Source organism: Lissotriton vulgaris, chromosome 5 (assembly GCF_964263255.1).
Source record: "Lissotriton vulgaris chromosome 5, aLisVul1.2, whole genome shotgun sequence".
In the NCBI taxonomy this organism is placed as follows: domain Eukaryota; kingdom Metazoa; phylum Chordata; class Amphibia; order Caudata; family Salamandridae; genus Lissotriton; species Lissotriton vulgaris.
The window spans coordinates 1,798,616,558-1,798,758,139 of record NC_141693.1 but is presented as its reverse complement, the minus strand read 5'-3'; the positions used below and the strand labels follow the sequence as shown (position 1 = coordinate 1,798,758,139).

General features: G+C 45.5%; 1 protein-coding gene across 1 annotated transcript; it reads right to left on the bottom strand.

Annotated features, from left to right (window-relative positions):
- Nucleotides 1-32,295: 32,295 nt before the first annotated feature.
- On the bottom strand, nucleotides 32,296-102,618 carry NT5C3B (5'-nucleotidase, cytosolic IIIB). The gene is made up of 9 exons (XM_086924157.1): nucleotides 102,358-102,618; nucleotides 93,143-93,241; nucleotides 81,234-81,303; nucleotides 81,082-81,128; nucleotides 80,263-80,348; nucleotides 79,158-79,247; nucleotides 68,468-68,630; nucleotides 36,889-37,089; nucleotides 32,296-35,466 (listed from the first exon to the last, which is right to left on the bottom strand). The coding sequence occupies exons 1-9, from the start codon at nucleotides 102,358-102,360 to the stop codon at nucleotides 35,356-35,358; spliced, it is 870 nt and encodes a 289-aa protein (XP_086780283.1). The 5' UTR covers nucleotides 102,361-102,618; the 3' UTR covers nucleotides 32,296-35,355.
- Between the last annotated feature and the right edge of the window lie 38,964 nt (nucleotides 102,619-141,582).

Genomic DNA, 141,582 nt, shown 5'->3' with positions numbered 1-141,582 from the left:
TACTTGACCGCAGGACAAAATGGAAACAAATTTCATAGCAAAAGATAATCTTTAACAAGATGGTTAGATTATTAAAAAGAAACACTTTTGACTTTGAATACAGGGGTAAACATTTAGTTTGCAACAAGAACATGTCTTGTATTGTATTAAATTAAATACGTGAAGTTGTAATGAACCAACACATGAACAAATAACTTTCTTTTAATCTTCCTCTACAGTGCCACATGGACTGTAATGCAGCTTATCTCTTTTAGTATCACTATGTGGAAGCAGATTATTGAAATCCCACTGGTGCAGGGGTCACCCTTAGCCCACAGGTTCTAAACAAGTAAGGAGGATTCGTCACAGGAGTGAAGAACAAACCAAGGGTCATTTATTAGCATTCATGAATGGCTCATCCGACAAGCACCATAGAGATTCTCTAGGAGGAAGCACACTGAAAGGTGGTTACATGGGTTTTTATAGCAAAAGATCACAAACCAAGGACGCCCAGAGGTAAATAGAGTTTTGGAAAGAACACACAAATAAGGTAACAGTAAGAATCAAAATCCTTGGTGTCTTGTGCAATTGTCGCGTCCTAAGGCTGCACAACAAGATATGCTATCGGAGTAGACTTTGCTTGAGGCTTTAACCTTGTGTGTCCTTGTGTGACCCTGTGTGTCGTCCCCCCCCCCCCCCCCCGGGCACCAGCGTGACGATTTTCGCGACGCCAGGTGCATCTCCGATTTTAGGGTGAAAGCACTGGTGTAAATTGTGCTTTTAAAACAATCTTTGCTGCTTTCTTATTTTCCAGCGCTGCGCCCCCCCCCCCCCCAGAGTGTCTGGCCTATTTAAGGGCTGGGTCTCGGGCGAAGGGACGGCGGTGGCCATCTTGGGTAGGGCTTGACTCCCTTGGTGGACTGAGTATATGTAAACAAGCTTTCTCATCCCCTAGAACGACTGCTTATAATGTACCCAAAGCCAATATGATATTACTTAACTGCAGGTCATTGAAAAAACATAAGCTCGAAATACATGATCTATTAGTTGCTGAGAACCCTGATGTGCTCTTCCTTACCGAGACTTGGATGGACGAGGACTCGTCTCCCGAGGCACTTGAGGCAACTCCTCCCAGGTACTGTCTACTTCGTCTAGACAGACACAAACAAAGAGGGGGAGGTTTAGCCCTCATGTACAAATCGGAACTAGAGTGCACCCTAGAGAAGGTCACCTTACATAATAGCGAAAGTGGCTTATTCACTATTAATATAGGGCCTAGAAATGCCATTCATGGGCTGTTGGTGTACAGGCCACCGGGGGTGGCAGGGCAGTTTGGCAACCAGCTTTTAGAGTGCATTACTCAAGCTGCCCTGCGATATAAAAGATTTATTATTCTAGGAGATCTTAATCTCCATTTTGATGACACAGGCTGCAGGGAAGCGCAGGATGTGGCTGATGCTCTTACATCTTTAGGCCTCAACCTTAAATCTACGTCCCCCACCCATCAACATGGTCATCTCCTAGATCCCATTTTTGCGAACTGGGATGGCATTGATGTTTCCACTCCGGTTAGAATAATCTGGTCGGATCATTTTATCATCCCGTTCACAGTAGATAAAATCCTTTTATTAGACATCACTCTTTCTAACCCCCCCCCCCCCCCCCCATGAAACGAAGAAAATGGAAAAACTTTAATCAAGAAGATTTTAGATGTGCTCTCCAAAAAAATCCCCCTTCCCAAAGCAACTCCCTGGAGGAGGCCTGGAATAAATATGAAACATGGGTGACCACCGCACTTGACGAGATCGCGCCATGGACAACCAAACCCCCTGCTAGGCAATCGAAAACTGCCCCGTGGTTCTCTGAACCACTTAAATTAGCCAGATCCAGATGCAAAAATCTAGAACGTAGGTGGAGATCACACTATAACAAAAGAGAACTTGATACTTATAAGAAAATGCTGAGAGCAGAAAAAAGCTGCTACCTTAAAAACAGAATCGACTCTGCTGGGAACCGTACTAAAGAACTCTTCACCATCTACAGAGAGCTCACGGTCCCTACCAGGCTGGACGCCCAAGATACCTTCTCTGAAGAGCTGTGCGATTCTATTGCCGACTTCTTCATAGGTAAAATTGACAAAATCCATGCCACTTTTATGAAAGATGACATCCAGCCATTTAAACACGCAGTAGTTATAAACACCCACACGGAGACCCCCTGCCTCTCTTGTTTTGTCACTCCACAGAAACAAGAACTAGTGAGCATTGCCAACATCATCCAAGCTGGCTCACCCAGCGATGTCTGTCCCCCGGCTCGCTTTAAAGGAGTACTGGAAACTACAATAATTGATCAGATTAGTCTCATTACATCACTCTCCTTTAAAGAGTGTCAGGTTCTGGATGCGTGGAAAACTGCTCAGGTTATCCCCCTAAAAAAAAAAACAATATTCACATTACTCAGTTTCAGAACCTCCGCCCTATCGCCCTCTTCCCTTTCTGTGCTAAAGTCACTGAGAAGGTGGTGAATAAGCAGCTCATGAGCTACTTGGAGGAACATTCGCTCCTGCACCCCAATCAATCGGGCTTTAGAGCAGGTCACTCCACAGAATCAGCCCTACTCTTTTCCACCGAAGGCTTGAGGAGTATCGTGGACGAGGGAGAGACAGCAGCTTTGGTTTTATTAGATCTAAGTGCAGCGCACGGAACCTGGGCGTCATCCTGGACTCCTCACTCTCAATGACCAGACAAGTCAACGCCGTTTCATCATCTTGCTTCAACATTCTTCGCATGCTCAAAAAAACATTTCGCTGGATCCCCACCGAAACTAGAAAAACGGTCACCCACGCACTGGTCACGAGCCGTCTGGACTACGGAAACACCCTATACGCCGGCACCACCGCAAAACTCCAGAAAAAACTCCAATGCATCCAGAACGCCTCAGCCAGGCTCATACTAGACATCCCGCGTAAAGAACACATCTCTGGTCACCTGAAAAACCTCCACTGGCTCCCCGTAAATAAGAGGATTACTTTCCGCCTCCTAACCCACGCACACAAAGCACTCTACGAACTTGGACCCGAATGCCTCAACACACGACTGTCCTTCTACACCCCCTCCCGTCAGCTACGATCCTCCAATCAAGCCCTTGCCACTGTACCTCGCATCAACAAAACCACCATGGGAGGTAGATCCTTCTCCCACCTGGCAGCTAAAACTTGGAACTCTCTTCCCACTCACCTTCGCCTTACTCCAAACCACCTAGCATTCAGAAAGCAACTTAAAACTTGGATATTCGACAAATAATTCCCCACCCTTCCTCAAGCGCCTTGAGACCCTATGGGTATGTAGCGCGCTATATAAATCTCTTGACTTGACTTGACTTGTCTCGGTTGGCAGGCATTGGAGTGAAGGGAATGGCCTTGGCTTGGCTGGAGTCTTTCCTGACCAACAGAAGTTTCCAAATGCATTGCCCCCCTTTAGATCCTCTCGCAGAAGTGTAGGCCACGGGGTTCCACAGGGCTCGAGTTTGAGCCCCACCTTATTTAACATTTACATGGCTCCCCTGGCCTGCATAGTCGAGAGTTTTGGGGTGGGCATTGTCAGCTATGCCGATGACACACAACTGCTACTAAAGCTTACGCCTGAGTGTAGAGAAGATGCCATCAACTTCTCGTGCTGTCTTTCATCGGTATCAGCCTGGATGAACCACAACTGTCTACGCCTCAATGGCGATAAAACCAAGTTGTTGGTAGTTGGGAAATCTGCTTCAGTATGGTCGCATATGTGGTGGCCTACGGAACTGGGCAGCCCCCCTCGTCCTGCGGAGTCAGTACGCAATTTGGGGATAACACTGGACTCAGATCTCTCATATAAAACACACGTGAACAAAGTTACAGCTAGATGCTTCAATATACTGAAAGCTCTCCGTAAGATTCTGGATCTTTTGCCAATTGATTCCAGAAAGACCATTGTGCATGCCTTAATGACCCCCCACCTTGACTTCGGTAATGCTCTGCTCCTAGGGTTGAGCCAAAAAGGATTACACCAACTTCAATGTGCTCAAAATGCTGCAGCTCGTTTAGTACTCAAGCTTCCTCGCAGAGCATCAGGTAAATCAGCTCTATCCAAACTCCACTGGTTACCTATAAGAGAGCGGATTAAATTTAAGTCTCTTTGTTTCGCTCATCGGATAGCTCAGGGCAAAGGTCCGGCCTATCTCAACCTTCTAACAATACATCGCCCCACCAGAGACTTGAGATCAGCCGGAAGGATGATGTTCAAACTTCCTAAAATCACCAGAGCCAGGATGGGCGGACGCTCATTCAGATTTTTAGCGGCTAAATGCTGGAACGATCTCCCGCTCGAGCTTCGGATGGAGCCTTCCGAAAGCATGTTCCGAAGAAAACTCAATACCTTTCTTTTTCCCCAGGTCTAATCCCGGTGCCTTTATAAATCCTTAATTGTTTCACCCCTGTCTAGCCTTTAGCTTTTTTGTGCAGTATACAGCGCAGGGACACACTGTTTTGGGTAACCAGGCGCTTAATAAATGGTTTAATAATAATAATAACCTTGTCTGAAAAACCCAGAGCAGACTCCAGCTGTTCTTTTGCGCTGACTTTGCATGTATACACAGGTTTAAATACCCCAATCTAGATTCTATTACTGATGTTTATACAGATGCGGTGTCAAGGTTATAGCCGGGCTGGAAGTAGAGCAGGGGTGAAAAATGGATGAGGCATAGCTTAATCAAAAAAACAAAATAATCATATTTTACATTTTAACGGTCCTTCCTTTTCAGCCTATGCTGAATCCATTTTAAGAGTACATATAATAATCTCGAATATCGATATTCGTAAGTTCGTAAATTTCAGTTTGCATCATCATTTTTTGATTCATGAACATTAATCGGGGGAGGTCTAATATTATTACAAGTGGCTATACAAGCTGTACATATTGTAGGGGCACATTGACTGCAGCAACAGCAGGTGATTCCTATGGTTGCTATTCCCATTAACAATTTCCAGCCCCAAGTAGAAATGATTCCCCATCACTACTCAGACCCAGTCCATGTTCCTTGGTCTTGCTGTATTTCCACAGCTATTTTATGCAATTTGGAAATGGTGTCATAAACAGAAGGGGCGTGGTCAGGGATATACACGCAAAAGCTACTACCGATAATGTGATAGGCTCCACCACGATCAGCTAGCATTAGGTCTAATACCATTCTATTCTGTAATGTTACAATTCTTGTTATTTGGAGCTCTTCCGTAATATTTCCAAGAGCAATTGCTGTTTGATTAGTTAGTGCTTCTACCACTCGGGTCAGGCGTCTAATCTTTCTACTATTTAGGGCTGCACCAGCAAAGAAAAAGAATCCCAAGTTAAAATCCAAGTATTGCTGTAATGCTGTATCAGTTTGATCTACTTCATCATTATTCATAGTTCTTTTAACCCCTTCCCTGCTCAGGACGAGCTCAGATCGTCATGAGGCACAGTGGAGCTGTGCTTATGACGAGCTGACCTTGTCTTGAACAAGTATAAATCTTACTTTCCAGCACAGAAGGGGAAAACCACTAGCAGCCAAGGTGTTAAATCTATTCAAGGAAATGTCATAAAATAGTTTTTGGTCTCTGTGATAAGATGCAGGTGCTAAGAACACAGGAGGAAGCAACAAGGACACATAACATATTCCGGACCATCCGACTGCTAGATGATAACCTTTGTTTCCACAAATGAAGTAATTGTTATGGGAAGATAGAAACCTACTATTGTTCATTCCAGTGATATTCAATATTGAAGTATAGTCACTTTTTCCCCATAGGAATACTGCTCACACAAAGATCTGCTCGGGCTCTGGTTAGAGTGATAACAGGAGGTCCATTACCTTTGTCTGTTCGAGTGTTAGGAAAAACGGATCTTGTGGAGGAATCCTCCATTTCCCATACAGTTCCTTTGGCCTGCGGGAGGTCTTCATCATCGGGGTAACAAACCTTATTTAGCTGGATATTGAGTCTTCCTCAGCTAGAGTAATGTTACTAATTTCAGAGGCCCACAAAAGTGGGAACCAGGCTTCACAAGAGCCATTATGTAAAAATGGCAGGGGAATGAGAGGCGTTCCTCCCTTCTTCTGATGGGCAGGCAAGAGTCCAAATACCCAGCAGTTGGTAGTATTCGTAGCATTATGAGTATGATGTAACATTTGTATTAAAGTTTTATTGAGGTATGACATTCGATGTTTTTTCCTCATAGTAGGGAAGGGTGAAGTAATAATGTTCCATGGGGGCAAGAGTAATCGTGCCAATATCAATAATATGATCAGAATCACCATACACAAAGTCTTGTCATTGCTTCGCAACTTAGATCCCAATTTCTGCATTTCTCCTTCTTGGTATCAATACAACCACAGGTCGGAGAGAGACCCAGGCACCACTGAACATGTATCACAACCCACTCTGAACCTAGTTCAGCCGATTCTGTGATCCTATTGTGTCGCACCCGAAGTGTTCCACTACTTGAAACTGGTCCTCCGGTATCTCTCTCTGCTCCTTCCATTCCTTGGTCGTAAATTGTACCTTGTTGACGAAGGCGTAGTGTGATCAGGAAACAAAGAGGCAGATTTACAATAACTGGTGCATTCCTGCATATCAGCAGGGATGCACAAGTTATTGTGCGCCGTGGCTCCGCCACCATGGATGCACCGCATTTACAATGCGGCGCACCATGGGGCGAAAACGGCACCGATGCGTGAAACATTTGTGCCGTAAAGGCAGCGTATTGCTGGAGTTGTGACGCAGCTCCAGCAATGCTCTGGGGGGCCCTATGTGTACAATGCTGCGCAATCCTTCCACCTGCTACAAGCAGGCACAGGGTATTGACGCAGCATGCGCTCAAAAGTGATTGAGTAAAATCTTGTAGATTTCACTCAGCCACTTTTAGGAGGCGTTGCTGCGCCGGAACGCCCCCTCCCCCCTGCGCAGGAACACCTACTTCTGGTGCAGGGCTTTACAACGTGACACATCTCCCAGATGTGTCACATTGTAAATAGCCCATACCATGGCGCCTCTTTTGCACCGCTGCTGCGTCACAAAAGTGACGCAACGGCGGCGTATAAGAGGCGCAAGGGGCTTGTAAATCTGCCCCAAAGTGTCTTCATTCAGAGGAGCAACACTTTTCTGAGTTTGTAAGATGTCTTTCAGATTGTTTCTGCCTTCTGGTTGGAGAACAGTTGCTGGGATTCGTTTACAGTGTGCAGCGTAGATCCAATTGCGCCTGTTGGTGACATGGACAGCAGTTCGGGTTGCTAGCAAGACTTGCTCGGCGTTCTTCCAATGAGGTTCTAGATTCTTAGAGCGTTGAAAGTTTTTTATCAAGACAAAGTCACCGGGTTGGAGACCATGAGCCAGACCCTCTGATTAGTCTGGTATAGCTTCATGCACCTGCTGGTAAATCCAAGACAATTTTGCAGTAAAATTATCCAGGTAATCACTCAAAATAGGGTACTGTATTTCCTTGATCACATTTGGCCTTGGGGGTCCCCATACATTCATAGGCGTACCAAAAACTATTTTGTAGGGAGAGAGTTCAATCTTACTATTTGGGATGGAACGAACAGATAACAACGCTAGGGGCAAAGCATCTGGCCAATTAAGGCGCGTTGTTGTCTGTATCTTCACAAGTTTCAACTTCAATGTGGCATTGTACCTCTCTACTAGACCCGGTGCCTGGGGGTAATTAGCAGAATGAAACCTTTGTTTTACCCCTAAACCCTTCATTAGGTAATCTATTATCTGGCAAGTAAAGTGTGGGGCCCTTGTCACTTCATAGGCCTCTACAAACCCCAAAACGGGGAAAGAACTCTTAACAGAATTTTAGTTGTTGTCAAAGCTGTGTTGTCTTTGGTTGGATAAGCTTCTACCCACTTACTAAAGGAACAAACCACTACTAATACATACTTCAAATTATTGCTGCGCTCTAACTGAATATAATCCATTTGAAGTGTTTCAAATGGAACCTGGGGTTGAGAAAATCCACTAGTAGGGGTTGATAGTTGATACTCCCTTCCCGGGATTGTGCTATAGACATCATGTAATGTTTAACCAAATTCTCAGCTGTTTTCCGAATGGGCTCATTATCCCAAACCTGTTCTAGTTGGGAGATTGTGTTTTTGGCACTACCGTGAGCAGGTCCATGAGCCATGGTGACAAAGGGCAGTAAATAAGCATAAGGCAACTTCCATTTCAGCATATCTTTGGACAGCCAACATCCCTCATCATCCAATTCTCCTTCATTTTTCCATTCTGCCTTTTATGTTCCGTAGCTAACTGCTGTATTTCTTTGATCTCTGTATACATATTTTCCCATCCTTCAGCTTCGGATCGTAATACATACATCCTACTCGTGTGTATACTTGCAGTATTTCTTGCAACTTCATCTGCGAAGGCATTTCCTTGTTCCACTTTGTCTGTGATTCTCTTGTGGGCACTACACTTGATAATGGCTACACTCTTTGGCAGTGTCAAGGCATTTAGTAGACTATTTACTAATTCACCATGCTGTATTTTAGAACCATGGGAGGTTAGGAATCCCTGTTCCTTCCAAAGCGTGCCAACATTGTGAGCCACACCAAATGCATACTGGCGGTCTGTGTAAATGTTCACTGATAATCCTTCACTAAGTTCACAGGCCCTTACAAGTGCAATAAGTTCAGCTGCTGTGGTAGATTTTTTGCGGAATACAGGCTGTTACTACCACGGTTTGTAATGTGGTTATGGCATAGGATGCAGAGGTGGCGCCGTCAGGTAATTTCAAGCAGGAACCTTCCACTCATAATTCCCCCTCAAGATCTAACAAAGGTGTATCTTTAAGATCTATTCTTCCCTTAGTTTGTTCTTCTGTCAGAAAAACACTGTTCTGCTAATCATGACTTTTTTCAGCCGGCAAAGGTAACAATGTAGCTGGGTTCAATATCAAATATCTCTTGAGTGTGATATGAGGTGCCAAGAGCGTAAGTTCATATCATGTGAGTCTAGCGCTAGTCAGGTGTTGTGTCTTGGTCTGATTAAGGAGTGCATCTACAGAATGTGGTACCATAACCATAAGCTTGTTACTCAACACTATCCCCTCAGATTGTCATATAGAAATGGCTGTGACGGCAACCGATCTAAGACAGACTGGAAGTCCTCTGGCCACTGGGTCTAATACAGCCGAAAAATAAGCACATGGACAATACTTATTACCGTATGGTTGTGTCAAAACTGACAATGCACATCCTTCTCTCTCTTGCCATATAATATGAAAGACTTAGCATAGTCTGTAGTACCTAACACTGGAGCAGAACAAAGGGTTGCACAAAGCTGCTGATATGCTTGTTGACATTCAGATGTCCGTGGTAGTGGAGAGGGAGTGTCTTTAGTAACAAGGGACAAAAAAGGTTTGATGATAAGTGAAAAGTTGAGGATCCACTGTCTGCAATAGAAAGTAATACCAATAAGTGCCCTGACTTCTTTTTGAGTACTTGGAATGGGACTTTTTAGGATAGTTTGGATCCTGTCTTTAGTCAGAGTATGGCCTTCCTTGGACAAGAGGTGACCCAAATAAGTGACCACAGACTGACAATATTGCAACTTATTCTTAGCAACTTTATGTACCTTAATAGCAAGATGATGCAATAGGGAAAGAGTGCCCTCTTTACAATGCTCAACTGTGTCTGCTGCAAGCAAAATGTCATCAACATATTGCACAAGTGTAACTACTGGTGGCAAAAGAAGTTCATCCAACTGTCATTTAAGTGCCTGACTGTAGTTGCTAGGACTTTCTGTATAACCTTGTGGAGCTCTACAAAATCTAAATGAGCGGCCCCTTAATGAGAATCCGAACCAATATCTACTATCCTCATGTATAGAAATAGAGAAAAAAGCGTTCTTGAGGTCTATAACAGAAAATACAGTGGCTGTAGGTAGGATTAACGTCAACAAGGTCATAATATCAGAGTCGACAGGATATTGAGGAATCACTATTTTGTTTACTTCTCTTAAATCAATCACGAATCTGTAAATTTTGTCCCCTGTTCCATTGCCCTGTTTTAGGGTGGGGAGAATGGGGCTATTGCATACTTTAGAGGAAACTTCCTCAACAACTCCTGTTTGTATCATGTCGTCAATGATTGTACATTCTTCCCACATCTGTATCAGCAGTAGCCCAAACACATGGAGGAACAGAAGCAAGACCCGAACATAAAGAGAAATGATATTGTTTAGGCAATGTCTTTTTCCCAAAACTGACACGTACTCCAGACGGGGAACAATGTATAGTAGCATGGAAATATGTCAGGAGCATGTGGGGGAAGTAAAAAGGGGGCTGAAGCAATAAAATTCTCAACCCGCAAAGGCAATTTTTGGGAAACAGGGCTAGGAGTTGGTGTTCCATCAAATCCTATTGATGTAATTACTTGGCCAGACAAGGGTGTCCCAGAGAAAAGTTTTTGAGATATCGCACTCTGTGTCACCTCTGTATCCACAAAAAATGTCTGATCCTGCCCAAGTGTGGTGGCTGTTATATAGGGTCCTGACTGGTCTACAGGTATCTCAACTGGTCCTCCTTGTCCTACGCTGTCCTAGGCAAAGTAAGTTCCCACAGTGTCCTCTGATTCCCAAGCCCCCATAGAATATTGATTTTTTCATTGATCAAAATAATTTTCTGACCTCTTTTTCTCTGGAGCTTGAGCTTGTAGCTGCTGTCGTGGAACTGTAGTCCCCCGGCTACCATTCACTTGTCCCCTTCATTTCCCACCAGCAGCTAAAACAGAACATTCGGAACGCCAATGTCCTTTCTCCTTACAATAAGCACATTGATCCATCCCTAGTGGATTTTGTCTACACTGTGGCCCTACTGGAGGTGTTTGTCTGAAATTCTGACCATAGGTTTGACCTCGACCATAGGCCTGGACCATCATTACCTTAGTTTTCAATTCTTTTAGTTTTCCTTCTTTCCATTCTTGTTCAGTGGTCACCTAATTCTGATAATACTGAGCCATATCTAACCTAGCTTTCGAGGTTACCGAAGCCCAGGTACTCTCAGATATTTTCACGCGAACTGATACCTCAGAAGTAAGTTTCCCACAAATTGATCTACAAATAAATGTGCACCCGTAGGTGTAGAAGTATCTTGCCCACTAAAATCATGGAACACTTCCTCAAAGCGAGTAAAGAAATCAGGGACAGCCTCTCCCTGTTTTTGTTTACAAGCAGTGAAAAGTGCCCAATCTATTTTCCTTGCCGGAGCCATCATTTTTTTATATAAGTAAGTATGTCACCAGGAAGATCCAGTATGAGCTAATTAGGTTTCTGACCAGGTTTCCTATCCCTGTCGGCTGCAATGATGGCAGTCCAGTCTTCTATAAAGCAGCAGCATGATCCTGTTTCCGAGTAAGTCGCCACATATCCGGTGGCAGGATCATACCAAAAAACAAATCAATATCAGCTAAGGTCATGACACAGGAATCAATGGCGCCCCTGTACATCATCATAAAATATGTCTGGTAAGGAGGCTTTTAAAGTGAGTACATCTGTCCTTTTCCAGGGCTTATATATCCAATTGTACAAAAAATGGGCTTTAGCATCGGGACTATTAGGGTCATCATTATCTGTATTCCCTCTTCCAGAAATGAACAGTGGCGCGGCTTCCCTCATGGTTCTTATTCGAGGAGAGGAAGAAAGTTCATTACGATATCCAATTATTGTTGCTATGGCAGTGTTAACTGTACTTACAGGGAAGGCTCCTATCTGACACTGTCGATTAATAGCTCTAACTTCATCGGGACCATTCTGTCCTGTAGTCCTCTTCCATTGAACTAGAAGTTGATGAGAGATCAGATACAGTATTTTTCAGAGGGCGAGCTTCTATGTCTTGTAAATAAGCTTTATTATTTCTCCTACCTCCATTTCTAAATCACTTAACTATTTTAATACTATCAACCTTATTGCGTCCTGACGCAACTGAGGTATAGTAGAACTAAGAATTTGAGGGATCGAGACAGAGACAGATACATAAAGTACAGGAGGAACGACATTTGGTGGTCCAGGGGGAAGATGTGTTAAAGGTACATATGGGGGTGAGGTAGTTCGATCAATAATCCATCAATATCTGAATCCACATCTTCTTGGTGGATTTGTGCTATTACTGTCGGTCTGGCTATATATTCCTTAGATATTAGCAATCTATGCTCTCGCTCTAAACATTCCTTCTTCTCCTGAACTTCCTTATCCTTCAACTCCTTATACTTCTGATACTCTGTCTTCCTTTCTTGTTTCCTTTGTACCTTCTCCACCTTGAGATGCCGCTCCTTTACTTCTTTCCTCCACATACGCAAACTGTCAAACATAGCTGGCCTAACTTTCTTTAAAAACAATTGTCTCTCTAAATACTCAAGTTTGTTAGGGTCCATTGTCCCCTCTAATGGCCACTGCAACTGGGGATCCCCTATTGTATATTTGTTTCATAATGCATTATACATGATAGGACAAATTCCATATTTGATGTACATCTCAAAATACGGCGTACCTTCTGGTGGCGCCGGCTGGGTGGTCAGTCAAAATATAAATTTTTAAATATCGACCTACATTAATATCGAGTTTTTAATATCGTAGGGACAGAATATCGAAGTCAAGAATATCGTTGACCAGAATATCGACCCCAAGGTAAATAATATCTTTTTTTAAAATATCGAAGTAAGTAATAGCGTAAGCAAAACTATCGTATTTTTTTGTGTTATGTATTTTAGTATGTATTTTATATGTATGTTAAACATTTTTTAATGTATTTTCATACATTTTAAAATAAATGTTTAGAAATTAGTCATTTTGTTAAAGTAAATTTTGCATTTTAGTATCAGAGCGGGTTGTGGGTTTATAGGGGAATAGGTTGGGAAGTATTTTAATTATTATCAATGAATTAATGTTTTTATTTATTGGTATTGATTATTAATTATTTGCAAATGAATTATTATTTGGTAGTTAATTTTGATTAATTCGTTACAAACCAATGGTCATTTATTAGCATTTATGAATGGGGGCTCATACGGCAAGCACCATAGAGATACTCTAGTAGGAAGCACACTGAACGGTGGTTACATGTGTTTTTATAGCAAAAGATCGCAAACAAGGGACGCCTGGAGGTAGAGATTTGGGAAGAATACACAAATGAGGTAACGGTAAGAATCAACAGCCTTGGTGTCTTGTGCAATTGTCATGTCCTAAGGCTGCACAACAAGATATGCTATCTGAGTAGACTTTGCTTGAGGCTTTACCAGTGTCTGAAAAACCCAGAGCGGATGCCAGCTGTTCTTTAGCACAGACTCTGCATGTATACACAGCTTACAATGCCCCAATCTAGATTCTTTTACTCATGTTTATACAGATGCAATGTCAAGGATAGAGCCGGGCTGGAAGTAAGCATGGGCGAATTTTGCGAATCTCGCGTTCGCGAATTTTGCAGATTTGCGAACTAGCAATCCGCAAAATCCCCGAATTCTCGCAAATTTGCGGATTTTTTTTGTGTTCGCGCGGGTTTCTGCCAGTTCGCGAGGGTTTTGTACAATTTCGCAAACGCGAACTTACCTGTCGGGTCGCAAGTTTTGCGAACTTGTTGTTTCTACGTGTCCAGCCTGTTTGGGACACTCTTCTTCATCACTGCCACTCTCTGTCACCACTGCCACTCTCTGACTACTCATGCCACCCTCTGGCCCACCCATGCCACCCTCTGTTTCATCACAGCACCCTCTGGTTGTCCAGTGTACATTATTGTGACAAAGCAAAGCACACCTTCCCTGCCTCAAGTGACCTGAATTAATTTGGGGCTGATTAATGTGTCACAGAATATTTTTTTAGCTGGCACCTGCTTCCTTAGTGCTTCCTGATTAGTGATCTTTTGCACTTGCTAAGTGCTTTCATTGTTGCAAAATTAGTTACAACACCTGCCCTGCCCCAACTGACAATAATGAATTAGGGGCTGATTAATATGTCACTGGATTTGAACTTCCAGCTTGGCTTCTGCTTGTCTGCCTTAGCTGTAATTCAGGACCTTTGTGTAACTATTCTGAGGGTCAGAGCAGGGTCACATAATAGTTGCAAGTAGGCAACTGAACTCTGGAGGGGCCCCTCAGGAAGCACTACAGGAAATGGCTACTAATGAGGAGCTTGAACTTTTGAACCTGGTAAGTAGTTTCAGTTTTGCTAAGATCGTATTTCTGCAACTTAGCGCTTATTCGCGGGGCGCGAAGTTGAACTGGGAAGCCGCGAACTCACGCGAACAGTGCGAGCAAGCCATAAAATCCGCTGCTCGCGGATTTTGCGGGAAATTCGCGAATCTCGCGGATTGCGAATTTACCGAAAATCCGCAAAATCCGCGAGCGTAACGGATTTTCCGCCCATGCTTAGCTGGAAGTAGGGCAGGGGTGAAAAATGGATGAGACATAGCTTAATCATCAAGCATTGGCATAGCCAATAGGTCTCGCCTTTGGGACAGTATAAGTCAGCAGCATATTATCCTGGGTGCTAAAACATCTACTGCTATTTCATGTGCCATTGGTGAACAGCCACACACACCCAAGGATGAGCCTGTGCCATTTAATCCCTCTGTGAGCAATAGTGTATGTTAAGATTTGCACCTTCACCCATTAATCCTCACTATATGGAAGGAAGTTCCGCTGTCTGCAGAACTGTAGCGAGCAGGGATAATGGAGAGCTTAGAGGCTGTGCAGTGGTACTCACTCGATGTAGGAAGCTGGGCAGTGAAACAGGAGTTGAAGCTACACTACTGCAGCTCCATGGATGTATTACTTTGTTTATATTTTCACCTTTGGTGGCCTCAAATCAGTGATCCAAATTCTAATGAAAAGATCTTTTGGAGCATTTGATGCTGGCTGAGCAGGGGGTGGGAAGTGAAGGAGAGTTAGCATGGATGGTGAGAGAAAGCTAAAGGGTGTGTGCTCCCTTTGGCCCGCTGATCTAGAATAGCTTGTCACCGAGAAGCACAACACTATGTCGGGGGGCTTATTGGAGGACTTATTTCTCATCATTAGACTTTGACCTACCTAAAGAGATAGGAAGGAAAGCGGATGGAGAGGAAACAGTGTAAAGCAGGGGTGAAAAAGAACACGCAAAAACGAGACAAAGACACAGGAGTGCAGGTTGGTAGAAGAAAGAAGGATAAGGTGGAAACAAGACTAGGTATCTTTGCATTTCCTTCTCATTTTTCTAGGGGATGGTATCAGCTGCCCGAGGTCAAAGGTGCGTCATACAAACAACACCAAGTAGGCACAATCACAAAAGGCCCTCCTTGTATACCAGGGCATCCCTATAACTGGCTAGACAGACGGAAATAATGTACAAAAGGAGTGCCATAAGAGGAGCGGCTGGCATCAGATCTCTCCATGGGTAAGAAAAGGGCGGGTAAATGAACGCAGGCAGCTACAGGCAGGAAGAAGTAGGGAAACAGGTGCCAGGAGAGTAAGAAGGAACAGAAGGAGAGAGAGAGGGAAAGAGCAGGAGCGCTCACAAATGTGAGGACCGGCAGAGCAGGGATGAGAAAGCAGGAGCAGGAGAGAGCATGAAAGGGGGACTGGAAAGGGACGGATGAATCCGGGGTCAGAGAGAGCAAGCAAAGACCAGAAAGAGCAAGCAAACACGGAGGCTGGGGGTATGCAGAGGCGGGAGTAAGTTGAGGCATGAGAGAACGCAGACTAGGGAATTGTAAGGGGTGACATTCCAATGAAGGAAAGGGACACAAGTGGGAGATGTCAAGCAGAGACATGCATGCAGCCATAGTGGAAGCAAGCAGGCCTTAGGGGACAGAGAAAGCAAGAAGGGACAGAGGAGGGTTAAAAGCACTGCCTAGGCATCTAAGTGGTCAATAAGAACAGGAGCTGGAAACAGATACGGAACACCTGTGGCTGGTTCTGAAGGAAAAAAACATCAGCCATCTTAGAAGAGAATACTGCAAAACAAATCTCAATGGGAAACAATAGTCCACACAATAAACAAACTAGTCTCACAAATTATATATTTTTTAAAATAAAGACTATGGAAATGTCTTTGTAGTCAACTTCTCCAACAGAAAACAGACAAATTCCAACCATAACGAAAAAATGGAAGCTGGCAACGCTGGATGGAAGCGCTCACCTTTCACGGAGACACTGGTGGATCAAGATGCGTTTGAGGAGTCCTATAGATGTTGGATGAAAGGAAGCAGTTTGTGGTCTGTCGTTTTGGGACTGAATCAAAGAGGCACCACAGGGAGTCCCAGTAGCAAGTGTGGACCAGGGGAAGCTGCCTTAGCTCAAAATGCCACTGCTCCCAAACACTACTTAATCACTTTAAACAGCATATGAGACTGGTGACCTCTGCGTAGGTAAGGTGTAGCATCAAGGGGGTGGGGGTGCTTGGCATGCGACACCCACCACATAAATGCATTCTTGGCTTGGTAGTTAGGCCTGGGGGTTGCGAATCTGTTCTGCTATGCCTATGTGGGTTTTCCTTGATCTCGCTAGAGGTTTTAACTTGTTCATTTTTTGGACCAGCAACTTAAATATATATAGTGACCGGTTTAACAAAAAAGTAGTGAATCCATTTCCATAAAAGTACTCTTTGAATGAACGCAAACTAACTATTTTTTGGAATTAATAAACATTGGCAGTTGTAGACTTGGAAAGCTGTGCCAGTGTCTGGTTTTCAGACATACTACTGGCAATCAAACACCCAAAAGATAATCTGACAAATGGCTGCAAATAGTCCAGCCACAGGCAATTACTCGGGTATCATTCCAACCCATTGTTTGTGCTCACTGTGCCACTCTAGACAGAAGCCCACCTAATGCAGATTTATTTATTTTTATTTATTTATGCGATTTTCTATAGCGCGAACTTTACCCGAATGTGTCAGAGCGCTTTACATAAGCACCAGTTGAGAAACATAAGGACTTAGGACTACATGTGTTACAAAAAGAATGCACACGGAAAAAAATTGCAAATGTACAAGATGTAAAGTCACACAAGGAGGAGATACACGTTGATATACTCTAAGATGGTATAAAGGTCTACTGCATATACTAGTGATTACTCTATATACATAGGGAAGGGATAGACATAGATATACTCTAGGAGTCACATAGAAATGGAAGAGAGCACAGCGGTCTACTGCATATACTAGTGATTAGAGTTATCTCTATATACATAGGGAGGGGATACATATGGATATACTCTAAGAGTCACATAGAAATGGAAAAGAGCACAACGGTCTACTGCATATACTAGTGATTAGAGTTATCTCTATATACATAGGGAAGGGATACACATGGATATACTCTAAGAGTCACATAGAAATGGAAGAGAGCACACCGGTCTACTGCATATACTAGTGATTAGAGTTATCTCTATATACAGAGGGAGGGGATACATATGGATATACTCTAAGAGTCACATAGAAATGGAAGAGAGCACAGCGGTCTACTGCATATACTAGTGATTAGAGTTATCTCTATATACATAGGGAGGGGATACATATGGATATACTCTAAGAGTCACATAGAAATGGAAGAGAGCACACCGGTCTACTGCATATACTAGTGTTATCTCTATATACATAGGGAAGGGATATGACTGGATATAACGGTAGATGGTACAAAAGATCTACTGCAAATACTAGTGATAAGAGTTATCCCTATAAACAAAAATAAGCACACATAGTAGACATCCTCTGGCAGAGTTCCCTTAAGTGGGGTTGTAGGGGGGACGAAGTCACAATACCAAGGTAGGGTGGGAGGGAATCAAGGGTAGGGAGAGAAGGCAATGCATAAAAGGGAGTAAACATTTGAGGAACATCAAGGGGGAAACGAGGGAAAAGGGTAATTGACGAAGGAATGGGCAAAAAGACAAGCCGGGGACAAGAGAAAAAGGGCCGAGAGCAGCAGCAAAATGGCTGGCAGGAAAAGTGAGGAGGTCCATGAGAGTCTGTGGTCCACCAAGACAGTGCCTCAAGTTTTTCCCGTACCAGGGTGAGTAGTTAAGGTCATCCGACACTCCGATGCATCTTATAAGAGTGCCCCTGGCCAAAATGAAAGAGCCCTGTTCGGCCTGATGCCTGCTTGTAGACAGAGACCCTGCTCCTCGTGTGAGCAGTTCATCACAAACCTTGGTCATCTCATCTATTTACCCTGTGGTGCACTTCTTTTTTAGTTGGAAAATGTGAGATTCACCCCCCCACCCCCCTCCCCAAATCTCCCTGTCTAAGCCATGCCACTGCTAGGCATTGTAATGTGAATGGAGGGAGGTGTAATGCCCAGCATAAGTCAGCATTCTAGTGCTGAGCCTGTAACTACACTGAACACCCACCCACCAGTGATGTCACTGGTCATGTGACACAGTACCAATAAAAGAGGCCGAGCCCACGTGCTCTGGGCCAGTTGCACCGATTAAGCAGTGTGTCCTGCGTCTCAGTTATTTCCAGTATGAGGGCCTAGGGCCCGCCCTTTACAGGTGGCAGCGCTCACAGCTTGACAGAGACCCAGCCTAGAATATGAGACCCACCTGGGAAGCGAGAAGTTCCCACTCCATGGACCCGAATGCTCCATGGCTGCATGGTGCCTGTGACCTAATGCTTCATATCAGGAGAACGCCCCAAGCGTCTGCACCGAGTTGCACCCCAACAGTCTGCATTGAGTTGCGTGGATTCGCAAAGTTGTGCCCTCTCTGGCTTGGGACGGGTCAGATGAATCCCTCTGGCAGCATTTTAGGAAACTACAGAGCTGACTACTGAAAAGTCTTTCCTTCAAGATAGAGTGCATCAGTGCTGCCTCTGTATTAGGACACGCCCACTCAGACCAGGAAGTCCACAATACAAAAACAGACAGTGCAAGCAACAAAGACGGTATCAAACATTGGCCTAATGAGGGAGGATGAGGTCGCTGCTGGGGAGCGAGAGGACCCGCACCCATAAAATGGAGGGGTATTCACCGCCATAACTGACAAGAGGCAGTTCCTAAAATTGAGGCTAAACACAGAAAAAGTTAAGTCTCATGCGGAACAAGCATTGGCAATGCCAATAGGCCTGACATCTAAATGAAAGGGCCTCCTTAGTCAATGATGGGTTTATGCATTTCGAGAAGCCTTCATACAAGCATTCTGTCACTCATCCTAGCACTTGTGTGTCCAGTCATCCACCCATTGTCTCATTCTTACATTCATCCACTTACCCAACTACAATAAACTCACACACAACTCAACAACTTGTGCAAGATAAATTAACAGAATAAATACTGAGAAAGAAAACACGCTGCTGTCTAAACATAGCAGGGCTGTGCTTGCAATAACAAATTAAATTAAACACAGCAGCAGGTGGCCACCTTGCAATGGTATTTCATGGTTTTGAAGCTCCAGCATGGCCAACACGTTTAGAACCAAGGTGTGGCCCATCTTGAACAGTAAGAAAGGTGAAACTATGGGAAATACCATTCCACGATGGTGGTTTGTTCTTGCGCCTATGACCACGTGGGAAGGGCGCACTGCAGGTGGAATGAACAGCAGATAGGCAGGCAGCCAAGACCCAGCAGCCAATCACCATTGTGTAGGCTGTGAGGCGTGCGTAGTGGGTGTTGGCAAGCAGCAGCGCTTTGATGCAGGACCATCCCACTGCTGAGGCTTTGCACAGAGGGCTTCGGATGCTCCTATGGTAGGCTGCCATGCCATGGCTAGGGTGCACGGCCTGGCTGCAGTCAACCCGTAATGTGCACAACAGAAGGGAGTGCACAGTAGTAGGGGCTGGCTGGCTGTCTGCCTGGGAAATTGGGGGCAGGCGCAGCCATAGGCCAAGCCCGCGGACCGACATCCACAGCCCTAGGCCAACGGCCATGCACAGGAGTGGTTTGCCACTTTCCACTGAGTTGGGCGAACTCCACCTCCCTCCGCCCTGTGCTTGGCTGAAGCCCGGCTAGGGGGGGCGGTTCGCCCCAGGCGGCACAATTGTGGGGCGGCCGCGCAGCACTCAAGGTCCGTTTCGGCGGCATTTATAATTTATTTGGGGACACTCAGTGACAGTAGTGTCAGTGTCCCCAAATAAATTATAAATGCCGCCGCAACCAGTGTTGCCAGATTGGGTTAGTTTTTCCCCGCAGAAATGGGAATAATGTCTCCTATTTGTGCTGTCAAAAAAACCAAATTGTGGGCGGCTACTCTTGGGGCGTTTATTGGCCCGTTGACACGTTGTGCTCATTGTTTGAAGCTGGGGCGGCACCTCAGCAGTGTCTAAATCATCTTTGGCAGCCAGCCCTGATTAGTGGTTGGACACGAAGTGCGCTGCCTGCGCAGTATAACTAAAGCCTCGAGTAGCCAGTGTGTGTAGCTACTGCATTGCGTGCACCGCCTGAGCTTATTTTAAAAGTTTTCTATACCTTCATGTTTGGTTGGATCTCGGGCGTCTGGCTGGGGGCAGGTCGTGTGCAAGTAATACTTTCCCTTTGATTTCCCTTGTGGTTCGTGCAGATTGTTAAGAGATTCAAGTAACAGCAGGTAAGTTTCCCCCTAGTTTATACACTATTTTGTGGAGGTGGCGGCACTTCTAAAAAGATAAAATGCGCGTCACTCTGGGGGTGAGGTTAGGGAAAGAAGGACACAGCCCCGAATAGAAGTGTTTTTAGGTCGAGGACCTAAAGGCTGCGCTTGCGCAGTCTGGGGTCGGAGAATTAATGTCCCTTAGTAGCGCTTTGGAACCCGCCTCCTGCCCTGTCTCTCCTCAATTGGCTGGCTTCCTAAACGGAGGCCAGCCATTGGAGGAGAGATGCGTCAGTCCGATTTAGCCCCGTCTTTTTCGGATTTGGGGGCGTAAGTTTTGCTGTTCTTTAGACAGTTTAGAAAAGGGGGTGGTGATGAACAGAGTGTCTGAATTAAGCAGACCACTCTTACCCAGTCCAAAGATCAGGGCTTGATCCATCGCCATTATTTAGCTCACTGCACCATCCCAGCTCAGAACCCGGCTATATGCAAATCAGTCTGTCCCTGGCCCAGTGCATCATGAGAACAGGGCAGACTAAACTACCAAGCCAATTCTTCACCAGAAAGGAGACAAGCTTCCGGGGACTGGTTTCTGGCATTTCAGCCGTCGTCGGCCCGGCTTGCTTGAATCTTGATGGTGCAGTGAGCAAGGGACTCATGTCTGAGTATACCCTGCCACACCTATAGTGGCCACAAACGATTCAGAAAAGGGGGTGGTGATGAACAGAGTGTCTGAATTAAGCAGACCACTCTTACCCAGTCCAAAGATCAGGGCTTGATCCATCACCGTTATGTAGCTCACTGCACCATCCCAGCTCAGAACCTGGCTATATGCAAATTAGTCTGTCCCTGGCCCAGTGCATCATGGGAACAGGGCAGACCAAACTACCAAGCCAATTCTTCACCAGAAAGGAGACAAGCTTCCGGGGATCGGTTTCTGTGGTTCGTGCAGATTGTTAAGAGATTCAAGTAACAGCAGGTAAGTTTCCCCCCTAGTTTATACACTATTTTGTGGAGGTGGCGGCACTTCTAAAAAGATAAAATGCGCGTCACTCTGGGGGTGAGGTTAGGGAAAGAAGGACACAGCCCCGAATAGAAGTGTTTTTAGGTCGAGGACCTAAAGGCTGCGCCTGCGCAGTCTGGGGTCGGAGAATTACTGTCCCTTAGTAGCGCTTTGGAACCCGCCTCCCTGCCCTGTCTCTCCTCAATTGGCTGGCTTCCTAAACGGAGGCCAGCCATTGGAGGAGAGATGAGTCAGTCCGATTTAGCCCCGTCTTTTTCGGATTTGGGGGCGTAAGTTTTGCTGTCCTTTAGACAGTGATGTTGTCTGTCACTCAAAACAGCAAAACCACGCCCCCGATTCCGAAAAATTCGGAAGCTTGCGGCCGCCATTTTGCTGCTCGAGCAAAATGGCTCGAGCAGCAAAATGGCGTAAGCCTCTGCCCCCGTTTGTGCCTCGTTACTTGTGTGCGTGTTCGGTATGTATTTCTGTCTGCCTGCTCCCCTGGCGAGCCTCACCCGCTCTCTGTATCATTAAGGGAAGCATCCCGGGAGTGTAGTGTGCGGGCCGCAATGAAAAGCGCATGGCATTCTGACTGGTTTCTCTTTGCGCTATCCGGGGTGAGCACCCGCTGGCTCAATTCTTTTAACTTTTCCCGCTCCCTGCCCGCGGCAGCTTCTCCTGCTTCTCTCGCGGGGGAGTGGGGCTAGGACATAGCTTCGTAGGCACTTTGATGCAGGTGGGCTACGCTTTTACTTCATGGCGCCTAGCAGCTCTTCACACGCTGCAGGCGCTCCCTTTCAAACTTCTTCACCCCCGCCACCGCAGCTTCACAGCTTACTTGCTGCGTGGCGGGGGAGGGTAGTGGCACTGTTCCCCTTTCACCCTCCCCAGGGCCTGGCGCTTTCACAGGTGGGGCAAAGTTAGCGATCACAGCGGGTAGGCTCCGCTTGATGTAGTGTAGTTCATGCGGGTGGGCTCCGTTTATTTTTACTTTCACTCTCCCTGCGGCAGTTCCTCTGCTCACACGCTGCGCGGGGCGGGGGACAGGGGACGCTTCAGGCAGGCCACGGGTGGGCTCCGCTGGCCTCGCCTTAATCTGGGCAGCTCTCCTTTAATGTTTATTCACCCCGCCGCCGCACTTCACACACACGGCACGGCGGGGGACGGTGCAGGCAGGCCGCGGGTGGACTCCGCTGGCGCTGCTGTCATAAGGGGGGCCACTCCTGGCATCCGTGACCCCCTGGGGCCATACACAACACCTGGGCTCACCTCCGGCCCACGGGCCTTTTCCCCAGCGTGGGTGGGCTCCACATGGCTCTTGCTTGTTTTATATAGCGCAGACTCGACCCAAAGGTATCAGAGCGCTTTATATTAGCACCAGTTGTTTTACAGACGGACACATTTATTTTGTTAGGCAGGGGGATATTAAGTGATTTGCGCAGGTGACATGGGAGGGACAAAGACCACTCGCACGTCTGGGAGGGGTTTGGTTCGTGGTACCCCTCCCTTCTTGATGCCTATCCACCCTCTTAATTACACTGCTTCTGTGCCACCCCCTGCCCTTTTGTGATTCATTCTTCTTAAAATCCTTGGTGCCTTCCATCCCACCCCAGGAACCATACCAGCCCCTTAGTGACCTCAGTCGTGTCCTCTCATTCCCGCTGCACCCTCGACCCATCCATTCGTTCTCTGGTTCTTGTTCCTATCGTGTCCTCGCGCCCGGGATCCTTCCAACATTACCTGTATGATGTTGAAAATGATGTCTGGTTACCTGGCCAACAATCTGTGCCCTCTCATTTCCGCTGCACCCCCTACCCACCCATTCGTTCTCTGGTTCTTGTTCCTATCGTGTCCTCGCGCCCGGGATCCTTCCAACATTACCTGTATGATGTTGAAAATGATGTCTGGTTACCTGGCCAACAATCTGAGCTGTGCTCTGCGAGTGAGCCCAGCTCTCACGAACGCAGCTCCCAGTGTCTGCTCTAGAACAAAGCAAAAAACACAGTTGATCGACAAAATGCAGAACAATGTCTTACATTCACCCCAGTACAAAGATCTGGGCCTAAATCCATCGTTTTTTAGCACTCCACACCACCCTAGGTCAGACACTGCTATATGCAAATCAGCCTTGACCCTGTGCCTCATGGGAACAGTCCAGCCCGAACTACGAAGCCATGTCTTTCCTAGAACGAAATCAAGCATCCAAGGACCGGTTTCTGGCTATCAGCCTTCTTCAGCCTGAATAGCTTGACTCCAGTGATGTGGAGAGCCTGGGACTCACGTCTGAGCATACCCAGCCCACTCTGGGTGAAAATTGCAAAAAACACAGTTGATGGACAGAATGCAGAACAATGTCTTACATTCACCCCAGTACAAAGATCTGGGCCTAAATCCATCGTTTTTTTGCACACACCACCCTAGGTCAGACACTGGCTATATGCAAATCAGCCTTGACCCTGTGCCTCATGGGAACAGTCCAGCCCGGACTACCAAGCCATGTCCATCAACTGTGTTTTTTGCAATTTTCACCCAGAGTGGGAGTGTTGAGGGACGCCATGCCCACTTATCCCATTGAACCTAAGTAAATTACACCACTCACATTTATCATTAAATAGCATAGTGGAGAGCACATCATGTCCGGCATATATAAAACTTGCTTGGCGCTCCTGCCGCAACATGATGCCAGGATGCGAAGTACCTGGGAAGCTGACCTGGGACATTCCATCCCCGACAAACCTGGAAAACCAGTTGTGCGCAAACAAAGCTTATCTCATGTAATCACAGACCTAAATTGGTCCACTTTAAGATTTTGGGAAGGGCTTATGTCACGCCACAGCAGATGGTCCGCATAGGCAGCGTAAGATTTGTACACTGCCCCAAATGCAATTTACACGTGGCTGCATTTGCACACATTATGTGGACATGTACCACAATAGCTTTATACTGTTAGGACATATTCAAGGAAGTACAATTGATGATTGCGTTGCACTTTGACCACTCCCCACTAGTAGCCTTATTGGGTTATGTAGATGAGATCCCCAAGAACATGCGCAGATTCGTAGCAATGGCAATGTTTTTGGCAAAACGACAAATAGAAACGAAAATACGCTGGGGCAGCAAACAAAAACCCACGGTAAACAATTAGATTAAGAGTATGATATCCTGCGACACCACAGGTGAATTGTTCGCAGAGCTACGGCCCGCTACATCTCGCCCAAAGGACATATGGCAGCCCTTGAGGGAATACCTACGACAACAAGGAGAGAATGCCGCATGAGCTATCAGGGAGGTGTTCTGAACTGGGAAATACTACTGAAGGTTGTGTATGAAACAGGGATAATAACTGTGCAGTTGGTAAAAGTTGTTTAGTGACAGTGCAAAGTTTAGATTGTCATATATGCCAAACTAATATATGGATAACAATGCGGTGCCTTCCATGTAGCTGTGATTTAAACGGTTTAAATAAAATTCAAAAAAGAAAATCAGGCCTTTAGCTTCATCACTGGCTTGTCATCATTGCCAACTCAGATTTACTGTATTTAGCAAAAACTTTCCCATAAGGCAAACATCAGGCACACAAAAAAAATGCATATATGCACGAAATTACAGTTGTCAGATATAAAATTCCTAATACAGATTTACACATTCTAACTGTTTGAGTAGGTCACCAACTAGAAAACCCCAAACCGTTGCATACCACGATAAGTTGCAAGATGACATTTAGCAAAATAGCTGCCCTACAGGCTTTGGCCACAATCCACCATTAAACACCTTTGCCTTTAATGTATGCTTTTCACAATAAGCCAGGCAGGACTACTAGCTTTCTCATAATAAACAAATCAAACCTATGAAATCTAGCATAAAGTTTCCCAAAGAACGAGCAATCATCGGGGATACAAGTATAGCTTTACAAATATGTACAAAACTAGAGAATGCAAACAATATATATCCCCTCTCAAAAAGGACCCAACAAGGATTATCCAATCCAATCCAAAAACTCTTTATTTCGGTCATATAGACCATAAAAGATACAATACAAAACACAGTAAAAGCATACATTTTAAAAACAGAATTCATGCAATTCTTTGAGTTAATTTCCCACCTAATCAGGGCGAAGGAGGTAAAAACAAATCATAGAAGTGTCCACACATTAAAGGTTTTTTTTCTTCCTGATCTGCCAAACTGCCATTAGAAATTTGGCTATTGCAAACACAATATGGCCAAGAGTGCTGGTTTTCATTACTCTATATGCCTGTGAATAATTTCTAAACCCCAGATTTCTGCAGAGAGGCGCTATCCAATACTTTCTAGATTTGTTGTAGGCAGGGCAGACAAACATAATATGAAGTTCGTTTTCCTCATGAGTATTGCAGCATGGACACATTTTGTCACCACCCTTAAGCCATTTATGAGTGAATGTTCTAGTGGGCAGTGTACCTAACCTCCATTGTACAAACAATTTCCTCGCAAGGACGGGAAAAATAAAGTCCATAAAACTTTCAAATACATAGGAATTTTTGGATTCCAGGAACCGATCTGTAAGAGTGCCGCTGTTTTGTGCATTCAGCAAGAGTAATAGTCTATTGTCTTTATACATCCGGACCAGGCTTTTGCGTGAAACCCTTCGGCAGCCCTGTTCGGGGTCCTCCCATAGCTCGGATAAGTTCATGGAGTGCAGTTCTTTTTTTACAAAAGCGAGCCAAGGGATTTTGTTACTTTGGTTCAGGTTCATGACATGGATAAGGTCCTGCCTGTAATGATGAAGTTCATTAGTGGACCATTGCCTATGCCAGAACCTCACCGGCTTTGACCCTAACTCCTCAGCAATAGAGGGGAGGCCCATATCTAATCTCAGTGGCAGGAGTGGTGTGCCTCGAGGGAGAGCCAGGAGGCGTCTAAGGAAGTTATTTTCCACTCTTGCCAGTTCTTGGCCTGCTTTGTGCCCCCATAGTTCACTCCCATATGTAGCGGCTGCCTTAGCTTGGGTTTGGTACATTTCAAGTGCCGGACTGATGGGCTTATAGGTTGAGGTATTTGCCACCTTCAGGATTGCACCCGTTAACTGAGACAATTTGAGCCGTGATCTTGCTATCTGGGGGTCCCATGATAGATTTTCCTGCAGTGTTACTCCCAGATACATAAAGGTGGTTACCCTCTCAAGACTGGCAGTACCCAAGGTGAGATTAGGTCTGGCTTTTTTTGGTGGATTGAATATCATGAATTTGGTCTTTTCTGTGTTTATCTCTAGACCATGTTGTCTACAGAAAAGACCAAATCCATCCAGAATCCTCTGGATCCCCATCGGGGATTTGGAGAGCAGGAGGGTGTCGTCGGCAAACATGATTGCCGGGACCCGCCTGCCTGCCAGACGTGGGGCGTCATTGTCATTAACATTTTCTAGGTGGGATATAACATTGTTGATAAAGAGACAAAGCAGGGTCGGTGCCAGGACGTAACCCTGCCTCACCCCTCTATGAACAGGGAACCTTGATGACAGGCTACCATCCCTCCCACACCTAACCTGCGCATAGTTGTTATCGTGTAGCCTAATTATGATGTTAAGTATCTGAGAAGGTACCCCTAACTTTTTCAAGACCTCCCACAGTTTCTTACGTGGGACTAGGTCAAATGCTGACTTCAGGTCCACGAACACCATGTACAGCCTTCCCCCCTCTATCCTTACCGTCTTCCAGTAAAGCAGGACGAGGCGGAAAATCTGATCCATGGTGGACATATTTTTCCTGAAGCCAGCCTGGAGGGGACTCAGGATATCATTGGCCTCCACCCAGTCTAACAGGTGGTTCAGGATGAGGCGCGCGAATAGCTTTTGGGGGACATCTATTAGGCTGATCGGCCCGTAGTTGGCCGGGAGCAGAGGAGAACCCTTCTTATATATGGGTACAATCTCTGCCCCCAGCCAGGAACAGGGGATCGCCATACCTCCTATGATGGCATTAAAAAGAATAAGGAGGTACGGGCCCCAGATCTCAGGATGGTGTCTGAAGAGATCTCCCGGTAGTCTATCTAAACCAGGGGCCTTTCCCGGCGCTAATCGCTCCATTGCGATCACCACCTCACCAAGGGTGAATTCCGGGGCCGCTTCCGAGGAAGCAGAGACCTCAAGCGCCACACCATCGGACAATAAGGTAATATCTTGATAGAGTGTCCCGAAGTGGGCCTCCCAGACAGGAGGCAATATTAGGCTCCACTGCTGATTTGAGTTCCCCTGTCCCAGTATTCACCAGGGCCCAACATTTCCTAGAGTCTTTGGCGTTAGATAAATCATGCCAGCGGTCCCAATCCTTCTCAACCCTAGCAGTTTTCATTTCCGCTTTGTAATCCCTCCCGAGTTCTGCAACCTTACCCTTATTGGAGCCATCTTTTATGGTAGTGATTAGCTCAGACTTGATCTTCCTGCAGGAAGAGTTATACCAGGTCGGGGTTAGTGTCTTTTTCCTACGTAACGGTACCACTGGATAAAAGACCTCGGCGAGACCACTCACAAGTTCCGCATGAATTTGAGCTAGTTTCTTATTGTAGTCTATGGGTCTCGGTTGATCTATAAGATCATCCACTTCTTTAAACCTGGGGAGTGCTATTTCATATAACTTATTTATGCCATCTTCTGCATTTAGCAACTTTCCCCATTTTACACGACGCCTATTTGTAGTGAGAACCAAGTTCCCGGGGTCGTCGCTAGTAGAAGAAGTTGAAGACCCATCTACAGGTGCGGGGTGTTGCATCTCCAATAGGAGGGCATTGTGGTCGCTATCTATTCTGGGTACCACCCTGAAATCCTGGACAAGGATTATCACAATGAAAATCTTCAACCCTAGGATTTATTCGAGGGGATAATGAACACTGCAACCCTTACCTACTATGGTAATGTGTGAGATTTCATGTAACAAAATACCTGCCTACAGCTTGTTACACAACATGCTAACTAACAATCCAGTACAAATGCTGTTCACAGTAACCAAGCCAAGCGTACTTACTGCCTTTGTCATAATGTTTTATAATAAAGAGATCTCTGTTTTTTTTATCAGTGAACCAATAAGGCCTGTACCCTTTATCGTTAGCTTTTCACCATAACCAACTCAGGCCTACTATATGGAGTATATGCTTTCCAACAAGATACAATAAGGCATGCAGTCACACAATTAGAAATGTAAACAACATAACAGTTGGCAAAGCTAAATAATAGGCCTCCAAAGACTGCCTAACAAGGATAATCACAGTTTAAATATTTATACATATGGTGTCAGAGAGGGGAACCAATACCAAAACGATTGCTTAATACGTTTACCTGTAAAATGTCATGTAGCAGAATATCTCTATGAAGATTTTAATAGAGTAATAATCAACCCTAAATGTCTATTAACTTGAAGATCTCTTTTTCGCAAGAAATAAATCGAGCCAACGGTCCTTATCATAACTTTTTATAGTAAACAGATCTAGCTTATTGTCCTGGTCATTGGCTTGTCACTGTATGCACCAAAGCCCTGCTGTATTGAGCATAAGCTTTCACACATGGCAACCAGAGAAGAACAAACACCACAATTATCTTATTACGTAGGAGAAGTTGTTTAATACCTTCAACCATAGAGACATTTGTGTGGCCTTGAAGGTCATCATAATGACATGATTGGCTACATAAAATGTTTGGGTCAATTATCTGGATAAACAAATTAGCACAGCTGTTTGAAGGGTAAACACTTTCTGTGGATGCGCATAGATTTTGACAAATTAAAAGCTGTACGGAGATCAACCAACATCTGGGCAGCGCCACAGTCCGTTTCTCTAGGACTCCTGAAAGCTCTTTTTAGATTGCATTATGTTTGGCGACAGCTAAGCTGTCAAGCCAGATGTAAAAAGTGCCAAGGCCTCGAAAATGTTCCCAGTACACAGATCATTTGCATTCATAACCCAAGGCAGGGAACTGAAGAAAGTAACACAGAACTGGGAGCCATTTGTCCGCCTACATCCATCCGCCACTCAAGGACACAGTATGGCATTGAATACACACCATGGAATAAAAGAGAGTGGTGTGGCACGACAGCTAAATGATACATTAGCGAAGCCTCCCTTGTTCAGGGTGAACACAAGTCTTCTATGGGCCATAAGGAGAAATTATCGCATCATGTTCAGAGACTCCAATGCGCAGTGGTACATAAACCAGTGGCAGGGGACCTTACTGAGGGGTGTGGTGAAGCCGATGACCTCGAGATTGAGGGATCAGATGTTTGCCTTTGAAATTGCATTCCAGTTAAGTGGAATGAATAGGGACTTGGCCATTCTCTGGCTCTTACCTCTTCCTAACCCTGGAAGAAAGTAGAATGATAGAAAGAAACAAGCATGATGACATGGCCACTAGTACGGGTCATTCTGTAGGCATGCTATAAATTCGCATGTGTGCTAACATAATGACACATTTTTTTATTAAATGTTAATGGGGTTTGGTAGCGGGTCTCAGAGGGCACCAACATGGAGGTGGGGGGGAGCAACATGGAAGAGAAGCGGGGACTAATGAGAGCAACATTGGGGGTACAGAAGCACATGGACGAGTGGGTAGATTGAGAGCATTAAATGTTAGTGGGGGGTAAGTAGTGGGTCTGGAGGGAGGCACCAAGATGGAGGGGTGCAGGGCAGCAACACGGAGGAGAGCCAGGGATGAACGAGCAACATGGGTGGTGGAGGAGGCACAAAAACACTTTGGCGAGAGAGGGTAAAATGAGCACGTGAGAGAGCAATGCAGGGGGACAGAAGCTGGGATGGGGGACGAAAGCACATAGGTTAGAGAGGATAAACGTTTAGAGAAGAACATAAGGAAGATGGCCTGCAAACACATGCACCCTTAGATATGTGCTACAACTATAAGAATAAAAAGTAGCTTCAAAATTGCAAGCAGTAGAAGGACACAAGCAATTGGGACATGCTCCAAAGGAGGACCAAACACAAGAAGAGGAAGTGAAATCAGTAATGCTGACCAAAGAGAAGCAAGCAAAGGAGAATGACGATCAAGCCACAATAAGTTAACAAGATGGCTCAAGAGTGAAAGAGCATGTGCTGGTTTTTCAAATGATAGTATCTTAAATAGTCTCTTATTATGGTGGGGGGTGGGGGTGACAACATGGACAACGAATTAAAGGAAAGAGAGTTAGGGCAACCCAACACAGTTAAAGAATGGAGGGATGGAGAGAGGGCAAGCCAACACGGACAACTAATTAACCCTGGGCGTAGTTTGCGTAGTAGCGCTACGCATAGCTACACTAAGTGCACTTTGCACTACGCGTAGCACTATGCGAACTGCATAGTGCGGTAGGAAATGCTATTCGCAATGATTACACAGTGCCGGATGCTTATCCGCACAGTGCAATCATTGCAAACGGCATCTTGCACAGTGCAAGCGGTCGTTTTCTGCCACTCGAGAAGATTTGTACTCGAGCTCCAGTTTTCTCAACGTGAACTGATAGTTTCTCATTGCCAGTAGTCGCGAGCATACGCGACCACTCGCAATGAGAAACCTGACCTCGCCGCGTTGAGATTCTTTCCGGAAGGTTTATTTTCCACGCTAGCTATCGGCAACTTGATGTTGCTGATCGCGAATGGGGAAAAAGTCTTGCTGTGATATCATTTTGCTCGCTCGTGGTCGCCAACTTGACGTTGAGGACCGCGAGCAAGCAAAAAAATGCCCGCTACACGTTTTTGCACTTTACTACGTGCAATTTGCGTAGCACAAAGTTACGCAAACTACGCAAGCGTAGCGTAGTTTTCCACCCAGGTATACAACTAATGGAGGGAGAGAGGGTGTGTGTAAGCCAACATGGACAACAAATGAAAAAAATTAAAAGAAGGGGTGAGGAACATGGAGGGAAGAGAAGTACACAAGTACGCCATCTGGAAAAAAACGCAGTCATATGCAGTGCTTAAATCAAAATAAAACAGTAGTGCCCAAACAAATGAGCAGCGGAAGGGCACAGGTGAGGGACAAATACATAAAGAATAAAGTAGCCCACTACAGGTGACTAATAGCATCAAGCGAATGAGAGTGAGAATGAAGCAATGGCCACTAAGCAGACGGATAGAAATCAAAAGGTCTTCAAGAGACAATGCATGCGCTATCTAGGGGCGACCTAATGATGCTGCGTATCATTCCTCAAAACAGCTACATTACAGATTCCCTCCAGTGCCTTCATCGCTCATCCTCTGAGGGAGCACCACATTACCAGAAGAAGTGCATGTTTCCCTGAGAAAGAAGTAAAAGTAACAGTTCCAGCACGTCTCCATCTATGAACAGTCACCTCACAGAAAAATGCAGTGCAAGCACCTCACCTCGCAGAAAAGGCACTGCATGAACAGCAGCAGTACAAGCAATCCTTATGCTCGAAGTGGGCACAGTACGAACAGTAGCACTGCAAGCACCTTTGAGAGCAGGCAGATCACAGAAATGCAATACTAGCATCCCTCACACTCATAAGAGCATAGAATAAATGACAGCAGTGAAAGGAGCCCACGGTTTTCATACAGGGATTGTGCTGCTGGTTTGGGAAGCATGACGTCATGTTACCCTGATATTTTGGAGTGACACCTGGTAGACTTCCTAATCCCCAAAAGGAATGTATGACCTTTTCGAGAGAAAATGATAACTGGCAGGGGGATTCTCACTACTTCTAGGTTGTTAGAAGTCAGACATACATGTCAGATAATTTCTTGTATTTGCAGGTGCTATTAAAGAACCCCATCATGAAACATGACATTATCACACACACAAACAGTGGTATTATATAGCATATTAAAATTTATTAAGTGCTGTTTACATGTAAGTGAAGTGACTAAAAATGATCATCATAATACTACACAGCTTAGCAAGGTAAAAAACTATATAACATTGTTCATCACAAACCCGTAACTTTTGGGTAAACCCCTAAATAAGTTATATTTACCTGGCTCACAACTTGAAGTACTAGTATTAAATGTATCATAATATTTTGTCAAAAATATTTACGGAGTCAGGTAATCCCTTTTGCATATCCCTTTGCATCCTAGTATGCCAGTAGGCCTCAAATTGGAGCTGTGATAATGAGCAACCCATCACTGCAACCCGTCAGCCTGTGTGTCCTGCCCTAATTCTAGGGACATATACACTTTTTTCATGAATTAGGTTTAATGGAGCAAGCAGAGGATCCCTCACGGCTGGGACATGGATTTGTAATGCAGGATGGAAAACGGTTCTCCTATTACTTTATTAGGAAACATACGGAAGCAACTACATTTTATCTTTTAATTCTGCTGACAGAATTGCAAAAGGTCAATCTGCAAACACATTTCTTGCTACCATGAAATACTGCAGATAATGAGATAAATTGGCCTTAGCAAGACGAGTAGCAGAATAGTGACAACTGAGAACATACAATTTTTGACAGCAAGAGAAAAGCGAAGAAATCCATGATTATTTATTTATTATTTGCATTTATACGGCGTGACACCTACCCAAGAAGGGTTTCCCGGGGCCATAATTAAACCCTGAATTCAAGGTCTAGCATTTCTGTCATATACTCAAAACCATTCAGTACATAAACTATATGAACACACATCAAAGCCTGTGATACATGTAGCATTAACAAAACATATAGAAAGACTATGCTACACAAGACAAAGCAGTGTAAGCATTCACTATTTGCCCCAAAAACATAGTGGGGTTTGGGCAGCATAGGCGATGTGTACTCCGGCTGCCTATCTCTTTACCACACTTCAGAGTTTGGGAAGGTGCAGAAGGTGTGTGTGCTGGCGCCTGCAGATTCTCAAGGGTTTCTACTGTAGGCAGGCACATAAGCACATTGTTGATCTCTGGTCCTGACCTACCAGATTGGAGGGGAGGGGAAGGAAACTCTTATGACAAATGATGTATATATATGGTATTTCTATAGCATGAACCTAGCACTGTAGAAGGTCATGGACAAAGTAAAATCAATAAGTAATAGGAGAGGCAGCTGGGTTGGGGATGGTAAGTGCATTGTGATGCAGTGTTCTTTCCTACATTGGGGCAGCTTGGGGGTGATCTTGCTGGATAAGGGGTGGTTGTTCCAGATCCTGGGTTTATACTATGAAAAGGATTGCAGTATTGTTTTTTTTCTTTTTTATACTTCTTAGTGTGCAGTCTGTATTCAGTGTGTGTTGGCCAGGACCCATCAGAGATGGCGAGCTTGTCTGCAAGATAATCTGGGGTGAGGGTCCTAATAGCTTTGTAAATGATGCAGCTGGTTCTGAAGATAGTGCAGGCCGGCAAGGGGAGCCAATGGAGTTCCATCTGGATGGGGGGGGGGAGGTAATGACATTTATTTAGGCACTGCAAGCACCATGAAAATGCCCCTAAGGGGTCCTAGGAGTGGAGTATGATCGGTCAAGGGCGAGAGCATTACCACCATCCAGATTTGGTTTGAACAGCATTTCTAAAGTTGCTGTCTGTAAGAAACTATTGCCTTTTCATAAAAGAGAGAGCTGGGACCAGGCCGCCTTTCTTTTTTTGGAACTGTGTTCCTGAAGGGTGAGAATCGTGTCCAGGGTGAATCTAAGTGATTTGGCATTTGGTGAAAGTTGGGGTTGAAGCTGTCAAGGTTCATGTCATTGAGTTAGGTTTCTACTGATCTTGGCAAATCACAGGCATTGTGTCTTGGTTGGGTTGAGTTTCAGGTAGGCACTGAACATGCAAGAGGTGCCTGAGGGAGTGGATGTCTGAAGTTAGGTAGACTTTCAAGCAGAGTTGTGTATCATCGACATATGGTGAGTATTGATTGTGATCTGTGAGTGGAGCACCAAGTGGCTCCATGAAAGGTTGAAGATGACAAGAGACAGTATGGAACCCTCAGGGACTCTGCAGGTGAAGGGGATCTTTTGAGACCTGGAGGTGCCCAGTGAACAAACGGGTGTCGGTTGGAAAAGTAGGAGAACCCGCATACTATAAGAACAACTACTTTGTTGGTTAAAAGGGGGATGTGGCCTAACAGCTAGAACAGTCAACCTCAAAGCTCAGGAACTGGGTTCAAGTCTTGGAAGGGATGCTAAACATCCTGTGATTCTGGGAAAATCACTTAATCTCCCAATGCCTAATAAAAAATAAATGGGTCAGTCTGTAATGCGAATGGTGCTCATGTAAAGCGCACTGACACCTTCGGGTCTAGTTTGCGCCATATAAAACTCCCATTAAAAAAATAGGTTGTTGAGTACAAGGGAGTTAGAGGCAATGCAAAACTCATCACTTGAATACAGCTATTGCCACAGCCAAAAGATGACCTTAAACAGCTTTTGGCACATTGAAATCCCGACCTTTTGGTTTAATAAACCCTGCTAAAGGCATTTATACATGAACATCTAAAAATGAACAAGGCAGGTTATTATTTATAATGTTTTTAAACAACCAATGAATTTTGCTACTGTATAGACAAATTACACTTAAAACGAAAAAGTGTCTGGAAATCTTTCCTGCAGAAACAAATTATTCTTTCGTTCTTAGTTGCAAACATGAAAACCAACAGATATTCTTATCCAAATATATAAAAGTATATTAAAATTGCTGTTCTTCCAGAATGAGCTGGGACTGCAGATGCACAAGAGGACATCCATCTGCTGGACCACCTTTGCCTCTGCGCAAACTGCAGGCTGATGTGATAGTAGCATAGATAATCGTTTCCTGTATATATTATTTTTAAGAAAACTGACTATCAGGATTCCACAGACAGCATTTGAAGCATAAATGATGAAATCCATGCATGCAACCTTCCAAATGATAAAGTCCAGGGATTCAGCATGCATGTCAGACAGCGGGAGTCAGTAAGTGCTCTTTAGTTCTTGTCCCCTATATAGCGCAGAATTCCGTTGACCACATCTAGGGTCTCATCTTTCTCTAGCACAATGTCAAAGGCGTCTAAAAACATCTGCCGCTGCTCTTCAACCTGCAGTAATAAAACAGGACAAAAATACAATATTACATGTAAGTAATGACAAGGGAACCCAACACAATTATCATTGCTTCATTTCAATTGATCCAATTCTTGAACCTTTTCAAGATGATGCAGACTGTTGTCTTCTAACCAGCTGGCCAGAGGGTGCGGTCTCAAATGTTTCAGGGTACTGATGGACATGAGGAAGGGCTTGAGGGGAAGGGCACTAATTTGCACTCAGTCAATAATTTGCTTCCTGACCTGTTCCGGACAGTATACATGGGTGATGTAAGAGGTGGTTCTCTTTTCATATACCTAAGAACTTCGGTAAACCTAGTTGTTTAGTGTGTATGTAAGGATGACCGCTCTTACAAGTAGACCTTCAAAACCCTATGTCCTTGAGACAGTTTGTTCACTCTACTTTTTGTGATCTAGCACTTCTTAAACATGCGATTTAGCATATACGCAAATATGTCACGTCTTCCATCAGGAAACAGAGGTGTCCTGAATAGCAATTGGTTTGATAGATTTTGCAAGACTAATTTGTCTTCTCTTTCACCTTTCTTTCATATTATTTCCAGGTCTTAAATCACTGTGGGCATATACGGTACAGATTTTATGATTAGGTTTTAAACAGCCATGTGACATAATCCTTGGATAAAAATAAAAGTTCAATAGTTGACTTTTTTACTGAGCACATCAGTGTGCCAGGGTCACTGCCTCTATCATCCAGGAGAAAGAACCAGAGTACCTGCAAGTCAGTCGGCCATAAAGGGGGCTTAAACTTGGTTATGGAAGGCAGCGCTTAGCCATTAGCCCACCGCAGTGCTTAACACAAATGTGCAAATTTCCTTGGGTTAAGATCGACTAATTGCACGAACAGATCTTGGCTGTGTGACTTTTACAGGAAATGTTCAATCTGGCGTTTCAATGGACCTGCCGATCTAGTCAGTAATGTTATTCCATTGATCACTCCACCCTCCCCCCTTACATTGCACCTTCAAAAAGAATGTTGGTCAAATCAGTCCATTGATTGTACTAGGGAATTAATTACAACTGAAAGAAGGTCTGATTATTTGCCTTTTGAGGCAAAAGAGTTTTCAAACATAAAAGATGTTTCAAAGATATAAGTGCTATGCTTTTCTCTGTTGTTTTGGAGTGGGGCGCAAGAGAATTGCAAAGCCATCTCTCCTTAATTCTTAGACAACTCCACTGAAAACACACAAAAAATGCACGTTGCTAGGTGGCGTATGCCTCATGCAACCGCAGAACAATTAGAAGAATCAATGGCCAGATTGCCTAAAGTCAATGTAAGGCATCTAAAAGTATGCAGTAGCTACAAATAAGTCAACCAAGAAATTGTGTGCCACTTGCTTGTACCAAGGCTCAAGACTCCAAATCGAGATCCACCACAACTTACATCATACACCCTACCTTGTCATTCAGGTATCCTATTTTCAGGATGATCTCTGCATTGGTCACTCCATCTGCCATGGTCAGGTCTCCCATCGTATCTCCCAGCAGAATAATGTTGGTTCTGTTGGTCAGCTGATTGAAGTGTTCAGTGTCCTTCAAGACAGAGTTGTTCTTGTTGAATGTGTGAATCAACTCCCCTTTAAATCCAATCAGCACACCCTGTACAATGAAAATAAAGCACAGAAACAGACTGTGACCTCAAGTTAATAACTAATGAGAGTTACTTAAGTTGTAGGAGCTTTTCACAGAGGGAGGTTGGTCCGTCGAGATCAGGCTAAAACTCACCAAACTATGATCTATACAAGATCAGCAGGACAAGGTTGTGTCGGTACAGGTCAGTAAAGTGTCTGATACTGGATTGACCTTGGACCAGCCCTTCGGTCCTTAAAGTGTTCCAAGTGTGTGAGGAAGCTACTTCATTACACTAAAGGTATGCCCTCTCCTGTCTACCGATGATGCATTCAACAATTATGGTTGCCCAATAAATAAAAGACTTACGTTGAATACCATACAAAAATAGAACAAACAAGAAAGAAATATGTGATAGAGGACTGCAGCACAACTACCAAGAGCAAAAAGTGCATCACTATCCATCAGTGCTGTGTTTCCAGGTGATAAAGACTTATCAACTAAGTACAAAACAAAACCAGCACTTGGACTAAGATGCGCTACACAAATTGAAACACTCACGTTTCCTGGGAAAGTTCCTTTTTAGCAGCAGTTGTCTGGCTGGTTTGAGACTCAGAAAATGGCTACAAGAGTTGCAAACACAGGAATATTTAATACATTCAGTAGACAAGGGAGCTACAAGGCTAATTGTACAAACCAGCAGGTGAATTAAGATTGTGATGAGTGCTGGTAGCAGTGAACTGGAATCTCAAAACAAACATGGACAACGTGTTCATGCCGGCCCTCAAATGTACAATGTGAGCTCCTCTCCTTTATTATATGGCTGTGTCCAAAATAATGTTTCTCAGGGATGTTTGCCAGGCTGAATCACTGAAGATGCCTCCACCCAGCCAACCCTAAAAGGAACCCCCTACCATGTGCCACACCCTATGTGGCTAGTCCAGTCTTTCATGATGTGTGTTCAAAATGTCAAATCAACACAGACAGACAGAAAGCGGGGTAAGACCGGAAATCCACCATTCAAATTCCTGTGTGGACTTTCAAAAAAGACTAATTCTATGCTCAAAGGAATGTGGTTCTAGAACACTGTTATATTTACACTCTTGCTCTCTGCCTCTTATCTATACTGACTTTGAAAAAACGTTAAGAGTCTGTAGCATTTTCAGTTCATATTTATCTATTTCATTTCCTTTTTAGGTCTCGCCTTTTCCATTCCGCAGGAATGGAAAATGGAGAGAATTCTAGTGCTCAAAATACTCGTCAAACTAAGGCTTTTTTCTGTGCGGTTTTCTTCGAGTTAACGTGAATCACGTGACCAAACAAGCACGCGCATCAGCCTCCCTCCCTCCCTCCCTCCTAATTGCATTTTTTCACGGCCGCCACCACATCAAAGGGCTTCTCCCAGCGTGTGCTCTGCGGCTTTTCCTCCCTAATTATTCATGGCTGGCCGGCCGTACTTTCAGTTTCCCGGCCGCTCTTGTTTCCCTAATTCTCTCTCACGCTATCACGTGCCCTCTCTTGTACTGTTTTCTCTCTCAGCTCCCTCTTTCTCTATATCTTTATGTGTCAACTGTGTCTCTCTCCAGATTATTTGCCAACCCGTTTGTTTCATTTCAGTTTGTCTGTCTTATTCGTCCCTTTGTTTTCTTTATTATTATTATTATTATGTTTCTTATATAGCGCCAGAATCGACCCCCGAAGGGGTATCTCCGCGCTTGCCTTGGGAACCCGTCCTGGCTTTTCCCTGTGAGATAGCCCCTACAGGGCATCCCCAAGGTGAAAGCCAGGCATCCCGCCGCGGAGGGGGGGGGGGGGGCGTTGTGGAGATTAAGCAAGCTTAATGCCCCGAGTTGCAGAGTGTGAACCCATGATCAGGGACCGAAGCGAGAATTATCAAGTCCATGGACATTTGAGCTCAAGACCCTGCCGCGTCGGGAATTGAACCCTGGTCCCGGGTCTGACCTCTGCTTCAGGGTCTGCCTGCTCTAATCAGTGAGCCACACTTTCATCATATGTGCCAGGCTGTCACCCCTCATCGCTCTCTTTTCTGTATTTGCTTGTTATTCATGGCTGGCCGGCCGTACTTTCAGTTTCCCGGCCGCTCTTGTTTCCCTAATTCTCTCTCACGCTATCACATGCCCTCTCTTGTACTGTTTTCTCTCTCAGCTCCCTCTTTCTCTATATCTTTATGTGCCAACTGTGTCTCTCTCCAGATTATTTGCCTACCCGTTTGTTTCATTTCAGTTTGTCGGTCTTATTCGTCCCTTTATTTTCTTTCATCATATGTGCCAGGCTGTCACCCCTCATCGCTCTCTTTTCTGTTTTCTGCATTTGCTTGACTCTTTCACTTCTGAGCTTATTAAAGCATAACCCAAGACAGAATAGAAACCACAGAAGGAGAGGAGCACATGCACGACAAGGGAAGACGCCAGGCTCTTTTTTCACTTTGAGGTACAATGCCCCAAAACTAGGGTAGATAACTAGCTTTTCACTGGGTGAGGGCATCTAACCTCTTATGCAAGTTAAAAAAAATAAAAGTCATAAAAGTAGAAGGTCTTTTCAAGCCTTATTATTTACAGTGAAGTGGGTAACCTATTTGTTCTTTCCCCCCCTTGCCCACACTCAAGACCATATGACATTGTAGCACAATGGGTGGGACAAAGAAGCCATGTTCTCTATAACCAATGAAAGGATTAAGTGCCAAGTGCAGACATTTGGGCATAATTTAAATTTCCTACTAGTGATGTATAGCTCGCCATCCATTTGAGGTTGATCAAATCAGCGTATGTAAGTAGGAGAAGGTTCAATCAAAGCTCAACTCCATGGAAGCAAAGGAAGATTCATAGTGGAAGGAAACCATATTAATTCAGTTTGGCAATGCCATCCAGAATTTAAGCAGCAAGAGGTAATTTGGGTGAGAAATGCCGAGGCGTGGACAGAGATTGAGCCTAACAGCTGAAATTGCAAGTGTTCTGGGGAAAAAGAAGCCTCCCTAGCGTTGCCTATTTGTATTGCCAGTTTGCGTCCAGATCCTGGCAGCGAATATGATTCAAAGGAAAACATGATGAAAGTAGATGGAGGGTAAAAAATGTAATTGTGCAGGTATTAAAATGAGTTGCAGAAATCTCAACTTAGTTTAGTTTAGTTTGTGGCTAGGAGATTAGGTTAAATCAAAGATTATGGCAGGGGGTTTTTACTTCACATCAGAGCTGAAGATGTAAAGAGGGTGACTGCTTTGTCCCCTGCACCACCCAGTATTGGAACATCGATTTTGATGTCATTAAAGCAAATGTAGTCTTCCTTCATTCAGCAATACACATGATATGGGCAGTATTTATTGTTGGTCATCTCTTTATTTTTGTTTTGTTAGCAGAGGTAGATCTGTGTGCCATCAGCATATAATTTTTAATTGTGACTGGTGCCAGTCACCACATCACAATATTACATCTCAACAGTGAGCAGTGTGAACCCGGATACATGCTGCAGGAAACCAGAAAAGCTGGTTGATTTTGCTGGACCATTTCTGAAGTCAGCTGTAGTTTTAAAGGATTAGCTGGATACAATCCAGGGGAATTCCTGATTCCCATCCACAGTTTTTTTGGTCAATACTGCAATAAGATTCACTTTGATCCTGAAGTGGCCATACTGTGTGCTGTCCTGTATCCTGAATCACACTGCTGCTTTTTTTCTTATTTGATTAAAAAGGGAACTCTGGACTGGCACTTTTTAGGGTATGCAACATTAAAAAATGTTTTTACTCTGAAAGGATACACCTCATTTTCCAAATATGTATAAAAAGGCTTTTAGAAAGGACTGTGGTCTTGTTGCTGTTTTGTGCCATTTCGCCATTAGTGATGGTTGTTTACAATTTTGAAAAAGGAAACATGTAGAAGGATCGAACAATCGGATGAACTATTGAGAGCACGGAGTGGTGTAAAGTTGACTCCCTTTTTGGCTGAAGCCACTGTTAAAAAACCCATGAAATTTGGTATGTGATTCACTGTGCTAGACTATGCAAGATAAAAAAAGGAGAAAGTCGTAAGGTCTCATTGGACATCCAATACCGAATGCTAACATTCCAAAGTTATTATTTGATTATAGCTTTTACAATTTTTGACAAAACCTCAAGATTTCTTATAGACTCCAGGATATCACCTTGGCTGAACATGCAAACTATAGCAAACACTGGTCAATGTTTTTCTAACTTGAAGCATGTTAACAAGGGATCCTCCTTAGAACAAGCAAAACGTCCACATCAATGGCCCTCAAATTGAAAAAGCACATTTAAAACGAAAAAAAACATGGGTGTGGATCAAAAAGGGGAAAAATGGGAACTAGCCATTTCTGAAAAAAATATTCAAAACACAATCTAGTTTAATCTATAATTCAGGTGCGCACAGAACTGCAACATCCATATGTGGGACAAAATCTGTCAATAACCGTCAAGTAGCACATGCACAGTATCGTTCGAAGTCATAGGAAATATATACCCACTAACTATTGTGAAGACTCTGCATACACACATCACAAATACAAGTCTGACTAATGTCCACTTATTGTGCATGACAATACATATTCAAGCAATGCCCTAATGTGCTTACAAATATGAACAATCCAAAAATCCACCACGTCATGTGAAATAAGATCTATATAAACAAACACACACACATAGTTCCAACATATTACCAACTGTTCCAAATACACCCATACATACATTTCAACACACGATCCCAACATCAACTATCACAAAACATAAACAAATAGAATCCTGCAATCAGAATCACATTCAGCACATCCAAAACACATTCTAACAAACCATCATTACAAAAGGCATCCTCACCACCCTCCCACACACACACCCGCACACACACACAACCCCCCTCAAACCAGCCCAAGCATCTGTGGAACCTTTACTCACACAGGTGGAATATAACAACTGTTCACATTGTACATACCTTCTTCTACAGTTTTTACATCCTTCAACTTCATGAATGAAAAATTTACATTAACTTAAAACTATTGTTTCTCCTCCTTTCTGATTACCTATCCTATGCAGTCCTTACTCTCCGAGTGCCACATGCCTGTCTGACTTACTCACTAATGTATTTCTGCAAACTGCCTCTCCCTCACCCCATAGATCACAACCTCTCCTTCTCTGAAACCATTTCTCTGCAATCTAATAGTAACTAGCCTGCTCCAGCCTATCTACTCACTAACCATTTGTACGAACTCCCATTAATGTTCACACCAAAATTTCATTAACCTAATCTACCACAAAGAAACCGGAGTAAATGCATGGAATATTTTCCTTAGGAGCATAAGACGAATCCCAATAACTAACAATAACAACCGGATAACCACTACTGAGTTTCCAGAGTAGTGTTACCCGCCATAAAGAGCTTCGCCACATTCTCAGGAATAGTAGGTGCTATATAAATGCAAGGGAAAAGATTCAGCTGTTAGGAGACCCAATAAATACTCCACGTTTTGTAGACCTAACAGTTCTTCTATTCTAAACAATGTTGAAAAACAAATAAAGAGCGGGATATATTTGTGGGATTCATAACATGAGGATCTACATTTCAGAGATAGGTTATAATGTAGTAAGGCTTATAGGTCCATGCAATAACACTGCAAGCATCTATTTCGCAATACTTATTTGTGCCTCTTTTACACATGAGAACTGTCTGCTTTGCAGGTTCTTTGCTGTGCTCTGAGGTTTAGTCTGCACATGATGTTCAAGGTTAAACAATGTCCCTTGTTATTCTGTTCTGATCTGTCCCTCGCACCTAGACATTACAGGCTTCACACAGCTGCACCTCTGGAAATTGTGTACTTTAATATTGCAAACACAAGCTGTTTTCACATACACGGAGAGACACCTTTCCAGAGAGAAGACCCGTGTTTGTCCTGTGTTTGTCCTGCAATGTGAACATTGCATCTAGGCCGTGAGGTATGGGGGTCTGCTTACAAAGCCCAGAGGTCTTCTGTTTCATAATAAACTCTCTTGTCACGGGAACGGTGGTTTGTTTGTTCCGTCCTTTTCCATTGTTTTCTATAACATGACATCCCAGTTTGTATTCTATGGAATTGTAACAATGCTGGTATATTGTGTCTATGCATTCTGCTGCTAGTATTGGCTCGTGTACTGCACCATAGAGCTCGTTAGTTGAAATAAACGTTTTAAACTATACTGCGTCTCTGATTACTCGCATTGTGGACAAGTATGAGTGGCTAAGCGAAAGAGTGTCTGGCTCCCGCGAATCCCAAGATAGAGTTACGCGTTCTGGGTTGTCTAATCATTGGTAGCTTTGCTGTAGATGGAGAACGAATGAGACACTAAAGCTAGTCAGTAAGGGAATTTGGGTACAGATGTGGTAGGTTGGTACACCACCTATTGACCAAGGTGCTTTTTACATGTGCATAGTTCTGTGTATGAGCAGAATCCCCGCAACATGGCACCACCAACGTTTGGTTCTTATCTACAAGACACTTGAGTAGTGCTTGTGCACGATTTCCTCACATCTGCCTTTGGAGGCGGCTGTGACGGGAATACCTTCTATATTGAAGTTTTTATAGGTTCTTTCCACCTTGAAGTTAAATAAAAACAAGCATTTACAATGCAACGGTTTCGCCTTTGCAAAAGTTAGAGCTATTGGCATTGTAAATGACAACATTTTTATTTTTGTTTCTGTGTTGGTTTTGAAAACAGATAAATAAATGCCATTGTCATTTACAATGCCAATAGCTTAATCTCTCGCAAATGCCACACACACACACCCACAGAGAGCCCCCCACAAAGAGCCCTCCCCACACACACAGAGAGCCCCCCACACAAGCAACGAGGGGAGAGGGGGTGAAGAGCGCACGCACACAAGGAACGAGAGGGGAGGGAGGTGAGGAGCTCACGTACACAAGACGGAAAACAAAGACGACAGCCACGAGTTTACCTTAAATGCAAAAACAGGAGCATACATACCAGGCAAAGACGGAAAACAGACACGACAACAACGAGCCACGCAAAGACGGAAAACAAAGACGACAACAAAAAAACAAGACGGAAAGAAGCCACGGAGACGACAATCGCGCAGCCCACTCGCGCAAAAGACACTTCGAAAAAGACCAAAACATGACCGCCGCAATGACGTTGTTAAAGGGGCGGAGCGCGCAAAAAATCACCGGAACGCCCACGAATCTGCTCGGACAATGACTGACGCATCTCTGTTCCAATAGCTAGCCTCCATTTATGGAGCTAGCCAACGGAACAGAGAGGCGGGTTAAAGCCCCATACTGAAACTCAAAAGATTTCGTCTGCGTGAACACTGCTGCGCAGTGGACGACAGGCGTAACCCAAAAAGGTTACTCTCTCTTATTAGCCCGTGCTGTGCTGCCTAAAGGTTGTACATCCTACTTTTGTGATGGGGCATGAGATTGCCGCACACAGTCGTAACCTGCTCAGGGACTACTTAAGGAATTATGAGGTCCCTAATACTGGGGTCGATCTAACTTTTGTAGTTGAAAAGGATCCTACGTATCCGTTTGAAGTCTTTTATTCTTGGGTCACCTTTCCGGCAGTTGAAGCGGATGATAATCTGTTTCATGAGTATGCTGCCACTGCGATGCCGGTCGCGTATCGTCCATATCAGACCCTAGAGGTTCCGCTATTGGCTTGGCAACACAGCATTTGGTTTAATGGTGCACTTTCTCACTCTTTTGCACCTACCCGTTTGGGTCCTTTATCAACTGAAAGAGCCTCATGGCCGGGGTTGGCTGGGTATGCACCGCACCTGCGTGGGTTAACACGCGCTAATCTCGATGAATTGCGGGCGTTGCATATTTCCTTAATTCGTGTTCAAAGAGCTGTTATACAGTTTGTGTCCCATGCTTTTAAGGCAGCTCCACCAGGGGTGTTCGCGCACTCGCGGGGACTAGTGGTGTGACTTTCAGTTCTGGTATGGTTAATTCAGTGATGGGCAAGCGTCCGACAAATAAGGATGAACTACCTTATTGGCTTGCCGAGCAATTTGGACAGCTTGAAGCTATTTTTCCTAATAACGCTCCTGTAGAGAAACACCAAATTTTAACAATTAGTTTGCCTCAAGATTTGCTTCCCGATTTGGCTGATTATAACACCTGTAGAAAGGCGTTTGCAGCTGTACACTCCAAGTGTCTCGGCACACAATCTATGACTGTCCTCCCCTCCGTGATAAAGCGTGTGCACAGTGGGAGTATTCGACGTGGCGGCTGATATGATCCTTGCCAATGTCAAGGGCGATGCTGTAAACTATCAAGTCGCTAACAGCTTGCAAACAGTCCCTGAGATGGACAAACCACGCAAATTACCAAAAATTATTGCAAAGGCTTATAAAACCATTGGCTGCAATAGTTTGGGGAACAACCCGTTTATTCAATCGCAAACACAGGCTAAATCATAGCCTAAAGGCCCATCTGATACAGATGGGCGCTCAGTCTTTTCTAAAAAAAGAACTGGAGAAATAAGAAAAAGGGGCAAGAACAACAGAAACAAGGTTCCCGTTCTAGTTCCCCAACACATGAATCTTCTGAGCGTACTTGATAGATTTCAAGTCCCTGATCAGTGTTCTCGTTCTTCACAGGACACGTCCGGCTCACAAGCTTGTGGTGGGGATCGCCAGGATCAAGGCAAGAGTCAGCAAGTTCCAAGGGGATGTGATCAGACTCGTCAGTTTGACGGCAAGGGAAAGCACGAAGAGCAACCACGTTTCCGACCCCCTTTTCAAAAGAAAAAAGTTGCTGCTTTAACAGAGAGATATTCCTCAGACAGTGTGAACACGACAACTGGATTGGACTTGGGCGGTAACCCGGCTAGACATCGCAGCATTAGTTACAATATTGCGGGAGGCACTGCGTCCTTGTCTGGAGGTGGCAGCAACGGAAATATTCATTACTGTAGAGACAGCCGGTTAGCCCCCCTGGATCGGCTGTAAGAAATAGTTTTTCGTATAGAGGGCGACACTGAGCGTGTTATTACAGGGATATTTTTTGGGGAGAATTTGACAGCTTCCTATGACATTTTGCTAGCGGAGGGGGACTGGCCTCCTCCTTTTGTTCTGGCCGCGGCTCAGACGGGATACTTCCTAGTTTTTCACTGGAGATTTCAAATGGTTTTTACAGCCATAAGCTGTCCCCTGAATGCAGCCAATGGACCGCATTCACAACAGGTGGAATCCAGATGAAATACCGGCGTTTGCCCATGGGCTACCAGAACAGCCCCGGAGTATGCGCTGCACGTGTTGCCTCTTTGTTGGACAGCATAGATCCAGATGCATATTCGTATGTTGATGATATCTATCTCACTGACAACGAATTATGGCCGCATCGGTGTCGAGTTGACCGCATAATTCTGCATTTTGCAGATTACGGTTACAATTTTAATTTTGCCAAGGCTCACAACGCACGTTATGGCGTGCTTTTCTTGGGCTATGAGCTCAACAATGAAGGTCGAGGACTGGCTCCTCATTTCCTAGAGAAATGCGCATGGTTGCAATCTCCAACCACACTGGAAAAAACTTCAGTCTTTGCTGGGATTTTTACACTTCGGGCGTACTTATATTCCCGAATATGCCCAGCGTATCAAGCCACTTTATGCCTTGATACAATCTACTTTTTCAAAAGCCAGCTGGTTACCGGAACATTCTGCTATATTACTTTCTTTGCAATCTGATTTGCTTGAATCTAAATACTTGTTAACGCGTGATAACCTCACTAACCTGGTGATACGAATCGTAACAGGCGCTGTGGGTTTCACTTACTTGACGTACAATGAAGGAGTCAGAGTGCCAATCCACCTCCTTTTTCTTTACTTCCTTTGGAAGACTATGCGTGTATTATTTACACCGATGGTTTGGCTCAACCGGCCACGGCTTCTAAACATGCTTACTCAGCAGCGTGTGCTATAGTTGCAGGTACAATGGAGAACAGAGAATTCAAATCTTCCCTAGTGCACACTCAGGCACTGGGAGACTGTATTGCACAATTAGCTGAGCTGCATGCCTTAGTTCTTGGTCTCAAGTTTGCTGATCCAAAAGTTTTGACTCTTATTGTCTGCGATTCTTATTAAGGTGTTCAGTCTTTCAATTACAACTTATTCCTCTGGTCTCAAAATTATCGAGATTCTAAAGGCAGCACAATTAAGCATAACACGCTTTGGGCTCGAGCGGCAGATCTTAAACAACGTTTGCCACTCACACATGTTATACATACTCTTGGCCATCAGAGTGCCCTTACTCTCCAAAGTGGTAGCTTGGTCGAGCAGTAAGGCAGTACCAGAGGACAGTGTAAAGCATTTGATGTACACACTCAGTCAGCAAAAGGTTTCACACACTCAAGGACTGAACTCCAAGCCAATTGTTTGTATATCCAAAGATATGGTTGTTTTATTTTTAGAACCAACAGTTATAAAAATATACTTTTCAGTGTTCTCATGTAAATACTTTGCAGAGGAGCAATAAGTTTGTACACACAATAATCACAGGTTAGCTAATAAGCAATCCAGTTCTGAACCACACTCTAGCATTGAGCTCAATGGGTTTTCACAGGAAAGTACAGTTGATTACTTTATGGATTACTTTGGTAGTTCCAGGACTAGATCTTGGATTCAGTCCTGGAGCCTAAGCTGAAACCAGATTAGCAAAAACGTTTTAGTTACAGTGATGATTTTTCCTGAATATAAAGCTGTTTTAAAAGTTCACACTTAGCAACCTTTTGAGGTGATTCTCACAATGTTAATCAGTGGGAGGAAATTCAGGTTACAGGTAAAGTACGATCGCATTACTGTTGTAACCCAGCACTAGTCTCCTAGGCCCAGCACTGGGGGCTTAACTCAAAACAGGTAGGTAATTGCGTTTCAGTATTTCGTGTGATTTTTAAAGAATATTTGCAGTTTTCAAAAGTAGATACTTAGACGAAATTTCATAGAAAAGCAAACAATGGGTTCCGATGGAGAAAATACAGGTTACTAGTAAACCCACTAGGGATTACTTTTGTGGTTCAATACTGGGCTGAAAGGTACAGTACTGGCTTCTCTCCTGATCACAGGTGAGTATTTTCGAATTCGGACTTTGGCTGGTTTTATAGGAATATTTTCAGTTTTCAAAACTTCACAAAGAAAATTTTCGAGTCAAAAAATGGGTCAATGTTATCCAATGGCAGGTAGGGGGTCATAGCTCATTCAGAGCAGCACGCCGTGAGGGCAACGGCTGTCACCTTGCATCCAGCTACCTTTCCCAACATCTCCGTGAGGGACACGGAACCTTGCCTGGCCACACTGAACATCGCGCCGCCGCCGGGTAAACTACACTACCCAGCTGCCCCAGGCTGCAGGCGCGGCTGTGACGACATCGACGCTCCCAGAGGCGCCTTAACTGGAGGGAGCGCCGAAAGCTCTCGGGGGTCATAGCTCATTCAGAGCAGCACGCTGTGAGGGCAACGGCTGTCACCTTGCATCCAGCTACCTTTCCCAACACCTCCGTGAGGGACACAGAACCTTGCCTGGCCGCGCTGAACATCGCGCCGCCGCCGGGTTAACTACACTACCCAGCTGCCCCAGGCTACAGGGTGACGACATCGACGCGCCCGGAGGTGCCTTAACTGGAGGGAACGCCTCTCGCCCCGCGAGTCGCGCGAGGGAGCATCCAGGGCAAAGGGCAGGCCATCTGAGGCCGTCCGAGGCCGGGATGGGCCATCCCACTGACATTCGCAATGGGGAAGAGAAAGCAGCTTTGCCAGGGCGAACATGAAGGTAAACATGCTAAGATTCCCAGGAAATCGGAATCTATAATTTCTTACCTGACTTCTGCCGTGGGTGTTCTGACCAAGGAAATAGCAATTGCTGAGAAGGGGCTGGGTCCTGCCAACACTGACCCAGCATTAGAATCTGATCATACCCAGAGTGTACATTGGAACCTACAATTGTGATTGCAAACACCCCCTCCACAGTGAGCCCCTTATTGTTCCCTCAAGTCCACCGCACTCTCACTCCCCTCAAAAGGTTACAACCCCATTGGCCCCCCCTCAAGATTACACGTAGGCGAAGGTCTTGGATAAAAGCTCCTAAGAGGAAAAATCTACCGGGTAAGGCTACTCATCAGGATGCCAGCATAAGGGATCATGTTCATAACATTCTAGAAGACCTGTTCACATCAAGACGTGAACCCGCACTGGTGGCCATTGCAAAAGACATTGTGGACACTCTAAATGTATGTGTAGCGGGGCTTTTGGGCAAATGCGAGAAAATTTATGCTTTTCTCAAACAATAATGAAGCCAAATGGGGAATTTGGTCAACTCTCCAATTCTAAATGTTACTTACTCTAGGGTTAAATCTATAAATAAGGCCTCAGAAGCTTCAAGGGAAAGAAGCCTGGTTAATGGGGTGTTATGGAGGGGCAGAGGCCCACGAGGGTTGGGACACCGAGCATTAACCACGGAGTTAAGCCGGCTCTCAATAGGGATAGTTGCCTGGATTTGCCTCCGGAGGCTGCCCCTCTAGTGGCCGTTTTTACAGGGGTTTCACCAGCAAGGGCTGGTCCAGCCGAGACAACCCACGACCTCATGGTATTGGCCAGGGAATGTTGTTCCCAGTTTAGTAGTGGAGGAACTGACATCACAAGCACCGTCATCATGGCAAGGAGGGTAAGCTGGGTAGGGCGTCACCCAAAATGTATTCCAGGGGACTGCCTAGTGGTAAATTTTAACAATCAGGACAGCGCACACAAGCTGTTCTGGGATGCTTCAGACCCGGCAAATGATGGTATTAGACCTCTCCCTCTCTGCTTTTTTTATCCCCCGGACAGGAGAAAAACTACTTTGATACATCAGGAAGGGCTCCCTCGTACTATTGTGCGCTCATCACACTATCAGGCCAATATTACTGCACAACAAAGGTCTACACGAGAGTTGTCAGGGAGGGCAGAAAGGGGACCCTCCAGCGATTTGGTTGTTGTTCAGCAGGGAGGTCCACCCTCAGTAGAGATAGGTCTCACCAATCGTTTTCCCCCTTGGCCTCAATGGACACGAACGATTGACTACCCTGTAGCCCGACAGAGGAGAGGGTTGAGGTAGGACCCCAGAGGCCCATATGTAAAATCTTGACCTGGAACGTGGCAGGCATCAGATCTAAAGCTACGGATCCCATTTGGCTGGAGTTTATTAAGCAGCATGATATTCTTGCCCTCCAGGAGACCTGGGACATCTCTTCCAGTTTTTCATTGGATGGGTATCTTAGTTTCTCCTTCCCTGCAGTTCCTGGAATAGTGGGAAGACCTAAAGGGGGACTGCTTATCCTTCTTTCGCTGAACTTAGCAGGGGTTTTTAAGAAATTGGAACCTGCCTCACTCAACTTCCTCATTATTAAATGGATTATTTCTGAGCAGCAGAAATTTTTACTCATTAATTTTAATAACTCTAGGGAGGGCTCATCTTTGAATGAACATTTGGCCGCCCTGGAGCATTTTATGTCAGTCTATAAACAAGATCCTTCTTCTGCCCCAGAGGTGGTTCTTCTGGGAGATTTTAATATACATCCTTGCTTGTGGGACTGCTATAATGACGTTCATGGAGGGTCTCCGTGTGAGGGGGTCCCCCATATTGAGCACAGTAATTTATTTATTTATTTGCAGGTTTGTAACGCGGTGGCTCGACTCCCGGAGGAGTATCTCAGCGCCTTTGGCCTCTACAACATAAGTTTAGGGGAAGGGCTGGTTTAGCAGCCATTCCAGTGTTGAAATAAGAAGGTCTTCAGCATTTTTCTAAAAGGGAAGTGTTCTGCACATAGCCTGAGAGATTTTGGGAGACTATTCCAAAGGGAGGGTCCTGCTACAGATAGCGCTTTTGTTCCATGTCTGGACTTTTTTGCTCTAGGTACACAAAGAAGGCCTTGCTCGCTCGACTTAAGAGTCCGGGAGGGTATGTAGGGGAGAAATTTGGTGGACAGGTATGCAGGACCCATCCCGTTGAGGCTTTTATGTATGGTGCAGCATACTTTGAACTTGGCTCTCTGTTTGACCGATAACCAATGTAGTTTTGTCAGCAGAGGTTTGGAAGGTGTACGAGGAGGGGCGTTCAGAACCAAGCGAGCAGCCGTGTTCTGGACCACCTGAAGTCTTGTCGTGACTCCCTCGTTAGCGGACAGGAGCAAGCCATTGCAATAGTCTATTCGACTTAGGACTAGAGCTTGTACCAGCGTCCTTCTAGTTGCATCTGGTAGTAGGGGGAAGATTTTACGCAGCATTCCAATCACATGGAAGCAGGCTCCCACCACCTGGTTGCTATGCTGTTTGATAGTGAGTTCTTGATCTAATCGGACTCCCAGATTCTTGACTATTTGTTTGGGCTTGGGTACTGGTCCTAGATCTTGTGGCCACCAGTCCGGAGTCCAAAGTAGTTTTGCTTCACCAAACAACATGACTTCTGTCTTTCCAACGTTGCATTGCAAGTAGTTGGAAGACATCCAGTGTGCCACTGCTTTCATGCCTTGAGAGAAGGAGTTCCTAACCTCGGGGGTAAAGATTTTAAAGGGAAAGAGGAGTTGCGTGTCATCCGCGTAAGATATCGGGATGCATCTGTACGTTCTCATGATGTTAGCCAGGGGTGCCACGTATATGTTGAAAAGCGTGGGGCTCAGGCATGAGCCTTGTGGCACCCCCTTGGAGATTTCAACTTCCTCTGACTGATACGCACCCATTGTTACTTGCTGGGTGCGGTTTGTTAGGAAACTCCTCAACCATGCCAGAGCTTTGTGCTTCAGGCCGATGTTAGCTAGCCTGGCAATCAGGATGGAATGAGACACGGTGTGAAATGCAGCAGACAGATCCAACAGCACCAGGATAACGGAGTGGCCCCTATACTGGTACATGTGTAGATCGTCTGCGACTGACATCAGGGCGGTCTCGGTGCTGTGTCTAGGCCTGAAGCCCGATTGCGAGTGGTACAACACTCCTGCGGATTCAATGTATTTAGACAAATTTCTGTTAACACATTTTTCAATAACTTTGCCTAGAAAAGGGAGCAGGGATATAGGCCTGAGGTTGGCTAGCTCACTCCAGGGAGTCGCAGTGTTTTTCCTGAGCGGCTTAACCAGTGCCTTTTTCCATCCTTGCGGAACCTGTCCTGTGCTCAGCGAGAGGTTTATCAGCCTCTGGAGAACAGGTCCCAGTTCCATTGCCAGTGTGGGCATAACACGCGCAGGGATAATATCCGTCGGGCAACCACTCTTTATCTGGGAGATGAGTACTAATACTTCCTCAATCGAAATAGGGGGAAATACAGAGAGGGAGTGCATGACTGGAGGTTGTATTTCCGCATTTAAAATTGGGTCATTCCCATTCCTACTGGTTTGATTCGAAAGTATGATTTTGTCATAAATTGCATCAATGTTTTGAGTGAAGAACTGAGAGGTATTATCGCACAATTGCTGTGAAGCCACTTCCGGGCTTTCGCAAGCTGTTGGTTTTGTAAAGGTCTGTAAGATCTGATATAGTGCTTTGGGGTTGTTACCAGCCGCCGATAGCTGTGATGCAATATGTTTTTTTTCGCGCAACGCGAATAGCTTTATGGTATGCTGTCAAGGAGCTCCTATACAGTTGTTTGTCTCTGTCTTGACGGGAAGCCCTCCATCTTTTCTCTAGTTTTCTGGTGGCTTGTTTAAGTGATCTGAGGTGCTCCGAAAACCATACTTCCTGTTTATGTGCAGGTCTGGGTTTAAAGGTTTTTAGTGGAATGATCCCATCTATAGTTTTGAGTACCATCTCTTCGTATTTGTTTAAGGCATTTTCAATGTTCTCACTGGCGCTTGGTGTCGGCGCTACAAATTTATTATTAAAGGCTTGCTGGGTCAGTTTGTGCCAAGGTCTTCTTTTGCTTGGTAGAGCAGTGTGTCCCATATCATGCAAAATAGGAGTTGGGATATAAAATTCAATAATGAAATGGTCTGTCCATTCTACCTGATAGGGGGTATACACTCGACCTGTAGGGAATTGGTTAAAACTAAGTCCAACGTGTGTCCGGCTTGATGAGCAGGCCCGGTATTAACCTGCCTTAGACCCAGTGAGTTGAGGTCTGCCATTAAAGTATGCACCTCAGTGCTGTTGTCTAACTCACTATGGACATTAAAATCACCTAGGAGTAGGAAATCGGAATGGTCATGTATATGGGGTGCCAATGCCTCCATCAATGCTACAGATAGATTGGAGCATTGACCGGGGGGGGGAGGGGGGGCAGTAGATTAGTGCTCCCTTTCTACTCTTTTTAGATGAAATATGGATTTTAAAAATCGTAAGTTCTAATTCGGGGGTGCATATCTCATCCAGCACAGTGACATTAATTTCTTGTTGTGGACAATCGCTATTCCACCTCCAATTTTAATAGGACGGTCCAGCCTAACGATTTTGTAGCCCACTGGGATTCCCAAAGTTATGGCAGGACCTGAGTGAGGTTTAAGCCATGTTTCCGTCAGGAAGCACAGGTCTGGTTCCTCTGAAGAAATCAGATCCCATACTTCTATGGCGTTTTTTGGTAATGATCAGATGTTACATAACAGGTTTTTATTTTTCAGTGGAGTACGGGTAGTCTTTTTGTTTATCGGGGTGGAGTTGTAGGCCAGTGTAACATTTTCGGTTGAGCAGCGTTCAGGGAGGATATCAGAGGTGTATCTAGCCCCTGCGACTGTCTCAAATTGAGTTTTGCAATGGCGGCACGTAAATGGAACCTCTAAACTGCCCTCCACCTTGTTAGGGCACTCCATAGGTAGATGATTTTGGATACTTAGTAATACCTGTGAAGAGTAGGTTAATCGTGAATCTGAGGGTATCGCCATAGCACCCGGCCCCTGGCCCTGTCCTGTCGCGGACGGGCGCAGACGGGCTGGTCTTTGACTTGTCTTCGGCGCTGGCTAAGGTGCCCCACTGCACGCAACCGCTGCGCGCTAGGGCCGACGAGGGCTAAATAGCCCTGTGAAGTGGAGAGCTGGAGCGCTAACCGCTCGCCTTCCTGGGCGTGTCTTGCTCTTGCCTGCCCCACCCTCCGCACAACGGTATAGGCTACCGAGTCGTACCGGGGCGGGCAGGCTTGAGTATTGGGCAAAGACAGCCAGTGATGCCGTGGGAGCCCCTCTGAGCCCTGTCAGGCACGAGTGCATCAACGATGACAGAGAGTGATAACACACACTTAGCGCTATGAGTATTCAAAATTAGTACATCAATTTTAAACACGGTCTATACGGGTTAGTGCTGGGATTTTAAAATTCTAAAATCAATTTTAAAATATGCTCGGTGCGGGGTCAGTGCAGGGACAATTAAAGTTATTACATCAATTTCAATTCCAATCAGTGCGCTAGAACAATCTGCCGCTGGGCTTCCGCTCACCTAAGTAGGTAGGCGCCAAGCGGGGTCGGGAGATGCTGCCACCGTCGTCCCTTACCGCAAGAGTCCGGTGCCTCCTCGCTGCCTAAAAAGCCATGTGAAGTGGAGAGCTGGATCGCTAACCGCTCGCCTTCCTGAGCGTGTCTTGCTCTTGCCTGCCACGCCCTCCGCACAACGGTATAGGCTACCGAGTCGGACCGGGGCGGGCAGGCTTGAGTATTGGGCAAAGACAGCCGGTGATGCCGTGGGAGCCCCTCTGAGCCCTGTCAGGCACGAGTGCATCAGCGATGACAGAGAGTGATAACACACACTTAGAGCTATGAGTATTCAAAATCAGTACATCAATTTTAAACACGGTCTATACGGGTTAGTGCTGGGATTTTAAAATTCTAAAATCCATTTTAAAATAGGCTCGGTGCGGGGTCAGTGCTGGGACAATTAAAATTATTACATCAATTTCAATTCCAATCAGTGCGCTAGAACAACCTGCAGCTGCGCTTCCGCTCAACTAAGTAGCAGGCGCCAAGCGGGGTCGGGAGATGCTGCCACCGTCGTCCCTTACCGCGTAAGGAGGGAGAGGCCCTGGAGGGTCTCCTCTCAAACATGAATTTATTCGAACCAGCTATTGGTAAATGCGAGGCGAGAGTTCCAACGTAGGGAGAGGGGCAAACACCATAATTGATTACATTTTTTTATCCCCTGGTGTTTTGGCTAAAACTATGGTCTATAGCGTAGTGACTTCAACTTTCAGCAACCATAAGCGACCATAGACCAGGGGAGACAGATTAAATGGAACAGGGTTGTCCCAGAAGCTTTCTTTGAGGAACTCGCACTTAAAACCGAGGCTAACCTGGCTGTCTGCTTGGATGACACTGCTGCAGGAGTTGATGTAGTTGATGCTTATGTAGCAGTGTGCAAGCGGATCTCCAAATACCTTGAGGCTGACGACACCGCCCATACAAGGGGGCCTACAAATGGTTCGATAAAAATTGTTCAATTGCTCACGGTGCACTACTTAAGGCACTCAAACATAGACCGAGGAATAGAGCCCTAGTTGCTGATCTCCGCAAGGAGTATAAAATCCGCAATTATAACACGCAAGCGTCAAATTAAGGAGGCCTGGGAAAATCTGCAATCCACGGATGTGAGAAGGGACAGCAGGAAATTCTGGGCTGTTATTAATCAGCCGTTCTTCTCGGACCAGGAGAATCTGGACACGGACTGTGTGATCCCCGATGAGAGTTGGCTTGAACACTTTAAAAGCATTTACGACATAGATCAGAGGGGCCCAGCTTTTGCCGACGTTGACACTGTTCGGCATGCTATGCCTGTCAGGTTTTACTTGGCTGAGGTAGAAAGGGCTATTAAAGAGACAAGTAGAAATAAGGCCCCAGGCCCGGATGGGGTTCCTGCAGACTTGTACATCCTGTATCCACAATTTTGGGCTAAAATTTTGACCAACGTGTTTAACACGGTGTCAACTGCGGGTTTCCCATCCTCTTGGTCCTCTTCTGTCATAGTCCCTATTTTTAAAAAGGGAAATAGAGGGGACCCCGCCTGCTATAGGCCAATCTCATTGTTGGTCTCTGCCGTTAAAATCTTGGGCAGGGTCATCCTACAGAGATTGGGGGACTGGCTTGCAGGTAGTGGGGAATTCTCCAACCTCCAGTACGGTTTAAGAGCACACAGGGGTACCATGGACCAATGTTTAAACTTATACTTCCTTATAAGTAAATATACAGTCGTGAATGAGGGACTTTTATATTTGGGTTTCATGGACCCCTCGTTGGCTTTTGATTTAGTTAACCGTTCAAAACTGTGGCTTATTTTGCCGGAGATGGGTTTGGATGCGTCTTTGGTTAATTTTTAAGTGTTCTTCATCAGGACCTGTCCGCCTCTGTCAGGGTTACGAGGGAAGGCCGGTGTACTGGGCAATTCAGCTCTAGAAGGGGGGTCAGACAAGGCTGTATTTTGGCCCCTCTTCTTTTTACCATTTACATCAATGCCCTTGAAAAATCATTGGACTTGGCTACACTAGATATTCCGCGTATAGGTGGGTCGGGTATCCCGGTCCATCCTGTACACGGATGATGCCGTCCTACTTGCACGCACGGGCATGGGCCTACAGAGGCTGTTGGATCACTTTGGCAGTTTTATGGAAGCCCTGGATTTAAAGGTTAACACTACAAAACCCCATGTAATGGTTGCCGGAGCACGGAATAAAAACTTGAAGGTTAAAACCTGCATGTGCAACGGTACAGAAATGTCGAGGGTGCCGTTTTTCTCCTACTTGGGAGTTCTATTTGATGAGAAGGGGAACTGGGGCCCTCAGATGAAGCTAAAAAGCAATGTAGTAGTAATATCCACTACAGCTCTTTTGAACTTTCTCCAAGAGATTGGGAGCAATGCTAAAGATTTATAATTCAAAGTGTTTGGCAATTGCCTCGTATGGCTCGGATATCTGGGGTTACGTACTGTTAGAATTGGGGGTCTCTGGTTGGCGCAAGTATGCCCTTGTGACAAGCAGGGACCCTCTCCTCTAGTCAGAGCAAGGGAACTACCCTTTAAGAATAACCCCTGCTCACCCTCTAGGTTGCGTGGCGCGAGCAGTCAAGGCTAATCTCCAGGGCGCATTTAGTTAAGTATTTATAATCACACACAGTAAATAACAGTGACCCCTCCACAAATGGACACCAGGCTGTGGTATGTATAAAAATACTGGTACTTTATGTAAAAATAATAGATTTGTAGACTTATCACAAGACCTTAAATAACATTAAATCAGGATGCACACAATACTTTAGTTGGGGTTGGAATGGATACTTTTCTTGGCTGTTCAATGCTTCAATTCAAGTGTTACTTCAAAATACAGTTCCCTTCAGCAAAGCGTCTTTAAATCAATAATCACGTTGTTTAAAAGGTTGCACACAATCCTTCTCAGGGGGACTGCGCTTGTAAATAGCGCCCTGTGTAGATCTGCCTCACGAGGGCTCCCTAACAGGCAGGCAGGAGGCTTAGGAGTAATCTAACACCGACCGCCTGGTCCACTGAAGGATGCAACTAATTCTTTTAAAGCGTTTCTGTGCGTTTTTATTCCAGCAAGGTGTCCCTTCTGCACTCGTGCGCAGTGTACTGACTGTGCAGGACATGCGGGGTTAACTGGCACCGAGCAAAGGGGCCGGCCACGAGGGACTCTGGGGGCCGGTGCGCCCAGTGCAGGATGTGGCGTTACAGTACCTTTAAAAGGGGGCGCTGGCAGGCACGATGATGGACAGCGGCGTACCGTAGCTCTGGTCCGATCTTCTTCCACGAGGCACGGCGGTAGGGGGGCGGCCTGTACGTCGTGTACAGTGCAGCACTTAGGTGCGGCGCGGCCGGGGACAGGAGCGGGACAAGTAGGTACGCTGCAGGCGTACGCCACGGACTTTGGTGAGGCGGCCCGGCCTTCAGCAAGGGGTGCGGCAACGTAGGTACACTTCAGGTGTACGCCACAATCCTAAGTTTAATTTTCACAGGCGGGGAAAGGCTGGTACGTCCAAGGTGTACGGCGCGTACACCGGGATACTTGTGGGGCCCAGTGCGAGTCGTACACGGCTCCTGGCTTCCAGCCGGTACGACGCGCAGAATCTCGGCGGTCTTCCAAGGAGTACGCTTTACGCGTACGACGCGGACTTCAGTCAGCCGAGTCTGGAGCGGGGAAACGCTGCTTCCCAGGATAGCGCGGTGCCGGGGAGAGAGTACACGGCGGTGTACTCGGCGACTCCACAGGCAAGGGAGGCAATCTCTGGAATACTTCTGCCCAGTGGGGATGCAGCCGCAGACTAGGGCGTCATTCAGGAGGGCGAGGCGGGTGTGGGCAGCCGGGTTTCACGGTGTGAGAGCGGCTCGAGTCAGAGCGGGTCACACGGGGCGGCCGGGCACAGGACGGCCTCGCAGCAGTCCAGGTACAGGACGCACGGCTGGGGGCTCCAACAGCAGGGGGAGTGTGCCAGCAGTTTCTTCACGGCTCAGATGCAGGCGGGCACTCGGCTGGCGGCTCCAGCAGCTGGACTGTCGGCGGGGGCTGTGAGGCTCAGGCCGTGGAGGGACACAGCGAGGCAGGTGCGGGGCGGCCCTGGGGTGACACAGTGTGTCGGACGGCAGTGGCACGGACTCGGGGACACGTCCAGGCCCAAATCAGGATTTATGAGGCTCACAGCGACTGCGTTCAGCTCGGTTCGATGAGGGAGAGATGGTCCCGGGGCTCAGTTCAGGGGGCCAGCTCACTTCCAGGCCCTTGGAGATCTGCCTTGAAGCACAAGTCTTTGGTAGAAAGTAAAAATAAAGCAAAGTCTTTCAGTAGAGTTTCCTCCCCTCCTTTGGCAGCAAGGTTCCCACTGTTGGTCAATCCCCCAGGACAGGGACAATCTTCCTCTTTCAGCTTCCTTGGTTCCTTCTCCTCAGGCAGAGGGGGCGTCTTGGTTCACAAGCAGGATCTGATTTACAAGGATCAGGGCTCCTATATTTATATGGCATTTCTTTTGTCTTTTCAGGCCAGGGGGGCCTCTGCATAATCCCTTTCAGTGGTGGAGCACTCTGAGTGGCTGTCCTTGGCTGTTTCTTTCAGTGTGAGGGGCAGGCACATCAGACGCTCCACAGGAGGTGGAGCCAGCATTGTGGGGACAGGGGGCAGCCAGGAGTATCTTGATGACAGTGCTTCGCCCTTCCTGGGCCAGGTGCAGGCTGAGTCATCAGTCGCTCCCCAGGGGGCGGAGCCAGCATTGTGGTGGCAGAGCACAGCCTGATTAAGAGTCATGGGACACTCCTACCTCCCACTAAGGTGTAATCCTTGCATTCACCACCTGTCATCCCCCAGCCCTGTCACTCACACATCCCAGACAGTCAAATACACAAACTAGCAGAGGCGGGCTGAAATGGTTAGTCAAGCAAATGCTAACTTTCTAAACGTAGCATTTGCAAACACAGGATATTAAAATAAACTTTACTAAAAGAAGTATTTTCTGAGTTCAGGCATACTAAACATGACTCTCTACCATGTTCCCTGAGCCTGCTGGGATTATAGAGTGTAATAATTCCAGCAGCCCATCTGGCCTAAAGGGGACAGGTAGCCTTACAATAGTGAAAAACGAATTTGTCTGTAATTCACTATAAGGGCATGCCACACACATCAGAGCATGTCCTACCTTACACTTACAATGCACCCTGCCCTTTGGCCTACCATAGGGGTGACTAATATGAAGTTAAGGGAAGGTTTAGGGGCTGGCAAGTGTGTGCACTTGCCCAGCCAGCATGACAGTACCAGACTGCACGCAGGGTCTGCAGTGGCAGACCCTAGACACATTTTAACAGGCTGCTTCTGTGGGTGGCGCAACCAGCGCTGCAGGCCCACTAGCAGTATTGGCATTCACAAGCCCTGGCACTCCTGGTGCACTTTACTGGGGACTGACAGTAAATCCAATGAACCAATCAGGTATACCAATCACAGTTACATTTTACATTGGGAGCACTTGCACTGCGGCACGGATTGGCCGTGGCGCAGTGCCCTGAGCAGCGGACACCAGCAAAAACATCTGAGGCACATCAGCAAAAAGTGGAAGGGAAACTCACGCCAAGGTGCCAGGTCTAACACGTACCATCGCCCAAGATACAAACTGTAGAAAACAGGTTCCTCAGATCCCTTCTGTCACTCCCGCAATCATCCCCCACATTTTCTATACACTGTGAAGTGGGACTGAGTTATGTCTCAGATTGCCTAAAAATGGCTCCGCTGATTCGCTGGGTTAAAACCTAGCTGAATGAGGAGATCACTCTTAACCACCTGATACTGAAGGATTGTGTTGCCCTTGAGAAGGCGGACAGGGTCCCATGGCTGTCGTATGTTAGAGCGGCATGCGGCAGGTTGGGACGACCAGAATTGTATTCTTTGCCACAGGGCATTAAGAAGGAGGATATAGGGTAGATCAAGCAAAATTTTCGCAACTTGTTGGAGGCGGAAAGAACTTAAAAAACCTATGGTGAGATTCACTTATGGTTTATTAATCTCCCCAGGGACTGAACCGTATCTAAAGTATGTTACCAAGCCTTTCCATCGCTTTCTACTGGTCAGATTCCGGTTCAACCTTATTCATCTTACGTTAGGTACATATCCTAAATGGGGGAAACCAGAAGACACTGCACCATGTACCTGTGACAGCTTTTCCTTACGGGATACGCTCCACTTGGTAATGTTCTGTGAGCACTACTCGGTGGCGCGTAAAAAAAAATTACATCCAATTTTGCGGGAATCTGGTTTTGCACAAGTAAGGCCTGCCCTCCTATATTTACAACTGCTTAGTTCTGTCCAGGTTACCTATAGTGTAGCCAGTTTTTTGGTGGCAGCAGCCCGGTTAAGACTCCTTTAACTGTAATCTCTGTGTAGGGCCAAATGGGGTTACAGCCATTAATTGATATATATTTATATATCAAATGATATCAAATGATGTAATCAAGTAAAGCAGGGTGGTAGGGCTTTGTCCGTAGCCGGTCCCACCTTGTGGAATAGATTACCCCTGGCACTTAGGAAATGCACAGAACATCTGAGTTTCAGGAAACAACTTAAGACCTTTTTGTTTCAATCATAAATCTTTTCCTCTGGACTTGCTGAAAACGTTATCTAGGTCACAGGCGCAGAGATACTCCTACGGGAGTCGATTCCTAGCGCGGTACAAACCTGTAAATAAATAAAAAATAAATGCACTTTATACTGGTTTCAAATTGCCGTTGGAGAAGGAATTTTCTTATATTTTGTACTGCCTACTATTTTAAATTCTGTTTTTATGAATTATATGAATTGTAAAGATTCAAATGTGTTCTTAATTATCTATATATTTCAACGTGCGGAAGATGATTTTGTATTGTCTTTTATGATTTTAATTAATCGAAATAAAGAACTTTGACTGGCTGAATTACCGGTTTCCAGGTGAGAACTTGGTTGGTGAAGTTAGGATTCTGGGCATAGACGCAGGGGTCCTTACAGTTGTTACAATAGGCCTTGTTGGGATCAAAGTCCCAGCGGCGCAGGGGCGGCCGGGTGCAGAGGTAGGTAGGCCCAATGTTATCCAATGAGGGAAAGGGAGCCTTCGGTTGGTGGCTGCTGGCTAGCAGGCTACGCGGCTCTGGGAGCTGGGCCGCTGGTCACTTGCTCAGGGCAAGAGGGGAAGTAGGATAGGGCAAAGAGGTCACAACCAGCGGCACTTGGGCGGCTGGGTGTAGGGTGCTTTTGAGCCGTCGGGCACTCAATGTTATCCAATGAGGATCTTGAAAAAGGAACAAAGGCTGCAGGCTCGGCGACAGTGACTCTCAAGGGGTGACCAGCACTTCGAGTGGTAAGTTGGGATGATGGAGCACAGGTAGGTACCCCAAAGGGTGGCACAGGGGGCCGCGGGGCGCCGGGTGCAGGGGTGTCTTGGGGTGTCGGAAAAGCTTACCCTCGGCTGGTCGTGGTGGCCCCTGGTTCTGAATCCGCAGGCGTCGGGTACCCCAAAGGGTGGCACAGGGGGCCGCTGGGCGCCGGAAAAGCTTACCCTCGGCTGGTCGGGTTGGGGTGGCCCCTGGTTCTGAGTCCGCAGGCGTCGGCTGGTTCGTCGAGGAGGGTCTTTGGGCACTGGACTTCGGGTCCCAGTCGCCAGGGGGACGTCCTCGTGGTCTTAGTTCGGGTTGGCCCGGCCTGGGCTGGGCTGGAGTTTCCTGGTGGCACCAGGTGGGTTGTTGCAGCAGAGCCTCTGCTGATGGGAGTCTCAATCGTCGAGAGGGTCAAGGCAGGCAGGTCCTCTGGGTGTTCCAAGGTTGCAGTCCGCGGAGGTCGCCGGGTTTAGGCAGGAGCACGTTCCAGGATCAACAGGCCGGTAGGGCTGGGGCCAAGTCAGTTGTTGTTGTCCTGTTAGCAGCTGCACGATGGGTCTTCTTCTTCTTGATCTTCTTTCTTCTTTTTGATATCGGGATCTGAGGAAGGAAGGTTCAGGGAGCCCCTAAATACAAAATTTAGGGGTGTTCCAGGTAGGGCAAGGGCAGGGACCAATGGGTCCCTGTCCTGGGGTGAGTACACCCCCTAGCCTGCTCCTCTCCTGTGGGAGGGGGGCAGGAGCCTAGCTGGGATTGGGCAGGACTACCCATCTACTAGATGGCCGGAGCCCGGGGTCGTACTTCACCTCACCTCCTCCACCTGAGGGGTGGAGTTGGCACAGGTTGGCACCCCCCTTTGTAGTTTTTACCGCCAGTCTTCCCGCCAGAGTTGGGGTAGGACTGGTGGGGGGCTGGTTGCTGGGTACAGCAAATGGTCTGGAGAAGCTCTAGGAGGCGGTATACCTTTGAAGCTTCCCCCTGTCCATCCTGGGGGAGGAGACATAGTACCTCGCCCAGGATGTGCTTTGTTGCAGACCCAGGAGAGCGGGGGCTATCCACCCAGGGGTCCAGCAACGTCTGCCGTGTGGCAGCCTCTGCAGCCACTCAGCCCAGACGTGGATTGAAGGTTCGGATTTTTGGTAGGCATCTCTAAGATGCCCTCTCGTGCATTTTACATTAAATCTCACACTGGCATCCGTGCAGGTTTAATGTGCTGAGAAGTTTGGTACCAAACTTGTAGGTCTTCAGTGAAGCCATTATGGTGCTGTGGAGTTTGTGAATGACAACCTCGCAGCACCATATACTCTTAAATGGCAATACTGCACTTACAGTGCCCAGGAATGGCCTTGGGTACTGTAGGGGCACAGGGCTCATGCACCTGGGTCATCACCTCTAGCATAGGGCACCCAGCTGGAGGGGTGACTGAAGTAGGCCAGGGCAGTGGGTTCTGTGGGCATGGCACACAGGGATGTGGGCCATGTCGACTCTTGCTTTAGTTTTGTACCTAGGCACTCAGCTTGCAAAGTTAGGGTGTGGGAGCCAGGGTACAGGGCCCCTGAGGGTGGCACAATAAGTGCTGCGGCCCCCAGGGGTCTTCTCTGGTCACCATGCCCTGGGTACCATTTACTAGGGGCTGACAGGGGCCAGAGAGGCCAATTGAGTATTTTGTTTCAGCATAGCTTTTATTTGTAGGGAAGGAACACAGGCCCTGGGTACCTGATTGGCAGGGACCCAGGGCACACTCAGTCAAAGTACATCAGCAGTTCAGAAAAAAGTGGGGGCATACCAAGGCAAGAAAGATGGCACTTTCTCACACACATTGAAAAAATAGACCCTTTACCAGATTCTGCAGTTTGGTTAATCTATTCGGTCATAGGTTACTATTCTCACGGTTTAAATTTACACCCTGTATGAAACATTACCCTGTGGGCCGTTTTGAATCTCTTGGAGGTGCATTGTTACATGAACTGTGGTTTCTGTCTTTCACTTATCGATGTTTAAGAGATAACACTGAGGTTTACCTAACAGGGGAGGATTACGATTCCACTGTGGGACAGTCCCTGGTCTCTAAAAATATACAGTTGCACATAGCCTGTAACCTTTCAGCTTTGAATCTTGTGTGGGTTTTAAAAGGCAAATCAACTCCGGCCATAAATCCTACGTTCACACGGCTTACTAACGGTAGCTATCTTATTTCAAATAACCAAAAATGCTGCGGCTTGCAGGCTCGTATTCTTTACATTGTAACAGTTTCCCATCGCATAATTTGTTGCAATAATGTGCTCTTCCCACCTCCGCATGAGCCGCTGGATAGTCCAGTGTGGCCTTCAATTCCAACTTTAAAGACAGATTCAACAAGCTGAGCAGATTAAAGGCGCTTCTAACGCAACAAGAAGTTGCATTGACTTCCGCACGTGAAATCTTCATGCTCCAGGTGGCTAGTGTGGCGTCTGAAATTCAAACACTTTTAAACACAAACCTCCCACACCATTTTGAGGAATTGATTCATCGCATTTTTTATGCGTCGCATACACAAGGCCTGGCTCATTTTTTTAAACATGTGTGTTCTGGCCTCGTTACTTCGTTTCAGACTATATTTGGTGTGACACCTGCATTCATTCCACCTTTTCCAGCGTCTTTGGCGGTTTACCGTTACTATTGGCATTGACAGTGGGGGTCCTGCTTCTGTTGTGCCTGCTACGCAATGGCTGCTCCTCTTGTGGTACTGCGTAGGCCAGTCTGGCTGCAACTGCTTCGTGACCGGATGCATGAATGATTCGGTATACTACCTCTTGCGACGCTCAGTGTGTCCTATAGATTATGGTTTTGTTTTGCTTACTTTACTTGCGTGCAACCTGTCTTTTCGTGCCTCCGCTGTGACTTCATGTGGGCACTGGAGTTATGTCTCCCCAACACCTCATGTCCAGTCCCGGATTTCGACCGGCTAATAGTTGCTCATGAGCAAGAGTGTAATGGGATTGGCTTGATGGAGCGTGCTGCTGCACTTGGCATTTTGGCACAAGGGGATATCTGTGAGGCTTCACAGTATCTCCTACTACAGAGCTACATTGAATACCACACAAGTTATCCATCAATGTTAATGGAGGCACCTGACTATGAAGAACATTCATGCTGCTTCAACTTACTAAATTGGATGGCATCTCATTTTAACACCGACCAAAATGATGTCCTTCTGGAGGGTATTGCATTCTTTTGCACTTACACCTTGATGGTTTAATCAGGTACCTTTTGCCAGTAGACATCGGCTGGTTTTCCGGATGCCTTGCTTTCAACAATTTCTACTATCACTTCCTCCTCGCTTTCTCGCCTTTTGACTACTTCCAGGACTTGTTTTTTTTTTGTGTTGCACAAATTTTTGTTTTAGCTTTTTCCAAATGTAATGGACACGCCGATTTGATATCTGCTCAGACTTTTTGAACTTTGCTTTCTTGTATGATCTACATACTATGGCCATAGCAGGGGGGAGGGTGTAGTAAGGCTTATAGGTCCATTGTCGATAATTGCTAAATTAGCATGAGCTTTGCTGCCATGAACCTGCTTTTACGCACCTTTTACACATGAGAACTGTCTGCTTTGCAGGTTCTTTGCTGTGTTCTGAGGTTTAGTCTGCACATGATGTTCAAGGTTAAACAACAATGCCCCTTGCTATTCTGTTCTGACCTGCCCCTCGCACCTAGACATAAAAGGCTTCATACAGCTGCACCTCTGCAAATCTTATACTTTAATATTACAAACACAAGCTGTTTTCACACTCACAGAGAGACACCTTTCCAGAGAAGTCCCATGCTCCTATGTCTTCGTCCAGCCCCTATACCTCCCTTCTGCTCTTCACAGTCCTTTGTGCAGGCCCCTGCCCCTCAAACCAGCCATGTGAGGTCAGCTTGCTGCCCTGACCCGACCCCTCCTTCTTACCCACCATGGCTGTTGTGCTGTAACTAACTCTCCAACTTTCCATGCATGGTCCATGCATGGTCTTTTGTGCTGCCACTGCCCCTCCCACCTGTCCAGTGGCACCCCCTCTCACCTTCCTCTCACCTTCCGTCTGTTGTCTGTGTGTGTTCCATTATAGTCTCTCTGTTGCCCTCCATGATGTGTTGTGCTTCCCGTGCCCATCCCACCTGCCCAGCATGGTCAGCTTACTACTCCTGCCCCCTTGCCCTCAGTTTTCCATGTGGGGGCCCCTATCCCCTCCCGTCTGCCTTCCGTGATCTGTTGACATGCCTCTGCCACTTCCTTCCTGACCTTCATGTTCCTCTGTACTCTAATTGCACAGGCTGTCTGTCCGATATGGTCAGCTTGCTGCCCTTGCTTCTTTCCCCCTGCTCTGTTGTCCATGTGCATGGCCCTGCTCCCTTCCTATTGCTTTCCCTGGTCCACTGTGCTGCACTGCCCTCCCGCTTGCCATGTGTGGTGTATTGTGCTGCTGCAACCCCTGGTGCCTACCCTGTAAAATCAGTTTGGTCCTCCTGCCCTAGTCAGAGTCCATGTCCCTACCCTATTCCTCCTGCCCTCCGTGGCTCAATGTACCGTACATGCCAACATTTTGAACTTGGTACTAAGGAGATTTTGAAGAAAACGAAAATCAGGGGAATTGATTTTACCCATTGACTTACATTGAAAAAGAGAAGATTTTAGGTGGGCACGGCTAAAATAAAGCCCTTTTGGGCTTAGAAACATCAAGAGTCTGCTTCCTGAATCAGGTCTGTTGGCATGTATGGATGTACTGCCACTGCCTCTTCCTTCTGCCCTCAATGGTCTGTTGCATTTTCACAGTCACTCTTGCCTGTCCTGCATGGTTGGTTTGCTGCCGCTGCACCACTTCCCCTGCCCTCCATGGTACGTTGTCCTGTCACTGCCCTGCCCACCTGCCCAGCGTGGTCAACTTGATGCCTCTGCCCCCTCCACCCTGCCCGCAATTGTCTGAGTCTGTGCCCCTCACCTCTGCCTCCCCACAGTATTCTAATGAACAACTACATCGCTAACATTCTATATTTATTACAAAAGTGTGGCACTCCTGAAGTCATCTTGATGTCATCAAAACTGCAAAACCTAAAGTATTTCCTTTACAAATTATACAAATTAGGTGGTCTTTTTCCCACAGAAATTATGGTTAGTGTTCTAAAAAGCTAAAATGAGGACACATTTTCTGAGTTCTCAAATAGCGACAAAGCACTTTTCAAGTTTCGGCATCAGCCTAACATCCTGTGATTCTGGGCAAATCACTTAATCTTCCCAAGCCTAAACCCAAAATAAATGTGCCCTTGACTAATATAATTGAAGCTAATGTAAAGAACTCCATTCCGTTCGGGTTAAGTCCGCGTTGTATAAAACTAAAAAAAAAAAATTAAAAAAAAAAAAAATCAGCATTGTGCACACCTCTGCCATTTTCTCCGGTAGCCATCTTGGAATACTTTTCTGTAATGACGCTCCCTAATTTCCTCATTTACTGCAGTATCCCCAGTAGAAAATGCTTTGTTTTCCACTTCGATTCCATCAAGAAGGTGTTCAGATGTGCCACACTTTTGGCATAAATTTAAGAATGCAAGCGCTAGAGTTGTTCATTAGAACACTGTGGTAAAGCTGCTGATCACCAGGGAGTTGACTGGCAGGCTGCTGCTTGTGTTGAAAGGGCATGTTTCAGGCTGCATGTCAGAATGTTTTAATGAAATAGAAGAGGAAGATATTTGAGAACTCATTTAAAATGTGTTCTCATTTTACTTTCGACGGCACTAACCATAATTTCTATGACAAACTGAACCCCATGATTTTGTTCCTTTCTAAATAAACAGGGGAGAGATGTCATCAGTTATATCATCAATGATGTCATTTAACATCTCATTAGTGAAGTAATATGTGAGGTCATAACCAGTGCATGGCGGGGGCAGAAGTTAGACATAGCTCACTGAGCTATAACTGGCAAATTTCAGCGTTATTTGGCTTTTTTTTAAAACAATTTTTTCGGCAAATGGCACATATGGGGCAGAGCTCTGAAACTTCTGCATAATAAGCGTACATTATTAAGACTGACTTTTCACACAAGTAAATCAAAGAAGAATGGAGAGCGATATCGATAAAAGGAATCATGAAGAAACCCTAATCCAACAACCCCCGTTATTTGGCTTTTAAGTACTAGTTTTTAACTCATTTTAACACCCAACTAGATCATTACTCTAACTATTTTTTCCAGTAAATGAATATTATATATACACACATATATATATATATATACATATATACACACACACACACACACAAACGCAAACACACACACAGTAATATCCACATAAAACTGAAAGTTCATCACTGGCGTTCTGAAATGCAACAAATAAGAGTGGTAAATAATCCTCCTCAAGAGGCACAAAGATATTAAGTGTGTTCTTTTAATTGTGCACTGGTATATCTGTGGCTCTAAATATTTAGATGTGTCTTTGTGCGATGTGTACTTGTTTACGTCATGTGTACTTATATGTGCAAAATCTAGATTTGTCTCCGTTTGGCTTTATGTCTGGTAAGTTACACACAATGACGCTAAAGCATTTTCCAAGAATACAGCAAACCAGTACTGGACTTCATCAAACTAGAAACACTTCAAACCACCCCAATGCGCACTTACATTCTCATTGAAGTCCATGTAGTTAGAAACCACTTTAACATTGTCGTGGAAAACCCCGGCTTGCCGGATGACTTCCTCTAGGATGTCACCAATCCCAGCCGAGAAAATAAACAAGGGGATATTACTGCCATAGAGTCCATTGAAGAAAACATCATAACCTTCCCTGAGAATAGAAAATGAGCGACATATGTTGGAGATTAGCAGAGAATCAGATAACATGTACTTCTTTATCTTTATATGGTGACTTACATACAGCAAAACATTCAGCAGTTTGAAACACCTTCATTAGGAAATCATGAACAGACCAGGAACTGGGTGAGCAAAAGTCCTTCTCTGGATGCCTCAAACCCAGTGTGAAAAATCAAGCTTAGTTTATTAATAAAAAATATTCCGACATCAATTAAAAGCAACAAGTGCCAGCAACGAAAACCTCCTGGTGTCATAACCAAAAACCATGTAACGTTATAAAGAAAACCAATGGTGCAAATGTAAAAACAAATCCATAACATCAATGAAATCCAACCAATGGCTTTCATCAAAAATCAAGCAATGCCAAAACGTTAACAAACTCACAACAATGAATACCTAGCAAACAACATAATTAATGAAAGCCTATCAAAATTATCAACAAAACTCATCTTAAATCTGGTAATCCCAATCACTTTCATCAATATTGGGCACAAATAAAACACGTGAGGACATGGCAAAAAAACAGCATGCAGAATACTACCATATATATATATATATAAAAGATATATTAAAAAAAGATAAGACCTTTGGTACAGGTCAACTTAAAAGAACTTCAGTACACCCAGCCAATAAAAATTTATAAATGTCCACACTCGAGTTTAATTCCGACATTACTTACTGGCAGTCTTCATTACACAGAGTATTCCTCTTCCTCGATCAATTACACAACTCAAGGGGGAATCCTGTACCCCTGAGAAAGGCATTTCAGTTGATTTCCACACAAAACAAAATTAGAACTCCTCCCCATTACGAATTCAGAGCCTAATTGGAACATTCTTATAAAAAAACTCTTATAAAGCTTCATGTGCAAATACAAAAAGTGAAAATTCAGTTCATCATCAACTGACCTCTGGTACCTGGGCAGAAATGACGAGAGAGGGGAAGCAGAGAATCAGAACTGGGATAAGGAAAAGTGGGACTCAATGTAACAAGAAGCATTGAAAATGCAAAAGGTCTCGCCTTTGGTTGAGTTAAAGCCATTTGCTTTGCTAATGGTATTGTATAGCAAAGCGAATGGCTTTAACCTAATAAAAGGCGAGACCTGTTGCTTTTTCAAGGCTTGTTATTATGGGCACACACACGTTACGCAAACCAATGTGTCTAAAACTCAAAGTAGAGTAATGTAAGAGATTCCATTTTCAACAAGATAGCGAGACTCCTACAATGTCAACAGTGAAAGGAAACCAAACAACTAAGTGTGCACCAATTATTGAGCATGCTAAATGAAGTAAAATTTGTGTTTACGGAAAATGTTTGATCTTAAAACTCGATATTGATTGACCGAAAAATAAGTAAAGTCATACCATGCAATTTTAATATACATGCATTATTTGGACACTATACCAAATAGCTGATGTCCAGAACATTTTAATGTTCTAAACCACAGCATTCTTTTAGTGGTCTAATGGTGTGAATTATTTTTAACTCTGGTTTATTTCAATTTTTCTTTAAAACACAAATGTGTTTGGGAGAAGAATCAGTTGTTTTGTATTATAACAGTAAAATATCCATCACTTTGTGGGTTTGTAAGCAGCATAAAGTTTCATACATTGCATGTAAGCAATAAGCGCAAATATGTTTGCCCATTTAAAATTAAATAGATCATATGCCGATTTACCCAAAGCTAGTTTGGAGCCATCTAGGCTCTAAAAACAAACATGTGCCTTGGAGCACTCTGGCTCCTGAAATGATTATGCCCCCCAAAGAGAGCATGAACTGGCCCCCAAGCACTGTGGAGCGCACTGGCGCTCTTAAACATGAAATATGCCCTTCGGTTGGAGCTGACCCCTGCAAAAGTGGGCAGCTGGCGAATAATGCCCATCGTGGGTAGCAAAGGCCCATGGGGCCTTGGGACCCCCGCGGGGGCCCTCTAAACACATAGGGAACCGGTGGAGCGGCGGGCCCGCTGCCAGACGGGGCCGCTCTGAGTCTGCCTCTCCCCACCCAGACTTCCTTGTACCACTCACCGACTGGGGGAGGGCGAAGGCAGGACTCTGTTTCCGGGGCTCTTGAGAGGCGGCCATGACGCGGTGCTCTGTCTCCTCAGTGGCGAAAGGCAGGCTCTGGGGCGGCCTCGCTCAGCACGAAGCGGGGCTCTCTCCTTCATCACGGGAGCCCCACGCTGCTATAGGCGGCCTCGCCGCCACTTCTCCGCTTCACCCAGGCCCCTCCTGGGACCCGGGACTTGGATGTCGAGCCGGCAAAGCTGTACTGACATTCCTCTTCCGGCAGGGTGCAGGCCCGCCCCCCCAACCAGGCAGACAGCTTCCGGGTTGCACTAGGCAGCGGCCCGGCAGCATCTCTCTTCGCTCGGGGCTGCTGCGGTGAGACGCAGGGTGGGCACCCGCTGTGAATATAATAACGAAATACGGGCAAAGTTGCGGGGGTGGGCACCCGCGACCTCGGCCTGCTGGCATAAAAGGTTTATTATCTTCTTTATGGGGCCATCTGTTTCGCCCCATAAAGAAGATAAGAAACCTTTTACGCCAGCAGTAAGTCAGGGAAATCCGTCCAAGTGGGACGGACTACAAAGAGAAAAGTGTACGTCAGAGGACGCTCTTTTCCAATGGCTGGCCACCGTATACCTTGAACGGTGACACCAGCCAATGGAAAAGAGGGGCGGGGCTTAACCCCTGCTGGTAAAACATACTCTAAAACGTAAAATCTCGCCAGCGAGACTGCGCATGTGTGCAGCCTACGCTAGCTGAGACCTAAAAATTAGCAGAACCTAATAAGGGCCAGTCGGTTCCTCTTCAGTGTCCCTTTTCACAAATCAGGAGGTTAATGACATAAAATCATGAAAAACAAAACAAAAGAGAAGTGTGATGCATGCAGATTAAAGTGAATTTAATAACAGAAGCCAACCCGTAGAGCGAGGTCTACAATATTTTTTGTGCCAACCCCACGGGCAAAATGTTTTAAGTTGGATCCCCTCCAAAGATTTATGGTAAGGAAGTGAAAGTGGGACATGTCTGAATGGAGGGGGTTAAACTTGTTAAATTGTTTCAGTAGTACTTTTTATACAGCCCATAAACCACACTAACTGTAAGAGTTAAAAAAAGAAGCAAATGCACTGAATGAAAAAATAAATTGATAAAAAAAACACTGCTCTTCATAACCTATGCCCTGATGCAAGTGTATGTGGTGCACAAATGATAGTGAAGGTTCTGCAAAACACATATCCTTTAACTCTTTCACTCCTCTGCCAACTGGCCACTGCCTAATCCCAAAGCCGGATGCCTCTGGCTCTTTTAGGAAACATTTTTTTTTTTTTTAAAAAGCTCCCACATCTCACCTCAAATATAGCTTTCCTATGCCTTTGTTCCCTTCCATTATGTGATAGAAACAGGCAAGCCAAGCTCGAGTCAGATGCCTGGGTGTAGGTCAGCTTGAGATTCTCTTGGATCCTTGCGTCTAAAACGAGCTGAGCCTTAATGCGGCTGTAGTATGACACCCATGCATTAACCTCCCGCTCCAAGAATTTATGACAAAGCATGAACGTTTGATGTAAAACAAGAGAGGGAAAGAGATACCCATCTAGTGGCTGAATTGCACAATATGAAACTAGATTAGGCAAATGTATTTCACTTTCCATCCTTTTTCTTCAATATCACATATGAGAACACCTTGAAATACAAGAGTTCAGGATAAGCACTGTACAAAATCTTTTTGTGTGTGATTATAATAAATCATAACGTTGTTCCAAGTATAGGTCACTCAGAGGGTGCACATGACAAATGGATTGACTCTTGGTTCACTAATGGCATTGTTGTCAGGGCAGGGGGTAAGCATGGATGTGTCTAAATTATTGTTAAAAAATGATCAGATTTATTAATTGCCTCTCGCTGCAGTAAATAAAATCATGCACTAAGGTTAAATGCTTCTGCGTGAAATACACTTTTCTGAATTTTGAAAAGTCGTTATCACATTTTTACATGCTTGTAGCACGTCTTTAAATGTGTTCCTAAAGCTAGGTGGTGCAGAATGCCATCTGTGCTTCTTTTCATTTACATCAGTTAACGTGTAAATAAATGCTTGCCCATTTAAGGGCTCTCTGAATATTAGTCCTCAGTCACATATACAGCAGTCCAGTGCTACAGTTCAATCAATCAATACATTTGTGAGGCGCACTACTTACCCATGAGGGTCTCAAGGCACTGTGGGGAGGGGTGAGAGGGGGATGCTGCTACTGCTCGAATAGCCAGGTATTGAGGAGTCTTCTTAAAGTTAGTAGGTCCTGGGTCTGCCATAGGAGGATGGGGAGGGTGTTCCAGGTCTTCGCGGCGAAGTGGAAGAATGATCTGCCTCCGGGGGTAGCTCTTCGGATGCGGGGGAATGTGGCAAGGGAGGCAGAGTGGAGCTGGGTGTTTGGAAGCTGAGTTGTCTGTGGAGGTATGCTGGTCCGGTGTTGTGGAGTGCCTTGTGTGCGTGGGTGAGGAGCTTGAAGATGATACTCTTGTTGGCGGGGAGCCAGTGCAGGTCTCTCAGGTGGCATGTGATGTGCCAGCGGTGAGGGATGTCGAGGATCAGGCGAGGAGAGGTGTTTTGAATACACTGGAGTCGTTTCAGGAGTTTGGCAGAGACTTCTGCTTAGAGGGCATTCCGTAGTCTAGTCTGCTGCTGACGAGGGCCTGGGTGACCGTTCTTCTTGTTTCGGTGGGGATCCACCTGTAGATCTTGCGGAGCATACAGAGAGTGTTGAAGCAGGAGGACGAGACTGCGTTGACCTGCTTTGTCATGGAGAGCGTGCAGTTGAGGATGAATCCTAGGTTGCGTGTGTGGTCGGTGGGTGTTGGAGCTGTTCCCAGTGCGGTCGGCCACCAGTAGTCGTCCCAGGCCGAGGGGGTGGATCCGGGGATGAGGACTTCCGTCTTGTCCAAGTTTAGTTTCAGTTGGCTGTTCTTCATCCACTCAGCGACGACTTTCATTCCTTCGTGGAGGTTGGTTTTGGCGATGAGGGGGTCCTCGATGAGGGGAGGATTAACTGGGTGTCGTCGGCGATGATGTTGAGGTCATGCAGTCGGGCGACGTGGGCGAGCAGTGCCATGTAGATGTTGAACAATGTCGGGATGAGCCTTGGGGTATGCTGCAGATGATATCAATGGCTTCGGACCGGAAAGGGGGAGGCGGACGCTCACGGTTCTGCCGGAGAGGAAGGAGGTGGTCCAGTCCAGCGCCTTGCCTCGGATCCCGGCGGCGTGGAGGCGTGTGCATAGGGTGCGGTGGAAGACTGTGTCAAAGGCGGCTGACAGGTCCAGGAGGATGAGGGCCGCGGTCTCGCTGTTGTCCATCGGTAGCGGCGATGAGGGCGGTATCGGTGCGGTGGTTGCTGCGGAACCCGGACTGGAATGGGTCCAAGATGCTGTTCTCTTCGAGGTAGCGGGTCAGTTGTCTGTTGAAGGTCTTCTCGATGACCTTCGCTGGGAACGGGAGCTGGGAGATGGGTCGGACGTTCTTGAGGTCCTTCGGGTCAACCTTGGGTTTCTTGAGTAAGGCGTTGATCTCAGCGTGCTTCCAGCTTTATGGGAAGGTAGCGGTCTCGAAGGAGAGGTTGATGGCTTTCCGGAGATGGGGTGCAATGGTGGTGCTGACTTTGTTAAAGATGTGGTGTGGGCAAGGGTCTGATGAAGAGCCGTAGTGAATGGTGTTCATGATTTTGATGGTGTTGTCGTCGATGTTGGTCCAGGAGAGCAGGGGGTCGGTGCTGGTGATGGTTGTGCGATCGAAGCTCTCAGTGGCTGTCGGGGTGGTCAAGATGATCAAGGTGCCATGGATGTCTGTGATCTTGCGATGAAAGAAGGTGGCAAGGGAGTCACACAGGTCTTGCGAAGGTGGGATGTCATTGGGGTTGGAGAGTTCCTTAATGATGCTGAAGAGCTCTTTGCTGTTGTGTGCGTTGTGGTCAAGGCGGTTTTTGAAGGAGGTCCTTTTGGCAGATCTGATGAGCTGATGGTGTCTGTGGGTGGCGTTCTTGTGGACCCCGTAACTGTCCGGTGTCTGATCACGGTGCCATTTCTTTTCTAGTCTTTCGGCAGGCTTGCTTGGAGGACTGGAGGTCCATGGTGATCCAGTTGGCATTCTTGCTGGTGTGTCTGTAAGAGGGTTTCTCGATCGGGGCGACGGTGTTGGCACAATCTTTGATCCACTGCCTCAGGTTGCTGGCAGTGGTGTCTGGGTTGGTGGGATCTGCGTGTGGGCTCCGGGCGAGGATGGTGGTGGTGGTAACCTGGTCTTTGGTGACTTTGCTCCAGCAGCGGCGCGGGATCGGTTGGGTGCGGTGGTGCGTGGTGGGGTTCTGGAAGGTGAAGTGGATGCAGAGATGGTCAGTCCAATGGAGTTCGGTGGTGTGGCTGAAGGAGATGTGGGAGCTTGCGGAGAAGATGGGGTCAAGCATGTGGCCGGCAGTGTGGGTGGGTGGGTGTTGTGACGAGCTGTCTGAGTCCGAGGTTGGCAAGGTTTTCGATCAAGGTGGTGGAGTTGGTGTTGTTGTTGTTCCCGAGGTGGAATTTCAGGTCCCCGAGGAGGATGTAGTCTGTAGAGGCGAGGGCGTGTGTGCTGACGAAGTCGGCGATGGAGTCGCTGAACTGTGACCGCGGTCCGTGGGGGTCTGTAGATGAGGGTTCCTCTGAGGGTGGTGTTGGCATCGGTGTGGATCTGGAAGTGCAGGTGTTCGGCGGTGCCGAGGGTGTCGAGATTCTGAGAGTGCTCCCATGGACGATGGCAATTCCTCCTCCTGTTCCGTTGGTGCGGTCCCTGCGGGTGATCTTGTAGCCGTCAGATATGGCTATGGCAATGTCGGGTGCCGAGGAGGGATTCCTCCAGGGCTACGTCAGGAAGGCGATGTCTGGCGAGGTGGAGTCCAGTAGGTCCAAGAGTTCGACGCTGTGTTTGCGGGCGGAGCAGGTGTTGAGAAGAATGCCGCTGAGGTGGTGGAGTTCTTTCCCGGTGGGTGAATTGGATGCTGGTGAAGCTGCAGTTCCGGCAGGTGAAGGGTCCTTGGGTGCGCTTTGGGGCGGCCTGGAACCGGGTGTTCGATCATCCGGTGTCGAGTGCGAGGAGGGTGCCGGCATCGTAGCGGTGACTGACGTTGTGGCGTTCGCAGGGGCCAGGGGTTCTGGGGCTAGGCACTGTCCAGGCACGGATGAGCGCAGAAGGGCTTGCCTTTGGCGCGGCTTTGGCGTGCCAGCGGCACGGCAGCCATACAAGAGGAGGGAGGAGCAGCTGGGAGGCGGGAGCAGGGCGGCGAATGGGCACGGAGGGGGTGGGCTGCAGGGGAATCAGCTGTGGGGAAAACAGTGGGAATAGAGCGCAACGGAGCAACAGTGAAAAAAAAACTGTGAATAGGAGTAAAAAAAAAAATAGGGCAGCAGTTACTAGAAGAGAAAGGCAATAACAGGAGCAGATAATAAAACTCAGAAATAACGGGGGCACAACAATGACACCAACAGCAGCAGCGAACTTACAGCAACAGCGGGCTGGAACACGAACACACAGGTGGTGCTGCGTGGCGTGGGGAGCGGCCTACCCTCAGAATAGGGTCAAGGGTCGCTCTGCCTACCACGCAGCGGGTCCCAAATAAGGGGAGGTGGGAGGGAGGAGCAGTTGGGAGGGCGGAGTGGGCGGCGAATGGGCATTGAGGGGGCTGGGCCGCAGGGGAGTCAGCGGCGAGAAAACGGCAGAAACACGAGCGCAATGGGGCAACAGTGAAAAGAAAAAAAAACCTGCGAATAAGAGTAAAAAAAATAGGGCAGCAGTTAACAGAAGAAAAAGTCAATAACAGGAGCAGATAATAAATCAGAGAAATACAGTTAACAGAGGAGAAAGGGTAATGACAGGAGCAGGTAATAAAACAGAAAACTACCGGGGGCACACCAATGACACAGACAGCAGCAGCAGCGGGCTGGGACACGAACATACAGGTGGTGCTGTGTGGCGTGGGGAGCGGCCTACCCTGAGAACAGGGTCAAGGGTCACCAGAGAGCCGCATGTAAAAGTCAGGAGAGTCACATGCACCACCCACGCCGTACTTGGAGTATTACTGATGTACGCTTTGATCATCAGTTTGTCTACACAATCAACAACATTAAGTACATCAGAAAAATAAAGGAATCAGCCAATCTTCTCCTACTTTTTAATGGTCCAGCCAATCTTCTCCTACTTTTGATGGTCCAGTACAATATACATAACTGGAGGGGATTGCTTACTGTCATTATCACATGTGTATAGACGTGTAGAGAGATGCCCTTTACAGGAGGGATTTCTGCCAGGGCGGCTTAGGCATTGGCACAGACAACAGAGACGATTTCAGGCAAAAAGGAAGTCAGTACAGTCTTTTGGGGCTATCATACCACCGGAAATGCTGGGGACCCTGGTGAAAGGGGATGTGAAAAGTACACATTCAGGAGGACTATCAAAGATAGAAAGCCTCAAGAAGAAATTAAAGGAATGATCACTTGTAGAGTCTCCATCCTGACGGAGCAGTCCTGGCAAGTGTTCTGTCTCTTAATATAAATGATGAGATGAACAGACATCAATAGGACAAGAAATATGGCAGAGATGAATCTGAGGAAAAGCTCACTGAGGGTGTTTTTACATTAACTATGCAGAGAATTTAGGTAGGTTGGGAATGGTCTAATGTCCTTGTGATTCCCTATAGATAACTACGATGTCTAATTTTGTGATGTGTCCCACTGTACTGTATTGCAATTGTGTGAAGCTGTGTGGTCTCATGAGCATTGTTAATAAAATATTTATTTAAAAAACTATGCAGAGAATTGAGAAATGTGTGTTGCCTCAGCAATACACCCGAGTGTGCTGGTACTACCAGGCAATACTATCCGCGGACAAACAGTATTCATGGGGTCCCTGTGCAGGGACCAGAGTCCTATGCTACAGAATCAGCAAGTGCCGTCGCTCCACAGCCAGTGTTGTGGGTATAAACTGTGTACGAGTCTGTCTGCAGTACAATATCAGAGGATTCTCAGAGGGAGACTCTCAAACTAAAGTGAAAAATATTGCCTTGTACAACATAAGAGGGTTACAAACTCAATTTTGCTACTGAATGCTGTAAAAAAAAAAAAAAAGGTGACTGTTCATACTTCGTACATTTGACATATGCTTTGTTTGGCTTATAAACTGAGAATTCCCAAGGAAACTCCAGTAGTTTTTGTTTTTAATAGGAAAGTCCCTACTGTAGTGAGTACATCCGGGCGAGGCATGTACTTTTTATTAATGTACCTCTCAAAGGACCATGGTACGGAAACTGTGCCCACCACTACATTTCTTGAAAGTGATGCAGTCTAAGTCTTACTGGGAAGCCCAAAACGCCAACTTGGTCATGGGGGCAAAGTGATTTCAGCTCTCATGAAGAGACCCTGGAGGGCATAGAAACCACATTTGAAACCTCATAGGGCTTAAACAGATTCATGAAGAACGTGTATATTGCCTAGGAATAATTATTTATATTTAAATCTTGGGTATGAAATAGATCACCGATTTAGTCTCAAATATATGGTGGCAAGTACCAAAATGTAGTTTTTTATGTAGAGGAAAATGAACAGAACAGCAACAGAATTCAGCTCCTCGGTGTGCTGGAGAGACAAGAGCACTGTAGCTGCTGCCTGTAGCGGCATCCTGCAAGGATCGGGAACTCATGGACATGGGTGCAGGAGGTACAATTATTGGCCAATTAGTGAAAGCTAGTGACATGTCCCTGGAGATATGTTGTCAACATTTTAGTCCAAGGGATCACTGTCTTATCCACCTGCAGTGAGAAGGAGGGTGGGATATTGAAAGAATGAAGACCTATCATGGAGCTTCCACAAACCAACCCACAGGGCAGGCATTAATAGCGCAGAGACACACCACACAGACGCAGTTTGGCGTCAATGGATGTGTCCAGACCTGGAAGATGAATTTCCCTCCTTTCGGAATGCTTAATACAAATAACAAGTGTTACTATTACCAAACTCACAGAGTAATAATAATGAAAGGTTGAGTAGCCCCTGCATTGGTTCAAATACGCTGCCCACAGAGAGCCACAGCAGATTGATGAACCCAAAGAGGTATCTTGTCCTCTTTAAATCCATTCTCTGGGAAAAAAGAAAGTAAAGATAATCCTCCTTGACTTACGAACTGAACTGCTTTTGGATACGTTAGTTTGTCTCTTCGGTGACAAAGAAGCCTGCATATTGATGCAACTGGATCCATTTCTGAACATGGTCTACCACCAAGAATTAAAGCGCAAGTGAGAATGCATGTGGAAGGCGAGACATGGGGAAAGTAAAACAAAGTTATCAGAGTAGTACATGCAGAGTACACTGATGGTATAATAGAGTATGACCAAAATCAAAAAGTAGAGAGGGCAATACCCTATGGTGGTGTGAAGACCTGAAAAAAAGAATAGAAAGGAAAATTCTGTAACAAATGAAGTGTATCTTACCGGAGCATGGCGCCCGATTCTTTTACCACTGGGGCAATCAAATCCTTTTGAATCTTCTGCTCAACCAGGATGTCATGTGCCTTGGTCCACCTACGGAGCAAAAAAAAAAAACACACACACAATTTAGAGACGAGGACAAAAACAGAACTTAACCAACACTGAAAGTCGAGCACAATGTGGGAGTTTCTTACATAAAGATATTCAAGGCTACTTCATTACGATTTGTTAAGATAATGCTCTGTTTACTCTTCTGGGCAAAGACTGGTTTTAGGAATGCAAGTGTTGGGCATGGTTGTCACATTGCAACAGAGATAACCCAGAAGCTTCTGCTGTAGCCGGGTAGGTTTAGGGATTCTGGTCTTTATCAAACATGCTGCAAGTTAAACCAAGCGGCTACGGGGACAGATACACCTCTGAGACACCAACATTGTAAAACCATCTTACAGGGTCCCCAGCGAGCCACGGTCACAGCTCTGATCTCGTGCATCAAGGTCATGCAACAATCACAGCTCTGATCTCATGCATCAAGGTCATGCAACAATCACAGCTCTGATCTCATGCATCAAGGTCATGCAACAATCACAGCTCTGATCTCATGCATCAAGGTTGATCTCATGCATCAAGGTCATGTAACAATCACAGCTCTGATCTCATGCATCAAGGTCATGCAACAAACACAGCTCTGATCTCATGCATCAAGGTCATGCAACAATCACAGCTCTGATCTCATGCATCAAGGTCATGCAACAATCACAGCTCTGATCTCATGCATCAAGGTTGATCTCATGCATCAAGGTCATGTAACAATCACAGCTCTGATCTCATGCATCAAGGTCATGCAACAAACACAGCTCTGATCTCATGCATCAATCACAGCTCTGATCTCATGCATCAAGGTCCAGAATATCCTGACAGCACACATCCACTACAATGCTCATAAGCCCAAGGACGCAGAACTACTCAAGAAAGCAAATATCGTTGTTGGCTACACTGCTTTCATTTGCTGAACACTAGGGCACAGTGTCTCCACACTAGGTACCCCACCCAAGAACTGAATAAAATCCCAGGCACTTACAACCTAAAATAAAAACAGGACATAGCTTACCACTCAATCATTAGTGGATACTTTTCCTCAATGGATAGATTGTGGTCAATTTCCAAAGGATAGTAAAAATTACACAAATCCTTCAACTGTAAAAAATAGACATAACAATGTTATGAACACATAACTATTTAATTTACATATACATATATATATATATATATATATATATATATATATATATATATATATATATATCAAACTGCTACGTTGATACATTACTAGAACCTTGACATGCTTTTAGTGCATTTGGTAGATTTGCGGATAATTGCATTGACCTAATGGTCATAGCCCAGCTACCTGAGATTGTTGGCTTCAAACAAGGAACCTGCGTGCCAACTAAATGTATTGGTCACATCTGAAAGGTGCTCGGAATGAAAGCTCTGACCGAACTGGACCCCTAAATTATTAACTACAGAAATTATTGACTGTAGGTGAGCCCAAAGTGAAGGCTGCACCATGCACCAGCAGCTGAGTTCTAACATGCTTTAATGCCAGCGTGCTTTGTGACACCCAAGCGTGAATATCTAGAGGAGACTTCTGGATGGAATCCTCCTCTCCTTACCTCTCTGTCTACATCTGCATAGGTTTGGAAAACCAAGCTGTGCTTCCTGATGATACCACACAGAGGTTATAGACAACAAAGCCTAGACAGGTTGCACTGCCATGTGAAACCACACCGCTTACAAGCACTATTTTGGACTTCAATATGCCATATCTAAGCTGTCATGAGCTATATTTTTATTACAAAGTACAGCTCTCGCCTGGCGTGCTATACACACAAGTCAGAAAAAAGCTGCAGGGGGAGCAGCGATACTGTACCTTCTTTTTGCAGGCTGCACTCACTAGTTGGCTGTTGTCCACAATATCTAGAAAACAATTCAAATTCTTGTATTTAGAGCTAGTGCACGGACATATTCAGATAAATTCATACTGTCATCTTTTCATACTAATTTTATAGCAGTAGTACTCACTGTGGCAGGTCGGGCACCGTTTCCCGTTGTATCCAAATCTGCTCAAAGTCATATCAAAGTCGGAAATAACCTTAAACAAAGAAAGAGGAGAAAATGATAAATTGGGAGATAATGGAATGCTTACAATCTGTGCTTGAAATGGACACAAATACGGGTACTCACTAACCCAGAGTGCTGGTACGCTCCCATTAAAAGTATTGCACCCAGATGAGAAGTGTTTGTACTCTCTCTTTCAAATGAAAGAAGTACAAGTACTCAGTAACTGAAAATACCCTGTCCATTTTGTATTGCAGTGCTAATCAAATAGAAGGAGTTTGGTTTGAAGGCAGACAAACAAGCACTGGCAAAGCCAACAGGTCTCGCCTTTGGGACCTACAGATAATGCTATGCAGCTTCATGGGGAAAGTAAAATGCTGGGTGTAAAATAGTGTCATTCCACTGACATGTGCACACTTGATGACAAGTGTATGCGCCGCAATTCATGAACTCGCCCGCTGAATGAAATGGGTGCTATTTGCTTTGCTTTTTTAGTTACCAATCCAAGATGGAGGATGCCACTATGATCGGAAAATAAAAAATGAAGAATTTTTGTTGCATGAAAATGCCAAATTTAAATTTTAAAAAAGTACCATAGAGGTTTGTGGGGCAGAGGAGGAGCGGAGTTTGGGGAGAAGAAAAAGGAGTGCAAATACTGGGGAAGTGGGAGAAGAATAAAAGGTCAAGGAAGAGAGGAACATGGAGCGCATGGGGACACAGAAGAAGTACAAGAGAGAGCAAGGAGCACACCTGTGAAAGAGCCAAAAAGAATACTGGGGGCTGCCATTTAGAAGGGCAGTACATGAGGTAGAGAGCAGGGAAAGCACGTGCTTAACAAACACGAATACAAAAAGAGGAAAAAAGTTCACGAAAAGTCAGCAATAGAAGGAAACAGGGAAGTCCATCAAATGGATAGCAGAGAGGATATGCTCTGGGGAAGAAATGCAAGATAAGCAAGCTTGGACAATGAAAGCCCATCCAGTAAGAACAAGCAAATGAGTGGCAATAAAGCCAACCAATAGTAATGGGTGGGCTGTAAGCCTCTCTAAGGGCTTTGTTAAGCCCTAAGTAGGTCCTTGAAACCAGACTGTTTGTGGTGTCTGTAGTCGAGACCTAAAATGTGGGGTGGGTGGCGTGATCCTTCCCTGGCACATATGGCCTTTATCATCCATTAAGAGTACAAATAATCTAGAGAACAATTAAGAGAAAAGTATACAAAAGAAGAGAAAAAAGTACAAATAAATATATAAGCAGAGTAGATAAGGTCATACAGCGATGAGGAGTACAAAAAGAAACATGCAGCAGAGAACTGTGAAGAAAACTGAAAGAAAAGAAGTACAGCTGAAAATACATGTCAAGAGCAGAGAAAAAAAATAGAAGACTCCATTAAACAAGGACTCACAATGCAAATCGATCTGGCTTATGAAATGATAGCGTGTTTTGTGTCATTAACGGGTTTAGGCACTCAATAAGTCATTATACATAGACAATGTCACTCATCTTTGCACTTGTGTATCCATTCATCCATCCGCTGACTCATTCTTGCCTTCACTCTCTGACACAACCACAATAAAACACACACAATCTCAGCAACCCATGCAAGACATATTTACTGAATGCAAGTTCAAAAAAAGAAAACATTGAAGTAAGCCTTTATATATTCATCTCGGGTTCGAAATACAAAGAACAGTTAGATATACGTGAGCACTGCATGTCTTTTTCCTACAGTGCATATATCTGCGCCATATGGGTGGGAGTCAGGGAGTTCTCCGGAGATGCCAGAATGCGAGAACGTTGGCAATTTCCGTCACTGACAGGTGGGACTAAGTTACTGGATCATCTGATCACCAGTCCCAATGAAATCCCACTTTTCACTTCTCCATGGAGAAGTGAAAACTGATTGATAGTTGCAGACCCTCTTTGTAAGCTAATGTCTGACTTTGCATGCAATAATCCAGCAAGGATCTTGAACTGGTCAAGGATCCTAAATCCGCAGAAATTAGCTTCTCTAGAAAATGTAATTATAATACCCAAGGATCTTGTTCCATGAGGCAGAGTTGAGAAGAATGAGAAGTATCTCCTATATAGGCTTCAAGGGAAAACAATCAATGTGTTGTGTTGTGTACCAGCGCTAGTTCTTAGGAGGTCTCGCAAGTCATTTCCAAGCAGTAGCCTGATGTAGCCGAGGTGGTAGCTTTGAGAAGCAGTGGGACAGTGCCAGAGGTGTTGAAATGTTCCCTTGGTTGGTGTTGGTAGCTTGGAGTTACATAGCCATTAGCAGTATAACCCCACCAGCCTGGAGCAACTGAAGGGACGCTTCAAGGTGGCTGAAATCGCAGCAGAAAGCCTATTTCTCCAGTTTTCGTCTCACAAGGCAAATCTATCGGATGACTGACTTTGGTCAGCGAGGAAACAACGGCACATGGAAACACACACACCAATCATTCCACAGCACTATTAGGCTATACTAATGGCAAACACAACATACGTAGTTTATTGGGCTCAGACAAGCTCAGATTGGTTGTGCAGTTTCAATGGCTGTTCATCCTGGTGCTTTGTGTATCCGATCTGAAAGTTCGAAGTATTCTTTCAGGATAAACTGATAAACAGTTTCCGTACTTCAAGACTCATTCTTCTGTTTACATTGGTATGCATTGTTATGAACACAGGGGTTTACCCGATATAAGTCACTGGGACCTGGGTGAGTATATGATATAGACAAAGTGGTCCCAGAACAAAGAAGAACAATATACAGCAATCACAATAAGTTATAAACCAAATCCAAAAGAAATTAGCAACATTGTTTTTAATCACAACAAGCGAATGCAGTCAATTGCATGTTATTCATAAAATACATAAATATTTATACACGATTAGTGCCCCTAAAGGAAGGGAAGGGCCAGTGTGGTGATGGAAAAGTGTGGGAAAACTAGACAAGTGACACTTTGACGGTCAATTTGACCTTAATACATAAAAATTCAGAATAGCACATGACCAACGGTTCACAAATAAATCAAGACTATCTCATGCTTCCAAAGAAAAGGCAACAAGCATTTGCAATGCAATAGGTCTCGCATTAGGAAAGTTTGAGCTACTGTTATTGCAAATGACAATTTTTTAATTTATGTGTTGGTTTTGAAAATAGCGAAATTAGTAGCTTGTCATTTACAATGCCAATAGTTATAACTTTCGCAAATGTGACACCAATAGCATTTGTAATGCAATATGTGTTGTATTTACGTGACTTAGATGTATTGATATTACAAATAGCAATGGCTTAATTTTTTTTAAATAATTAATACTTAAAAAAAGTTATTGTAATTTATAATGGCAATAGCTTAAAGTTTTGTAAAAAACTTTTGTGACGATTGTGAAATATTAACATCTTTTTGTGACATTTGTAATAAAGCTTAAAACACCGAGAGAACATATTTGAACCAGTTGTTGTTGAATGGTTGCACAGATTGATGTTGTGGTGGCGCTGAGTGATGCTGTGGTGGCGCTGAGTGATGCTGTGGTGGCGCTGAGTGATGCTGTGGTGGCGCTGAGTGATGTTGTGGTGGCGCTGAGTGATGCTGTAGTGGCGCTGAGCGATGTTCTGCTGGCTTTGAGTGATGCTGTGGTGGTGTTGACTGATGCTGTGGTGTTGTGGCATTGAGTGATGCTGTGGAGGTGCCGAGTGATGCTGTGGTGGTGCTAACTGATGTTGTAGTGGCACTGAGTGATATTATTGTGGCCCTGAGTGATGCTGTGGTGGCGCCGAGTGATGGTGTGGTGGTAGCGAGTGATGCTGTGGTCGCAAAGTGATGCTGTGGTGGTACTCTGGTATTCCTGAGTGATGTTGTGGTGGTGATGAGTGTTGCTGTGGTGCCCCTCACCGATGCTGTGGTGTGCTGAGTGATGCTGTGGTAGCATATAGTGATGTTCCGGTGGTGCTGAGTGATGCTGTGGTGGCGTTGTGTGATGCTGTTGTAGCGCATAGTGATGCTGTGGTGGTACTGAGTGATACTGTGGTACCGCGGTGGTGCTGGGTGATGCTGTGGTCAGGCTGAGTGATGCTGTGGTAGTGCACAGTGATGCTGTGGTGTTCCTGAGTGAGAGAGAAAGGGTGTACAGAGAATAAAGGGTGGAGCGATAGAGGAGAGAAAGAGAGAGAATTAGAGAGGTTGAAGAGAGAATTAGAGGGTGGAGAGAGAGAGAGAAAGGGTGTACAGAGAATAAAAGGGTGGAGCGAGAGAGGATAGAGAAAAAATTAGAGAGGTAGTGGCGTGGAGTAAAGTAGAGTGGAGTACAGCACAATGGCGTGGAGTAAAGCAGAGTGGAATGGAGTGGATTGGAGTTGAGTGGAGTAAAGCAGAGTGAGATGACACAGAGTGGCAGTGAGTGGAGTGAGTTAAAACAGAGTGGCATTGACCTGATAGGAGTGTAGTAAAGCAGAGTGGCGTTGAGTGGAGTAAAGCAGAGTGGTGTTGAGCGGTGTGCAGTAGAATGTAGTAAAGCAGGATGGAGTAAATTGGAGTGTAGTAAAACTGACGTGGAGAAAAGCAGAGTAGTGGGGAGTGGAGTAAAGCAGAGCGTAGTGGAATAAAGCAGAGTGGAGTAAAGTAGAGTGGATAAAAGCAGAGTGGCGCTGAGTGTAGTGGTGTAAAGCAGAGTGGAGTAAAGCAGAGTAATATGGAGTAAAGCTGAGTGATGGGGAGTGGAGTATAGCATGCACAAAAATGATAGTATGAATATTAAATTTTTCCTTCATTAATTTAAAACTTTTAATCCGCCCAAACCACACTTCTGTAATTTGTAATCTACATCCAATAACTAAGCCTCTTGAAAAGTAAGTTCCAATGCTGTGGAAGTTGTAAAAAAAAAAAACCATGTTTTAGCAGTGATAATCTTAACAGTTGTGCTAATATCGTCTTTTATATAGTGTACCTATCGCCTGTTACCAAACTGCAAAGTATACAATGTTGTTTTCGGACAGCAGAGTCCTTGTCGCATCCTTCTCGCTTTGAAAAAAAGTGATTGCATGCTAAAAATAGTCTAAAGGCTTTAAAATACAGAATTGACTCCAAAAAGCACCTTTGGAAAGTATGTAATTGCTGAAGAGTAAATCTAGTGGTGAGAGACGGAAGAATCCTTTGTGGCTGTGCTTAGCTGTAAAGATTGTTATCGTCCTACTAACCAGCTTATGGTTTTTATTGCCACATTTGTCTGTAAAGGTTCTCAACCGTAAACACATGCCAGGGGACGGTGGAACGGGGATGGGGGTGTAAGAGGGAAGGAAATGACAAAGGTGGAAGAGTTTTTAACAATAAATGTAATTTAAACATTTTGATGAAGGTTACAGCGGAAAGAATAAATAAAACAGCCTGGTGTGTTTTCGGGTGAACAGTTTGACTATGAGATTCCGATTTTTAGTATGTGTTCTATCAGGACCTATGTATTGTACTGGGTTTACATTTACATTTTCTATGTGGCCATTATGTATCCTAAATTCCCTGGGAATAATAATCCAATGAACATCGTGTTTCTTATTTCCAGTACGTGTTTTACCATTAATGAGGAATTGTCCTGGTAATACGTTTTAATGTGAGCCCCTGGTGGTATACGATCTATATGTCATACCTGCTATCTATACTAAGTCTCATTTGAGCTATGATCTTATTGCCCAAATCATTTACTACTTTCTGTGCAGGAACATATCCCATACAAATTAGCTAATGTGTTCATGTTTATTACAAATATTTGCACATTACCCACTACAATGTCCTGACAATTTGTCTCTTCGTTTGGCTAAATTGTTCGCTAATGTGTTGGAAGGTACTCTAAGCTTAGTGATCACGAAGTTTAACAATTTAGATGCAGGCATTTTAATAAAAATTTTCCAATGGCTAAACCAACGCGGTGAGCTTATCTTCTACCGGCCCGTACCAAGACACTTGAGGTTTTTTTCCATCAGCGCAGGCATTGGCTAGGAGAACAGCAGGCATTTAGCTGCTGCGGGGACACGCGCTCAATGCGTGTATTCTCCTTTAAGTAACAGCGAGGGATTCACTTTGTTTCTTTTCCGACGAGGTGCGCATTGAATGAGACAGCCCACACATCCGTGGTGAGTGCACTATGACTTTTGATAGCATTTGTAAGATTGTGACTTTGAGTAATTTACTCTAACGTCCGGCCCTCCACTTATTGCAGATTGGTGCTCGGATTTCGGCAGAAGTTAAAACAGCCGCGTTCGTGGTGAGTTTCCTTCATTTTAGGTAATAATTGTGACTTAGTGCACTAATGGTCATGATTTAGAGCTTTTGGACTAAGCCGGTGTTGTATTTCTCACACACAGCGATATTACAGCACTGAAATCAATATTTGAATACATCACCGTGAGGAAGGATGTCATCTGGGGTCGTCCCCTCGGGTAAATGTTCATTTTGGACTATAATGATTAGGTTAGATATCGTATGATAACAAATGTCACCTTATATGTAAACTCCAACGTTTGGATGAATAGAGCCTGATTCTTGTTGTGGTAACAAACTATGCTTTGATGCTTTTTATTGTTCGCCACCAATGTTTTTTATATGTTTTTTTGTATAATTGTGTTACAAATATTTCTCTTATACATAATTTAGTGTATTTTTTGTATAAACATTGAATTGATTGGTTTTTAAGATGATGATGTATTTTTATGAATAAATCGGACTTGTGATTTTTAATTGGTTGTTGTGCTTTACATACTGTTTTTTTCCCTAGCTATATCATCAATTGTGTCTTTCTTTTTTACACATTGTCTATTTCCCTGCATTACAAATTCAGTATTTGAACAGGGGGTCCTTGTTATTTACATTGGTGGTAACAAACTATGCCATTGAATTGGTGAGTACAGGACAGGTCATAGAGTTACTTGGGCTCGAGCAGTTGGGGTGTATCTGGATGTGCCTTGGTTGAGACACCCTCCGCTATGTGATTACCATTTCTCTGTTTTTAACCCGGCTGGGTAATGTTTGGATGCTTTCTTAATGACAGCACGCCTTTGTATAATTAAGTTTGCAGTTCTGTGGGACTTTACCTGAATTTTGTCCATGATTTTGACAATAGCCTAACTTTTGTAGGTTGACGCTCTCCTTGACATCCGGAGCCTTTAGGCCCTCTACACGTCCTAGACGGGGCCACGCTTCCCACTGTGGTCTTTTAGGTAATGTTTTGTGACTGGAGTAGCACACTTAAACAACAACAAACTGTTTTCCCTTATCTAAATACCACGTTTTTAACCATAGGTGCCCGCCCTCATCCCCCACCACCCCGTCCTCACTTGTCCTGATGAAGACCCCACAGTAGGGCAAGAATCAGCCTACAACACTGGGGTTGAAACGTAGACATACCAACCACTTTTGCCTAGCCAACAACAACAGATCATTTTTTGGCTGTGTCCAATGTGTTGGTATAGGAATATGAATGTACATAGTAATTACCTGATTGGCAATGCGAATATGCCTTTGTGGTATCATTTTCAAAATGTATGAATGACCACGCATGATTTCTTTTGCAACTTGTCTATACCCACACTACCCTCACTACTCTACCCCCTCACCTGTCCTTCTTTCCCATGCCCCTCTTCTTTTGGGCAACAAGAATAAGTTTACTGTTTTGAGGAATGTATATGTAACCGATCTACAATAGAGGATGTGAATTAAAAACATCACTCTGTAAATATAGTGTTTAAGATTGTGATTCTTTCTTGAGATTTTCTTTTCTGTGTACTAGAATTTGTTCCAACTGGGACCCCTGTATAAGTAACATTGACTACCCAGGTCCCAGTGCCGTTGGGTCAACCCTTTATATATAACGTGTTTTCGGGGGCAGCAGCAGCGGGGTTATTTTTTTTAAAGGAGGCTGATTTTTCACAGATCATGTCCTTGTTGATGTTTACCCAACAAGGGCTGTTAAGAATGCATATTTTCACTTTGCAGGTTCTTGTGTTGCTAGGGAACAAGTCCAAATTAAAACGGTGTGGCTGCACTGTTTATTTAACCACAAACAACTTCCAAGCATCTCCTTATGCCACATATATCACTACAGACACTGCTGCAACAAGTAGTCCAATACTAACATAGATGGGTTCAAAATACAATTATTTCATAAAATCTGGCATTAATGGCATCACGGTGTTTTGTGTATGTGCATTTAAATGGCATTTATCAGTTGGAAACGGTCCTGAAGAACTAGAATCTATTTCGAGTTTACTCGACTGACATCCGTGTGATCTTGGGCACAACGCATGATAGCCTTGGTATCACTGGAAAAATTGTGCATTAAGCCTTTGACACATCTGGATGTTTATGCAGATGGTAGGACTACTGCAGAGGGGTGATCAGCTCTGGAGCTGAGCTTTGAAGTGAGAGCCTGGGGGGCGGTGGGAGGTGAGCGTGTGCCAGCAGGTACAGGAACTGAGAGCTGCTTCATGAAAGCAGGCTGCCCCAGCACCCCCAGGGACATTCCTCCAGTCAGGTGAGGGCTAGAGGTCAGCAGCCAGAGCTCCACAGCAGGGAGATCAAAGGCAGGGAAGGAGCTCGGTATCCGGGGCACAGGGGGGGAGGCATGGGGAAGAGAAGGGGGAGAGTAAGAGTGGAAGGGGAGGAGGGAGCGAGGAAGATCGAATAGAAAGGTAGAGATTATGAACGGAGTCAGGGAAGAGACAGAGGGAAGGGGAAGGAGGGAGAGGGCATAGATTATAGAGGGAGGGTGGGATATAGAACCAGGGAAGGGATGGAAAGAGGTGAGAGAAAAGGAGGGAAGGCAGGGGAAAGGAGGGTGACTGGGAACGAGTGAGAAAAAAAGCAAAGGCATGGAGGGCGAGGTACGGGTGAGAAGAGTGAAGTGTGAGACGAGGTGGAGACAGTGGGGGAAGAGTAATAGGGTAGGGAAACAAGCTTTTAAAACGCAAGAGGAAGAGAGCTGTTCACAAAAGTGTGCATTGAAGACATTTGAAACGATACCGTTCACAACTCTGCGTTATTATTATTAAACTAGAGGAGCTATGTAAAGTTTGTAATGGAAATTACAACCATTGGCAAAGCCAATAGAGCTGTCCTTAGGCTCTACCAATGGGTGTTAGCAATACTGTACAGCAGCCACAAAACTGTGCAGCATGGCTAAAGCAAAACTAATAACAAGGCAGCGCTGGGAGGGGGGGCTGGGCACGAACTGAAGTGCTCTGGGTGATGTTTGTGCGTGGCGGGCAGAAAGGACGGCCGTGGGAGGAGAAGTAATAGAGTGGTGCAGGCGTGTGGGTGGCGGGGGGGGGGCGGGGAGCAGAGCCTTTGAAGAGCAGAGAAGCAGATGCGAGCCACGGCCTGCGGCCGTGAAAAGTGAAGTGAATAATTAGGGGAGGAGAACTCGCAGAGGCCGGCCGAGCGCATGCTCGGGAAGCCTGTGGGAGGGAGGCTGATGCCTTTCATGTGGGGAAATCCTCGTGCTTGTGGTCACGTGATTCACGTGAACTGTTCGAAATCCGCTTTTAAGGAGCCTTGGGTTTAACTCTTGCTTTCACTGCTATAGACTCGTCCTATTCATTCCTGCGGAATGGAATAGGCCGAGACCTAAAAATGACAGATAATGGCGGAAGCTGAGGAAAGGGGAGTGTGTCGAAGTTTCGACTGTGGTAAAAAACAGAGGTGCTCAGAAGGCGTGGAACATCGGAGGACGGGGAAATTATAAAACCAATCAATCACTGGGAGGGGGTAGCGACTGTGTAGAAGAGGCAGATCGGTCAGATGGAATGAGTGATTTCCAACGTCAAACGACACCGCCAGCCAGTGGAAGTCTGTAAAACACAGTATCAGTCCTGGGTACTTGCGGAGTCCGCCGCATACGTACGGATCCTGAATTGAGAGCCTTAAAAGTCTTGATGGGGTTCACAAATGGGGCGCCGTGGGAATGAGCTTGGGGTATCCGCCGTGTTGGTCTGGATCCTGGATTGGGAGCCTTAAAGAGTCTCGATGGGGGTCTGAATAGATCGCCGTGAAGGTCGAAAAAGGTAACAAACATTGGTATGCAAGCCAAGCTCTGCTACAAACTGTATATATACTCTTGCAGACACCTATGAATTGAGCAACATATACTATCCATATAGTGGTCACATCTTCCATTCTATATATACAACATGTTTGAACAAACTGTATTTATGTGTACTATAAAACTAATGTAATCTACCTATTCCTGTTTTAAAAATGGTTTTAATTATATTTCTGTTTGTGTATATGTGATATAGAAGTTCAGTCTATCATCTGCTTTGTGTATTTAGCAGTTGTTCCGAGGACTTTCTGGAGTATGGTACGGATTCTCATTTCATCATCCCAGAGTACCAGGAACCTAACGTCTTGAGATATTGGGTGGCAGCTTTCTGTAACTCACCAGTTGCAAATACAAATTAGAACAGGTGTTTGATTTAGACTAGGAGAATCCACAGCTACCACCCACATTTAGTTGCCACCCACTGGAAGAGGTGAAATTGCTTAAAGTTGCCTATAAAGGGTGTAGTCTGCAGTGAATACCATGAAATAATTCTTAATTATTCATTAGGCTAAACACCATCCTTGTCACTTGTAAATAGCTCTTAAAGACCACAATGTGTTACTGCGCTGATAGCCACCTGCTATCGGACAAAAATATTTCCAAGTTTGTACGAAATATATGCTTTGCAGGGTCCAACAGATCTAAGTGATTTGACAATACTTTCTTTCTTTTTTTTTTTTTTAAAGAAATTTGCCTATCAAAGAACTTCCCCCCTATGTATCCAGCCTGGTGATAAACAAAAAATACAGACTTTCTCAAAGACATTAAGAGAGATATGAAACTGAAACTAAAAATCCCCATCATGTGGAGGGCTTTCAAGAAGCTAGCAAAATGTGGAAACAGGCAGAAACACTGAAACCCAATGTAATGGCACAAAGCAGGCCCAGTGTAATGAAGACTAAGGGGTCTATTAGGATGGCGGTTGGAAAATCACTCCGACTGCCAAGGTAGCGGGAAAACACTGCCCGCTAGGACCGCGGCATAACTGCGGGTCCAATTAGTATGCTCTGCAGTTGAAATCTGACCGCGGCGGTCGGATCGCGGCATTTAACATTACCGCAGTTGCTGCTGCCAGCAGCACCGCTGCGATGGCCAAAAAAGCATGTCCTGCACATCCCTGCACGGCATGGCAGGCACAGCACAGTGCCAGCTACCTGGTAAAGGGACATGTAGGGGGTACCATGGGTACCCCCCCAGTGCACCCACTGGGTACCGCCCCAGTGCACCCACAACCCCCCAAAACCATTGGGAGCCCACAACGGGCCCCCAGAGACATTCTCCGCATGCCTTTCCATGGCGGTTCCACCACCGCGGAAAGGCCGGCTATCGCCGGCATCATAATCATGCCAGCGGAGCCTGGTCCTGAACCGGTCCCATTTTAGCGGTCCAGCTCTGCCCACCAGGCAAGTGTGCGGACTGCTACTGGCGGAAAAGTGTCAGGCCGAAAATCTCACCACCATGCTAATGGGACCTGCGGTTTTCTGGGTTGCGATTGCGGGCAAATGACAGCCGCAGGCCCGGCGGTCATCCGACCGCCATCCTTACAGACCCCTAAGTAGGGTCTGTGCAGTAGAAAAAGAGATGGTTCTTTATATAGGATCAGGACTTACCATAAAGATTGGCACTAGAAATTGCTACATACTGGAGTCCCCACCTAGCCTGCCCAGTCTCTTTGTCCAGCTAATGTAAATGCCAGTTTAGTACTTGGTGATATACTAACACTCCAGTAACCGAATAATAGCATAGGTGAGAATGAACACAAAAATCGGTCATGGAGGAAACAAAAGCAAGGGAAAACATCGAACCTGTAGTTTCTGCTGGCCTCCTTTTCGTAGGGATATGATTTTTTCTTTCACCCGGTCTGCATCTTTCATCACAACAGTTTTCTTTTCCAATTCTGCAATCTAATACACAGTTGAAAACATTTTCAGTCTCCCAAAAAAACAGCACAATATTACATATCTCGCGATATAATATAGAGTAATCATGTCCCTTTCAATTACGCGCCACTAAGCATCAACCAAAGTAAAAATCATTTATGTCCACTGAGAGGATGAACATTGTGTTTCTTTCTTGAGAACCTCGAAAGTCACCAAGCACTAAAAGCTGAGCTCTATTTGTAATCTTAAATATATCCCAGTTACCAAAGTACAGAAAACATAATTTTGGAGTGTGAAAGCACCTTCTTCAGATTACATGTTGACTGTATCATTTTGTAACCATATGCCAAGCATATCACACTTGATTAAAACACATTTTGTGAGACCTATGCACATGTTTAGGCTTTTCTGTTGCACTTATTAAGTTTTAATAATATACACTCGAGTAAACAATACAATGGGACCTGATAACTACGAGCGGCAAATTTAACAGCGATTTTGAGCAGAACCCTGAAAATCCCCCGAGCAACAATGCATTACAAAAGAATTGGCAATTTCAGGCCTGCTTATTCAATAGAGTCCTCATTCTCCCCCGTCATGTTTCCTCTAGATAATTCATCTTCTTTCAGCTGCCAAGCTTTCTGGTGGAAATATTAGATGTCTGTGGTGCTCCAAGGATCTCATAATTTCTGATGGGGTTGATAACAGGATACCAGCCACACTGCGAATTAAAGGCCACTCACAATGACTCACAATGCGGGCCTTAGTGTGTAATTCTTCCATTAAGACCAAAAATATGGAATTGTTCACACAGGACTTTAACAAAAGTTAACAATAGTACAAGCAAAACACGAAGAATTAAATAGTACTTTTCCAAACTGATATCTTTGTACTACAGTAATACTAACACCATCACGTAACTCAAAAACCATCCTCACCTTTAGGAACCTGCTAAAGTTGTATCTATCTAGTTTCTTCGTGAACTATCTTGAGCCCTCCAACCCAGCTCCACTTTCAAACATAGCTATTCTCTTTCTCCTCCCTGCCTCTTCATGTGTTGATAAACTCTTCTGAATGCTATTCCTTCCCAGCATGTTGTTTGTGCAGATGTTATGTTAGATGTAAAGTATCGGGTACCCATGTGCTACATACAAATGTTACATTAAATAAAACCCTAACTTCATCTTTTAGATCCAGGAGGTAACTCATCAAGTTTTACCAATAAAAGTGTTAATCTGGTCAGGAAAACACAATCAATTGCCAGAGCAAATATTATTTGTGCCCGGTTGTTATTTGATAATAATATTATAATTGTATTAAAGCCCGGATACTTAAACTTCAAAAATAGCTTTAATACCGCTTCCGTCCCTTAAGCTCCACCTCTTCTTACTACTTAAAGAGGGTCTCGCCCTTTACTCTTCCTCAAATACCAAGCTTATTAAAAGAGCTTCATGGTTGCACATAAAGGAATAGGGTAGTGAGAAACTAGGACTATGAGTACATGGACTCAGAGTAATCTCCTCTGGTAGGTCGTTCATTAACTGAAATAGGACTCTCGGTTCCTAAATATTAATAAACCAAGGAAACAGCCAGCTCAATCCATCAGCTCAGAGTAGCTGCTGTTGGAGCAGTGGTCCTTTGCAGCAAATAAAAAAATCCACTGAACAAAAAGTCATCTCTCTCAATAGACAGACCAGTATCCTGCTGATGAGCTCAAAGGACTAATGGGAGTTCCTAAAGAGGGAACTGGGGTGTGAACAATGGAAATAGAAAAACTCTTTTGAGGAAATGGGAAGCTAACAACTACTGATTCACCTCTGAAGCCCTAACAGCTTTAATTGCTGCCCATTGCTTCCTGATAGAGGAAACTGACAAGCTACAAAAGGAAGCCATCAGAGAAAATCAAGAATCTTCACTGGATCATATGTGGGCCATGCAATCCCCTGGAAGAAACCCAATCATTAAGATTTTCCAAAGAGTTCACAGCTAAATACATAATACGACATCCCTAAGGCCGCCTTACACTCTCAAGCTCCAAAGGATAATGGAATGAGGGGAGCTTGCAAGTGAGATGGAACCACTGGAAATATTCAATTTGGGCTAACAGAGCGCTGAAGCAGAACCATGGATGTCTTTTCCAAAAAGGAACATCTAGCGACACTGGAACATGTCCTCTCGTATTTTCTGAAAAACTCTCTGGATCAAGGAAATTGGAGGAAGGGAATAAACTATAACTCTGGGCCATTGCAGAAAGAGTGCATCCACTTCCCAGGCTTCCTGCAGGAACAAAAGTTGTGAAGTAGAGCGTTCTTGGTCATTGCAAATGGGTTCTGCAAAGGCTGGTCATACCTAGAGAAAATCTCTCAAAACTGGCTGTACAGCCGCAGAGAGATATTGATCGAAGATGAAGGAAAAACCAGACTCAGATGGTCTGCAGACCCATTCCCTCTACACAGAAGGTGGACAGGATTCAGGGAGTGGAGTTTGGCCTCTGCCCAAAGACCTATACTCTGAGCTCCTCCGCTTATGTTAAAATTCGAGTGCTGCCTCCTTAATGGCTTATGTATGCTTTTGAAACCTGACTATCGCCCTCACGCAGATGGACCGACCCTAAAGGAGGGGAGAAAAGTTCTTTAGAGCTCTATGACAGCTTCTAACTCCTTCCAATTGAAGGAATGGTCTTCCTTCTCCAGGGTCTAGTGCTTGAACTGGAGTCCCCTTCGAAGGCTGCCCCCAACCTATGATCCAAGCATTGGTATTTAACACCTGGGGAGGAGGCGACAACAGGAACACCCCCTTGTCTAGACTTCCTGGTGCCAACTAGAATTAGAGGGACTGATCATTCAAAGCTGTTAGTTGAGTTAAGGCCTCAAAATACTCTGACCTCGAACTCCAATTGGACAGAATATGAAGTTGAAGATGAAGAACAGACTATGGCATTGTCAGAAGACATGCTGTCATTGCTGTCATTTTGCCCTATACCCTCAACCATTTCAAAGACATTGCTATAGAATGAGGCAGTAGAGATGGTATACAGGACAGCAACTTTTGTTTGCTTGTTCTTAGCAGAAGCAATTGTCCGACACCTGTCCGAAGATAGCTCCAACATACTGACGATTCTAAGATTGTTTTAGATGAGATTTCTCTACATTTAGAAAGTGACAAGTTTCCATGCATCTTTGTATGCCTTAGAGAAATAAGAAGCAGGCATTAACAAATCGTACAATTGTGGAAGAACCGGGATACCAGAGAAAGGAGAACACTCACTAATGGTGCTGTACTTTCATAAAAACTCTTGGTGCAGAGAGCAGTTTAAATGTGTGTGCTTGAAATTGATAGTGCTGATCCAGTAAATATATTCCGCTATCCAACATTTGCCCTACTTTTGCACTCACTGAAAAAGGAATAGTAAATTTTACCCCTCCGCTATCCAAATCTTTCCCTACTGTTGCTCTCTTGAGTGGGAATAGTAAGTTTTACCCCTTTGCTAGCTAACACTTTCCCTACTGTTGCACTCATTGGAGTTGGAATAGTAAATGTAATTATTTTGCTAGCCTACATTTTCCCTACTGTTGTATTTATTGGAGTAGGATCAGTAAATTTGACCCTCCGCTATCCAACACTTTTCCTACTGTTGCACTCACTGGAGTTGGAACAGTAAATTTAATTATTTTGCTATCCAACATTTTCCCTACTTTTGTATTTATTGTATTACGAAATGTACGTTTTAAGTTTGTTTTAATAGTTTAATGTTTTAATTCATTATTCAAAAGGTTAGTGCATTTTATTGTCACCGGTGTTGCAGTACTTTCAATTACTCTTTAGAGATGCAGATTGTTTAAAAGTGGGTAATATCCATCATTTATTTACGTTGCTTGGTTTTACTCGCTAGAAATTATTACTCAAGATGTCACCCATTTCGCAGCAGAATGTCACCCTTACTCACACTGAAATCATTGAAACTGTCCACATAAACAATCTGCAAACATGGCAGCTTGCTTTGTCGCCAAAACATTTTCAATTGCGGAACCTTAAGTTAATATTTACTATTATAAGAGTAGTTAAAAACGCCAGTATGTAACTTGTTTGGCTAAAAAGCCACGACTGGTTGAAAGTGACAACAAGCATTTACAATGCAAAGGTTTCGCCTTCGGAAAAGTTTGAGCTATTGGCATTGTAAATGACAAACTTTTTATTTATGTGTTGGTTTTGAAAACAGATCAATAAACATGTCTGACTTTGGCACATGTCTTCTGTGCATCTTTCCAAAAACTGTGAAAGTGCCAAGTCATTCATATACAGACATCAACAAAACTCCTAGTGTGATATCAGTCTGGGACAGGTTCCTTCCCAAGGTCAAATAAGAAAAAATAGGGACATAAAGGCAAAATAGTGTAGTTTGATTTGATGTCCTCTCACCTTATATGTACATAAGGAAACATCTAGGACCCACACCTTCATGTACATAATCTATGTCAGACTTTCTCAACTTATGTCAGAAATGCCAATCTCTGTTAAGATGCAGTAGACAAGGATTGTCACTTGACCACTAGGAGAGAAACTTCATCCAGGTCTCAGAATCAGATCGTAGACCCAGATGAGCACAGCACCAGAAGAATCCATTCATCACCACTGGCCTAAAAACGCGTGACGCCCTCCAATCAGATCCGAAATAAAAATCAAAGCGTATTGTTGACCTGCAGTAGAGGGGAAGTCGACACACCCTTCGCTCTAATGCTCTGTTTGTGGGACAGAACGCGCTCCAGGCAGGATAATATTTCTTCATTTTTTAGCATTCAGAACACGCTGGAAAATTGAAAACTTTCCAGACCAGAAAAAGGCTGTGAGCATGTTTCCCTGCCCTCGGATGATTGCCGGACAGGCACCCCTGGTGGCATCATTAAGCACAGGCACATGTTTTCTTAGCTCTCAAATCCCGCTCCGGAACTGTAGGCGCTAAGATTGAGAACCGCGCGTCTGTGTTGTCTCCTGATCAGAGTTTACCGATGCATAAAAGGGAGCAGGACAGCTAATACAAAAAGCTCTGCAGTGTGCCCTCAGCCGATCTATAAAACACAACTACCTGTTGCTGGAAAGCCAGCAGGGGGGCTGCACGCACGTGTTGACAGCATGATAATAGGTCGATGAATAACAGATATTAACACGGCGCTAATTTCACTTATCTGTAGCTATCTGTGCAATTCACAAAGAGGTTCTAAAGAAGTTCTCATGATCTGTGTCTTAAAATGGCACAAGCAGAGTTTGAACAAGTGTGATGAAGACACGGTATTGCTGTTTTGTTTACACCGATACTAACAGAAACCCACCTCCTGTAGCTCGAAGGAGCGCCCCTTTAGAATAGATTGTGTATGCTGTTAACGCAATTTTCTTAAAGGAGATATAGGATGTTTCGATTCAAACGTGCTTTGCATACAAATCACACAGAGGGTCAGCGGTAGCCGGGAGTCTGTCTTCCAGTGGCCCTACACAGTCGGTCAGCGGTACCCAGGACGACAACGAAACAAAAGTTGCAGGCTCAGCACTGGACCAGACCAGCCCTACCCCGTCTCCCATTCACACCCCCGCCCCCCGCACGCGGATTGCAAAGCATTAATAACTTGTTTTCGCAAATGCGAGACCTATTGCATTTGCATACACACAGAGAGCCACACTCACACACAGCCACATACACACAGAGCCACAGACACACACAGAGCCACACATAGGTAAATTGTGCTAATCTTTGTCAATCTATTATCTACAGCTACAACATTATTTTACAAATAAAACCTGTTGATTGAATAATTGGTAACTTAACCTAATCTTAAACATAGCAACATCTACAGCTAGATTGTTCTATTCATAAAAATGATTGTCACAATTATAGATTAGCATATAAAAATATTTGAAAACGTAGCATGCATACACCGGACATTTCTATATTTCATTCACATATAATGCACATATAAAGCAAGTGTTGTTGAAGTAACGCCTGCAGGATTATTTTGTTCTTTCAAAACCACATCATGCAAGTTTGGCGGGCTGTTACAGCGAGAAAATATTCCAGCCTTGACTAACATTTCCCACCGCAGCATTCTCGCCTTTGTTAAAAACAACTGTTGTAGAGTGCCGGTGTAAACTGTGTAACTCTTTGCAGAGGTATCAACAGTCAGATACTTCTGTTTTAAATCCCCAGCTCGCAGTTTTACAGTGCTGCATAAGAGGGTTGTTTTATTTTGGAAACCACCCTCGACTTTGACTCAGAGCAGCAGAGAATAAAGGAGGGAGAGAGAGAATGAAGGAGGGAGGGAGAGAGAGAATGAAGGAGGGAGAGAAAGAGAGGAAAACAGTGACAAATACAGAAAGCAAGGGGTGAAGAAAAACCTGCAAGAGTGACGAACTAGGCAGTGCAGAGTGAGGTGGAAATTAAGGATACACAGTCTTGCTAGGCCATTGAGCAGCTCCCTAGACAGGTTCCAGAACAACATTTTAGGCCACCGCAATTTTTTAAAAAAACACAAACTAAGCACTTCAAACAGCCTTGAAAGTTCTGCTATGGGGCCTTTGTTTGATTCCCTGCTGCCTCTCCTCCATGCTGTCAGTTAGACCCAGGGCTTCCCCTCGCCTTCTACATAAACAGGAATTTAAACTCACGGGTCACGGAGCGAGAGCACATTTGCTTAAGAATAAGAGAATGTACCGTGCGCCATAGCGGAGTACACGTTAGGCCGGTCTCCGAGGAGCACGAGCTGGCTTAACGTGGCAAATGGACGTCAGATGTTTTAATGGTGTGTTTTTACAGCTCAGCGCTATTCAACTAGCGGAATATTGCCTTCAAATAACAATGCGGGCCTAATTAGTCCCGGGTGCTGTCATTTCATAATTTTGCAGGTCCTGTGCGCAGCAAAAAGTAATAAATGTAAGCAGATCATTTTTCGTTGGACTGTAAAAGCGGAAAAGAAGTCCAATGCCAAGCCAATGCAAAGCAGGACATACCGAGCCTCAGTGTTAAACGAGAATGATTGCACACAGTCACATCGTTGTCTGGTGCTAGGTTAAAATTCATGAGCGTACATGCATAAACATAATGCATTCTAGGAGTTGTAGTATCAGTACATTTCAGCAGAGCTATAAATGTAGACCAGAATGATTTGTTGAAAAAACCCTGGATGTGGGAAGACAACGTCAACCTGGCCACCATTCAGTCATTTGGTAACTTCCAACTCAAGAATTCAGTTGTCAGAGCCCAGCTCTCGCTTTTCTAGTTTTACTGGATAATGGCATGCAGTTATTGTTACCGATTTGTGACATTTGCAGAGCACACAATCTGCAATTAGCATCACAGCACAGGGCTTTTCGGCAGGTCGGGGTGTGACTTTCCTCGTGCTGGAGGGACTTTAATGACAGACCACGGTGTGTGCACAGAATGATGATGTATGTCTGTTTGGGAAATGTGCAGAATTAAAGAACAGAGGCCCTCATGTATCATGCCATTTAATGGTCGGTAAGGCTCCGATTCATAAATTCAGAGCCTTTCCAACCGCAAAATGGCATGGCGCTTCAGAATAATCTACTGGCGATACTGGAAAGGGGCTGCGGGCAGTCTTTGCTGTGGGGGGCGCGGCGGCACTCACCAGAGTCTGTTTTGGCCGGGGTCGCTCCAAGTACATGAGGCCTCAGGTATCGGGAGAGAAGACGGGAGTTGATCCCATGGACGGGGAGCCGAGTCGCAGGGCCAGATACTGGCAGGAAGTCGGTCGCTGAGCGCCCCACTACAAAATGGGCACGACCTGTCCCAATCGCCGCCAGAGAGGGACCAGCAGACGGGACACCTTCAGGGCAGAGAGCAGCGCCGCCTGCCCCCCGCCTGACCTGCCTCTGCCACCATGGACCTGTGCTATGCCGTGCCACACTTAACAGCTCCGGCGCCGGGTACACAGAGCCCGCCTTCACTGCAGTTGCCGCAGCCACCAGAGTTCTCCGCTACCTCGTTCCCTCTCACGGCCGCATGAGGCCTGGAACCAGCACCTCACGCAGGCTCGATGGTGTCAGGGGCAAAGCTCAGTACTCCGCAATCCGATCCCTGATGGCAGGCAAGCTTTCTCAAAGGTAAGAGGGCACACCGACCCAGCGATGGCGGCCCGTCTCAAAGCTCCCCGGGCACCGCCATTTCCAGTCCGGTGCCCCCCCCCACCCCGGCAACAGACATGGGTGTGGGAGTGGCGGGTGAGACTCAACGGCGGCGCAGCTCACGGGGACAGGCCCACTGCAGCGGCCAATCAGAGCGCGCCTCTGTCGACGAGCCACCAATGCGGTCGCAGCCCCTTCGTGCCTCGGCCAAGGTGCCGAGCAGCTGACGGGCGGCAGCACCTACGAGGACACGGGGGGGGCGGGAGAGGAACGGACGGCGGGAGAGGACACAGGGGGCGTGAGGCACAAAAATTGGCACAAGTGCGGCGTGGGCAGCCGCGGATTAAAAAAAAATTTTAAAAAAATGGCGGCAGCACCTACGAGGACACGGGGGGCGGGAGAGGAACGGACGGCGGGAGGGGGCGGGAGAAGACACAGGGGGCGGGAGGGGGGCGGGAAAGGACACGAGAGGAACGGACGGCGGGAGGGAGGCGGGAAACGTGGGGACGGCGGGAGGAGGGACACAAGGCAGGACAGCAGCAAGCACGGCCCGGCCGGACCAGACACGGGGGCGTTCCCGGCGTCGCGTGACGTCGGCAAAAGCCAAAGAATCTCGGGAACGCCCCCGTGTCTGGTCCGGCATTGATGGACAGGCCCCTCGTCCAATGGCTAGGCTCCATTTATGGAGCTAGCCAATGGGACGAGGGGGCGTGTTCCATAGTGCTTACTGTACTCAATAGATTTCTCTGGAGGAGGAGCCTAACGGCTCCGCCCCCCAGCGAAACCTAAAAATTGCACCACTTGGCAGCAATAGATTAGGCAGAAGAGGAGTACATAGTTAATTACAACTTCTTTGGTTACAATCAAGCGCATTATGATCTCTGGTCTAATATAACAACTTATTTGGTTACAATCAAACGCATTATGATCTCTGGTTTAAAATGAAGCAGGAACAGGTCGTTGCGAAAATTAACAAATAATAGCGTAGCTGTATGTGTTTTCTCACTCACCATTCTGTTGCTGGGGGAAGGGAAGAACAGTCTGAAAAAACGTAAAGCAATGACTGCCGACCACGAGAAACAGACACAACAAACTGAGAAGCACCCAAAGTTAAATCTAATAAAAGGTAGACAGATGAGCTGTTTCAGTCTGCTGCACACGAAGACAGCGGACCCGGAATAAAGACGAGCGAACAGTATTCAAGGCGAGGCTCACACGCTCCGCTGCCATCTTGGAATGATATATATTCCCCTCTCCCTCGAAGCTGCTTTACAGTAATGGATGCGTTTAACTATTTATATCTGTTGAATATTTGAAAAATATTTTAGTGCATGGAAAGAACGTAGACGAGGTGGAACTGGAGTTTATATTTAAAATGTTACTTTTTGTAATGTTGTTTTTATTCTTTGCTTAAATTTAGTGAACTATGTTTTAGGTACGACACCTTCAGCGAAATGTCTTGAACTTGGTTACGCTGTCACTCTGTTGTGAGATGCACCGGGAACGTACACTTGTCCGTCTTTGATGTCCACTGCCAGTAACAGCGGCTGTGCTATGTCATATTTTACTCGGAAACATTTGCGGTTTGCAGCTCGAGGAGGGGCCTGTAAGGAAACTTAAGTGGTTCCGGAGCGAGGGTAACAAGCATTGGCAAGGTCAAGTTTCTAGATAGCTGATGTTACATTTACATAGAGATGGGCGAGGCAATCCAGAGGCGAGCCTAGGGTCGTGCTAGGCTCTTCTAGCCCGTTTATGTGCCGATTCCTAAAAATGTTTGCCACATAAACCATACAACAAACGACGTAAAATATCATAGTCTCTTCAAAGTTCAACAAGCATTGGAAATGCAATAGGTCTCGCATTAGAAAAGTTGGAGCTATTGGTCTAGTAAATGACAATTATTTTATTTATTTGTTGGTTTATAAAATAGCTAAATTGATAGCTTTGTCATTTACAACGCCAATAGTTATAACTTTCGTGAATGTGACACCTATAGCATTTGGAATGCAACATGTTTTGTATTTACGTGTCTTTGATGGCAGCTCTGGTCGTTAGGCCACATCTCTAGAGAGCAGGAGAGTGCAGCAGGGGAGAGAAGCACAGCAATGCAATATGTCTCACATTCATAGAGCTCCTACTCCCATTACTTTACTTAGTATCTAGTGCGTTTCTATTGAGGATTATGACTTTACCCCCCCCCCCCCCCCCCATACGACAACCCCCAAAGTAGACCAACATCTGTGTCCAGAAAGGCAGACAGCTCAACAGGGAAGAGGACATGTGACTAATTTAGTTCTTAACCTCTGCCACCTCACCAATGAGCATAGTCTTGTGAAAATCGTGAATTATTGGGTTTTGAATATTTGTCATACTTTTTGTTTTTTATGCATGCTTTTTGCATAATGTTCACTATTAAGATCCTGGTTTGAGCAGAAAATGTCTTGAGGGAATACAGTCAGTCTGCCTTTGCTGTATGTGTGGCGCTAGCAATATCCACCTTATCACTTCAGCTACCTCGCCTGACCTTTGTATCCAGTGGAACACTTCATGTAAAATGTTAATAGATAGCAACCTTGAGAAGGGGGCTTTTTTTCTATTCTGATCTACAAGTCAACTATGAAAACCACATACATTAGTTCCTTTTGATTGTAAAGTACCCTTGTGTATCTGTGAAATGGGGTGGAGGAAGCAAACTGATTACCCTGCAAGCTGAGGGTCCTCCCATTGCACACCCATCTGTGGCTTGAGTGGTGTGAGGGGTGTGAGGGTGAGGGGGTGTGAGGGGGGTGTGAGGGTGATGGTGAGTGAGGGGGTGTGAGGGTGAGGGTGTGTGAGGATGAGTGAGGGGGTGTGAGGGTGAGGGTGTGTGAGGGTGAGGGTGTGTGAGAGTGAGGGTGTGTGAGGAGGGTGAGGGTGTGTGACGGTGTGTGAGGGTGAGGGTGTGTGAGAGTGAGGGTGTGTGAGGGGGTGAGGGTGAGGGTTAGGGGGTGTGAGGGTGACTGAGAGAGGGTGAGGGGATGAGGGTAAGGGTGTGTGAGGATGAGGGGGGTGATGGTGAGAGGGTGCGAGGGTGAGGGGGGGGGTGAGGGGGGTGAGGGTGAAGGTGTGAGGGTGAAGGTGTGAGGCGGAGTGAGGGTTGTGAGGGGTGTGAGGGTGTGAGGGGAGCGAGGGTGTGTGAGGGTGAGGGGGTGTGAGGGTGAGGGTGTGGGTGTGTGAGGGGGTGAGGGTGAGAGGGTTGTGAGGGTGAGGGGGCTGTTGTGTGTGTGTGTGTTGGTGTGTGTGTGCATATTTGCTATTGTGGAGTTTTAGTTCTATTTTTTGGGGTGGGTGTGTTGTGTATGTGTGTGTGTTTTTATATAAATGTGTGTTTTTATTTTTTGTGTGTGTGTTGTGTGTGTGTGTGTATTAAATGAAAATGGCAGATGTGCTAATGTTCCCTAATGTTACTTACGTTTGTTAGTGTAGCGGTCTAGTGTTTTTTTGTGTTTATGTTCTTTTTTTATTGACGTGTTTCACAGCCAATGAGATTGGTACGTTGTGTTACGTAGCGTCCTAATTGGAGCGCGTAACTTTGGAAATCCCCTGATTGTCGACCGCGCCGTTCTTGGAAGGTGTGCCGGGTTTGCTGTCTGTTTGCTGCGTCCCCTGACAGGTAATTTTTTTTTTTAATATTGTTTTGTGTTTTGGTATGTATTTGTTAACTTGTATTTTTTTTTCAAGTTTAGTGTTTGTTTCGTAAAAAAAAATCTTTGTTAAAGTAAATTGTTTAGTAGTTGACAGTGTCTCTGCTGCGTATGAACGCAATGTCTAGCTTTTGGATGCTAATATTATTTATATTTTTATTGTATTGTGTTCGATTGAATATATTGTAAAAGGTTATTATTTTGTCGTAATAGTGCAACATGTTGCATAAGTGCGTGACTTACCTTTTATAGTGGGAAAGTTTTGAAAATTTTTTTTTTAGCAATTTGTATTTGTAACTGCCGTATTTGTTTGGGTAGGATTGTGTTGTTCAAATTTGCAAATGTTGTTTATTTTTTCTGCAGCATAAATTTCGAGTGCGTAAAAACATTTAGAGAAGTGATTATTTGTTTGTTATTATAAGTGAATCCCGTTAGTGTTCTGTTTGTTTTGTGAGTCTGTAACATTGTATGTATTTTGCACCACCATCGGTCAGAATAGTGTTGTTTTTGTTCAGCTATGAGTATGTTCTACACTTAGCGAAGTTGTAATTTTGTAAAGCGCCACCATTAAGATTGGTGGAGATAGAACATGGGTGTTTGCTTTTTTTTTGGGTGCACACTTCTTCTAAACGATGACGACTTTCCTCCCTCTTTCTGACCATAAAACCCTTTTTGATAGTACTTGTTGCCTCATCTGCTTTTCTTCCTGCCCATGTCTATAGCAAACATACATGTTTTGAAGCGGATGCCTGACAGTCGTATGCTGGACCCCAAACTGTGGTGTGTGGGCGGCTGTGGTGTGTGGGCGGCTGTGGTGTATGGGCAGCTGTGGTGTGTGGGTGGCGGTGGTTTGTGGGCATGTGAGAGAGAGTGTGTGTGGGCGTGTGAGAGAGAGTGTGCGTGGGCGTTTGAGAGAGAGTGTGCGTGGGCGTGAGAGAGAGTGTGCGAGGGCGTGTGAGAGAGAGTGCGTGTGCGGGTGAGAGAGAGTGCGTGTGTGTGGGTGGGTGAGAGAGAGTGCGTGTGCGTGGGTGTGTGAGGGTGCGTGTGTCTGTGTGGGTGGGTGAGAGTGGTGCGTGGGTGGTTGAGAGTGCGTGAGTGGGTGGGTGAGTGTGTGTGTGTGTGTGTGTGTGTGTGAGCGTGTGTAAGTTGGTGTGTATGTTTTTGTATGCTATGACATTTTTTTTTAAAAATCTGCAAATAAACATATTCTTCGCCTGTCCTTAAGTTTAGAATCGTTTATTTTTTTATCTTGTGCCCTCGACTAGATCTGCGGCATTAATTTTCCCTATCAGATGATTGGCTTCCATTGGAGCAGCACACAGTTTGGACAATGTCGCTATTGTAGTTAAGTAAAAGAGTTGGAAACAACTACTTTTTAGTAAGTAATATATTGCTGATTTAAATTCAAGTAGCAACCTCTGTCAGAACCATAGATTTCCACAGAGAGTAAAGTATCACACAAGATCATGCCTTTTTAGTAACCAGTAACCTTTCTGTAAGACATGTCTTCCATAGTACAATAATGTCTGTCCAGGCAGCTCTCCAAATATCTCGTTTGTAAAAGCAACTTCACTGAAGTTTGTTACAACAAAAAATAAAACATGTGTAAAGATTTAGATAGGAGTTAGGATCCCACTGGCATGTGCTATTCACAGATACCAACTATATTCATATCCACATAGTTTGCTAAATGAACACTGTACCACTTAATGCAAGCTTATCACCATAGCTGTGTCCACAAGTGGACCCAGCAGTGGTGCTGCGAATGACGAGTGGACCCCTACAGCATAGCCATGTCAAAGAGAAATAGAAAGAAACGTGGCTCACATCAAAGTTATTCTATTAGTTGCGCACAGCAACTCAAATCATCTCATTTATTGCCCTCAATGTCCCTTAGGGAAGGGGCGACTGTGAATGGCCTAGACTTGCTTGAACCTTTTCTGTCACGCCAAGCCTCTGGCCAACTCGTTCAGACCTGCAGCACTTTTGTAATCTTAGAATATAATCATATGTTTATGTTGCAGGCCACTGATCACAAGATCGTGAAATTGCACTAAATAGTAGTGGAGTGGACCAAATAGGAATTTTCATTACTATTAGGAATCTTAGTCAATATCTGTGTGATGCATTTCTCAAACAAGTCTTTATTTTGATCATCATTCCAATTTGAACCCTTTCAAGCTATTACCCTGTCACCAATCCTTTAATTATCTGAATCACTGTACTGATAAATTAGTGTAGTTATCTTTGTCTTACAAATTCATCACCCATTGTCACTGTAATGACCACTGTACATAGGATTCATTGATGCAAACAACTCAATCCATTTTCACTTCTTTAACTTTAAATCCACTCAGTATGGAGAGGGAGGAGGTGGGCTGCCTGCAACTCGAGCGAGCATAGGGAGGAGGGGGTGGTCTGCCTACTAAGTGTAATGCGTGTGGCAACAGAGGGAAAGCGCGGCGCGCCCTGGAGAGGGAGGGGGTGGGCTGCCTGGTCACTTAAATGCGTTTAGCAACAGAGGGAGAGCGCGGCGCATGCTGGAGAGGGAGGGGGTGGGCTGTCTGGGCAGTTTAATGCGTGTGGCAATAAAGAGAGAGCGTGGCGCGCGCCCCGCCAAAAGGATGCAGGATTAAAGGAGGAGTAATGTCTAGTTTGTACTCTCCTGGCTCCGCTGTTCTGTTTACTTCTGACACTTGTTAATTGGCTCATTGTAAGGGAACAGCATGGAAGTGGCGCTATCGGCATGCCTGCACCCAAACGTCGACTTCGTTTTTCATTTACATATACAAACAAGCTTTGCTCTGTTGGTAGTGGTTTGCTCTCGTAGTGTCAACCTGCTCACCGCAGCCGTGAAACTGCAGGGAGAGAGAGGGGAGGTGCTGGCGGCTGGGGGGGGGGGGGGGGGGGGGGAGGAGAAATGCGAGCCTGGCTGTGTGCAGGGAGAGAGAGGGGAGGTGCTGGCGGCTGGGGAGGGGGGGAGGAGAAATGCGAGCCTGGCTGTGTGCGGGGGGAGGTGCTGGCAGCTGGGGCGTGGGAACAGATGGCGAAGGCTGGCGAATTAAAAAAAAAAATAGTCTGTTTCACTTGGAAAAAAATGAGTTGTGCAGGCTGAGGCGGTGGCGCTTGGAGTCGTGGAGTTGCGGGTTTAAGACAGACACGGCCGTGAAACTGCAGGGAGAGAGAGGGGAGGTGCTGGCGGCTGGGGAGGGGGAGGAGAAATGCTAGCCTGGCTGTGTGCAGGGAGAGAGAGGGGAGGTGCTGGCGGCTGGGGAGGGGGAGGAGAAATGCGAGCCTGGCTGTGTGCGGGGAGAGCGAGGGGAGGTGCGAGCCTGGCTGTTTGCGGGGAGAGCGAGGGGAGGTGCTGGCGGCTGGGGGTGGGGATAGCCGTGGGAGGGAGCCTTGTCGCTTTCATGTGCACGCGCTTTTAATGTCAATGCGCTTGCGCATTGAGCTTAAATTTGACGGGCACTGCAAGGAATCGCAATGGAATCGCAAGTTTAAAGTCTGTTTAAGCCCCTATAGTCTCGCAAGCTCAATGTGCATGCGCATTGACAGGCGAGACCTAAAAATGTGTATTTCTTTAGCATGTGGAAGGCTTGACATTGATATGTCACTTTTAACCCCTTCGCTGCGGCCGCGATTTTACAGCTGTGCGGTAAACAAAAGAACAGGGCGGGGCCGCGACGAACCCCGACCGTCATCTGCACACGCCCACCGCGGGGCGTGACGGCTGGGGTTCGTCACCAGCATGGGAGGGGTTAAGCCCTGAACTGAGATGAATTTATTGAACGCTGGCGACAGTGTCATTAATGAACCAGGAGGCAAGAAGGTTGTCATGTCAAATGTCAAATGTCAAATTCTCTTGTATAGCGCACTTATCACCAAAGAGGTCTCAAGGCGCTCTGCAGAAAAAAAGGCAACAACCTACCAGAGTGAAGTACATACGGTGGCCTTTATTTAGGAAAAAGCCACGCTTTCAATCCTCTCCTAAATTCTAGATGATTGGATAAGGACAGGAGATGGATAGGTAGTTTATTCCATAGCTGTGGAGCCACGTATGAAAAGGACCTGCAACCGTACCTTGACGTCCGTGCTCTAGGCTGGGACAGCAAGAACTTAAAGCTAGAGTGGAGAGCTCTAGCCGGGGTATACCAGGCCAGTTTTTCTTTTAGATAGGAAGGACCAACACCGTGAAGAAGTTTATGGGTTAGGCTCAGGATTTTGAATTGACATCTTTGGCGCACAGGAAGCCAGTGCAATTTCCTAAGAATTGGTTTAGAAGCAGACCTTGGAGGCAAACCCAACACTAGTCTTGCCGCAGCGTTCTGAATAGTTTGTAATTTTGTCAGCAGATTCTCGTTAATGGAAGCAAACATGGCATTTCCATAATCAAGCCTGCTGACTATCAGACCCTGAACCAGCGGCTTTCTAGCTTCAGTTGGGAGCCATTTAAAGATGTTACGCAGTTGTCGCAGGATCCCAAAACAAGTCCCAGCGACCTGGTGTACATGGGCCTTCATAGAAAGATCCCCGTCAAGCGTAATCCCCAGGTCTCTTACAGTTTCATTAGGCTGGGGGCAAGGCCCTAGATCCAGAGGCCACCAATCTTGGGACCAGAAGGTCTTAGCCTTGCCAAAAAGTAAGATTTCGGTCTTACTGCAGTTAAGTTGGAGCATGTTATCACTCATCCAGCTTTGAATGTGAGTCATACATTGTTTAAAGCTGGAGCAAGTATCATGGAGATTAGATTTACAGGTGATAAGTACCTGTGAATCATCTGCATAAGACACAGTGGAGAAGCCGTAAGATTTTATAATATGGGCCAAAGGACAGAGATAAAGATTAAACAACAGGGGACTCAGGATAGATCCCTGCGGGACCCCTATGGAAAGAGGATTAGTGGCAGATGTATGAGAGTTCATCCTGATGTAAGTACTACGATCCCTGAGATAGTCTGCGAACCAAGCCAAGGCATTACCTCTGACACCAACCTCCCACAAACGATGTTTCAAAATGCTGTGGGAGATGGTGTCAAAGGCAGCAGAGAGGTCTAATAAAACCAAAATGGCTGATTCGCTCCTATCCAAGGAGAGTCGGATGTTGTCCACTACTTCTATTACTGCGGTTTCCGTACCATGAGCGGCACGGAATCCTGACTGTGACGGGTCAAAAAGAACATGAGTTTCGACAAAAGAGGACACACGTTTGTTTACCAAATATTCGACAACTTTACCAAAAAAAGGTAATAACGAGATTGGTCTGTAGTTGGAGAAAACAGAGGGGTCACTCTTTGGCTTTTTAAGAATTGGTCTGACTTGCGCCACCTTCCAACTACTAGGGAAGGAAGCACTCTCAAAGGAGGCATTACAAATGCTGGTTAGATCGTCAGCCAGCAAAGGGAGTAATTCACTGCACTTACGGGGAAGCAAAGGATCATTTGGAGATCCTGATTTGATTTTTTTAAGTGCAGATAACACTTCTTCAGGATTGGTGGGGTCCAATTGTATCATGGTAGGAGAATCCATGTTGTCATGGGCGAACTCAGGGTTAAAGATAACCTCCTCATTTGCAGCCAAGCTTTGTGGGGCAGAAGGAAATGAGGAGTATATTGACTGGATCTTACTATAAAAATAGGAAGCCAGTGAGCTCACCCATTCTGGCGAAGGGTCAAATTTAGATTGCTCAACCTGCGGGGTTGTGAACTCCCTAACAATATTATACAATTCTTTACTGGATTGAGATGTCTTATGTATTCTTTGCGTGATGTAGAGAGATTTTGCTACCTTTATATGTTTCATATATCCAGCGTGAATTAGTTTATACTTCAAGCGGTCTTGGGATGTTCTAGACTTCCGCCACAGCCTCTCCGCCAATCTACAGTCAGTTTTCTCACGTCTCAAAGCCTCAGTAAACCAGGGAGAAGCCATTCTTTTCAAATTTACCTTCCTTTCCGGAATAATATCGTCAAGCGTGTTTCTGATGGATGACTCTAATTGCGTGGCCATTGTTCCAACATCGTTAAGATTGTTATTCAGAGGCTTAAAATGTGTCTTAAACGCCTCCGGAGTCAATTTATACCACTGTCGAATGAGCATAGATTCTTTACGGTCGAGAATCTGTGGCCTGGAAGGAATAGGAAAGATGAAATTTATTAGGAAATGATCCGTCCAGATCATCTGTAAAGGGGGGTCACAATGTAAGTCAGTCATATTGGTAAATACTAAGTCCAATAAATGCCCGGCACGATGAGTAGATCCTTGAACCCGCTGAGTTAATCCCAGGGTTTCTAATGTTGAAATTAAGTGGCAAGAATCCCCATTATGTGGAAGGTCAGCATGGTGATTAAAGTCGCCTAGTAAAATGAAATAATCTGTGGCCAGCACATGGGATGCTAAGATGTCCAGCAGATTATTGGCGAATTCAGACTTGCCTCCCGGGGGTCTGTATACCAAGGCTGCTCTACCTAACACAGACATATTGTATTTTATGTTAATTATTAGTATTTCCAGCGAATCGCTGGAGAGCGAGTCGAGGCATGTGATCTCTACTGGGGCCTTTGCGGCTACTGCAAGGCCTCCCCCTCGTTTACCCACTCTATCAAGCCTGATCAGATGAAATTCACTGGGAAAAGCTGTGGCAATATCAGGAGAAGCCTGATTATGGAGCCACGTTTCAGTAAAGAAACAAATGTCTGGCTTATAATTGTCCAATAGGCACCAGAGTTCTAAGGCGTGTTTAGGGATAGATCTTGTATTAAGATAAAGAGCAGTAAGTGAGTTAGAGTCCGTTTTCACACTGCCCTTGCCTGAATCCTGTATACTCTTGTCCTTAATTCCCTCCAAATCCTTATGCAGCGGGGTGGACACAATCGGTACAGCCGAGTCGCAACTAAGAAGGGAATCAATGGCATCATGTGAACCTTGACCCAGATTATTTTAGGGAACTTCTATAGTCTATTAAACTAAGCCGGCATAGAGGGAACTGCTCTAGACTGGATCGCGTCCTACCTTCGAAACAGAGCTAATGTCATCCATACCCCACCTTTCTCGTCTAAACCGTACTCCACAAAAGCAGGGGTCACTCAAGGTTCTATCATCTCGCCCATGCTTTTCAACATCGAAATGAAGTCATTACCAGTACTGACCAATACATTTCACCTCACGTGCTATAACTATGCAGATGACATGCAAATACTCCTTCAACTGAAATGCCCCAAAGACATTGGAAAATTACCAATTTTCAGCTGCCTCAGAGCCGTGGATCAGTGGATGACCTGGAGCCATCTCAAATTGAATGCTTAAAAAACTGAAATACTCACGTGTGGCGTTTGGAAACATTACAACCCGCTTGCCGCATGGCCTGATAAACTGGGATCACTGCCTAAAGTATCGAAGGAAGTAAGAAACCTCGGAATGACCATGGACTCCAAGCTGGAGATGAATGTCCAAGTGGATAAACTAGCAAGATCAAGTTTTGCCACTATAAAAACGCTGCGACGAATTTTCCCTCATTTGGGATTTCCACACACGGTCCAAACTACCATCTCCCTTGTTCTGTCCAAACTCGATTACGCCAACAGCCTCTACCACAGATCACTTTTAACGACAATGAAAAGACTGCAACAGATTCAGAACTTGGCTGCCAGATTACTCTTGCATATCAAACCGCGAGACCACATCTCCACTGCGTTGATAGCCCTGCATTGGTTACCGGTTGCCAGAAGATCCACGTTCAAGCTGCTTTGTATCACCCACAAAGCAATACATGGAATGGGACCACTCTTCATCAGGAATAAAATCACCAAACACATTCAACAAAGGAACCTCCGCTCTAAAGGAGCATCTCGCCTCAAAATCCCACCATACAAGAAACAAGAATTTGCAATGCAATAGGTCTCGCATTATGAAAGTTTGAGCTATTGGTCTTGTAAATGACAATTTTTTTATTTATGTGTTGGTTTTGAAAATAGCTAAATTAATAGCTTTGCCATTTACAATGCCAATAGTTATAACTTTCGCAAATGTGACACCTATAGCATTTGTAATGCAACATGTTTTGTATTTACGTGACTTAGATGTATTGATATTACAAATAACAATGGCTTTTAATTTTTTTAAATAATTAATACTTAAATAAAAGTGATTCTAATTTATAATGGCAATAGCTTAAACTTTTGTAAATAACTTTTGTGAAGATTATGTTCAGTGTATTTTATTGTGATGAAAATCAAATCCAAGAACAGAAGTGAAAAATTAACATCTTTTTGTGACATTTGTAATAAAGTTTGAAACATTGAGAGAACATATTTGAACCAGTTGTTGTTGAATGGTTGCAGAGATAGATGCTGTGATGACGCGGAGTGATGCTGGGGTTGCGCTGAGTGATGCTGGGGTTGCACTGAGTGATGCTGGGGTTGCTCTGAGTGATGCTGGGGTTGCTCTGAGTGATGCTGGGGTTGCGCTGAGTGATGCAGGGGTTGCGCTGAGTGATGCAGGAGTTGCGCTGAGTGATGCAGGGGTTGCGCTGAGTGATGCAGGGGTTGCGCTAAGTGATGCAGGGGTTGCGCTGAGTGATGCAGAGGTTGCGCTGAGTGATGCTGGGGTTGCGCTGAGTGATGCAGGGGTTGCGCTGAGTGATACAGGGGTTGCGCTGAGTGATGCAGGGGTTGCGCTGAGTGATGCTGGGGTTGCGCTGAGTGATGCAGGGGTTGCGCTGAGTGATGCAGGGGTTGCGCTGAGTGATGCAGGGGTTGCGCTGAGTGATGCAGGGGTTGCGCTGAGTGATGCAGGGGTTGCGCTGAGTGATGCAGGGGTTGCGCTGAGTGATGCAGGGGTTGCGCTGAGTGATGCAGGGGTTGCGCTGAGTGATGCAGGGTTTGCACTGAGTGATGCAGGGGTTGCGCTGAGTGATGCTGGGGTTGCGCTGAGTGATGCAGGGGTTGCGCTGAGTGATGCAGGGGTTGCGCTGAGTGATGCAGGGGTTGCGCTGAGTGATGGTTGCGCTGAGTGATGCAGGGGTTGCGCTGAGTGATGCAGGGGTTGCGCTGAGTGATGCAGGGGTTGCGCTGAGTGATGCAGGGGTTGCGCTGAGTGATGCTGGGGTTGCGCTGAGTGATGTTGGGGTTGCAAGGGGAAACAAGCATTAGAAATGCAATAGGTCTCGCAGCATTAGAGTTAGTGCTTTTAGAATTGTTTATGGGTTTTTTTGTAAATCTTTAGCATGAGGTTGAGGGTGAGTGAGGGTGAGGGGTTGAGGGTGAGTGAGGGTGAGGCTGAGGGGTTGAGGGTGAGGGTGAGTGAGGGTGAGTGAGGGGTTGAGGGTGAGGGGTTGAGGGTGAGTGAGGGTGAGGGGTTGAGGGTGGGTGAGGGGTTGAGGGTGAGTGAGGTTGAGGGTGAGTGAGGGTGAGTGAGGGTGAGGGTGAGTGAGGGTGAGGGTGAGTGAGGGTGGGTGAGTGTGAGTGAGGGTGAGTGGGGGTGAGTGTGGGTGAGGGATTGAGGGTGAGGGGTTGAGGGTGAGTGAGGGTGAGGGGTTGAGGGTGAGTGAGGGTGAGGGAGGGTGAGGGGTTGAGGGTGAGGGGTTGAGGGTGAGTGGGGGTGAGTGAGGGTGAGGGGTTGAGGGTGAGTGAGGGTGAGGGTGAGTGAGGGTGAAGGTGAGTGAGGGTGAGGGTGAGTGAGGGTGAGTGAGGGTGGGTGAGTGTGAGTGAGGGTGAGTGAGAGTGAGGGTGAGTGAGAGTGAGGGTGAGTGAGGGTGAGTGAGAGTGAGGGTGAGTGAGAGTGAGTGAGGGTGAGTGAGGGTGAGTGGGTGAGGGTGAGTGAGGGTGAGTGAGAGTGAGGGTGAGTGAGAGTGAGGGTGAGTGAGAGTGAGGGTGAGTGAGAGTGAGGGTGAGTGAGAGTGAGGGTGAGTGAGAGTGAGGGTGAGTGAGGGTGAGGGTGAGTGAGGGTGAGTGAGGGTGAGTGAGGGTGAGTGAGAGTGAGTGAGGGTGAGTGAGGGTGAGTGAGAGTGAGTGAGGGTGAGGGTGGGTGAGGGTGAGTGAGGGTGAGTGAGGGAGGGTGAGGGTGAGTGAGGGTGAGGGTGAGTGAGGGGTTGATGTTGAGGGGTTGAGGGTGAGTGAGGGTGAGTGAGGGGTTGAGGGGGAGTGAGATGGCCGCAGCTCTGTAGAGCTCTGTGTTGCTTGGGAGCTTCACGACTAAATGTCGGGACCCACGCTTCTATCATCTGACTTGGCAGATGACCCACTGCATTGGAACACAGCACCTTTCAAAACATGCCCGCATTGTCCGTTTTGAAGAAATGCTGACTGCGGGACAGCTGGAAGTCTGACTGACCATTGTGAGGCTGCCATCTTAAAAGCATTCCAAACAGCCTGAGGAGAGCGCATCCATAGCGCTTGCCACCTCCAAAACACGTGATTCAATTCTCAATGATTGAGGGAATCAGCGGAACAGTCGGCGCTGCGAGGGATATACCCCAGTGGTGAGGATTGCCGTGAATCAGACTCCAGACTGGTGGCCGCCGTGGAATCAAGATGGCGTCGGAGAGGGCGTAGGTGGAGGGCCCGTTGCCGGGGCGACGCGGAGGACCTGCTGCAGCATCGGGAGGGTGGCGGAGAACTGCAAGCCCCCAGGGAGCCAAGACACTGTGTTGGAGGTGAGCCTGGCAAAGGTCCTCTACCTGACATCACTGCACTGAAGTGGCAGCGGAGACTCAGAGCGAAGGGGAAGACCTGTGAGCCACACAATCTCCCGTGTGTCCCTCCAGTAACAGTGGAGAGTGCCGGGGAACACAGGGGGTGATTGATGGAGATGGCAGGCACATTCAACAACGTAGTCAGGAGGCCTGCGCCCGAGGCCCTGAAAGCTCCTGAACGTTCCCTGAACCGGTGAGTGAAGAGCGGAAGCGGCTCATCGCGGTGAGCGGGTCACTGGGGGCGCCTTGACTGCCTTATCTTTGGGGGCCTCTCTTTATCTAAAATTAAACTTCGGCACCACTAACCTCTAAATGGTGACCCGAGAGAAGCCCTTTACCCTCAAATGGTTATATTAGGGATCGGAGGGGCACCTTTACACACACAAGATACGTGTGACGCTGTGCTCTGCAGCTGGAGGACGGGCGGCACCGAGGGAGCTGCGACCGGCCTGTGGGAATGACTGGCAGGATCAGTGTGCCTGCAGCCCGGTAGATGAGCATGGCTCGCGGCGGACTGAGACGTAGTCTTGCTGTAGGCTGCGACACGGCGGGAAGGGGAGGGGGCGGAGTGGGTGAGCTGCGCGAGGGACGCAAACCGCGTGGAGTCTTCCTGGGGGAGGGGGGGGTGGGCTTGGAGGACGGAGGGTTAGCCTTAGTGTTAGGAAAGACGAGTGATGTGACCGTTGCGGCGATGTTACACGGAAGGAAGTTAGACGGCGTTAGACGGAAGGAAGAGAGGGGAGGGGGAGGAGAAATGCGACACGGCGGGAGGGGGCGGAGCGGGTAAACAAAGACGTACGTGCACGCGCACGCGCTTTTAAGGTCAATGCGCATGCGCATAAGCTCAATGCGCATGCGCATTGACCTTAAAAGTCACGGGCACTGCAAGGAATCGCCACGATTCCTTGCAGTGTAGATAAAGAGTGGATAAGTCGCAATACTCTCGCTTGCTCGATGCGCATGCGCATCGACAGGCGAGACCTAAAACGAGTCTAACAGGGCAGAAGGGCACAAAAAGCGAGTCGAACAGAGGGCAGAAGGGCAGAAAACCAAGGGAATAACGAGTCTAACAGAGGGCAGAAGGGCACAAAAAACAAGTCTAACAGAGGGCAGAAGGGCAGAAAAACAAGGTAAAAACGAGTCTAACAGGGGGCAGAAGGGCACAAAAAGCAAGTCTAACAGAGGGCAGAAGGGCACAAAAACAAGGTAAAAACGAGTTTAACAGGGGCAGAAGGGCACAAAAAACGAGTCTAATAGGGGCAGAAGGGCAGAAAAACAAGGGGGGAAAAACGAGTCTAATAGGGGCAGAAAGGTGATGCTGGGGTTACATGGGGGGAAAAACGAGTCTAACAAAGGGCAGAAGGGCACAAAAAGCGAGTCTAACAGAGGGCAGAAAAACAAGGGATAAATGAGTCTAACAGGGGGCAGAAGGGCACAAAAATCGGTCTAACAGAAGGCAGAAAGCAGAAGGCAGAAGGGCAGAAAAACAAGGGAAACACAAGTCTAACAGGGGGCAGAAGGGAACAAAAAAAGAGTCTAACGGGGCAGAAGGGCACAAAAAACGAGTCTAATCCACTTGGCAAGAATGTAGATATTGCCTCATTGCATCCCTGTATTCCTGGCAGTTTAAGCATTTGTGTAGTGTCCGCAATCATGGCATTTCTGTGCAGATTGAACTGAGCAGCTCAGAACATAGTGGGTGTTTCATTTACGGGGGTTTTAATTATCACAAAGCGTATATTTAAATATTTATCACAAAGCGTATATATAAAAAAAAACACTAGGTGGAGTTGCAAGCATAGAAAGACAAACAAAGTTAATTTTAAAACACCTGTGCACGCAGGGTCTGATGAAAAAGGAAAGAAACCTAGTTGCGAACAAGAACATCGCCGAAAGAAGCTTTTAGGCGCGGGGGGAGTGGATCCCTTTGAAGCACGGCCTCGCGGCCGTGAAAGAAGTGTGAAACAGCAGGGATGTTAATTAGGGGGGAGGCCGAGCGTGCTGGGGATGCAACAGATGGCTTTGATGTGGACGCGCTTTCCGCTCCACTAGTTCACAGAAACTGTTCCACAATCCGCGATGGTTTCAGGCCTTGGATTGCCTACTATAATTCTCGACAACAAGCATTGCTAAAAGCAATGCTTTTAAGTCGAGACCTAAAAAACCATAGGTGGCACATCCTTCTCTGTTAAAGCAGCCAAACTATGGAACTCTTTACCACCCAACATAAGGTCCACCGACAACCACCTTATCTTCAGAAAACTTCTCAAGATTTGGCTATTCCCCACATAAGCACCATACGCAAACAGAAATTTACAGCATATCCCTCTGTATACAAGCATTTGTTCTCACTATAGATATGTACCTATCTTTGTGTATTACTTTGTATAAACATGTAAAATAATTATGTTGTTGAGAGAAAAAAATAATAATAATAATAAATAAATAAAAAACATCTTTGGTCTACATGTACATACTTCCATTGTGCATCTATGTACCTTCCATGTACTTGGATCTGTGTGTCTGTTACTTTTCTCCTGAAAAAGCATATCCAATGCACTACCCTATTTCTCATCCGGTGCCTCTTTCAATATCTTTAATCTACATATACTTACCTCCTTTATGTATCTATATACTTTCAATGTAAGTATGGATCTATATATTTATCACGCTCTTCTAATTTAGCATTTCCAATGCACTACCCTATTTCTCAGCCTATACTTCGCTCAGTATATCTTCTAGCCCAACCTTCTAACTCATCTCAAACTTCTTCTACTACTCCTTCCAATGCACTACCCTATCTCTCATCCTATACATCTATCAATATATCCTCTACATCCACTCTCTCATTTATCCCAAACCCCATACCCTTGCTAGACTCTCTCCTACTCTACCCCTCCTTGCATCATCTGACAGCTCTTTGACTATACTGATCCCCTAAAACAAACCTTTGTAAACTCTTCGCTCTGAGTCCTCCCCTCCAAGCCTCCTCCTACTGCTAAGACCTAAAAAAAAAAATCTTTCACTCTTTTATCCCTCCACTATCCTTTTCAATCAAAATTAACAGACTAACATGTTCACTTCTCAAATTCCATATTAAACTATTCTAATATACTAACCAAATAACGGAATAACATATCCACTACTCAAATTAGTTCATATTTTTTTACTATACTAATTTTCAACAGTAATCCTTTATGGGTTGCGGAGTGGGTGCTACTCGCCAGAAAAGCGCTTCAACACCCATCAGGGGTAACAAGCGCTATATGAATGCAAATCTTTCTTCCCCTTTTATCCCTCTGCTATCCTTCTCACTCCAAGTAACTGCCTAATATCTACCACTGAAATTCACCATATTAATTCACCACTAATCCTTTGAAGGCTTCCTGAATAGCGTGCGTCAACAAGCGCTATATAAATACAATCCTTAGTCCTCCTCTATCTTTCTGCTATCATTCCAAATCCAAATAACTGACTAACCTATCCACCACTTAAAATGTACTTGCATGTTTCACTATACCAATTCAACACTAAACCTCTATTGGTCCCGGAGTAGCGTGCTACTCGCCGAAAAAGCTCTTTGATGCCTCATCAGGGATAGTAAGCGCCATATAAATGAAATTACAATACAATACAATAATGAAATACATCGAAGAAATACTTCTTGTAAGTTGATTGAAGTTTATTTGCCTAGAAGATTCATTCACCCATCATACGGAGCGTCCTCTTGTTAGTAGATCGAGCGGCAACTAACTTAACGCCCTTCGAACATACGGACAACAGCGCTCCATGCATGAGCAGTAATTCAAAAGAACATAGCCACATTACAATATACAGAGTACCACGCTCTAAACCATTAGTGGCGCGCAGTACTAATCAAATAAAAGAAATGAAACTAAATGAAACTAACCTCTATTACATCACCTTCCCCCTTTAACGAAAACATAGAAAATTATAAATTACATTCAATGTAACAAGAGTTTTAAGAGATACATATAAGATTGAATTACAATGTCAATACCTAACAAAATTCTCAAACTTTTTTGGAGATCTTATAATTCGTTCTCTAGAAGAGAAGCCTCTAGTGGTACCCACATTGATCTGGCATGGAGCATTATTAACCAATGGAAAAGACAAATCATTTTGAGAAACAGAAACTTGTGAAGAAGTCCTCGAGGATCCCACAGATCCAGCTGTTCCCAACCAGTGACCCCAATGGAGGTCATCACTTGATTCTTTCTGTCTGTCTAATAAAATCTTAGCTTGTTCGCGTGAAACTTTAACTAGTTATCTTTTGTGCCACCAGCATTTCCTTTTGATAAAACAGACCCTTTGCTCACTCTTTTTGGTTTCAAGAACTTTGATTCCCCTTTCTTAGTTTTCGCAGGTTTTTTTTATCAAGACCCAATCACCATGTGATAAATCATCATGTGATACTTGACATTTCTTATCAAAATTTTCCTTCATCAGTAATTGTTTAGAAACAACTCTTTTAGAAACGTTTTTAATATCAATCTTCGATTCGTTAGACTTTTCTGCAAGCTAAGTTGGAAATAAAGACGTGTGGGCATTCCTGCCCCTCAACAAGGTGAAAGGAGATGCGCCCGTTGTGCAATGTGGGGAAGTATTATAACTCCAGATTTTTTCCTCAAGAAAAAAATTCACATCTAGACCAGCAGACAATGCGGGCTGTATGCCCTCCTTCACAATTTTATTACCTCTTTCCACCAACCCATTAGAAGTTGATGAAAACAGTGCTACTTTAAGATGTTTGATATCAAGTTCCTTTAAGACAAAATGTGTGCCATTGTCTGTTACAATGATCTTCGGAGCAACACCCAGAGAAAAATTCTTTTGAGAAATGAGAACGTCTAGTCAGTATCGGGTGATTCTACAAAACAGTGGTATATCCACTTTGAGAAATAATCGATGGCTAAAATAATGAATTTCTTGTTCTGATTGAGCAGGTAATAAGGAGCTGAAAAGTCTAAAGCAATTTTTTCCCAAGGCGCCTTTGGAAACTCAGAAGGATGCAACAGAGTTTTCAAAGTACGCCAGTGTTTGTCAGATAAAAAAATTCTGGGCACATATTAATACAGGACTTCACCTGCAAATCAATCCCGGGCCCCCAATAATGTTGTTTGATCTTCATAGCGGTTTTAGTGGACCCCAGGTGTCCCATGTGAGCATTGTTTATAATTACCGGACGTAAGTCAAACAGGGGAACAAATCTGTCCCCCTGGCATATGATCCCGTTCTCAACAAACAACTCATCCGCTATCTGGGCGAAAATACGTAGATCGCCATTCAGACATCTAGGATCTGGCCTTACACTGGTTGAGTATTCAATTACTGTTTTTATTACAGTGTCATTTTCACACGCAACCTTCCAGTCATCTTCAGAATAGAATTTTATAGCTGAACCGCATCGACCAAAGCAACACATTTTACATCATCCACTAGGAAATCATCCTCATCATCTTTGTTCATCAGCAATCTAGACAGACAATCAGCTCAGAAATGTTTTCCTCCCTGAATGAGTTTAACAGAAAAATTTAATTCCTGGAGCTTAGAAACTAGACTCATGAGCCTAGCGGACATACAGGTAGTATTAACTTTGATCAAAATATATATCAAAGGTTTATGTTCGGTTACCAACTCAAACCTGCGCCTCCAAATGTACATCTTGAATTTATGGACCGCCCACACACAAGCCCGGGCTTCCCTCTCAATCGTGCTATCCTGTCTCTCACATTGTTTGAGGGATCTGGACGCAAATTCCACTGTTTGTTCCTGTCTGTCCCCTCTCTGACTCAGGACCGCTCCCAAACCGGACATACTTGCATCAACTGTTATAAGAGACGTACAGTCATCCCTAAAAGCATGTAAGGCTCAGGCCGATACAATCAATATCTCAACATTCTTAAATGCAGACTCCACTTTATCATCCCATTTAAACCTCTGACCTTTTTTTAACAACTTAAGTAGAGGTTATACAGATTGTGCATAACTGGGCACGAATCTTGCGTAGTATTCGGCAAGACCAAGTAATGAACGCAACGCGTCGTTATCCTTTGGTGCATTAGCTTCTTCAATCGCTCTGATCACAGAAAATGTATGTTTAACCCCTCTATCAGATATAGTATGCCCTAAATATTCTAATTCTTGCACAGCAAATTAGCATTTATCTGACCTCACAGTCATCTCTCTGGACCTTAGTATTGATAGAGCACATTTTAAAATTACATTGTGTTCTACCATCGATTTTGCAAAAATCAGAATATCATCCAAATATGCTTGGACTCCAACTATTCCTTTAAAAAGAGTGTCCATCAATTTTTGGAAAACACTCCCAGCTGATGCTAAACAAAATGGGAGGCGGAGGAACTTTACGCACCAAATGGGGTCACAAATGTTGTTAAATCTTGAGAGTCTTTAGATAACGAAACCTGGTGGTAAGCTGACCTTAGATCAATAAGAGAGAATCACTTGGCTCCCCCAAGATTTGCCAGCAGTTCGTGAATTCTAGGCAGTGGGTGGCAATCCACGATTATATTCTTGTTAAGTGCACGCAAGTCGGCACAAAGTCTGATCTCACCAGATTTCTTTCATGCGACCAGAATGGGAGCCACCCACTGCGAAGAATCTGTCGGACATATAATCCCTTGCTCACATAAATTCTGTAAATTAAGTTTAAGATCATCACGGACGCTCATGGGAACTGAGCGAACTTTGTGTGACACAGGTTGAGCTCCAGGAATCAATTTAATATGGTGCTCAAAACCCATAACTTTTCCTACCTTATTGTTAAAAACAGGTTTAAATTCCTCAACGATGTCATTCAAGCAACACGTGTCCGCCACTGATTCTGGAAAATCAATGTTGCAAAGGGGTCATTCAACCATCTTGATTGGATTTTCATCGACCACAATGGGAGCCACCCACTGCGAAGAATCTGTTGGACATATAATCCCTTGCTCACATAAATTCTGTAAATTAGGTTTAATATCATCACGGACGCTCATGGGAACTGAGCGAACTATGTGTGGCACAGGTTGAGCTCCAGGAATCAATTTAATATGGTGCTCAAAACCCTTAACTTTCCCCACCTTATTGTTAAAAATGGGTTTAAATTCCTCAAAGATGTCATTCAAACAACGTGTGTCCTCCACCGAATCTGGAAAATAAATGTTGCAATGGGGTAATTCACCCACCTTGACTGAATTTTTATCCCGGGGGACCAAATACAAACCCATGCGGGCCAAATCTTTCCACCCAATTATATCCTTTCCTTTTATGGCCACATACATTTTAGTTGCTGTCTCCCTTCCGAGACATTGTACAACTCCTGGAAAATATCCTAACATATCAATATCTTTCTCCCCGAAAGCTTTAGGATTCACATGTTATGCTATGTTAAGTCTTCTTGTATACCGCGCAGCTGCCTCAGCAAAAAGGTGTCCCGGGCGCTGGTAGCAGTGTCAGGGGAGAACTGGGAGCTAAGCCAAGGGGAACAGGTGAGTTTTGGTGGCCTTACGACAGGACAGCAAGCAATCCAAACAACGGATATGAATAGGGAGGGAGTTCCAAAGTTTCGCAGTGAGATACCGGAAAGACCGGCCCGCTCTGAGGCACTTCACACAAGGGACCACTGCCAGATGTAGCTCGGCAGAGCGTAGCTGACGGGTGGGAACATATGGAACCAAGAGGTTGGACAGGATCTCAGGAGAAGAAAACTACATAGAATTTTGAATTCGATCCTTTTGGCTATGGGTAACCAATGCAGGAGATGTATTGCACCTGTTACAGAACATGTTCTAGGGAGCCTTAAAAGAACTCGGCAGCTGCATTCTGGACTCACTGAAGACAGGTCACTTCTACCTTATTGGCACGAGTTAGAATAATCAAGCCTGGACAGAATAGTCGCTTGGACTATTACTTGGCGGGTGGGTGGATAAAGAAAAACAAAATGGGCCTCAGTTCCCGAAGTAGGCCAAAACAGGTGCCTGCCACCTTTTTAGTATACTCCTGGAACCCAAGAGTGGTATAGAGCCATACTCCAAGATTTTTCACCACCGACTTCGGGGTAGGGGCGCTGCCCAGGGACACCGGCCACCATTGCGTGCTCCAAAGCCCCTTATCTCTCCCCATCAACAGCACTTCAGACTTATTAGCATTAAGCTGAAGGCAATTGGTGGTCATTCAATGCGCGACTGCCACAAAACCGTCCCTAAATTTGGTAGCGCCACGTGGGTGATCATCAGAGAGGGCCACCACCAGCGGCGTATCATCAGCATACGAGACCACGGTCAAGCCATGATCTCTTGCCACCGCAGCCAGGGGTTGTATGTATAGATTGAATAGTACGGGACTCAAGGCCGAGCCTTGAGGGACCCCTTGCTTAATGAAATGGACGCGGGTGAGAAAGGGGGGGTGCAGTAACCTGGAATGTTCTGTCAGACAGAACAGATCGAAATCAATCCAGGGCCAGACCCACCACCCCAGCCTCCTCTAGGCGACATAGGAGGATCCAGTGAGAGACCGTATCAAAAGCGGCGCTTAGATCGAGCAGTATCAGGACCGCAGTTTGTCCCTCATCCAGAATGGTCCGCAGATGTTCGGTCACTGCTAAGAGCGCAGTCTCAGTACTGTGGCCAGGGCAGAAACCATTCTGGGAATGATCCAAGATGCTAGTGTTGTTCAAAAAGCCAGAGAGGACGTTATTGGTGTGGACCTTGGCAACTTTGGCTGCCCAAGGCAGTAGAGATTTGGGACAAAAGCTTTCCGGTTTGGTTGGGTCCAATGAGGGCTTCTTCAGCAAGGGGACCACCCAGGCTTGCTTCCATAACAAAGACACCACAGCAGTGGTAAAGGAGGAATTGATTACCTGACACAGAGTTGTGAGGCGTGCAGGTAGAGAGTCCCTATATTGGGCAGGCCTCAGGGGATCCATGGGGGAGCCAGATTTAACTTTCAGACTCAGGGTAAGGAACTCATCCTGAGAAATAGGGGGGATGGCTGCCAGATTGAGAATGGGGGGGGGGGCAGCGTGGCAGCAGGACCAGTTAGGGGTGTAGGAAAAGATTTATAAATGGCTTCCACCTTCTTAACAAAGAAGGTGGACAGGTCCTCGCATTGCTGCCCAGACGTGATCACTGGAATAGATGGATCTTTCCTGTTTTCAAGATTGTTAAGTAATTTAAAAATACTTTTGCCAGGATTCTTGCTAGACTTGATCTCATTGCTAAAGTAAGCTGCATGAGCCAAATGGATGGCCCTATGATAACACTTAATAGCATCCTGGTACGAATGTTTGGCCCCTAGATTGTAGTCCCTTCTCCAAGCCCGTTCTAGTTTTTTACAGGTACTTCACAGAGCGGCCACAGAATCATTATACCAAGGATTGGAGTTAGAGCAACGACCCTTGGACCACTTAGCAGGGATAAGAGTATCCAAGGCATGGAGGATCCAGTCACAAAGTAGTTTGTACACCAGATCTGGACCATCAGTAGGGATAGGGGGGCAGGATGACAAAATGGCATGTAGGTCTTCCAGTTTAAGTTTATGCCAGCATCGCCTGAAGGAGGCCTTAAGATCGGCTGTGGGCATTGACTCAGAGAGCGGGAGAAAAATGGAGACCAAGAAATGGTCAGACCAACATACCGGGCTGGGTGTCTTGACCAGAAGAGAAGGGATGTTTGAAAAAACAGAATCAAGTAAGTGTCCAGCAATATGGGTAGGGCCCTCCACAAGCTGTTTTAATTGGCAGGCAGCAAAGTCGGCAAGAAAGCTGCTGATTTCAGGATCAGCCGAGCGATCAAAATGTAGATTTAGGTCACCAATAATACTAAAATTGGTAGCAGTCAGTGCCACCAGACTTAAGACATCAGACTTAAATAATTTTTTATCCTTCCACTGTTCAAAAAATGTAGAGTCTCTCAAAATAGTTATTGGTGATCCGGAATCCGCCATAACCTGTAAAGAAATGTTATCAATAGAAGTTAGACATAACGGACCTTTAATACAATAGCTTCCACAATCTAACATTACAATCACGTTGTTCAATGAATTTGTGCAAGAATCAACCTCCATTTCAATATTTTGGACATTTATGGCTTTCTTAGTATTTCTGCACACCCCCAGAAAATGACCTATTTTTCTGCAGACTACACAGCGTTTATTAATAGCTGGGCAACCCGGAAAGTTACCAGTGTGGTTCCTCAATCCGCACCTGTTACAAAACACATTTTGTTTCTTTTGAACAAATTTTGTATTCTTGTTTTTAACGTTGACAACTGCTGGAGAACATTCATTTTCTAAATAGTTAGAAGTGATTGAATTGACCCCGGACTTAGTATCATCTTTAATAACTCTACTAGAAATAGTTGATCGCTCAATACTCAGGGCTAATTCAATTACTTCAGATAACAGGATAGTTTTACAACTCAAAATTCCTTGTTTGATTTTACGAGATGTACAATTAAACACAAATTGATCCCTAATGTAATTATCAGTGAGTGAACCAAAACCACAAGTGGTAGCCAAAACCCTGAGACCAGAAATATACTCCTCCACTTTTTCGTCCTCTTTTTGTTTGCGTTTGTAGAAGTTGTGATGTTCTAGCATAATGTTTGGTTCCTCTTCAAATTGCTTTTTAAGGTGTGCAACAGCTTCTAGATAAACGTTCAATTGGTTATCTCCAGAATGAGATGGCGGAGGTGAAATAGGAACTATGCTGTCAAAAATTCTTTGAGCTGCTTGACCAAGGCAACCAAACAGTAAAGCGAATTTCCTTGCCAGCAAATAATTAACAGCGTCTATAGCTACAAGATGGTTCGCGAAAAGTCTGAACCATTCAATCCAGTTAATTGGTGGGCTGCCAGGTTTACTAAGAAAAGGTGGAGGCTGGGTGATCTGATGATTATTACTAGCCATGGAATCTGTAATGCTGGGAAACTCGTAGAAAGAAGGAAATGAAAGATCATTAAATAATTAAATAAACAATAGATGAGCGATGCCCAAATAACTAAATGTCTGATGAGCTTCGCTTTATCATTGAACTATGCCCTGGAATAATAAATAAACAATAGATGAGAGATGTCCAAATAGATAAATGCCTGATTAGCTTCGCTTTATCATTGAACTGTGCCTTGGAGTTACGTGCGTGTCCTCGGCTTTAACTTGCACACGCAGGAAAACACAAAAAGGCATGAACTTGAACAATACTGACATGTTGGGCGTCGGAAGGTAGACTGGTGACATGCCGAATAGTTGAAGTGCAATCCGCAAATGATCTGTATTGAAATACTTTGTGTGAGTTGCAGGCAAGGACTGTCCCAATCAAAATGGGATCACGTCAGGAAGGGTTGTGACGTCAGCAGGAACAGAATAGTTTGATCAGACGTGGGTCCCGTGCTCACTAAGCCACTGGAGTCAAGCTATCCTGGCTGAAGACGGCTGATAGCCAGAAACCGGTCCTAGGATGCTTGATTCCGGTCCTGGGAAGACAAGACTTGGCAGTTTGGGCTGGACTGTTCCCATGAGGCACAGGGCAAAGACTGATTTGCATATGGCCATGTCTGAACTGGGATGGCTTTGTGAGCAAAATAACAATGGATTAAACCCAGATCTGTGATTGGGGGTGAATTTTTTGCCATTGTGCAACATTCCGTCCATCATCTTGTGTGTTTTGCTGTTCACCCTATAGGGGAAGGGTATGCCCAGACGTGGGTCCCGTGCTCACTTAGCCACTGAAGTCAAGCTATCCTGGCTGAAGACGGCTGATAGCCAGAAACCGGTCGTAGGATGCTTGATTCCAGTCCAGGGAAGACTTGGCTTGGCAGTTCAGTCTTGACTGTTCCCATGAGGCACAGGGTCAAGACTGATTTTCATACGGCCATGTCTGAACTGGGGTGGCTTGGTGAGCAAAATAACGATGGATTAAACCCAGATCTGTGAATGGGGGTGAATGTTTTGCCATTGAGGAACCTTCCATCCATCATCTTGTGTGTTTTGTTGTTTATTTCGAAGCACACGCTGGTCTCCATCAACGAAATCAGCCCTCACCGCAGTGAAATCAGCGCCCAGCTCAGCAGCATTCCAAAATGCCCGGTAGTCAGTCCGTTCCTGTTTACATTCAACAGTCAAATGTGTGAACTTACAGTGAGACTTTCGTGTGAGTAAATGGAAAGGGATAAATGTCAAATAGCGCACATTTTTGGAGAATCCCTAAATGTACTTGAAACTTGGCCAAAAACCTAAAATGCAGGTCACAAACCTACTTACCCTTTATAAGATGGGTACAATAACACTACAATAATAAGAAGCAAGAAGGCTGAACTCACCAAACAGGGCTAGCGTTTAAAATACTGCAGCAGTGCGCTGCACCTATCACAACTGCTCACTGCAACATTTTAAGTTCTTGTTACTTCAGAGCACGACATGATGATTATGTCTGTGCAGGTGCACTGCAGACAGCCCATTCACTGCTTCTGATGCACACTGAATGCATGTCTCCAGCACAGACACCCCTGCCTCCACTGCACAAGCTTCTGTAGTTAGGCTACTTCCCTTAATCTGCCTGCAGGTAACACCCTCCCACCCTCCAACCTCGGTGAAGTAGCCCACAGTGCCTTTTACCATTGCTGGTGAGTAATCCCCTCACTTCTGATCTAGCCCCCGCTCTCCCTCACCTGCAACTCTGCTGGACTCAACTGTAGTATCCAGATAAAGCCGGGCTGCCTAAGCAATCTTCAAATCGGGTGTGCAATGCTGCTCTTGGACTTTAACTAGGGCGGGGTTTACAGTGCTACACTGACTGCTGCAGTCCTGATAGGTAAGATCAGCTCTGCTCTGTGCCTGGCTACATATTTGCAGACGTCGTCTTGTAAGCAGGCAGGGGTTGTGTCTCTCTCAGGCTTGCTTCTTATCTAAGGGAGACAGGAGTCAGGAGTCCTGGCGGCTGACTCGGGTGTGTCAGAGAGCGAGGCTGAGTGGCTGCTACTTTTAAAGTGTGCACTGCGGGACCGGGCACACTGTGACCCCCCGACTCATGGCCAGAGGGAAGTAGTTGTTGAATCTAGATTTTAGTGAACAAATGTATATGTTTGTCGCATGGCCAGGTGACTTGAAATTATGTCTGGGGGGCTGCTGAGGGGAACAGCAAGATGCGAGAGGCATGCAGCAGGGCGAAATAACATCTTACCAGCATGACCTGCTCCACAGTACAAAGCACTGTGAGTCTCGTACGCAGCCCTGACAAGTTTCCCAGCACATGTCTGATGTGTTGCTCCAGCCCAGCACAGGTTAATTTTTTATTTTAGATTTGTAGTCATGTTTATTCAATTTACAAAACTACACGTTCGAGAATTCAAAGAAAAAAAAAACCTGGACCGGAGTAGCACATCACGCACGGACCTGGGAAACTTGATAGCTATGCCTCCATGGGTGGTGCTGCTTATCAGGGGGTGCAGCAAGGAAAAATACAAAGCTGCAGCCTACTCACTTTAGTCCAATCATCTGATCCGAGGTCACCAGTGACAGGGGTGTTTCGCCCGACAACAAGGGAAGAAGAGATGCCTCCTGATCCACGTGAGGGCTGCAGACATTGCACTCTTGATAATCATGATCCTGCTTAGGCTGTTGTTTATTTTCACCTGGCCCACCATGCTTTGTTGACCATATTGTCCACCCAGAGAAAATGAGGATGGGCTTAATTGATCTGAATAAGGGTTTGGGGGATATGCCATATGGGAGAATTGAGGAAGGTGGTGCAGTACGAGTGGCTGTGCTAGCTTTAGACTGATTTGGGCTATCTGGGTGGAGTGTTAGATATACCCCATTTCATCTTGGACGATATGCCACCATTTTGTTAGCGGTGACCTGGTGGCTGGCAGGTACATAAAAGGGGGACAGCATTGTCAGAGGCAGACAGGGCGTATTATTATTATTATTATTATTGCATTTATTGAGCGCACAGCTACCCGGAGGTTTCCCGGCGCTTGCCTTGGGAACCCGTCCTGGCTTTTCCCTGTGAGATAGCCCCTACAGGGCATCCCCAAGGTGAAAGCCAGGCATCCCGCCGCAGGGGGCCGTTGTGGAGATTAAGCAAGCTTAATGCCCAGAGTTGCAGAGTGTGAACCCATGATTAGAGCAGGCACCGAAGCGAGAATTATCGAGTCCGTGGACATTTGAGCTCAAGACCCTGCCGCGTCGGGAATTGAACCCTGGTCCCGGGTCTGACCTCAGCTTCCGGGTCTGCCTGCTCTACACCGTGAGCCACACTTCTCCACATGCAAGGGGAATTTCCTCCCACCACTCTAAATGCAGACCAGGCCTGGTCAGGTGCTAGTGGAAACTCTTCCCACTACTCTGAATGCAGCCGGGGTCTATTAAGCTGAGCCCTAACTCATTCGGGAAAGGCAGGACACATATCAATCCCTTGGTGGCCTTCTGAGAGAATGCACCTCCCCAAACCCTGTCACTCCAAACCCAGACAGTCAATACACATCCTAGCAGAGGCACACAGGCTAGCTAAGCTAGAAAACACCTACTTTCTAAAAGTGGTATTTTCAAACAGAAAATGTAAAAATAACATTTACTAAAAGATGCATCTTTAGATTCTGAGTTCAGGCATACTAAACATTATTCTCCTCTCTGGTCCCAATTGGAAGTTATGTTTATAATATGTTATAAATGAACTCCCATGCTTTCCTATGGGCCAGACAGCCTTTTAATAGTGAAAAACGAAATGTACTGTAATTCACTAACAGGACATGTCACACATATCAATGCATGTCCTACCTTTCACATACACTGCACCCTGCCCACAGGGGTACCCTGGGCCTCCCTTAGGGGTGACTCACATGTAAGAAAAGGGAAGGTTAGGGCCTGGCAAGAGGGTTCACTTGCCAAGTGGGCATGGCAATTACAAACTGCCCGCAGACTCTGCAGTGGCAGGTCTGAATTACCTTTTCAGATCTACTCATATGGGTGGCACACTCAGTGCTGCAGGCCACTTGCAGCATTTGATTTACAGGCCCTGGCACACTCAGTGCACTTTACTAGGGATTGACAAGTAAATCAAATACGCCAATCATGGAAACACCAATCCATAATACATATTACATAGAGAGCATATGCACTTTAGCACTGATCAGCAGAGGTAAATTGCCCAGTCTTAAAACCAACAACAGCAGGTCAGGAAAAAAATAGGAGGAAAAGCAAAGGGCAAAAAGGGCCATTTCTAACATTTATCTTCCCTAAAAAAGCATAACACTAGATGGTATTTTGATAAAGCACTGCTCACGGATCAAAACTGGATTACTAAAACTCGCCAATTCATACATTGGTTTTATGAGGAAAATATTATTACAGCATCAGGTTTATTGTATGGGAAGCTTTTAAGGCCACATTCTGGGGTAGGGTGATTGCATACAGGGCAAATCTCTATGAAATGAGACAGCAGAAGATCCAAGGACATCAGAATGGGGTGGATCAAGCAAGGTTAGAACATATGTTTCAGCCCTTAGGTAACTCTGGGGAAGAAATTTCGCGCCAGGGTATAACAAAGGCAAAGATGCATTTGAATTCTTTTTTTACTCTATAAGAAATCTCAGGAAATAATGCATTCAACCAGAAGGTGTACGAAGAAAGCCAACACATAGGCACATTTTTAGCATGGTCAATGAAAACGCAAGCAACGGATTCCACAAATAATGGGCCCAGTATCGCCAATCTGCTTACCAACAAAGACAGAATTGCTGAGAACTTAATGTCTCATTTTGAGAAGATATACGTGAGACCAGGTAATAAGCACTCAGGCCCTTGAGGACTATTTCAGCTCAGTCCAGCTACCCATGGTTTATGAGGATGAGTGTACGGTGCTGGCTGGACCGATTACATCCACAGAACTCAGGGTTACTATACAAGAAATGGCTAGTGTGAAGGCAAGTGGGAATGACGGGTTACCAATTGAGGTCCATAATGTGTTCTTAGAGGTATTTTCCCCCATGCTGGTGTCTTTGTATAAACAGATTAGGAATGGTTTGCCTGTCCCTGATAGAATCAAGGAAGCAGTCGTGATTACTATCCTGAAGAAGGATAAAAATCCGATGGATCCAAGTTCCTATCGTCCGATCAGTCTACTAAATGTGGTCTACAAGCTCTTTATCGGAATTTCGGCAAAGAGGATTTCAGGGTGTGCACAAAACATGATACATGCAGACCAACCAGGGTTTTTACCTGGCAGATCATTGGCGGCTTAACACTTTTTATCTGATTCAAGCTATTGCAGAAAAGGCCTTACTAGATCGTAATTTGGACCTATATTCCTGTTGCGGAGTCTTTTCTAGCAAAGGGGGCTTAGAGTCAGTACAATCGGGACTGTCTTTAGTTTTGATCAAAGTTCCGGAATCTCCAAAGAATTTCTTGCAGTGTTGGGCATGCAACCAGCCTTTACGTCCCTCGACCTTGACGGCAGTCCTCGTGGTGAGCAAAACTCATTTCGGTGTTTTCCAGCGCGGCTCAAGAGGGCTTGAACGATCAAAATTCCGAACGTACACGAGGTCACCAGGGACGATGGTGTGCTCCTTGACTTGAGTGTTGTCAGGGAAAGCGGCGGCAACCTGTGAACGACAAGAGAGTAGTGCAGACATCAAGGAAGCCAGGTAATCTGTCAGCATGTTACTGTCAACATCAGTCATTTTCTTAGGCATAGGCGTACCCCACATATTCGGTGGTCTACCAAAAACCACTTCGTAAGGAGATAGGCATGTTCTGGAATGAGCTACCATACGCATGTAAAAGAGGGCAACCGGCAAGGCTACCATCCAATCCACGCCTTTTTCTGCACAGACTTTTGCTAATTTCGTCTTAAGTGTCTGATTATGGCGCTCGACAAGTCCAGCTGCTTCTGGGTGTCGTACACAATGAAACTTCCATTGATAACCTAACAGAAGGGATACCTGTTTCATTAATTCAGAGGAAAAGGGCTGACCATTATCTGAGTACACGACACGGGGCAATCCGTAACTGGGGAAAAACTCACGTACCAATTGCCTGGCGGTGGTCACAGCAGTATAATCTGGGACTGGGTATGCTTCTGTCCATCTAGATAGTGCACAAACAAGCATCCTGGGACCAGTTTCTGGGTAACACCCTTTATCAGCAAAGCTAGTTTGAATCCAGTGGTAAAGTGAGAAAGGGACCAACGTCTGGGCATACCCTGCCAACTTAGGGCGAACAAAGCAAACAGAAGGAGATGATGGACAGAGCACTGAAACTTTTCAGACACTTACCCCCAGTCACAGATCTGGGTTTAATCAATCATCTTTCTTTAGTTAACTTCGCCACCTCAGTTTAGACCCAGCTATATGCAAATCAGTCTTGACCCTGTGCCTCATGGGAACAGTCCAGCCAGGACTGCTAAATCAGGTCTTCCTTGAACCAGAGACACGCATCCCGGGGCCGGTCTCTGGGTAACACCCTTCATCAGCCAGGCTAGCTTGAATCCAGTGGCAAAATGAGCAAGGGACCCACGTCTGGGCATACCCTGCCTACTTAGGGCAAACAAAGCAAACACAAGGAGATGATAGACGGCGATCTGAAACTTTTCAGACACGCACCCCCAGTCACAGATCTGAGATTAATCCATCATCATTCTTTAGCTCATTTTGCCACCTCAGTTCAGACCCAGCTATATGCAAATCAGTCTTGACCCTGTGCATTATGGGAAATGTTCAGCTCGAAATGCCAAGCCAGGTCTTCCCTGAACAGGAAACAAGCATCCTGGGACCGGTTTCTGGGTAACACCCTTCATCAGCCAGGCTAGTTCGAATCCAATGGCAAAGTGAGCAAGGGACCCACGTCTGGACATACCCTGCCAACTTAGGGCGAACAAAGCAAACACAAGGAGATGATAGACGGACCACTGAAACTTTTCAGACACTCACCTTCAGCTAAAGATCTGGGTTTAATCCATCATCATTCTTTTTATCCTCCAAAGGTTTGGCTTTCAATACTGCCTGATAGAGAATTTACACGTGGGCACCAGCGAAAATAATAATTAACGCAGAACAGGCAGGGTAAGTAATGATAAGACGGGGGACAAGGCAGGGCTGTCCCCTTTCCCCCTTTTATTTTTGCTTGTCATCAAGCCATTGGCAATAAAGATCTGAGCTAGCACGTCCCTTTACCAGGGATGACAAACATTAAGCTCTTTGCTTAATTTTATATCTGAACCCAGATAAGGCAAATATCCAGCTGGTGCTTGGGGAAATTCAAGCATTTACAGAATTAGGGGGATATAAGGTCAACCAGTCCAAAATGGAGCTTCTCCTTTTCAATTCACTAGAGGTCAATGTTCCCGAAGGGCTAAAAGTTCTGCCATTAAGACCGATTAGATATCTGGGCTTATTTTCACAGCAGATTTCTCTCAACTGTTTCATTTAAACTACATAAAAACGCTGAATAAAATTAAAAATCTCTTTGCAAAATGGCCGCTTTTACCTCTGACAATAGTAGGCCGAGTCACTTTAGTCAAAATGTCAATCCTTCCTATGCTGATATTCCTCTTTCAATATCTTTCTTTAAAAATAATGATTTCTTATTTTTATGAAGTAAACAAAATGTTTCGCCAGTTTATATGGGCAAAAAAACGCCCGTAAAAAGTTATCTATTCCTCAACTAGATGTGGAGCAGGGAAGACTTACATTACCTCATCTATCTACCTACTATCAAACTGCGTTAATTAGTTTATTAACGCAGCTGATGGCTCCTGCCTCGAAATGTGACAACGGCTTTTGTTTAATTTGATGCTACTAGAGAGTGCAATGAAATTACCAGCATTTCTACGTACTGCAAAGCTACCCTGAAGAACAAGGTACAAGGTTGTGAACACAATTGCTAACCGCATACAACGGTTCCATAAAGCTTACAATATTCCATTGTGCCAGTTGTGGGGCCCCGGGGTTTCACAAAATGTATTGCAGTCCTATAATAGTGTGGTAAATAAAATATTACCCTGTCGGAATTTCTATACTTAAACAAAGGGTCATGCATATAATGAGAGGCAGAGTCCGTGGTGTCCAACTCAAAAGGGCTTTATTTCAGTAACTCGAGTTAAGGGAGAATCGGGTTCCATCACCACTAAGGTTCAGGAAGGGTCTTCTGAACTTTATTCACAGAGTACATTATTTATACATTAAACATACATTACATTGCATAGAGAAGGCGGAGCGCTCCAGGCGGAGCAAGAGAAAGAGAGAGATAAGAGCACATGGGCGTGCAAAAGGGCGTGTAAGAAGGCGTACATGTGGGCGTTCACTTGAGGAGTCATAAGTGAGTCATAGGTGGGTGGATAGTGGATACATGGAGGGGGTCTGCGTGGTCAGCTGGAACCTTTATCCCAGTTGTGTGTGCCACTTGGTCATGACGTGCACTTGACGTGTAACTGGGGGAAGCAGGAGGGAGCTGATTTTCGTTCTAGTAGAGAAGCCTTGAGTGTCAGGACGACCTGCACGTCGGATATTATCTGATATCTTGGGTTTGGAGGATGTATTGTCTGAAGTAAAGGTCGCTTGAGCAAAGGTTGCTCATCACTAAGAGCCAGTGTGTGCATATATTTCTTCGTGCATTGCGTGGCGACCATGGGCTTTCTATGGATGCGAGCTCTGTAAATCACTTAAACGGAGACAGGAAGGCTGGGCTCTATCTCTGTAGACGGGTTCTGTTTACCTTCTTCCCTAAGCAGGAATGCGTTTCTGTGGAGCAGAGCAGATAGCTGTGTGCAAAATACTGTCTTGGCAGGCCGGACTGGGCCCCTCTTGGCTGAGCAGAAAGTATGCGAGAGGTCAGGGATACATAGCTAAGCTGCAGCTTTCAGAGTGTCTGGAGGCATGGAGCCTGAATTCGGGTCCTGGCTCGGCTGAGCCACAAAACGGGTTCATCTCGGCTTTTAAACGTGCACAATGCAAATACATTGGCAACATGGGCAACATAGGCCTCAGTGCAGAATTAATGTTTCTTTCATGGAAGGCTTGGTAACTGACATTCTAACATGGGACGGAAATGCAGAGGCATTAAGATTACAGGTATGAGAGGGAAGGTGCATGGGTGACATGAACATACACTAAACGTGGGGTACACGCAGGGGACACATTGGCCACGTAAAATTTCTATTTCCTCATTCCCTCCTTGTCCCCTACTGTGCCCTTCAGGACACATCTATATTCATGAGACCGTATATCTGATCATACAGCATCATTTGTTCGTCTTTTTTCTTTTGTATACGTGGATGGGGAATACAGGCAGTGGCACACAGGCCGCAAATCGCCGGGCCACATTGCAGACAGAGACAGCAACCGAATATCATAAGCAGTATCATTCCAAGGAACGACAACACTGTCCATCCCCATCCCGATATTACACCCCAGAGCCAACTGGACCAAGTCCATGGGTCTTGATGCATCTCGTGAACTATCTTGTGGAGTCTTGTTATTGCTGCGTACACAGAGGGCACGTTATTTGGAATAAACACGCAACAACTGGAGCCGATCACTCTACAAGCCCCGCCCCTATCTGCCAGGATGACGTCAAGAACAAGGCGATTCTGAAGAACAACAAGGCGCATGGCAGACTGCTCCTCGGTCAAGCTCGCCAGGGCGGACGTAGTCTCATTCACTACTGCTTCTAGAGTTCTTGTTAACCTGCGTATGAGTTTACTGTTTTGGACGAGACCTACAAACCAGAAGTATCCTTTAATAAAATCTGTATATTGCTCCCAAATTGTCTCGGTCTGATCAACCACTGGGGAATCGATCTCCCTCCTGTGTCTAACATGTACTAGTCGTGAATCTCGATGATAATTGGATGGGGCCAGAAAGACAGGTGGCAGCAGGAACGCTATATAACAAGTCCCACCCCAGTCTAAGGGCAGACGTACATAGGCTGTCTGACCGCAAATGAAATAGGAATGGCGGGAAGCTTTGAAAGTAGACTTTCCTTTATCATTAAACTCGACTACAGTATTACAATCACTGTGTCCCAAATGTACTGATCCTTTCTTTCTAACGCATAATTCACCTTTTACTGGTAGGACTGATATAAACGGTGGACCTGTATTTTTGTCGGACTGAACATTCAGAATCGTAAAGTTAAGGGAAGCATTTCCTTGTTCGTACACTTCATTTTCTAGATCGGTTCCTTTCCTCTGGGGAAGACCGTCTTCGTCGGGAAAACATGCCTCGTTCATAACGGTATTCAAGTTTCCCCATATCCAGACACCCTGAGAAACTGCAGACTTTCTGTCTAGTGATGACATTAAAGCAAACCATGCTCCGCACGAACCATTGTGCGAGAACGGAAAAGGAAAAAGGGGCAGAACTCCCTTCGTCTTCTGATAAGGTGGGAGTCGGCCACATACCCAGCAATTTGTTACATTGCTGGTCTGATGAGAATGGTGCAACATTCGAATAAAAGTATTGTTGCGCAGGGCTAGTCGATATGACAGTTCATGGGGTGGCAGATCACTGAATGTGTGCTCTACGGTGTCATTAAAGTAAGGATGTATACGTGAAGAAATAGGAGGAAAGAAAACATGTAATGCCAAGCTGATACATATTATAGTGATGCACAGAAGAGACATAAATATCAGAGTTACTATACATCTATTGCGTAATATCTTGCAGTACTTTTCTTTCATTTCTCTCTTTTTACTTTTCTGGTCTACGATCTTATACATGTCAGGAACCTGTCTAACCGATTCACCACCTAGTGGACTTAAACAATTAAACGCTGTCTGACTTACTAGATCGTAATTTGGACCTATATTCCTGTTGCGGAGTCTTTTCTAGCAAAGGGGGCTTAGAGTCAGTACAATCGGGACTGTCTTTAGTTTTGATCAAAGTTCCGGAATCTCCAAAGAATTTCTTGCAGTGTTGGGCATGCAACCAGCCTTTACGTCCCTCGACCTTGACGGCAGTCCTCGTGGTGAGCAAAACTCATTTCGGTGTTTTCCAAGAGGGCTTGAACTATCAAAATTCCAAACGTACACGAGGTCACCAGGGACGATGGTGTGCTCCTTGACTTGAGTGTTGTCAGGGAAAGCGGCGGCAACCTGTGAACGACAAGAGAGTAGTGCAGACATCAAGGAAGCCAGGTAATCTGTCAGCATGTTACTGTCAACATCAGTTATTTTCTTAGGCATGGGCGTACCCCACATATTAGGTGGTCTACCAAAAACCACTTCGTAAGGGGATAGGCATGTTCTGGAATGAGCTACCATACGCATGTAAAAGAGGGCAACCGGCAAGGCTACCATCCAATCCACGCCTTTTTCTGCACAGACTTTTGCTAATTTCGTCTTAAGTGTCAGATTATGGCGCTCGACAAGTCCAGCTGCTTCTGGGTGTCGTACACAATGAAACTTCCATTGATAACCTAACAGAAGGGATACCTGTTTCATTAATTCAGAGGAAAAGGGCTGACCATTATCTGAGTACACGACACAGGGCAATCCGTATCTGGGGAAAAACTCACGTACCAATTGCCTGGCGGTGGTCACAGCAGTATAATCTGGGACTGGGTACGCTTCTGTCCATCTAGATAGTGCACATACAACTACCAGGACATACTTGTAACCTCTACATCTGTCCATCTGGATATAATCCATCTGGAGGGCTTCAAAAGGATGGTCAGGAGGATGAAATCCGCCTTGTTCCACCGGAATGCCTTTGCCTGGATTGAACTGGCAACAAATCATACAGGTACGTACTTTCTGTTTCACTGCTGCACGCAGGTGCTTGTTAAACCAGATATTCTGTAAGCTGTCTAGCATTGCCTTTTCCCCTAAGTGTGCTGGACTATGTGCTGTGTTTATGATGACTTGTACCATAGAGTCTGGGAGAAACCATGTAGCTTTGCCTTTAGTCATCCAACCTTGGTCAGTCTGGACCCCTCCTTGTTCAGTCCATTTCTTTATTTCGTCTGGAGTGGCATGTGTCTGTATGTCGAGTAAATCTTGTGAAGGATCCCTGACTGTCATGCTGTTTGTCAGTAATGGTACTTTTGTCTTTGTCGTGTCTGTTGGCGTCTGGGCTGTAAGTTTAGCTGTTCGGTCTGCCAGGTCGTTACCCTGGGAAATGGTGTCTGTAACTTTCGTGTATGCTTTGCATTTCAGGATGGCTATAGCTGTAGGCAAATGTATTGCTTCTAACAGAGCCTGAATAAGGGGACCATGCTGAATTTTGGCCCCATGAGAGGTCAAGAAACCTCTCTCTCTCCATAATACTCCGAAATCATGAACAACACCGAATGCATACTGTGAATCTGTATATATGTTCACTTTCAAGTTTTTGGCTCTTATGCAGGCTTGTGTCAGAGCGATGAGCTCTGCTGCTTGTGCTGGCAGTGTGTCTATTCTTTGTGTCTCTATGACTTCAGTATCAGTGGTCACGGCATATGCGTCCACTAACTCTCCTGTGCTTGTTCTCATGCATGAACCATCTACATAAAGTGTCAGGTCAGGGTCTGGCAGTGCAATGTCTGTCAGGTCTTGTCTTGGTTTCGTCACTGTATTTATTACTTCCACACAGTCATGTGGTGCAGTGTCTATTGTGCTTGAGGGCAAGAGTGTAGCAGGGTTGAGAATATTGCATCGTCTGATCTCTATGTGTGGCTGAAATAACGTCAGTTCATATCCTGTCAGTCTCGCTACAGTCAAGTGCTGTGTCTGTGTCCTGTTCAAGAGAACTTCCACTGCATGTGGAACCTGTACTGTCAGGGGGTGTCCTAACACTATGGAGTCACTCTGTCTTATAGCTAGGGCTGTTGCTGCAACTGATTTCAGGCACGCAGGCAGAGCCTGGGCCACTGGATCCAGTGTACTAGAAAAATAAGCGCAAGGCTTGTGTTTTCCTGCCTGATCTTGTGTAAGGACAGATAATGCTGTTCCATCTCGTTCAGTGACAAAAAGCGTAAAAGGTTTGCTGTAACAAGGAGTCGCTAGAACTGGTGCTTGACATAAGGCTCTTTTCAATTCTTCAAATGCCAGGGTATGTTCTTGTGTCCAAGGGAGGACAGTCGAAGATGCTGCCTCCTGTGTTGTCAACTGTATGAGTGGTTTGGCTAGATAGGCATACTGGGGAATCCATTGTCTGCAGTATGAAGTGAGGCCAATGAAAGCCCGTACTTCCTTTTGTGTCTTGGGCTGTGAAAGGTTAGCAATTAACTGAATACGTTCTTGTGTCAGCTGTCTACCCCTCTTGGACAGCAAGTGTCCAAGGTATACCACTTGCTGTGCACAGAATTGCAACTTCGAAGGGGACACTTTCTGCCCCTTGTCTGCCAAAAAGTGTAAAACTGTCAGTGATGCATTTTCGCAATCTGGTTCTGATCGTGCTGTAATTAGGATGTCGTCTACATACTGGAGCAGTGCAGTGTTGACAGGCATATGAATACTGTCTAGTTGTCTTTTTAATGCTTGGCTATAAATGCTAGGACTCTCTGTAAAACCTTGGGGAGCTCTCGTAAATTTAAAGCTGCGTCCATTTAAACTGAATCCGAAGAGATACTGACTATCTGGATGAATTGGAACACTAAAGAAGGCATTCTTCAAGTCAATTACAGTAAAGAGCGTTGCCTCAGAATCAATAGCAGTCAGTAATGAAGAAATGTCTGGAACCACAGGGTATTGAGGGACTATACATTTGTTCAATTCTCGAAGGTCAACCACTAGTCTGTAAACAGGTGGTGCATTAGGGTCTGTTCGTTTAAAAATAGGGATGACAGGTGAATTACATACATTCGAGTCAGTTTCCACTACCACTCCTTGTGTAATGAGCTTGTCAACAATTTTCAGTAAGGCTACTACGGCATCAGGTGGCAACTTGTATTGTCGGATTCGTGGTAATACTACTCCTGTCTTGAGAGTGACACGGTGTGGTGTAATGTGCATGTAACCTACATCAGTCGGACCTTGTGCCCATAGATGCTGTGGTACAGTGAAGTAGTGTGGCTCACTGGTTAGAGGCGGCAGACCCGAGAGCAGAAGACGGCCCGGGACCAGGGTTCGATTCCCGGCGCGGCAGGTTTCTGGACCAGGGTCAGCGGACTCGATAATTCTCTCGCCTCGGTGCCCACTCTGATCAGCGATCACACTCGGCAACTCTGGGCATTAGCTTGCCTCATCTTCACTAACGGCCCCACCAGACCGCCGGGGATGCCTGGTCTCACCCTGGAGATACCCATTAAGGGACCATCTCTCAGGGAAGCCAGGAAGGGTTTCGCAGCGGTCGAAGCGCCTTGGGACCCTACGGGTAAGTAGTGTGCTATATAAATGCCTATACATTACATTCCGGAGTCTGTGATCAAAATCTCTCAACACATAATGTCCCTTAAAATCACGCAAGAACAGTCGTACTCCTTCCGGAGAACAACATATAACTGCTCCTAGTTCTTTCAATGTCTTTATACCAAGCAAGTTTTCTGGACATGACTTAGTAAGCAACAAGTCTGTGGTACGTGACAATGGACCAACCCCCAGGGAAACTGGTTTCGACACTTCGTTAACAATAGGCTTTCCTGAGAATCCCAGGGAAACATTCTGTGAGCCTGAGAGGGGTGCCCCTGGAACCTCGTCATGGCTGATGGTAGTTCTGCTCGCCCCTGTGTCAATCAGAAATTTTCTGTCTTTTCCCAATACACGACTATGTACATAGGGACCCTCTTGATCTACAGGAACTTCAATAAGGGGCAAGCCAACTTCCCTCTCTAGGCTGTTTCATGAAAACTGTTGGTATTCTGGATAGTCTGACTGTGTGTACTGGTACATTTGTTGTGTCGGGGCAGTAACAGGTGGCGGTGGGG

Coding starts and splice junctions, on each gene's coding strand:
- NT5C3B (XM_086924157.1), bottom strand. Junction 37,090..68,467: donor ACATGGACTTCAATGAGAAT/GTAAGTGCGCAT, acceptor TTCATTGTACAG/GGTGTGCTGATTGGATTTAA. Junction 35,467..36,888: donor TAGGATACCTGAATGACAAG/GTAGGGTGTATG, acceptor TTATTACTGCAG/GTTGAAGAGCAGCGGCAGAT.